Source organism: Gadus morhua, chromosome 6, assembly GCF_902167405.1.
Source record: "Gadus morhua chromosome 6, gadMor3.0, whole genome shotgun sequence".
Lineage (NCBI taxonomy): Eukaryota > Metazoa > Chordata > Actinopteri > Gadiformes > Gadidae > Gadus > Gadus morhua.
This window is the reverse complement of record NC_044053.1, coordinates 13,810,427-13,947,926: the sequence shown is the minus strand read 5'-3', so window position 1 is coordinate 13,947,926 and position 137,500 is coordinate 13,810,427. Positions and strand designations below refer to the sequence as shown.

General features: G+C 46.8%; 9 protein-coding genes across 15 annotated transcripts in view; 4 read left to right on the top strand and 5 right to left on the bottom strand.

The window, feature by feature from the left end:
• LOC115546170 (retinal dehydrogenase 1) overlaps positions 1 to 4,092 on the top strand; it is a 9,235-nt gene extending 5,143 nt beyond the window's left edge. Inside the window, 10 exon segments of the mRNA XM_030359864.1 lie at positions 357 to 470; positions 1,790 to 1,892; positions 1,995 to 2,023; positions 2,026 to 2,073; positions 2,075 to 2,122; positions 2,124 to 2,183; positions 2,423 to 2,587; positions 2,859 to 3,016; positions 3,233 to 3,307; positions 3,458 to 4,092. Of these exon segments, the coding sequence (XP_030215724.1) occupies positions 357 to 470; positions 1,790 to 1,892; positions 1,995 to 2,023; positions 2,026 to 2,073; positions 2,075 to 2,122; positions 2,124 to 2,183; positions 2,423 to 2,587; positions 2,859 to 3,016; positions 3,233 to 3,307; positions 3,458 to 3,530 (873 nt within the window). The 3' untranslated portion in view covers positions 3,531 to 4,092.
• Positions 4,093 to 4,423: 331 nt separating this feature from the next.
• Positions 4,424 to 16,821, bottom strand: tmc2b (transmembrane channel-like 2b). Of its 2 annotated transcripts, none has more exons than XM_030359093.1 (20): positions 16,653 to 16,821; positions 16,443 to 16,484; positions 15,644 to 16,061; positions 15,043 to 15,186; positions 13,673 to 13,763; positions 13,494 to 13,575; positions 13,188 to 13,294; positions 12,851 to 12,949; positions 12,564 to 12,706; positions 11,958 to 12,105; positions 11,327 to 11,521; positions 10,447 to 10,626; positions 10,032 to 10,190; positions 9,427 to 9,555; positions 8,475 to 8,542; positions 7,695 to 7,934; positions 5,988 to 6,113; positions 5,586 to 5,664; positions 5,150 to 5,279; positions 4,424 to 4,805 (listed from the first exon to the last, which is right to left on the bottom strand). In XM_030359093.1, exons 1-20 carry the CDS (start codon positions 16,696 to 16,698, stop codon positions 4,564 to 4,566), a joined length of 2,868 nt encoding a protein of 955 aa, XP_030214953.1. In that variant the 5' UTR covers positions 16,699 to 16,821; the 3' UTR covers positions 4,424 to 4,563. The 2 variants fall into 2 exon arrangements, with proteins under 2 accessions (XP_030214953.1, XP_030214954.1); XM_030359094.1 differs by having other exon boundaries at positions 15,656 to 16,061.
• A 1,644-nt stretch (positions 16,822 to 18,465) lies between these two features.
• Positions 18,466 to 33,429, bottom strand: tmc1 (transmembrane channel-like 1). Its single transcript, XM_030359249.1, has 19 exons — positions 33,418 to 33,429; positions 27,331 to 27,794; positions 26,997 to 27,215; positions 26,405 to 26,495; positions 26,226 to 26,307; positions 25,816 to 25,922; positions 25,588 to 25,686; positions 25,288 to 25,430; positions 25,055 to 25,199; positions 24,509 to 24,703; positions 24,225 to 24,404; positions 23,987 to 24,136; positions 23,667 to 23,795; positions 23,491 to 23,558; positions 20,588 to 20,827; positions 20,276 to 20,401; positions 20,104 to 20,182; positions 19,773 to 19,908; positions 18,466 to 19,560 (listed from the first exon to the last, which is right to left on the bottom strand). The coding sequence occupies exons 1-19, from the start codon at positions 33,427 to 33,429 to the stop codon at positions 19,337 to 19,339; spliced, it is 2,889 nt and encodes a 962-aa protein (XP_030215109.1). The 3' UTR covers positions 18,466 to 19,336.
• Positions 33,309 to 44,951, top strand: zfand5a (zinc finger, AN1-type domain 5a). Of its 2 annotated transcripts, none has more exons than XM_030358264.1 (6): positions 33,309 to 33,333; positions 41,010 to 41,171; positions 41,790 to 41,892; positions 42,038 to 42,123; positions 42,549 to 42,680; positions 42,823 to 44,951. In XM_030358264.1, the coding sequence occupies exons 2-6, from the start codon at positions 41,012 to 41,014 to the stop codon at positions 42,969 to 42,971; spliced, it is 630 nt and encodes a 209-aa protein (XP_030214124.1). In that variant the 5' UTR covers positions 33,309 to 33,333; positions 41,010 to 41,011; the 3' UTR covers positions 42,972 to 44,951. The 2 variants fall into 2 exon arrangements, with proteins under 2 accessions (XP_030214124.1, XP_030214123.1); XM_030358263.1 differs by lacking the exon at positions 33,309 to 33,333 and adding an exon at positions 37,373 to 37,667.
• A 1,367-nt stretch (positions 44,952 to 46,318) lies between these two features.
• On the bottom strand, positions 46,319 to 51,874 carry si:ch211-214j8.12 (uncharacterized). Of its 3 annotated transcripts, none has more exons than XM_030358262.1 (5): positions 51,365 to 51,874; positions 50,582 to 50,845; positions 49,241 to 49,407; positions 47,623 to 48,947; positions 46,319 to 47,168 (listed from the first exon to the last, which is right to left on the bottom strand). In XM_030358262.1, exons 2-5 carry the CDS (start codon positions 50,841 to 50,843, stop codon positions 46,910 to 46,912), a joined length of 2,013 nt encoding a protein of 670 aa, XP_030214122.1. In that variant the 5' UTR covers positions 50,844 to 50,845; positions 51,365 to 51,874; the 3' UTR covers positions 46,319 to 46,909. The 3 variants fall into 3 exon arrangements, with proteins under 3 accessions (XP_030214122.1, XP_030214119.1, XP_030214120.1); XM_030358259.1 differs by having other exon boundaries at positions 46,319 to 47,324; positions 51,365 to 51,873; XM_030358260.1 differs by lacking the exon at positions 51,365 to 51,874 and adding an exon at positions 51,112 to 51,358 and having other exon boundaries at positions 46,319 to 47,324.
• A 2,147-nt stretch (positions 51,875 to 54,021) lies between these two features.
• gda (guanine deaminase) lies at positions 54,022 to 67,032 on the bottom strand. Its single transcript, XM_030358886.1, has 14 exons — positions 66,734 to 67,032; positions 65,780 to 65,868; positions 65,333 to 65,504; positions 64,923 to 65,010; positions 62,576 to 62,681; positions 62,135 to 62,162; positions 61,730 to 61,837; positions 61,376 to 61,483; positions 60,987 to 61,084; positions 60,607 to 60,674; positions 60,263 to 60,409; positions 55,204 to 55,322; positions 54,944 to 54,971; positions 54,022 to 54,820 (listed from the first exon to the last, which is right to left on the bottom strand). Exons 1-14 carry the CDS (start codon positions 66,869 to 66,871, stop codon positions 54,762 to 54,764), a joined length of 1,356 nt encoding a protein of 451 aa, XP_030214746.1. The 5' UTR covers positions 66,872 to 67,032; the 3' UTR covers positions 54,022 to 54,761.
• Positions 67,033 to 68,617: 1,585 nt separating this feature from the next.
• c6h9orf85 (chromosome 6 C9orf85 homolog) lies at positions 68,618 to 71,965 on the bottom strand. The gene is made up of 4 exons (XM_030358622.1): positions 71,703 to 71,965; positions 71,327 to 71,433; positions 71,083 to 71,196; positions 68,618 to 69,308 (listed from the first exon to the last, which is right to left on the bottom strand). Exons 1-4 carry the CDS (start codon positions 71,802 to 71,804, stop codon positions 69,071 to 69,073), a joined length of 561 nt encoding a protein of 186 aa, XP_030214482.1. The 5' UTR covers positions 71,805 to 71,965; the 3' UTR covers positions 68,618 to 69,070.
• A 349-nt stretch (positions 71,966 to 72,314) lies between these two features.
• abhd17b (abhydrolase domain containing 17B, depalmitoylase) lies at positions 72,315 to 87,249 on the top strand. 3 transcript variants are annotated; one of them, XM_030358615.1, is made up of 4 exons: positions 72,315 to 72,445; positions 74,100 to 74,576; positions 83,670 to 83,849; positions 84,299 to 87,249. In XM_030358615.1, the coding sequence occupies exons 2-4, from the start codon at positions 74,110 to 74,112 to the stop codon at positions 84,516 to 84,518; spliced, it is 867 nt and encodes a 288-aa protein (XP_030214475.1). In that variant the 5' UTR covers positions 72,315 to 72,445; positions 74,100 to 74,109; the 3' UTR covers positions 84,519 to 87,249. The 3 variants fall into 3 exon arrangements, with proteins under 3 accessions (XP_030214475.1, XP_030214476.1, XP_030214477.1); XM_030358616.1 differs by having other exon boundaries at positions 72,319 to 72,436; XM_030358617.1 differs by lacking the exon at positions 72,315 to 72,445 and adding an exon at positions 72,453 to 72,894.
• A 1,699-nt stretch (positions 87,250 to 88,948) lies between these two features.
• Positions 88,949 to 123,176, top strand: cemip2 (cell migration inducing hyaluronidase 2). The gene is given in 25 exon segments (XM_030358611.1): positions 88,949 to 89,226; positions 91,798 to 92,161; positions 92,809 to 92,949; positions 93,243 to 93,819; positions 98,958 to 99,127; positions 100,168 to 100,359; positions 101,959 to 102,128; positions 103,970 to 104,182; positions 106,157 to 106,362; positions 107,873 to 107,942; positions 110,503 to 110,631; positions 111,730 to 111,818; positions 113,113 to 113,244; positions 113,565 to 113,600; positions 114,324 to 114,479; positions 116,062 to 116,239; positions 117,852 to 118,067; positions 118,725 to 118,936; positions 119,517 to 119,699; positions 120,522 to 120,741; positions 121,225 to 121,326; positions 122,131 to 122,276; positions 122,385 to 122,491; positions 122,875 to 122,923; positions 122,925 to 123,176. Coding segments are annotated over 24 exon segments (4,203 nt in total). The 5' UTR covers positions 88,949 to 89,226; positions 91,798 to 91,815; the 3' UTR covers positions 123,088 to 123,176.
• The last annotated feature ends 14,324 nt before the right edge of the window (positions 123,177 to 137,500 follow it).

The following is a 137,500-nucleotide window of genomic DNA, read 5'->3' as shown; positions in this document are numbered from 1 at the left end:
ACACACACACACACACACACACACAAAGACACACACACGCACGCGCAGACACAAACACACACACAAACACACACACACACACGCACGCATAGCTCCCCATACACACACAACCACACAGACATACCCTAACACACACACACACACACACACACACACACACACACACAACACACACACACACACGCAATCATAGCCCCCATACACACACAAACGCGCACACACACACATACATACAGAACCTATCCCGCCTCCCTCCAAACACACCACACACACACACCCCTCCCATACACACACGGTACATTACCATATATTTGTATTGTAATATATGAATATCCTTGTTGCTCTTGTGTCCCCAGGCGGGGTTTCCTCCCGGGGTGGTGAACGTGGTGCCCGGGTACGGCCCCACAGCGGGGTCGGCCATCTCCCATCACATGGACATCGACAAAGTGGCCTTCAGTGGTTCAACAGCTGTAAGCCCCCACTGGAGAGGATCAGTACTCGTGTGGTGTTCTGTATGCATGCTATGCTAGTCTCATCTGGTCAGGTCTGGTCTGGTCTGGTCTGGTCTTTTCTGGTTTAGTCCATTATGGTCTGGTCTTGTATGGTCTTGTCTGGTCTTGTCTGGTCTTGTCTGGTCTAGTCTGGTCTTTTCTATTCTTCTATTCTGTATCCGGGGCCCGGATCTTTTGGGAATAGCCCCGGATCGTTGTGCCGTAAAAAAACACATAATGCTGAAAATAGCCCGTAGAGTTTACTTCTTTGTGATTGAATTACCAGCAGCCACAGAGAGGGGAGAGGGGAGTAACTGAGCGCCCCCCTCCCGAAGTGGTACAGCCCAGGTCGGCCTTGAACTGCGATTGGTCAGAAAGACGTAACAGCTAATGACAACATTGAACTCTCATGCAGGCTCGAACAGAGTGACACACAAACACACACACATACACACACATCGTTTTTCACCCACTCCGTATCCAGCTTGTTCCACGCTTAAAGCACCCAGGCTACTATGCGGCGAGCTGGGGCTCTCATGTTCTCCCCTGCGGTGTATTCCTTGTCCGCATCCACTGCCATCCAGTTGTCATACGATTCATGCAGACTGGTTTTGAACGGCTGATTCCATGGATGTACTTTGAGTGTGCCGTGTTTTCCCGCCGATGTGGCGAAGCTGTATGGTTATGCTGTCGAGAGCTTAAATAAATGCACTATATAAGTTGACTATGAACAATTACTGAAGTTTAACATTTTGTTCAGCAAATTTGACAACTGACAGATGCAATATTGTAGCCAGTGAAAATCGCACAATTCTGACTTGTACATTAATGGGCAAATTTAGAATCATTAGTTGCAAAATGTTGCAAATTTGATTCTCTATGCAAAGCCCATCATGTCGATAATGCTGTTTAGTGCTGCTCTAGTTTGCACAGATTCAGGAGACCCGCAGTGAATTCAGGCCGGTCCACATGACATCTAGGCGCATGAGTGTTTATTTGGCTACAGGCTTTTCTAATTCATTTTGGCTGCTGTATGTGGTGCACTTTCCTATCCTTAACGTAAACATTAAGCTATTCAGTAGGCCTGCCCCGATGTGAGTCAGACATGACGATTTGTCTTTCCTTTACTTCTCAAACTACGTGACAATTGCATGTTCATCAGCCAGATTTTCAAATTTCCTCGGGGGAGAAACCCCCAAACCCCCGTTTTAAAAGGACTCTAACTTCTGGGCTACAGCCCCGGATGTTTTCAATTGCTAGCGACGCTCCTGTTTGACACTATTTCTGTTGCTTCCTAGGTTGGAAAACTCATACAGAGAGCTGCAGGTGACACCAACCTGAAGAGAGTCACACTGGAACTGGGAGGCAAGAATCCCATAATAGTCTTTGCTGACTGTGACTGTGAGTACTCAAAATATGCACAATTGTCTCTGCTTTTAAAGGGTAAAATTGGTGTGAGAGCAGGAATATGACAGCATGCCTCCATGTGTGGCTGTCTCCCAGTGGAGCAGGCGGTGGAAACAGGCCCACAGCGGGCTGTTCTTTCAACCAGGGCCAGTGCTGCGTGGCCGGGTCCCGGCTGGTTCGTGGAAGCGCCCATCTACGAGACGTTTGTGCGTCGCAGTGTGGAGGAAGGCCCGCTCCAAGGTCCTGGGAGACCCGCTGACGCCCGGGGTGGACCAGGGACCACAGGTACGGGGATGGCGATGGTATTTAGTTTGATTTAAATTGAATTTCAAATGGCATTTCAAATTGAGTTTCAACTTGAATTTCAAATGGAATTTAAAATACAAATTTAAAATATAATTTAAAATATAATTTAAAATAGAATTTAAAATAGAATTTTAAATCGAATATCGATTGGTCTTTCCCTTGATTTCACTTGGTACAATGATAAACGGTCTCCAATGGGCCTCTGCCTGTCCTTCCAGATCGACCGTAAGCAGTTTGATAAGATCCTGGAACTGGTGGAGAGCGGGCAGAGGGAGGGGGCCACGTTGGAGTGTGGCGGGGCCCCCTGGGGCCAGCAGGGCCTCTACATCCAGCCCACCGTCTTCTCCAACGTCACCGATGACATGCGCATCGCCAAGGAAGAGGTGCCGATACACACACACACACACGCATGTGCACTCAAATGCACCTGCACACTAATGTACACACACGCTTACACATGCTCTCCTGTAAACATTTGTGCGCAATGCACACACATACCAACACAAACATACAAAAACACACACATGCTCACACACATATTACATTTTCAATCAAATGAAATGTAAATGGTCTTATTTGACCCTTTTCATTGTCCTCAAAGGCTGCCCCTTGCCCTCTGACCCCTCTCCTCTCTGATCCCTCATATGGTTTCAGATCTTCGGCCCGGTGCAGCAGATCATGTGTTTCAGCAGCGTGGAGGAAGTGGTCACGAGAGCCAACGCCACGCACTACGGGCTGGCAGCAGGCCTGTTCACCAGCGACATCGACAAAGCCTTCACCGTCTCCGCCGCCTTGCAGGCAGGCGTCGTCTGGTACGTCTCACAACCCTACCTTCTGGAGGATTGATCCTGGAATATTAATATTGACTCCTTTAAGACATCCCTTCTGGCCTTAAACCAAGAATACTTTGAACCTTTTGAAGGAGTCCTTCGGTCTCCATTTTTTCCCAACTAAATGGTTAGTGATGCTAACAAGTTCAGGCTAACGAGCTAATGATGCTATGCTATCGGGCTGTGGTTCTCTTTCAGGGTGAACTGCTACAATGCTATGAGTGTCATGTGCCCATTTGGCGGTTTCAAAATGTCCGGGAACGGAAGGGAACTGTGAGTACGATTTGTTTTAAAGCAAATAATATGCTTTAATTTTAGTTTTTATTTACTATAATATATGACTATATTGTGAAATGTACCAATTTGTAAATACTATATTATATCTAATGTTTTGCATCTTTTGCTCTCATTGTTCCGATCTAGGGGGGAATATGCTCTTCAAGAGTACACTGAAATCAAGGCGATCACGATCAAAATCTCCAAGAAGAACTCATAAAATGGCGATGTTTTCGGATTCACTTCTGGTCTGGAGCCAACCCCTATTTTAAAATTTCTCAATTTACTTTTTAAAGAAAAAAACGGTATTATTTTTAATGTTAATACGGCGATGTCCATACCATCGTAGTATACTAGATACTATACATACGGTATTTGATGAACAGTTACATGTATGTAAACTAGCACATCTGGCACGAAATGGAGGGTGACATTTTGTACAATATTGTTTTAAGACGACAACGAATGATGATACATTATATGATTTTATTAGCTGCTTACAAAAACTTCATAGAAATACATTAAACAAGTTATTTTACAGCGCACTGTGATTTCTTAATGAAATCAGTAAAACGGTCGACCTTTAACCTATAACCCACATTAACCCAGTTCTCCACATCACTGCAGTAAATGTTTGCTATAACTGTATATTTTAACAACTTTTTAAATTTTACAAATATGTAATAAAAGTGGTATTTCTAGACTCATAAGGCTGTCATAAGGCCCAAATATATTGTCCCGTTGGATTTCTCTTTAAGGAATCGGTAATAAAGGTGATATTGTCAGATGCTGCCAGAGGCACCGATCTGTTTTCTTCACAACTGATTTCCTTTACTAATGATAGAGTAGATAGTTGCATGTATATGTTTCACTGAATGGTGACAGGAGGGTGAAATTCCTCAGTTTCATTAAAGGTCCCATGACATGCCACCAGGTGTGAGTGGGATTAGCCTTACAGGCTGTTGTGACAATCCGTGGGCGTGTCCACCTAGATGTGTGCTGGATAGATCATCCTACCAGCCTACCCAGTGGACTGTAGCAAATGTTGCTCATCTATCCCTCACAAATATCGGTGGACACGCCCACCTGTGCTGTCAGAAGCTGCACATTTTCAAAACAGCTTGTTATGGCTAATCACACTCACACCTGGTGGTATGATAAGTCCCCTTTAATGTAATCCTACGGTCTTGATCGGGGATGCCCCCCTGTTGACGTGATTTTCCATCCGTTGAGCAGCAGATCATTCAGGGACCCTAACAGCCCCTTATGAACCCTATTGCCTTGGAGGAGGGCCCCCCCCGGCCCCTGCCCCTCCCTGGTCCAGGCTGAGGGCCCCTGATGTTACCGGGGGGTCCCCCTCGGGGCCCCGGGGGTCGGTTCACTACGCCCCTGGGGTTGGTTGCGGCCAAGGAGACCTCTTTCTGGAGGTTGACTCCTTTCCCATTGGCTGCCGAGCCGGGCTTCAGTTTAGGAGACTTGCTTCCCTTTTGAGCGACTGGGTCAGAAGGAAGAAAGAGGAAACTGGTTAGACATGTGGGGGTGTGTATGGGTCTGTGTGTGTGTCTGCATCCATGTGTGTGTGAAATTGTGTGTGTTTGTGTGTATATATAGCTGTGTGTGTGTTGGCGTATGTGTTTGTATGGGTGCGTGCATGCATTCATTTGTGTGTGTGTGGGTTTGTGTGAGTCAGTGTGTGTGTGTGTGTACAGAGTGTGTCTGCATGCATGTGTGTGTTGATGTTTATGTGTGCGAACATGTATGTTGTATGTGTGGGTGTGGGTGTATGTGTGTGTGTGTGTGTGTGTGTGTGCGTGTGTGTGTGTATGTGTGTGTGTGCACCAGGCGGGGGTGGCTCCTCCTCCTCAGGGGGGGGTATGAGAGATCTATTGGGCAGCAGATCATCCAGATCCTTCATGACCTGGTTGGTGCTGTCCTTGTTGTTCCGGCGGTTCTTCTCCTCATCTCGGGTCTACAGCGCACATACACAGACACACACACAAACACCCACACACACACACTCACACACACACACACACACACACACACACACACGCACGCACGCACGCACGCTCACACATACACAAAAACACACAAATACACAAAAACACACGCCCACACACACACACACACACACATACAAACACACACGCTCACAGTCAACAAGGCTGACTCGTATGGAAAGAAATGATTGTATACAAGAGCAGGAGAAAAGTAGACAGTAGAACCAATCGTAAGATATAAACCTTAGTAAAGAAAGGTCAAGTTGATGACTCACCATCTGCATCTTCTTCTTGAGGTCGAGGTTGGCCTGCTGGTATCCCTTAGACAGAGCGTTCAGGTAGTACAGGGCAAGGCTGGCAGATCAGAAACACACAAAAGGCATCAAACCTTATACACCGTTAATATAAAAACACACTGTTTACCGCCCACATTAACGTGTACGCAGTACTTTGAGTCAACAGACTTGACACGTTATGCACCAACATAAATGGGATTCTTCCAGATAAAGGGTTTAGGGCTCATTATCCTCTCAGTACAGTCGCCCCATCAAGCTGCTGTTTAGAACAAGTGGGCCTGCAGTGAATCAGGCCTATTATACCACTGTGTGGTTGAGTGCTTGATTCTGATTGGTGTACTAACCCTAACCCTTATGTAACGCATGGGAGCGGGTTCTTACACCATGAGGAGAACGGCCGGGAGGATGAGGCCGGGGTTGGTGGCGTAGGTGAAGATGTTCCCGATGAAGGCCGGGAGGTCTTTCTCGATCGTCTCCATGACGATTTCATACATCTTCTCCCTGCCACTGGGGGAGGAGTCACAAGAGTCAGTAGGAGGCATGACTGGTGGTGTCTAGGGCGAGGAAGGATATCTGAGGAGTGATTAAGGTGTTTGGATCACAGCCAGAAATCTCTGGGTCCGAAGTGCAATGTCTTGCTCATCCTTATAAAACACAACATCTTAAAATATCCCAAGCTTACTCATATATTGATTTATGACTGCTTTTAAGCCATGGTATGATGTTAGCCCCCCATGCTACTTATGGAAAATACTTTGATGTTCATGGTTCATTGGTTTCAATTTTATAGTTAAAGCCTATTTTACTGTACAGTATTCTTGTTGACGTACTTTAGAAGTGCTCACTGTTCTGTCGTTTGATGGCTGTATGGTGTCCCTCAACCTCCCCTAACCTCTCCAAACAGACAACAAATGAAAGCCGGCTGTCATCCCATGTGCGGGTCGCTCTGTGCCTTAACTATCTAGAACCACATGTACCGATGAACACACTATTTTGCAAAAGCCTGGCAACGCACGACACCACTCCGACAGACTCACTCGCTACCACATGTGCACCATCCCGTTGTGTGCTCTCTGTCACGCTCACACGGCCCTGTGCGGGCACCCGTCCACAGAGAGGGGCGCCGGGTTTAGCCGAGCTAACCCCCATTAGCTAGGATTAGATCGCACCGGGCACCTCTGGTGTTGATTATCTCTGCGCTGTTCATGTCAGGCCCGGGTTGACTCAGGGATTCGTTTACAGATAAGCCACCGGGTAACTAGAGCCCTTGGTGTCCACGGTTTGGTGAATGTAGGCCTGCCTTTGGATCGTTTGGTTTAGAGTGTAGTTAAATACGTTTTATTCTGTAAGTGGAACTGTTTGGTGGTTTTGGTGGCACAGAAGATGAGACCCAAACTCAACCCTGCCTGCTTGTTTCCCTCTGTTTCTCTCTGTCTCTTTCCTACAGTCCCCAACGATAATTACAGAGAAAACGCTTGATATCATTTAAACCATTTCCCCTCAGTCTCACAGCAGGGTCTTCTCATGTGGCTTAATGTGTCACAAAGCAGTCAACTCTAAGAGTACCATTGTACCAATGACGGATTACAACATATTATAATCTAGCCTTTGTTCCTGATGCCTAAAACTCTGCACTCTACTGCCCACTGATATGTGAAGCACACACATTTATGTTTGCTTCTCAAGTTAAAGGTGCTGTAGGTAAGATTTAAGAGCTGGTACTTGAGTGTGATTTGTTAGAAATGATCCGTAAGCTGTTCGTGAGATAATGTCTGCTTGTGAATATCTGCTGGGGGTTGACTGCGCAAGTCTTTGTATGAGCCTTTTTAGATTTCAGATTTCTCCCAGCTCATTTCTGTCCAATCAGAGCATCTCTTCCCTGAATGGTTCAGGATATCCATCTTGTCTGTCCATCACAGGTGCATGAATGTAGCACTTTTGAATGGCGGTGAAACCTAGCTAGGGAGAGATGGGGGCAGGGGATGTCTTTGATTGATGTTTTTCACTATTTACCTCTGCACCCTCTTGCTCTCTCTCGAATCCAACAGAAGTTTATAACCCAACCCAACCACCCCCCAGCCTACCTACCTGAAGGGCCCGCAGTCAAAGGAGGGCGAGAGGGTCATGATGGTGTACACCACCGGCAGCAGGCTGAGGAAGAGCACCAGCAGCAGCAGGGCCATGTAGAAGTTGTTGGAGCGCGAGGCCTTGAACACCCTCTCATGGGGCACGTTGCAGCTCATCACCGCCCAGCACTGGTAGTACATGGAGGAGAGGAGGCGCAGCACGTTGAGGCCCACCAGGCCCGGGGCGTAGAAGGCCCCCATCCTGGGGACCACGGGGAGGAGGAGAGGAGGAGGAGGAGGAGGAGGAGGAGGAGGAGGAGGAGGAGGAGGAGGATAGTCGGTTTATTTCTGAGATTTCTGAGTTTATTTTCTTCAACGCTAAACCTCAATGATGTTGTGAAGGAAAACTATTAGAAAAAAATTATAATATATACATATTCAAATTTTCTAATATATATATGGAATAAAACATGAATAATATTACGCATGTTATGAGAACATATGTTTCAGAACAGGGAAGTTAAAAGTGTAATAAATTCAGTTAAATATTAAAGCTCAAGTATTTTTGGCAATGTTAATATTTGGCTTAAAGGTTAGGGCTAGGGGTTAGGGTTAGGGGATTGGGTTAGGGTAAGGGGTCAGGGTTTGGTTAGGGGTTAGGGTTTGGGTTAGGGTAAGGGTTTGGGTTAGGGGTTAGGGGATAGGCTAAGGGGTCAGGGTTTGGGTAAGGGGTAGGGGTTAGGGTAAGGGTACAGGGGATAGAAATGTGAATGTGAATTTTCCAGGGAAAGACAGCAGGTACCATATCATGCCTTGGTTAAAGATGAGCCCGAGCACATTCCCGCTGATGTCAAACTCTCCATATGAAGGCTGTAATCTCACACACACACACACACACACACACACACACACACACACACACACACACACACACACACACACACACACACACACACACACACACACACACACACACACACACGTACATCTTGCTTACACACCTGATTAAAAGTAGGGTACTCTCACTTCACGTCTCCTCATATTCCTCTGCTCTCCTTACTCGCTCCCTCCCTTCCTTCCCCCTCCCTCCCTCCCTCTATGCCTCCATTCCTCCCTTCCTCCCTCCCACTATGCCTCCCTCCCTTCCTCGATGCCTCCCTCCCTTCCTCCCTCCCTCCTCCTCCCTCCCTCCTCCCTCCCTCTACACCTCCCTCCCACCCTCCCTCCGTGGTCCATTCCCTCCCTTCCTCCGTCTCTCTACGCCGTCCTGGTCCCCTTCTCTCCTTGCCGTGCTGGATCTCAGACTCTCTCAGTAATTAAGTGTTCATTTCTGTGTCGGGTTTCTGCTGACGGATGGGCCTGTCCTACAGGAGGTCATTGTGTCGGGGAGGGCCGTCTCACTTCAATGTAAATGCGGTGTTCTCACAGTGAGGACAGGATCTCTACTACCACTCATTAGAAACCTGGTGACGTCACCTGGTTTGAAATGAACGTTTTCCCAATTAGGAACCAACTATTGAAAATACACAAACTACACAGATGTTAATCACATTAAATGTAGAGAACACTGTTGTAGGATATAACCAAAAAACATTTACATTTACATTGAGGGGTTTAGCAGACTTGCAATAAGTACATTGTATAAAATAGAAAGTAAAATATGATATTCTACATTACGTTATGTTTTCTACATGTGCCTATGAAATAGTGAATGAGAATGTACGGTGGAGGTCTAGTCTGCCAGCGGTACTCACAAAGCCCGCCTCCAGATCCCAGCACCAGCAGTAGTTGAGGAAGCGGACCAGGACCGCTCGCAGGAAGTCCCCGATGAGGATGGTGAGGTAGGTCACCTGGATGTCCGAGACGGTCAGCTTCACAAACTCCTGGGTGGAGCCGCCACGGCCCAAACACGGAGAGACCATAGTAAATGACTGCATTTACACAGCGCTTTTCTAACCAGTGGCCACTCAAAGTGCTTCGTAGTACTGCCTCAAATTCACACATTCATTCACACATTCACACACTGATGGCGGAGTAAGACATGCAAGGCGACAACCAGCTCGTCATGAGCATTCAGTGGTGTCTTGCTCAGGGACACATCGCACATCAACAGCCTAGGAGGAGCCGGGTATCAAACTAGCAACCTTCCGGTTACCAGTCAATCAGCTCTACCTCCTGAGCCACATGCCGCCCCTAACCAATCATAGACTCCCATTTCTAGCTATTTACTCCACTGGAGAATATCGGAGTTAGCTAGCTTCTTAAGAAAAGAAAACGCATCCATCCTCAAGTCGTTCGATCGAGAGACTGTTTCTCCACAAGCACTTTGACATCGTTCTTTGAGTGTCTGAATACTGACGATTCCAACTGCGGTCTCCCAGCAGGGTCCCCTGATGGCGTCTGCAGGCTGGATGTCGAGTGGGGGCACGTCGGTGGTGTTGTAGAAGGAGCTGTAGTTGGAGTAGTACTCGTTGTATGCTGTGATGGTGGCGTTCTTAATGGACTTTTCGTTTTCCAGCTGCGGAAGAGAAACAAGTATGAGGTAAAATGCCAACACATGTCATTTGAAGGTACGGTTTAAACTTTTGAAAACGCCCACACACACACACACCCACACAACAATGACATACACACACACACACACACACGCACACACACACAGACACACACGCATAAACACACACACACACACACACACACACACACACACACACACACACACACACACACACACACACACACACACACACACACACACACCCATGGACTCCTACCTTGGCGTTGACCTCATCGAACAGGGCGAAGAGGAAGGTGTAGAGGTTCCCCAGAAAGAGGGCGAAGATGCGCCCCAGCTGCCACTTGAGGGCGATGCGGGGATGGTACTCCTCCAGCTCGGCGATGGTCTCAAACAGAGGAGGACACACCAGCCCCAGGAGGGACATGACAAACTCCACCTGGTGGGAGGAGCAGGTGGTCGTAGCTATGGGTCAGTAGCCTGGCTGTTGCCAGACCGAGCTCAACGGTAGATTGCACGTTGGTCCGGGGGAGGGCTGCCGTCATTGTTCCTTCAGCACCAGAGACATGGTCAACGGGCCTAGTTCAAATTACCTCTGTGCGCAATTGGCTGCTTGCCGTCGCTTCCCTGTCGTCATTGTGTTAAACCAGCCAATAGTGCGCCAGGGGGAGAAGCCAGCTTGGTGATTGGCTCTCGCAAAAGCATATCGGAAGCAGAAAGAAATATATTGCTCCTCTCCAGACCCTTCTGCAGGGCGAATTCAAATCGCCGGCAGAATGGGCGGGGGGTAGCCAGCCTAATGGATCAGGGCCCTCACAAGCTCAACAGGTCAGCCATGACGTCTTGTTTCTAACCAATAAGGTCAAAGCTTCTGGCGGGAGAGCTTTTTCTGCTCGCTGATACCATCGCATTATCACGGGGAATCAATTCATTTCAATTTAATTAGTATAGCTTTATTTGTGTACCTTAATCACCGGCACAATCTCTAAGGGCTTAACAGGCCAAATATTTATGACACCTACACCTGACATAAATCATGTGGAAACATACTAGATGTGATTACAGATCATGACGATAGATATTTAACCCCTGGAGGGACAACCGCTCCATTGTCTCAGACTCGGTGGCCTGCTCCTTACCTCGTTCTTCTCAAACCAGGAGAGGTTGTCTTGGTCGATCTCTGCGAACTCCTGGGAGCGCTTCACCACGAAGTAGATGAGGTAGCCGCTGCCCCCCAGGGTGCACAGGATGAAGAAGTTGGCCAGCACCCGAAGGAACCGGCGCAGGTGGATGTTCTCGTCCTTCTGGTTCTCCTGCTCGTCCACGATGGACTCCTGCACAGCGGGGGAACGGAGGAACCACACATGACAAGGACACCTTAGTCTCTGGCTTGAGGATCTCTGAGCTAGACCACACACACACACACACACACACACACACACACACACACACACACACACACACACACACACAAATACACATGAAAACACACACTTACACGCAAACTCACACACATGAACACACGCAAATGTGTATGCATGGAAACACACAAACACGCTCACACACAGACACAAACATCTGTGTGTGTGAGTGTGTGAGCACGCCAGCTCTTCATCTCACTAGTACATTCCTCCTATATACGGGGACAGTTAGAGAGGGAGGACGAAATCACACGGTCTCTCACCTTCTGCGCTCGCCGCCAGACTTTACTCTCTCTCTCTCTCTCTCTCTCTCTCTCTCTCTCTCTCTCTCTCTCTCTCTAACCCTAACCTTGAAACTGGTGGTGATGGAGGCGAACTTGTTGTCTGCGGTCTCGGGGTTTCCTATCAGGTAGTCCCAGCTGGTGAACATCTTCCAGCTGAAGTTGAAGTCCCCCTCGTCCGTCCCGTCCCCTCCCTCGTTGGCGTTGCGGGCCATCCTGAGAACAGCAGGGAGACCAGGTTACCTGGCATCTGGAGGCATGAGGGTGTATCAGGGTATAGGGCCCAAGTACACCCTCACATAATACACATGTGTGGGGGTTTGTTTGTCGTTTGTTGGTTTATTTGTATGTTTGTTTGCGGGTGTGTGTTTGTGTGCCTGCGTGTGTTTTTGTGATTGTGTGTGTGTGTATTTGTGGGCGTGTGTGTGTGTCTGTGTGAGTGTCTGTGTGCTCCCTTGTGCACGTGTGCGCGTGCTTATGTCTGGGTGTGTTTGTGCGTGTGCGTTTGTACATGTGCGTGTGTGTGTGTGTGCGCGTGTGTGTGTGCGCGTGTGTACACCTGAGTTTGCGTGTGTGTGCATGCGCGTTTGTGCATGTTCGTGTGGCAAGCACGTGTGTGTGCGTGCATGTTTGCGTGTGTGCGTGTGTGTGTGTGTGTGTGTGTGTGTGCTCACGTTCTGATGACGACCATGAGGCTGTAGCCGAAGATGCCGACGCCCACCAGCAGGTAGGAGAGCGGCAGCCTGAACTGCAGCACACCGATGGTCCGCTCGTCGTTATAGTAACCATAGAACAGGACCGAGTACTTCATGAACCCCTGTCGACGACCAACACATCGGACTCAGGTACATTAGGAACCTTTCACATAGCGGGGAAATTGTCTGTTTAATCTTAAAATACAGGCATCCACCGATTTAGCGAAGAGAAGGGTCAAAAGGAAAGGTGATGTTCAGATCCTTACACCAAAGTCAAGTAAGACTGAAAGGTCCATCGCTGTTTCCTGCAACGGTCTGGGGACGGTTTTCCTGGGAATGGAGCCATAGGGAAGACCCATTAGAACCTGGAGATAGAGGATTCATGAATGGAGGTGTTCTGGTGTTACACAGCTAGCTGTTAATAGGATGAACGGTCTAAAACTCATTCAATTGCTCCGGGTAAGAACATCAGATTACTTGGGGCATTCAATTTTCAATTGATACTAAATAATTAGCTATGGATTAATGTTAGTAAAAGTGTAAATAAAACCCTCATGTACCCCTTCATTAACACCACTAAGAACACATAGTATTGTCCCTCACCTCAGGCATGACCACAAGCCCAAACATGAAACCAAAGAGGACCAGGTTGAGGCCATACATCCACCTCAGGAAGATGAAGTAGGAGGCCACCGAGGAACCAAAGTGACCTGCGTAGACCAGGGTCCGGATTAGGAGACCACCACCACAACATGTTATATAACAGGCCAGGGACCAGTTCATCAGCATCATGTTAACATGCACTGGTATAGTGCATGTTAGAATGGTGAGCTTCAAATATATTAACACAAGCATTCGTCCTAAATAGTTTCATCCGTCATTCGGATATTTATTTATTTGTTTCCTTACTTTCCACCTCCTTGATCTTCCTCTCCCAGGGGATACAAGCAGTTTTGAAGTTCTCAAAGTCACGCTTGAATTTGATCAATTTCTGGGGGCGTAGAAGAGAAAATGTCCCGATAAAATGTCAACATCTTAAGCTTGTTGTAGTGAGTCTCATCATAGTCTAAAAAAAGAGTGCTTCTTACCTTGGCCATCATCACTTTGTATGCGTAGAGCTTCCTGCCTTTTCCTTTGCCTAAAGCGCCTTCAAACTTCTCCACAAACGCCTGGGCCTCCCTACAACCAATCACAGAAGGAGACACTCATCGTTCCACCATAACACACTTTATCTGTGTTTCCAACACAAAAAAACAACACAATTCCACCATTTCGATCTGTAGATTGTATGAATAACAAGGTTTTATATTACTGTCATATATTAAGAACTTGATTGTCATGCAGAGTGATAAATCACAAGAGGCCGATGACACCTTGTGTCCAGTAAGATTGATAATGAAGGGGAAAGAACAGTCCGGAGACACTTGGTTACAGCAGCATGCATCAAAGAGAGTTAACCTCATCAAAAAGTCATGACCTTGCACTTCTCTTGTTCGCCATCTGAAGACCGACGTTGTTCACAAGAAAAGCTACACTGACATCTAAACACACAAATAGGGACACGCAAACCACCTCACGCAAAACACACTTAAGGGACGGAAGTAAGTTTATTTTACGAACTAAATTCTTTATTAAACATTCAGTGAGAATGTTGAGGTTTATATGAGCTTGGTGGCCATCGACATACAACTAATCTAGTTTCTGAATTGTGTATTTTGAGTGATATTGAAAATTGAAACTTATTGTAGCCCGAGTTGACATTTGTTGGAATAGTGCTGGCTGAATATTTAAAATGAAAAATGTCTAAATGGGTTCAATACAGATGAATATACATGATTTTAATTTGTAAATTCCATTCAAAAGATATTACTTTTGAATGGATTTGATGGATGGATTAATGGATTTGATTAATTGATGGCGTAAATATTAAAGTTCAAACCAAACCCAAGATTCAATCCTTCTATACATGGAATTATAACTGAAATTAATAGAAAACAAATTAATCTGGATGCGTCAATTTGTCAATACATACTGCAGCCTAGTTTTAGTTCCATCAGCATCATTGATTTGCAATATGGATGCACTTCAGAGTGAAGTTGATTCTGGTTAACCATACATGTAGGATTGTATAACATGCTGAACCAGAGGTTTGAGCATGGAGGATAGCATGTCTATGCTAATACCAAACAAAGCCAACATCAACGAAGCAACGCAGCAAAGCCATGTTTTAATAAGACATTAACAACATCACATGTATGCGACATGAGTGATGGGAAGCAAGCTATAGAAGCAAGAATATATTTCAGCCGTTAAGAAAGCAACTAGTAGACTGAAGAGCTAATGCACTACAACAAGCAAGCGGATCAAAAAAGGAAATTCAAAGTTAGAAAAATGGAACAACAAGCAGAAGAGCTGTTGAATGTTAACCGCTTGGTTTTTGTGGTATTGTTTTGGTTACTTGAGTTGTTGGAGTCTCCTCTTCATGCGCCAGGGTTTGTTCCTCAAAGTCGTGATGAGCTTCTTCTTCTCCTCTACCTCCTCCTTCAGGAGCTCCATCTCGCCCTCCGACAGAGAGTCAGAGTCAGAACCCGACCCCGACGAGCTGTCAAAAGGACAGAGCTTTCATGGTTCACCTGGGGCTTGACTCTAAATGGACAACCTCTCACATGCCTCTCCTTCCAAACAAGACAACTTTGGCTGTTTACTGTAAGTGAATTACAAACACAACTCTTTGGTATTTAGATCTCAACCATCCCATCCCTGATAAGGATGAAGATGATGATGGCGATGAGAATGAGGATATTGTTGTCTTATTGATCAACTGTGTGCCACTGTGTTCATATTGTTTTTAAGACGGTGTTATAAAAGTGTTGCCCATAATAAAATATCTAGAATCCTAAAAAAGTAGAATCCTAGGTGTCTGGCGGCAACTATGGACAGCAGCCTCAGTCTACAGGGGGGTCCCAATGTGTGGCACACAACAGATTGGCTGAACTGCGCATGTGAAAGTGGTTATGAAGCGTGCACGTGGAGGTAAGATACAGAGAGCGAGCTCTCACAGAATACTGCACCTGCTGAACTTTCCACTGTTCTTTCTCTTGTTTTTCTCGCTTCCTTTGTCCTTGCCGCTTTTCTTCACCTTGTTCTGCTCCTCCTTCTCCTTTTTGCTCGGCGCTTTGCCTCGTTTTTTATTCTTCCCTCGTTCCTCTGCGCTCTCCTCCTCCTCTTCCTCACTCTCCTCCTTCACTGCCTTTTTCTTCCTGTTGGAAGCTTTGACAGGTTTCTTTTTCCTGCCCTTTTTCTCCTCCTCTTCCTCCTCCTCATCACTGTCCTGCACCTTGGCCTTCCCCCGCCGTCCTTTCCTCCTCGGGGGCTCTTCCTCCTCCTCCTCCTCGTCTTCGTCATCGCTCACTGGGCGTTTGGCTCTACGTGGAGAAGGTTTGGCTCTCCTGTTTCTGGCTCTTCTCCTGGCCTCCTCTGGTTCATGGACACAAGAACCACACATTAACAACGTCTGAAGTACGCGTCTCAGATGCTACTTTGAGGAGGTGGTGAGTAAGTAATTGGATTCAGGGTCATGCATGTCAAAGAGGAACAACATAGACATGAATTCATACGTCTTTCGCTTTTGACCTCCGTATAAAATTATATTTTTTCTTATTTTTGACATTAAATGTAATTTCAATCAAAATGTAATTCAAATTTATTTTTTGGTGTACTTTAAACTAGATTGAGAAGAGTTTTTTTATATTAAGTTAGTATCGAAGATAAGACAATTAATAATTAAGGATCCAAATGATTTGACTTTACAAATAGGACTGCTGTCCTATTCCACTGTTACAGATACAACACACTCACCCTCACTCCCACTGTCCTCCTGGGCATCGATCTCAATTCCCACTGAAACAATAAATTACATAGAACTCCATATAATCCCATATAATCCTGGAATTATGAGCGACATCAACACAATCCAAGAAAAATACATCTTAAATCATTTACTCAGAATAAAGATGATTTAAAAGGCAAGATCTTGAAAAAAGGATGACAATAAACCCTTCACCTCACCATCTTCAGACCGGATCACAACATCCTTCTTCCTCTTGGGAGGCATTGAAGTGATGAACCTGAGTTCAGTCCGTGAGGCTCTGGGTTTAGTCCCCGGTTTGCCTCGGGGTCACCGTCCACCATGCAGTGGTCTCCCTTCGACAGGAGAGCAACTGGGAGCACGGGGAACGTCCACAGAGAGTGTATTGTGATACACTGTGGCACTCCCAAACAGAATGACTGACTGGCACGCACGCACACACGCACGCTCACACACACACACACACACACACACACACAACCACACACAACGCGACAGGTGCATCTCTGTTAGGGCTGTTCAAAGGCTGGGCTCCTTGACAACCGCCCTAGCAGCCGTCCAAGAAATGCTTATCTCTTGGCAAATGACATCGCAGCATCAAGTTTAAGTGCAATTAGGCGGTCTAACAGAATGTCAACAATACCAGAACAATGTAGATGTAATTTATAATGATCAGTCCAACTAGTTAGCATAATTATTTAGCAGAGATACTTTATTTATAGTCAATTACTATTTTCAGTTCAACAAAAAAAACAGCAAATGAAAGAGTCAAACTTATTTTAATAATAATTAGGTGTATCAGCAGACGCCTACATTTAAATAATTAGAGCCGTTTGTGTATACATTCATCGCTATAAACCCAGAGGGTAAATTATGCAACCAACGATCTAATTGAATGCATGCAAACACAGGATTACAACAGTTCACATTAAATTATCATAAGGGGAAGAGTATACGATGAGGTTCCGGAGGAGGCTTCGGGATGTACTGTAAAGCCCTGGTGTTAAGTAAAACGCTGAGTGGAAACATGTACCATGCACTGTAAATGGCAGACGTGACCGGGCGCAGGATCAACATAGCCTATTGCGGTTTCTGTGGTTACTTCATGGGGGGATATGGTCAAATGTCAGATGTGACCAGTCAATAATTAATGGAAAGAGGAGACAGGGGCTGCAGCTCACACAAAGGACGTCACACAACACACTTGTCGGTAGCTGCTGGCTGAAAGTGCAGGGGCCACACGCTGCCCCCCCCCACTCCCCTCCTCGCTGAGCTCCCCTATTCCTCTAAAACCTTCCTCCTCTGATACTTTCGCCTATTATCTTTCCATTCAAATGCCTGGACTGCTAGTCCTTCCAGAAGCCCTTCAGAGTAGACTGGATGTTTACGTTAGGGTCTCAGCTCTTTGTTTTCTTCTGGAGCCTGCTGCCCTACATCATATCATTTATTAAACCATACCAAAACCCTTATTAACTAGCATCCCCAGCTGCACGCCCCTCCATGGAATGAAATCAGTTTGAGTGAACCTGTAAAGTCTGTCTGCCCTCTAATTGTTCGCGAATAAGAGACGCTGGTCTGCGGCACAACGCTGATATCGGGGTAATGGAGATGCCCGTCGGTGGGCACTATTGTTCCCCGTTTTCTCTGAACCGAGAGGCAGCCAGAGCCTCCAGACTGACCTCCAGAGGGGGGCGGGAGGGGTGGTATCAGGAACTCAAAATATTGCCACATTATCTGACAGTAAGTGAAGGAAATATGAATGATCACAACTGCATAGCACACACATAACAAAATAGATCGCATTATATGGTAAAAGGCAATGACATTCCAGACAGAGATCCTTATCAGGTAACGTAACCCGCTGATAAAATGGCTGCAGGTGGTGATTGACACAATGGCCGAGGCTTCCAGCGAGAACAGAGAGGACCAAAATGATTTGTTAAGGACACAAGATCCGTCGTCAGAGAACGTTATGCTAAGTGACCACTGGTCCAGGGCCAGGGGGAATTAGTTTCCACTGTTGTATCCCAACTCTGATAACAAATATTCATAAAGTAGCTATAATGGGGTTGTTTGGGCTGTGATTTGTACACAGAGTGTGTAGATAACAGTTAGGAAGCTTTCCAATTATCCTCAGCTGGTTGGGCTACGTATTCACGGATATTATAGACATTAGCTGACTTGAAAATTATGTGATTTTGTAATGTGAATGTAATGTGAACTACGTCCGCGGAAGAACAACCACTAGTATCAGTAGCATTACTAGCTGTTTCATATACTTACAACTGTTACTTCTAATAGGACAACTGATCTTGTTATCAGTCTTGTGGAACCTGGACGAGAAAGAAAAATAGCTTTTAATTTGTAAAGCGTTAGATGGTCTCCAACTTTCAAGTGTATTCTAGGTTGGCTGGCTGGTCATTTTAGATCTGCTGGATTGCCACTGTTCTTTTTTAGGTCAATAAAGGTTGCAATTTGTTAAACAACTTAACATTTAAGCCATGGCTACATTTATTTATGAAAGTTGTAGAGATTTATCATTTTATTGTTTTTGTAAAGCATAGGACTTTAGAAATCAGGTTAGAAAATACAAATCAACACTATTTCTTTGTAAATAACTACAAATATAGAAATATCAGGGGGTCATGTCACCACGTGAAGTGGTGACTGTATATCCTTAATTATAATAAATTAAGGATATACAGTAATCGAAATTTGTGACCCAATGGAGGGGTCCAATGTTTTGCTTTCTATGTTTTATAGAAAGCGTGAAATAACCTCTCAAATGTTCTGTCCTGATGTCAGCCATCCCAAGTTACCAGCATGACGCCGCATATTACTTTCTGAGCAAAGATCTTCGCGCTCACAAACACGCACATCCTCATCACCGTCTCTGCGTGCTCGCGACTCTCTGCAGCCTGGATGGTTCACTTTGCCTCGGGTGCCCGGCTGGGTACCCGGCGGTCGCTCCTTGGTTGGCATGGCGACCACGGGAGGAGGCAGAGGCTTTCACGGGTTTACTTCGTCTGCAGTCCGTGAAAGGAGCCTGGTCATCGCCGTTCTTGCCCTGATCCGAGCTGAAGCTCCCAGCTCGGCTATCTGCCATGTCTGTTGAGGTAGGGGGGGAGGCGGGAAACATTTGGAAGCCTAATGTATCAAACCGAACGTTTCACGTCACGTGAAGTTATGCTATCTCACTTCATGGTTTTTCCCTAACCCTAACTTTAATGTTCGCAAGATATGCAGCAGCAGCATGAGTCATGAACAACAACTTAATTACAGTTAATTAAGAAGTTTAGTTGGCCTAATCCAGTTGTTACCATGTCGTCGGTGTTGGTGTGAAGGGTTGTAGTGTTGCTCTGCAGTGCGGGAAGAAGGGGCCTTCCTGGCCTCCTCGAGCTCCATGGCAGCCTTCAGGGCCGCGCGCTTGTTCTTCTTTTTATTCTCCTCATTTTGCTGGTTAATTGAACGACATACAATTAGACACTTATACGAAAGCCTAGCATGGAACGTTTATTTTTCTAAAAAATGTTCATCACCACGTGAGAGAGTGGAACATTACGATGTACTCTGCTACCATCTGGTGGAGGTTAGTTTAGCTGCAGCCATGAAAAGCCATGGTAAATATGCTGATATATTTTATTAATTTACCATTTGAAGCTTCTTCTTTAGCTCCACGTTAGCTTCTTTGTAGCTTTTGGATGTGGATTGTAAATAATAGATGGCCAATCTGGCAACAAACAAAAAAAAGCCATTGGATATGTCAGGAGGACCATGTGAAAGTAAAAACACAAATTGTTAACCTTCTTGGAGTTTTACTCACACCATGAGGAGCATGAAGGGGAGCACAAGGCCAGGGTTGGCGGCGTAGCTGAACACTTTACTGATCCAGGCTGGGAAGTCCGACTCGAGAGTCTCCTGGATCACGTCAAACATGCGAGCCTTCCCACTACGGGAGAAGAGACCGGACCACTGAACGACGGCCGCTGCAGTCTGTCAGGGGATCAGTGCACACCATGGGATCAGTGCACACTGGACACTGATCCCATGTTGTGTGCTGATCCCCTGACAGACTGGGACCAGTGCAAACCATCAACTCCACAACCATCTCGATAAAAAACATAAGTAGTCCAACCTGAAGGGGCCGCAGTCGAAGGACGGCGGTATGGTGACGATGGTGTAGATGGCGGGGAGCGTGGACAGGAAGAGGATGACCAGCAGCATGGCCATGTAGAAGTTGTTGGAGCCCGAGGCCTTGAAGACCCGTTCCTGGGGTACGTTGCAGCACATGACGGCCCAGCACTGGAGGTACATGGACACGTGGAGCCGCAGCACGTTGAGGGCCGGGAGGCATGGCGCGTAGAACGCCCCCATCCTGGAGGGCAGAACGGGGAAGGGGGGAGGGGGGGGATGTTAGGAGGGATAACGCTAATGTAAGTTAGGAGAGGAGCAGGCGGCAATCAATGTGTATTTTCCAAACTACTAAGGCCTTTTTATGGTCCCACATTCCCGCAACGCAATGACCACGCAGACGCTTCGACAAGGCCGAGAACGTTTATGGTTCTGCGTCGGGTTTTAGTCAGAGGACCAATCACAGCCCTTGCTGCTGCGTCGCCTCGACGGAAGGTTATGACTTTTTGGAGGCGCACGTCCGGCCCTTGCGGTGGACGCAAGGAGGGTCCGCAAGGACGTAAGGAGTCCGTAACCCCCTTGCATTGCCTGAACGTGGAACCATAGTGTTGTCAATGGGTGTGTTAATGGGTGTGGGTATTTAAAGGTCCCATGACATGCTATTTTATGTATTCTTTAATATAGGTATTAGTGGGCAACTAACACAGTATTCAAAGACGTTCCTGAAATTCAGCCGTGGTGCAGAGTTACAGCCACTCCGAGCCAGTCGCACATTGAGCTTCCCCCAAATGCGCTGTTTCGGTGGGCGTGTCAAGGAGGAGGGTGGGGGTGTGGCCCTGAGCAGCTTGCAGCCAGGGACGGTACCATGCGCTCTGTTTACAGTGGATGTATCGCAATGGCGAGGCGCACACAGCCTTTAGCCGTGTTCTGTAAATATTCTAGAACACACGGGAGTCCTGGAGCTCTATATCTAAATATTATCATATAGCCTACACAGATATCTATATCATATAATACATATTATCACGGCCAAAAGCTGTGTGAGCCGATATTCCGACGTTCCTGGTTCTTCAACGTCCACATCAATGTGAATACACACACTGTAACGCAAGTGTTTCTTGTCGGTTCTTTGACGTGTCTTGTATTTCCACAACGAGACTGTCGTGGGGGTTATCTGAGCCATGGTTGAGAAGGAATTGGGGGAAAGGAACTTTGGTTTGACTCGCTGAAGTAGGCTACATGAACTGCGACATGCCGCGAGGCACCATCGCCCGGCAGCGGGCAGCCGGCAGCAGGCAGCGCGGAGTTCAGTCGACTTCAGGTTGATGTGAAAGTGGAAGAACCAGAGACGTCGCAGAACCCGTCAAAGTCGTTTGTGATTCATAATATCGTCTGGAGGCGCACACAATATGTTATATGATATAGATATCTATGTATTATATGATATTATTTAGATATAGAGCTCCAGGACTGTAACGCAAGTGTTGTACACTTCCTTGTTATTTGGATAACCGTTCTGCTGTTGGTGTGATGGCGCATAACGCGTCGGACTCTCGTCTCTGGTATTTCTACAACGAGACTCGTATTGGGGGTTATCTCAGCCAAAGTTGAGAATGAATTGGGGGGAAGGAACTTTGGCTTTGACTCCCTCAAGAACATGAACCACGACATGGAGGAGAAAGGGATTGTTGGCGGCGAATGTCCCCCGCTTGAGCCCCGCTGAGGGACCACCGCCGGAGGCGGAGGTGCCTAAGCGCTGCCCGGCAAAGATCCCTTTCTCCTCCTTGTCGTGGTTCATGTTCTTGACTTGAGGGAGTCGAAGCCAAAGTTCTTTCCCCCCAATTCATTCTCAACCTTGGCTGAGATAACCCCCAATACGAGTCTCGTTGTAGAAATACCAGAGACGAGAGTCCGACGCGTTATGCGCCAAATAACAAGGAAGTGTACAACACTTGCGTTACAGTCCTGGAGCTCTATATCTAAATAATATCATATAATACATAGATATCTATATCATATAATATATTGTGTGCGCCTCCAGACGATATTATGAATCACAAACGACTTTGTCGGGTTCTGCGACGTCTCTGGTTCTTCCACTTTCACATCAACCTGAAGTCGACTGAACCGCGCGCTGCCTGCTGCCAGCTGCCCGCTGCCGGGCGATGGTGCCTCGCGGCAACCGGCGGCATGTCGCAGTTCATGTACTTCAGCGAGTCAAACCAAAGTTCCTTTCCCCCAATTCCTTCTCAAACATGGCTCAGATAACCCCCACGACAGTCTCGTTGTGGAAATACAAGACACGTCAAAGAACCGACAAGAAACACTTGCGTTACAGTGTGTGTATTCACACACACATATGGCGCTCGCACGGTCGAGTCTCATTGGCGGGCCAACGTCTCTGGGCGGGCCAGGCAGAGTAAGTGGAGGAGCCGAGATTCCTCATGACGTCATGAGCACAGACGTTCCAAATCAGCGCGCTTGAGCCTCCGTTTTTTCAAAGGCGAGCAGAACAGCTAGTGCTCGTTTTACACCAAACGCAAGTTTTAGCCACTGGGGGACCATAGGCAGGCTAGGGGAACTCATATTTATGTTAGAAAACCTCACAAAGTGAGATTTTCATGTCATGGGACCTTTAAGACTGGTTACACTGTTACATTGTACACTGAAGAAGGCCCACGCCGAAACGCATCTGTGCAAAAGTAAAAATGTATTTATGCAGTGCGGCCTCCCTCCTATTTATTTAGGAGGTATAACGCACAATGAATTAAAAGGACAATCACATTTTGATACAAATTGTACATTTTGCTGAATGAAACACCAGACCACCACTGACTAAAATGGTGTGCAACAGTGTTTTTATCAAAATGTACGATTTGTTTGAAATATGATTTATGATTATCCTACCAAATCATTCCTTGATTGAAGATCAATCCCAGAACGTTTCCGCTGACGTCAAACTCGGAGTAAGATGGCTTTTGAAAAGGATGGAAAAAATAGGATGATGAATTGTTTGAGCTTTCTACATGTAATGTTGGATTTCGGACCTCAATCTTTTGGACGAATCAAAACCGGTGTCTCACAAATCCCGCCTCCAGGTCCCAGCACCAGCAGTAGTTGAGGAAACGAACGAGAACGGCTCTCAGGAAGTCACCGATCAGCAGTGTGATGTACGTGGTCATCGTATCGGATATGATGAGTCTCACAAACTCCTAAAGAGAAGGATCCATATGTACGCTTAGACTTGCATCTCTCACCAGAGCATTGCATCCCTTACCACTTGACATATTTCCATCAATCAGACAAATACACACATTATAAAATGTGTATATTCTAAATTGACGATCGACCAACTAATGCTCTTCCACATGTGAACATCTCACCCAGACTGACAGACACTGACCTGCCCCACCATGGTCTCCCAGCAGGGGCCTCTGGGGACATCGGCAGGGTGGGTGAACAGGGGGGGGGCGGTGCTGTTGTCCGCGGTGTTGTTATGAAGACTAGCCTCCCACATGGTCATGTTGAACTGAACCACATCCTCCTCTTTTCTCTGCGAGTAAAACAAAAGGGGCCTTGTGTGAATCGCCGTCTAAAGCCACATTAATGTTGCTTTCAGTGCAGCCAATCCTTTTGCTCACTTTGAGGTTGATCTCGTCCATGAGTGCGATGATAAAGGTGTACAGATTGCCCAGGAATAAAGCAAAGATACGGCCCAGCTGCCACTGCAGGGCGACGCGGGGATGGTAGTTCTCCAGTGCGCTGATGACATCAAACAGCATGGGACAGAACATCCCCAGCAGGGACATGACCATGTTCACCTGAAGAAACACAAGCACCTCAGACTTAAAGGAGTGTCCAGCACCTCCCATGAAGGAACTCGCCCTTTGGACTCCAGCCTCCTCTCTCTCTCTATCATGTGTACCTCATTCCGCTCCCACCAGGTGTGGTTTTCAAATCCTTCAAGGGCAAATTTCTGCGAGCGCCGCACTACGAAGTAGATGAGGTAGCCACTACCGGCCAGGCAGCACAGGACCAGGAAGTTGGCCAGCACCCGCAGGAAGCGAGTCAGGTGGATGTTGTCGTCCTTCCTACTCTCTTGCTCCTCCAAGATGGCCTCCTGGGATCAAACAAAATGGACAGTTACAGAATAGGTTCTATATCCAGCTCACATGCTGCATACCGCAGCCAAAAGCATCTTTCACTAGGTTTACATTTACATTTACATTGTGGGCATTCAGCAGACACTTTTGTCCAAAGCGAATTACAATAATTACATTTGAAGGAAGAAGGAGAAACAACAATATATTGCTGTCGGTACAGTAAGGATGTTCATAGAATCAAGTGCCAAGCACTAACTATCGCTAGGTTAACCCATTCCCCGTACACAACAAAGACTGCTAGGATAAGATAATGTTATGTCACAAGTACACAAGTACACAAGTACAAAGACATTTTGTGGGGTTTGGACCTTGAAGCTGGTGGTGATGGAGGCAAACTTGTTGTCGGCCGTCTCAGGATTTCCTATCAGATAGTCCCAGCTGGTGAATGTCTTCCAGCTGAAGTTGAAACTGTTTTCATCCCCTCCCCCAGTTTCATTGGCATTGCGTGCCATTCTGTAAACCAAATTCATTCATCATTGATGCTTGAGCTAGACATATAGAATATATGATTAATTTGTGCTTGTAGAGGTGACATATTTACTTTCTGATGACCACCATGTAACTGTAGGCCACCGTACCCACACCGACCAGGAAGTAGGAGAGGGGCATGCGGAACTTGAGCCAGCCAATAGCGCGCTGACTATTGTAGTAACCATAGAAGAGCACTGAGTATTGGGCATAACCCTGAAACATGGCATTCATTTAAGACTTTGTAGTTATTAAATGGTGATGATTATAGAATGATGTATTCATCAAAATAGACACAAACATTTTTAATAACTAAGATATGTGCTGGAAGAACACGTGCCCTTTATTAAAGCTGTACATAAACACTACTGACCCCAAAGTCCCAGAGGACCGCAAAGTCCATGGCATTGGTCTCCTCTGCCCTGGGCACAGTCTTTCTAGGCATGCTACCGTACGGCCTGCCCATTAATGCCTGTGGAAGAGGGAGGGACAAAAGCAAGAAGCCTGAGTTATGTACCCTGTGGATGAGACAGATAGAAGCTGAGCTGAGTGGAACTAGAGCTCCAATATTGTCTAAATATATCAAACCAAAAGCACTGACCTCAGGTACCATTACTAGACCAAAGGTCAGACCGAACAGGATCATGTTGATGCCATACATCCACCTCAGGAATATGAAATAGGAGGCCACAGATGAGCCAAAGTGGCCTGGAAAACAAAAACGTTTTGTTAGCTTTTTATTGTACATTTAACTTTCCATTGCATCAATTAAAATACCTTTACAAAGTTGGATTTAGATGTGAAGCAAGAGGCTTCGAGAATATTTATGTCATTTGCATAGTTACTATAAATGAAAAAGCTTTGACAAAGTTAGAGTAGAATGAGAAGCAAGAGGCTTGAAGAATATATATTTAATTTGCATAATTACTGTCAATTAAAATACCTTTACAAAGTTAGAGTTAGAAGGGAAGCAAGAGGTTGGAATAATATTGATGTTGTTTGCATAATTACTTTCGATCTCCTTGATTTTCATCTCCCATGGAATACAAGCAGTTGTGAAGTTCTCGAAGTCTCTCTTAAACTTCATCCATTTCTGAAAGATATAAGACATCCACATACATGATATTAAAACAGCATGTGGGATTTCATAGTCTACTAATTGGCCTCCAGTCCAGCCGATGTGTCCTGACCTTGTTCATCATGACTTTGTATGCATAGAGCTTCCGGCCTTTTCCTTTCCCCAGAGCTCCCTCATATTTCTCTAAGAACTCCTGGGACTCTCTGCAAGAGGTTATCACTGTATTATATATACTGTGTAGTTCTAACTGAAGAACATAGCACTGCTATAAAAAATACAAAATATTGGACTTTTGAATATCCAGACTAAAAGTAATTTTTTTGAAGGCTACCATTTTTCCAACTACAGTAAAATGTCTTGCTGAAATCAGCCATGGGCAAAATGTTCGTAAGACTTACTGAGGAATCGATTGCAGCTAAAATGGAAACTCAATTACAATTAGGGCATTTAGCAGACGCGTTTATCCAAAGCGACTTACATCAGTTATTATACACATTGACACACTGACAGCAGAGTCAACCATGCAAGGCGACAGCCAGCTCGTCAGGAGCAGTTAGGTTCAAGTTACTTGCTCAGGGACACATCAAGACTCAGCTAGGAGGAGCTGGGGATTGACAACTGCCCTACCTCCTGAGCTAAGCCGACCCTAACTCAACACACCAAACACTAGCCACTATGATATTGTAACTTGTGGATGAGCTGACCTCAGTGTGGAGTGTTTCTTCTTCATAGGCCAGGGCTTCCCCCTTAACGCTTGGATCAGCTTCTTCTTGTCGTCCACCGCTTCCTTCAGCTTCTCCAGCTCCTCTGGGGTTAGGGTCTCTGGCCTCACCTCCTTCTCCACCTCCTCCTCCTCCTCCTCCACCTCCTCATCTTCCCCCTCTCCTTCCTTGTCTCCATCTTCACTTGATTCTTGCTCTGAGCTGAGACAGGGACACAGGGGTTGTTTGAAATAGTGGCACATATCTAGTAATAGGCATGGATGAAATTGAGGCTGTGAACTATTTGTTGACCCAAAAACATTACCGGTTGCGGTACCTGGTTTCAACTTTTTTGCGGTGCTTCTTCTTCTTTCCTTTCCTCTTCCCTGCTCTTTCACAGGTGTCCTGTTCATTCTCTTCTGCTTTGGCACATCCCTTCCTCTGTGGCTGCTTGGCTTCTCCCTCCTCTAATTCTCTCTTTGATCTCCCTTTGCTCCTTGTTTTTTCATTCTTTAGATTCTTCTTGTTCTTGGCAGCAAAGTCCCTACTGTTTACTTTGGACTTGTCCAGGCTCTGCACATGTTCAGCTTTCTCCTCCCTGTCTTTCCTTCTCTTCCTCTGTCTCTCTTTCTCTGTTCTCTCCCCAGAGTCAACAGCATGTTGTGCATTTCTAGATCCTCTCCCCTCGTCTTTCTTTCTCTCCTTTTTACTTTCTCTCCGTCTCCTCCTTTTTCTCCCTGAGGTGGGTTTTCCGTTGCGCGTATCACACCCTTCCCCTGTTTTTAAGACAGACGTGTTATACTATTAACATAAGGATCTTCTCTCTATATGCTATGAATTTCAATCTCTCTCTCTCTCTCTCTCTCTCCCTCTCTCTCTCTCTCTCTCTCTCTCTCTCTCTCTCTCTCTCTCTCTCTCTCTCTCTCTCTCTCTCTCTCTGTGCGTCTCTCAGTCTCTCTCCCTCTCTCCTGATGTGTTTTCGTGTTCCTAATCCAGCAATAATTGGGGACACAGGTCGTGATGGGTGGACAAAGGGAACTGCATGGACATGGGATGCGCGTGAGATGAAAAGAGAAGGGATGTGTGGACAGAGCGGGGGGGATCCACAGAGCACTGGCTGAGCTATGGTGCATGGAGGTAGACGAGGGAACAAGAGGACAATGGCAGCCACCTGCCATCACCTCTGTGACTGTCAGGTCCCTTCCGCCCAACCCCCCCACAAGCCCTCCTCCCCGCCCAGTTATCCCTTTACAATCATGGAGGACAGATTAAGGGTCTCCCAATAAAGAAACACAACACCACCATGTATTTATAGATCTACTCATTCAGGTAGAAAAAATAAATGGGAAGGGTTGATAATATATACAATGACATTCCGAGGACACTTACCCGAATCTTCCAGTTCAATACCAACTGTAGGAGAAACCCAACAAATATTATTGATTTATGAATTATGTTAAAACATATTTTTGTGTTATACATCATTCTTATTATAATGTATATCCAAGATGTAGTTATGATTCTATTTCCTAGGAAAACCTCACCAATGTATTTGTAATAACTACCGCTATCCCTTCCTGCGTCACCCTGATCCAGCTTTCACTAAGGGTCTACCTGCAGACACCCCACCCCACTACTGGGGTGAGAAGGTTACCAGGAGGAGGGCATAGCAGACCATTAGAGCAGGTAGAATTGAAGAGAAGGTCTGTTTGTTTTTTGAAGTGTCATTTGGATGTAACCGGAGTGGCCGGGGCTCGTGGCTCATTACTGCCATGTGCATCGGGGGGACACAAAGGAGGCCGACAATGGGCTGATACGAGGTGAGACAAGGCCTGGGGGGGAGGGGGAGGCAGCCAAGGGCCAGAGGGCAGCGCCCGCAGGGCTGCAGCCTTCAACCTGAGCGTGTGGCTGGCCCAGGGAACGGAATGCGAGGGAGAGGCCGGGTCGCCCTGTGTGTTGTTCGGCCGCCCGGCTGGTTGATTCAGTCGATTTTTTGGGGGCATTTACAATTGGCTTTTATTTTTTGTCCTTTCAGATTTAGATTTTAGGTAACTGTACAGCTTTGGCACATGTAAAACATTGTGTCTTCTAGATGCAAAACCCATACTTTTAAACTAGAATGATTATTGACGTTTTCTCTATATGCAGTGGGTCTTTGTACTGATGATTAAAACGTGAACCACAAAATGGAATTTCTAAAGGATGAATGTTGATGCATGAAAGAATGTAACTGACATGAAAGAATGCTATATAAAAAATTAACCTCAGTATGAATTGAAAGCTTGGGTGAACTTACTGTCATTCTCTGAAGTGATGAGATGGTCCTTGGGCATCTTCTTTATATTGTGTGATGGTCCTGTCGCCTCCAACTCCTGCAGAGCCAGGACCCAGCAGGTTGTGTGCAGTTGGCACTGATGAAACTATAGCAGTGGTCTCCCTCCTGCTTGACCTGCTACCTTAAAGCTAGACGGATCAGCCCATCTGAGACCATTTCAGCAAGACGGTCAGGTACCAGTCTCCATTTATATACTGTGTGTGTGTGAGTGTGTGTGTTTCTTTGATAAGGGCTGTTATAAAGGGGGGGGGGGGGGGGTTGTTCATGGTGTGTTACTCGCATCTGTGGCATAATACGCTTTTTGTTTTTTTTTAAGCCGACCGTCGACCCGAAACATGCACAATGACGCCATGGAAACCCTAGAGCCATGCGATTTCACTCGCTATGAATATTTCATAGGAGTTATGAGTGCTTTTATGCAGCTATGTGTGTGTGTCTTATTGGTTTGTGTGTGTGTGTGTGTGTGTGTGTGTGTGTGTGTGCGTGTGTGTGTGTGTGTGTGTGTGTGTGTGTGTGTGTGTGTGTGCGTGTGTGCGTGTGTGCGTGTGTGTGTGTGTGTGTGTGTGTGTGTGTGTGTGGTGTCTCATGAGCAGATCATTGCTTTCTTTTTCTTCTTGCCTAATGATTTTGGTCTACTCTTAAGTTTACTTAATAATAACGTATCTATCGATGTACGTCATTATGTATGATTATAGCTATAGACAGCTATAATCATGTTAAAAACAATCTCACAGAAAACAAGGCAACAATTTCAGCATGTCTTTTCGAGCTGAGATACACGTGTTAAGTCTGTATGTGTGAGTGTTTCATCTATCTACCTCCAGAAGTATCCATAATATCTCCACCTCTCACTTGACAATGATTGAAAGGTTGGAAAAATCCCCCAAAACGTGGAATGTGACTCAGAAACTATGGGCTTATTTTGTCTGTGGTGCCAGCACAGATGGGCAGACATATGTCTGTCCGGGCCACACGGACTCCACAACCTACCCTTATGGGGCGCCACTAGTCAAGAGATGAAACTTGGAAACTAGTTTCAACCATTTCAATGACGCAGCCATTTAGACAGTGTAGTAAACCAGTGTGCCTCTAGAGAGTGCTATTGAGCTAGCACTCCTGATCTGAAAACATACAGTACAGTACACTACTGTGTGTGTGGTTGTGCCTCTCTGTCTGTCTGTCTGTCTGTCTGTCTGTCTGTCTGTCTGTCTGTCTGTCTGTCTGTGTCTGTTGTGTGTTGGTGTGTGTGTGTTGTGTGTGTGTGTGTGTGTGTGTGTGTGTGTGTGTGTGTGTGTGTGTGTGTGTGTGTGTGTGTGTGTGTGTGTGTGTGTGTTGTTGATTTGTGAATAATTATTGTATGGCATGTTTTGTTTGCATGCACTTCAAACCATTGTTAAAATGGTACAGGCTTGTTTTGGATGCACGCAGTCTGTTGTCTCAGTGGAGAGTGCAAGAGAAAGAGATCAGTTTCCCACGCTAATGTTAGCTCAGATAGCTCGGAATCCATGACTGTTAAGGTGAAGGAGGTCACGCAACCTGAACCAAAGTGTTGTATAGGCCTACCCGGAGTAATTACCTCTGTAATTTATCCCCACACTTGGGATAGTATATATGTTTTTGTATTACCAGTCAACACTAGAAAGGTTATTTCTTGGTTTGTCTATTTGTGTGTGAGTGTGTGTGAGTGTGTGTGTGTGTGTGTGTGTGTGTGTGTGATAACTGAGCATGATTTGGATTGATTGTTGACCTGTAAACAAGGGTGCACGGTTGTTGACGTGTAAGTGCACGGTCTTGTGTCTGTCTTTGTAATCGTGCCACTCCAATGTAAACAGACTCTGAGATTGATATGTTCCTTTGTAAGCTTGGTAAGAGGATGGCCTTAAAGACCTGCAACTTTTACACCCTCAGCCGATGGTTCTCAAAAGGTCTAGTCTCAGGTCCCTCATGTTTCATAAGCCATGAAGTCACCAACAAAATTACTAAATATATTTACCAACATTTAGAAACAAAAGGCTGCTACATTTGGGCTAAACTAGAAAGCCTTGGAAACATAAATTTACAATGAAGCTATAGTTAATTCATGGGCTTCTTTTTAAAGATCAAGGTTTGGCAGGACGGTGTCCTAAATTGTTAACCTAACCCTAACCCACCATTTGAGGAAAAACTGGCCTAAACAACAGATCTGACACTGATTATCTTTCAGGTAAAAGACTCTTTGCATCAGATAACTATAAGATAAATGAGGGTCCTCACAACTTGAAAAACGAGTGAGCGTTTGAGTCCTTGCCTGGGTAATTACCGCACGTGATCCAGAGATGGTTGAGAGTAAATTGATACTTTTGGCATTGACTTTGAAGCTGACTCTCAGCGTGACTCTGAGTGATTTGTGCGCGGATGATTAGAGACCAACAGCACCCGGGGTTCTCGTCGCTGACGAATAGCGCTCAACCTTTCCACTCAATCAAACTGGTTCTATTATTTTCATCAGGATCCCTTGCTAGCGTTGAGCAAATATTCCTGACCTCCTAAAGATTGTCCACACAGGGGTTAAAAGGAAAGTCGTTTTTCTGAAGCATAAAACCCTGTCTTCTTCTCAACTGCACACTCCTTTAGGTCTGACAGGGGCTCTCCGGTCTTTGATGATAGCTCATGCTTGTTGAGCAATATTGTTCCTTTGGGTTGTTGACACTTAACTCAACCCACCGCAGGAAGCCCTCGGGCCAAACCGCTCCAGTGTTTTTGAGGGAGGGATGAGAGCGGAATGGGGGAGGGAGAGAGAGCCAAAGAGGGGGAGAGAGATAAGCACAGGTTTGTTAGCCGAAACTAGGACTCTGAACCCATTTTACTGACAGAGCTTGAATAAACGTTGTCTCATCTAAACCTTCTTTTACCGTTTACCCAGTATAAATGACCATTATTTGGGACGCGGCCTCTGTTGTTTCTTCGGTGTAACCAGTAAGAGAAAACAGACCACAACAACAAACATACATTCTATCACACCCCGTACTATACATTTGGAAGGTTTTTAAAAACAGCCTTTTTTTAAATCATTTTAAAGCGAAGATGTAAAAAAGCAAAGTAGGAGAGAGAGAGAGAGAGAGAGAGAGAGAGAGAGAGAGAGAGAGAGAGAGAGAGAGAGAGAGAGAGAGAGAGAGAGAGAGAGAGGATGGCTCGAAGTGAAATCAGTTTTCCTGTTTGGTCTGAAGCGCGCACACACACACACACACACACACACACACACACACACACACACACACACACACACACACACACACACACACACACACACACACACACACACACACACACACACACACAGACACACACACACACACACACTCAAGTTCATGTTGCCCCAGTATGGAAGCAGCGCAGGACCCTCAACACAAAACTAAACACATGAGCAGGAAACCCAACACCCCAGCCGGCCACAGCCAGTCCAGTGAGAGACGGAGAGGGAGAGAGAAATACAAACATGAGAAGAGTAAATACGAGGACAAGAAGAAGAAGAGAGATGAAGAAGTGTGAAGGAGAGCCACGTTGCTGTGGAGTGTTGCAGTTGTGGCCTGGGAGTGGAGAGGAATGAGCTAATTAAGGGGATGTCATGATTGGAACTATTTTTATGTGCACGTCTTAAAATGTGCGGTGAGAAATGATCAGTGTAGGAGAAAGAAACTGTCTTAGCGTGCAGCAAGTGTGCCAGGGTTTGTTTGTGTGTGTGTGTGAGGCAGTTTGAGTGTTTTTGTGTGTAAACCTGCGGTAAGGAATGCACCTCATGCCCCAAATATAGCCCCCTCGTTGTCATGGAGGGGGCGGGGTCCACGTGGCCGAGGGGAGGGGTTTGCTGCGGCGATTGACAGAAACACAGAGACGGAGGCGTGTCTTCCTGTGCAGACAGAGCAGCACGTGGCCATCCCATCTGCACGAGGGAGCAGCAACAAAGACCAGCCAGTCTGGGGGACAGAACCCAGGACATCTGCTCTGCACACGCGTATGCACATAACGGTAAGTGCTCTTCACATGAGCCACACATACACACAACCTCATACACACAAACAGACAAGGTCAATCACACTGACATACACTTACCTCACAGTCCATAGTGTATTCATACCAATATACATATAAGCAATTCACACACATACTCGCTCTTGATGAAACGTAAAACATAAACTAAAGGCACGGACTGCCTCAGACTCATGTAAGAGTCATTAATGCATACAAACACACAAACAAATACACTTTAATACTCACATGCAGACCAACACAGTTGTCATGAACCTATCATCTTTCAAAAAGCTTGCCCTACAGTAAGGCGTGTACACAGGTTCAAAAGACCCACGCCATGGTCAAAACAACAGAGCAAAAGCCATCATGAGACAATCCCATTGGTTCACAGGTCATATCAAGAAGGGTTCACCGGGACGCACGCACAGAGACACATTAGAACTCCTCTTATGTTCTTTGTCAATCACTCTTTGTCAAACAGAGAGAAAACAACAAACACACAGCCAGCCATCAAGAGTGGCGTGTGTCTGTGTGTGTAAGGAAGGGAGGGGGGATGAATCATAAAGAGAGAGAAGTGTGTCAGGCAGAGACTCCTCCCCTTGCTAGAGATGACGGTCATGAGACAGCAAAACAGCACCAGTCCTTGCATCCTAACGAATGGAAGAAAATATGAATCGGACCAGTGAAAGTAGATGAATCAGCACATTTACCCATTCCATGTATTTGTATCGGGCTGGCTCTCTGTCGATTTCTTCACTTTTGACTTTTAGTTAAGCAGATACAAGAAGTGAGAGTAAAACTGATACTATGCATGTGATTAAAAGCATACCTCTCTTGCAAATGTATAACTATAATGACCCCCCCCCCCCCCCCCCCTTTCTGGCACACACACACACACACACACACACACGCACGCGCGCACACACACACACACACACACACACACACACACACACACACACACACACACACACACACACACACACACACACACACACACACACACACACACTACTGCTCTGTGGCTGCACATGCAACTGAGTTTGGAATGAAGGTGGTAAGGATCAAGTTTAAAAGTGGTGTTGCTGGACAGGCTCAGTGCAGAGCTTATCAAGCCTGCACACAGCTTATGTAAATGGATAAGCTGCAGTTCCAACCAGCCCCTTTATCAACAGTGCCTCCCCACACTGTCACCACACACAGGCCAACTGTGTGTGTGGGCGTGTTTGTGTGTGTGTGCTTGCTGTCTGGACAATATCTGCCTGGTAACTAGGGATAGGCTGTCCCAGATTCAGATGAACTGCACAGAACACAATGTTCACACACACACATGAACACACACAGGTTCATGAATAAGGATTTTAAAATTCCCTCGTTCCCAAGACACATTAACCCCAATACATAGACACACAAAGAGGTTTTTAACATGTATTATTACATTTTATCTTCACAAGATATCTTAGTGGTTAATAACAGTGTCTTATTGTCTTAACAAAAGTGACTTAACTCATGTTAATCAGTCAACAAGACATGTATCTCCCCTGCCCCTAAACTAGACTACACAACACCACCAAACACAGTCTGAACCCCCATGAGCACATACACACAAGCCAAACCATAACACAAGAAGAGAGTATGGGGGTGGGCAGCGATACGCGACACCTCCCACTCCCACTCTGCCGCCTCCCTCTGCTCAGAGCCATGAACCTTCACATACTAAGAGGAATAACACTTCACATGCACATGTCCCTGTGTGATCCTCTTTCTTTTGCTCCTTTTTGATTATGGGAAATTACCTTCTTGGAAAAGCTCTAGTTCTCAGTTTCAAATCACACGACTGGATTATTGTGGGTGTGACATGATGATGAAAGTAGGAATGAAGTCATGGGAGCACTGTCAACATCTATTGCATAGTATTGTTTATTCATCTTCGTGTTCAAGTTCCAATGTGTTTCTCGACACACTGTATGCAAATGACATGTAAATTAGACGGGGGATGATGCTCTGCCAAAAAGCAATCAGAGAGAGTAAGCAGGGAACGTCATGTGACCCATTTCTATGATATCAATGTTTCCACCGCATATTGTATCAGATGAGTTGTTCCGAGGAAGAAATCTTGCATATGCTGTTCTTATAGATCAATGTACTATTGCTGTTTATTATGAAAACAGATAATCGCAGTGTGTCAATGTTCAGGATAAGAACAACAGATCAGTCAATCATTATCATGTATCTGAGAGCAAGACGCTGGACAGTCTGGGTGACCGATCAGGAACATCTTAACGAACCGGCCGATGTATCAAGGTTATTCACTGTTCATTTCGTTGTCTCTATTGACATTGTGAAAGCCGTCACTCAGTTCGACTGTTGATTGGCATTATCCCCAGTAGTGGGTGCGGGGAATCCAGCAGATGTATTGTAATATCACAGTATGCCAGTTACAGTTTCAAGGGGGCGTTACAAGCCCACATAAGAAATAATGATTTCACACAGCACATCCTCGACTAAAGCTGCCAGAGACAAATAAACGCCAACCACCACAGCTGAACCCAGAGAATAAAGGAAACCATTTTGAGAATTAAGGAGAACACTCACATTGGAAGACCCATGCAGAGACACAAAGGCAAACCAACAGGTGAAACAAGCCTGCAATTATGGATTTCCTTGTGTTATGCATCGTGTACACTATAACCTTGTAATGCTGATATACTCTATATAAAAACATTGATACAGTTTTATTCTAACCTTGCCCATTGAAAAATGTAAGAAAAATGGTCATGCTGGTTTATTCAAGAATCCAAACATTTTGTGTTGTTTTCGTTCAGAGAAGGAAGGGAGTCGGAAATATCCGTTACCTGGCTGCTGGCATACTAGTACAGTACTTTGCGTGTCTGTACCTCAATGTGTGTTGGAAAGCCAATCCATTGTTCACTCTCAAATCACTCGGCTTCAGCCTTCTCTTGTCTTGACCTCCTTTTGACTCTGTACGCTCTCTCCTAAATACACGAACACCAATTACATTCAGCTTGCTGTTTAGAATAATTGGTTCAATTATAATAAATAGTGGAGCCTGCTGAGATTGTGTTTGTGCGTGTGTGTACATGTGTTATGGAAGTGTGAGTAGTCAGAATCATATACACATATTGTCCTCTCCCGGATAAGCTTGTGATTGTGATGTAAGGGACCCACTCTCTCTACAATTGGCCATGTATTACACTGGCTTTCCACAATCGTATGATGTCATAGTAATAAGAATATCGAAAAAAAGAAAAACACACACACACACACTTCAGACTTTGTTCTTACCCATCCCACATACAACCATGTTATGCTCACCTAACGGTAGTGTATGTTTTGTTTCATGCGCAGTGCCGCATGCCCTAGGGGATGTGTATGGCGTTCCAAGCAAAAGGGATATGTTTCAGCTTGTTAGCCCCACGGTGTCATCAAACAGGGCCAGTACAGGAACATCACTACTGATATCAGTCTATATATCCTAACTATGTATGGAAATATCTAATGACTAAAGGTAATGCAATGCAGTTATAAAAAACAGGGGTGTGATAGTGCTTTCCGGAAATGTTTACAACTTCCATTTCAAGGATTGTGTACCACGAGACAGGTCGTCAATTATCAAATAATTTGTTGTGGATGATGTTTGTGATGGTTTGCTGTCATCCAGATGCAATCGCCCCCCTTGGCAACACTTCCTTGTCAACACAGACGGAAGGCTTCGGAACCGGATTACTTCTAGGAATGAAATACAAACTTGTTTTGTCTGTTGGACTGGAAACAATGTTGACGTCCAGCTCATCTCATCCCGCAAGAAGCCTATTGTTACAATAGGCGGCTTCTTATTCTTACTAATACTAATACTATTCTAATTAATCATGAACAACATCAGCCAGGTCGGCGGCAGCCACGACGCGTTTCGGAGGATTACACAATAAAATAGTGTGTCCTTGTGGGAGGATGACGAATAGATAACGCAAACCTGCCCTCTGCGCAAGCCCAACCCACCTCTGCAAATTGTAGGACTATCGCTCCGGGGCACCGCGGGTAGCCAATGACGACGCGCCGTTTCACCCATGACGTCATCCACCACGCCTCTTACTAAAGAAGGAAACAAACATCGTCGAGGGCTCAGCGGATACAGAACCGGAGAGAGAGAGGGGACACACACAAGATAGGGCAACGTAATTATAGCAAATATATCTTAGACCCGGAGGATTTACCAAGAAAAAAGACCTGGATTGGCCAAAAATACGCGGAACCCGACTGCGCTACTCCACATCTTCTCATCGCAATTTTTCATCATCATCTTTTTGCAGGTAAACTCCCAGAGACGACCCGTTATTTGTCCGAATAATGGGTATTGGTTAAGACACGGGATTAACAAAAGGTCGTTTGCCCGACAAACCACTGTACTGTTGACAATAACTGTACCCCAGCATCGGACGATTTTTTGGATGAACAAGTCGTTGTTAGTTAAAGTTGTCTCTGGCTTCTCTGGGTGAAATCCCCTCGAAGGAGACTCGTCTGGCTGAAAAACAAGGGAGTGAGCAGCGAGGGGTATCTGTGACTTCCCCAGGCTGGGGGATGGGGACCAGGGTACAGCTGATTTATTCCCCTTCGAGAACATCGAAACCATCACAGCCACACGACAGTAGTACGAAATTACGAACGGGTCGATGTTTAATTTAGTTAAAAGTAACCATGTTGTGTTGACATTACAATCGTGTGTGTATGGTCTGTTCAGCATCATTAGTCTGGGAGGGACCTTTTGGGATAATCCGATACAACTACGATTATTTGTAGGTTTTTAGGACGGAGATGAACATTGGGGATATGTTCTACGTGGTCTTTCCCGAAAATAAATGCACGATAAACAAGCACTGGTGGTGACTAGCGAGCAAACAGGAAGCCGGACGACGCAGACAAAGGAATCAACAAAGGGAGAACAGATCCACGTCTGGACTCCGGGATGGATCCCCAACGTCCGCCGTACACTCGGTTCACCGCCCCCAGTTGATGTTTCTATAATTCGTATGGTTTATCACCGATAATATCGTTCGGGGACATGGTGGGAGATGGCTATTCTCTTCCTCGGTGTGACTCAGTCGTTTTTCAGCCCTGTCTTGAAACGTGAGCTCGGCTTGCGGTCGGTACACGAACAATGCCTTTCTTTTCATTCATTGCTCGAATTAAAGGGACATTGCGTTAATTACGATCTAGATCACGTTAAAAATAAACGTGACGTTTGGTTGGCTTTGGGCACGGGTGCTCGTTTGTCGTTTCGATAAGCAATCAGAATAGCCACGTTTATTCGTTTTAGATTTCGTGCCTTCGTGGTCGGTTTAACTGCCTCAAAGTAACGACATCTTATCTGGTTTCAGAGTACGATGGTCCCAGGTAACGAAAGGCCCTGGTAAATGATTAATGGTTGCTAAATGTACGGGAAACCCCCCAATTCACCAGTTTTTTTCGTTCCATGGACACACTAAAGAGCAGTGTCCGAGTGGGTGAGTTCCGATACGATCGTCGTCCTCACGTATCGGACTATAAAAACCGTTTGCTTTGGCGGTATCTTAAAAGTTATCAACGCACGTGCTGTTTGATTGACAGTTGGGCACGTTCAGCTCGTGACAGCTGTGTTCATAGTGTCCATTGTTCCATTGTGCGCCGACGTGACTCGTTTTTCACCACTATTCAAAGCCGGTGATAGATTTCACCTTTACAGCGACTGTGTTTATCCATATTGGCGGTGTGTTATTTCCAAAACAAAAAAGGCCCTGTAACTTTTTACAACAGTCAGACACGTGATGCAATCCAGGCAAAATGCTTTGTGGGCTTTTCCTAGGAAACCCTTTGTTGACAGACCCGCCAGTGTTTGTCGGAATAGATGGCAGCGGGTGGAGATGTTGTTTGTCTATAAAGGTCAGCAGTGTTGGGAAAGTTCACTTTCTACGTGAGCTGGTTAAAAGTTCAATTCACAAATTTTTAAAATGAACTAGTTCAATTAAACGTTCATATTTCAAAATTTCCATTTCACAGTTCCAAAAAATTAACTAGTTCATAGTTCTTTTTTTGCAATATGTTGCTGTGAGGAAAAACACAGCATTCTGCGCGCGCATCCTCCGTGTTGATAAACAAATAACCCCCCTATTGAACGAACTTAAACCGAGTGAGCGTGCCGTTCACATGCCGTGAAAGAGTTCAGTCACTTTCATCAGGCAGCAATACAGTACGTTCGCCCAAAATATGAACGAGTTCATGAACTATCATTCAATGAACGCGTTCAGGCACAACACTGGAGGTCAGGTCACCTTGAATGACCTGACAACAGTGTTCTGTTGGACGGGCTTTCAACTTCATGTGTAAATAACACACTTGCCTGCTTTGTGTTTTAACTGGAGTGTTGTCGTGAGCAAGGAGCAGCCCTCAGCCCCGACACAAACAAGGCAGGGAAGCAGCTGTTGTGCCTATAGCATAACGCCGCCCAGGCGGTGCTCCCAAGTGTAATATGAGATCACTGCTGAGTGGGGCCCTTGCTGTTTGTCGTTAGATGCATCAAAAAGACAGTTTGGGAAATAGCTTGGCATCAGGTGTGCATGTGGGTAGTAACTCTGCCATGGAATATAAATAACACCCACCTTCTTAAACGTGGCCAGTCAGCACAATACGTAAAATAGTGCCTACCTCTTGACAAGACTAGTCAGTTTTCTATTCGGTATCATGAAGCAAACTTCCAAATTTACCCCACTTCCTCTTGTGTTGTGTGGTTGTGTGACGTCACAGCCCTCTCTGTCACGTTTCCTTAACTTACGCCCAGATATGTTCTGGGAAAATGAGTGTGTGGTGGGAGGGAGGGGGGGAGGGCGGTGGTTGAATTACGCTGTTCCTTGTGTACCGCTGGTAAGTCCCGGTAAGTCCTCGCTACACAGCATGCCGTGGTTGAAACCAGCTGGTTATATTTTCCCCTCTACTGCTGATGCTTGTCTAGTGTATAATCTGAAAGTAATTCACAGGGTTATTTTGAGTTGTGATAAGACATAGTCGCGTGACTGTGTGAGTAAGCTCTTAAAACATTCAGTGTCAGCATTGTGGGACAATTGGAGAACCGTGAAGCTATTTGAAAAGTCTTGTGTCCTAAAACTAGAGTCCTGCTCATGATATTGACGTCCCGGTTTAAGCACACATGAAGATAACGGCGATCGCTGATACTGCTTGTATGCAAACGGCTGTCTTCCATTTCTCTCTCTGTAGCACAGGAAACACAGAGTTCACTAAGACAGTGTGACTGTAAAGGGGCTCGACAAATGCAAAGTGCGGGATTCGACTGTTGCCAAGGTGCTGAACAGAGTATTATGTGTTCTTGAGGGAGTCGCACACAACCGTTTATTGTGTGGCTACCATTTAACGGCTCTGGTTGGGAAAAAAGGTGCTTCCTGTTATGTTTAATATAAAAGACTGCTCCTTTCTTGTTATTTGTTACCGTATCAGCCCACCATGAGTTGACCTTGAGCTAAACTTTTGCAAACACTGCATAATTTCAAGGGTGAATTGCTGATCGCCTAAAAAGGATATGTTGTGTAATAACTGCGATGCGAGCATGTCTACACAGACACGCGTCTTATATGTTTCTTCCCCCTTTGTCTTTCCTTGTGTTGTAGCAATGGCCCAGGAGACGAACCAGAGCCAGGTGCCCATGCTTTGTGCCACTGGCTGTGGTTTCTATGGCAACCCCAGAACCAATGGCATGTGCTCCGTGTGCTACAAAGATCACCTGACACGAGGGCAGAACAGTGACCGCATAAGCCCGCTCACACCTATGGGTGAGAACATGCAATGCCATGCGCACAAACAAACACACACTCGCATATATTCACCGTCTTGCACAAACTCGCATATATTCGCTCTCATGCACGCACACTTTGATCCTGTGTGGTGAGTGGTGGACAGTAGTACTGTGCGGGTACAGAGGGCGAAGCACGTGGGAATATAGACATTGTTTTCCCTGCTCCCCTCAGCCCTCCCCTTTTCCACTCGGGGTAACGAGGAGCAGCTGTTGTTCTGCACGGCTTCACGTGCTCGAGGTTGGACCGCCTGCTCTCTGGCCCGCCATCCGGTCGAAACGAGCCAGTGTTGTTCCCCCTATTCCCCGATAAACCTGTTGCAATTTGTCCATTCCCAACCACGAGTACAGTGAATTACACGAGTAGAAGACAAGACTGTTGTTTTAGGCTCCACCTCTCACCCCACTCGTACCATGCACGCTGTTATTAATCGCGTTGTGCTTAATAATGTGACAATCCATGTATTGGAATATGTGGTCTTCCACACTGTAGTACATACCGTACATAGGGCTCGTAGTCAAAACTGGTATAATGTGAGAGGGGGGTCTTATCAAGGGGCTCTCATGTGTGACTGATTGACCTGTTCTCTCCTGACAGGCTCTCTTGGCAGCCCCAGCTCAGAGGCCGCGGCTATCAAGAGACTAGAAGCTAGCCTCGCCAAGGTGGACGCATCCCCCGTGTCCTCCCCCAACATGTCTAGGTCAGTTCACTGTTTGTGTGTGTGCTACGAGCAATTTGATGATCGAGCTCTTCTGTTTTCTATTGATTGGTGTTTTGTTTATCACACGTACGCTGGCCTACATGTGTTTCTATAATGTTCTTGTTGGTCTGTGTTTTCTATTCAGAAGTCTCCACGGGTCGCTACCTGTGACCCAACAAATGACAGAGATGAGCATTTCTAGCGAGGACAAGCCTGAAGCCTTGGACCCCGGTAAGACTGGGGAGAGCACGCCCCCTCTCTGCGACCCACTTAGGCTGGGTGTAAGTTTAGTCTTCGGCGCAGCACCGCAACCCGTTGATCCCACTGCCGGGTTTTACTTAACAGCCTTCAAGACCCAGAGGGTGGCTAAAAATAGGCCTGTTTTTAAAAATACCTCCTAGAACCGGAGTACGTTCTTGGAAGTGATATACCAGGGCTCTGTCAGACTACCACATTGTCTTCTGCCAAGCACGAACGGTTTAGGACACACTCACACGCAGGGCTAATTCATGGGATATCAGACACTTATAGTGGAGGACTTAAAATACTGGTCAGTTACTGATAAATGCAGACATGGTCTCCCTGTGAGCAAAGCAAACAGAGCACGACTAACTTTTTTTTTTGCCTTTTTTTTGCCTCTCCCGCTGGCTACACAGTCGTCAGCCAGCCGACCGCTTCTGGCTCAGGTGGCGGTTCCTCTTCATCCTCCAGCGAGGAGGGCAAGGGAGACCCCCCCAAACCCAAGAAGAATAGATGTTTTATGTGCCGCAAGAAAGTTGGTCTCACAGGTAAGCACGCGGGCGACCAGTGCAGGGGTTGATTCTCTTTTTTTTTTTATACAAAGACCAAAACAGATTTTTCTTTCCAACGGCAAGCGTCTTGCTGTTCATTTCAAACCGTTTTGACACTGCTGTCCACTGTGCCCACCAGGATTCGACTGTCGCTGTGGCAACCTGTTTTGCGGGATCCACCGGTACTCGGACAAGCACAGCTGTCCTTACGACTACAAGGCGGAGGCCGCGGCCAAGATCCGCAAGGAGAACCCGGTTGTGGTGGCGGACAAGATCCAGAGAATATAGGCGCTCCACGGAACGACGGCGACCACCAGGACAACCGCAGCGGCAACGACGGAATCCAGGACAACGACAAAGACTGTAGTGCGAGCACTGGCACGAGGGCGGAGCGTAAGGAACGGACTCGGTTTTCCAAAACAGCCTCGAGAAAATAAAAGAAAAAAGAGAAGAGGAAAAAGAGAAGACATCCTGTCGGAGGGAGATGCATGAATGATCACTTTTCTCTTTATTTTTTTGATTCATTAGTGTTAGCCCTTTTTTTTTTTTTCTTCTTCTGTGGTTTGTCTTTGCCGCTGTTTGAATCCTTTTGTTTAGAATATATATTGTCTTATGAAGCGCAGCCCCGGGTGACTGTCCGGGATGCGCTGTGCTCCTCTCTCTCTCTCTCAACCTAACCCAGGCGCCATTTTGTGCCAAACCATAGGCAGCCATTTTCCCTTTTCCCTTGTCCTGTGTCAGAGGGCGGGTGTCTGTACCCGCGCAGCAAGCAGCCACGTCCTCGTTCACCAAAACCTCTGTCCCATCTTTTGTGTATTTTCCTTTTTTTGTTGCATTGGGGGTACGTTGACAACAGTGAACCATACTACCATCCGAGCCCGACGATGCACAAGGGGCTTAGTTTTAGGTTTGTCGGCGTCCTTCCTGGCTTTACCTACCTCACGGCAGCCATGTTGAGCTTTGATATCTTCCCTTCGTTCAACTTGTTTTCATCTTCTGCTTTTTCCACCGGGACGGATGAGGTGTCATATTGCTACATCTCCCTCCAAGGTCGTCTAGCCCGCCCTGCACGACAACTAAGTGCAGACATTTTAGCGTTTCTTAAAAAAAGTGCTTAGAGGTAGTGTTTTTCTTTTGGTGAAGGAGGTACATGAGAACGTGTGGCCAAAGTGTTTGTTTGCGCCAACCTCGAGGAAAATGACGTGGGTGGGGTTGGGAGGGAGGTACCCGGACTGGTCTGAGCTCAGATTGTAATTCCCACCGAGGCTCGTGTCGGGGGCTGTGTGCTGATCCTGTTGCAGTTTCCAGGATGTATGGAATGTTTTGATGGATGGATAAACAGCACATCATTATTATCGGGCGTGAATGGATGGGATAAGCGCATGGTTGAACTTCACTCTGGAAACGTGTGTAAAGGCTAATAATCGAATGAAATAGCATCACTCATTTAGTGTTTTTTGGTGATTATTAATCCACTGAGAGACTATTTTCTGTTTTATCAAATCGTGTGTCATTTTCCTCTTTTATTGGCATAGTACTGACGTTAGCACCATGTATGCAGTGCGTTTGTGGAATTAGGGTATGTGAGCCAAGCTATGTATTATTATTATTTTGTTTATGCTCTAACAAAAGTTTGTGTGACACAGGTGTTGTGTGCGTGTGATGTTGGGTGCGTGTGTGTGTGTGTGTGTAGTTGGGTGTGTAGTCCCCCAATCTATTTGTCTGTGGAACTACCCGGTTTTAACAGCACATGTTTACAGAACTACAGGAGCATGCCAGATCTAGTTTTTCTTTTTTTTCATTGAAAACTAATAGATAACAGGATTCAACGTAACTTCCCCGTCATATCTAACAGCTGTCCCCTGCATTGGCTATGGAGCCAAGAAGTGTGTGTGTGTGTGTGTGTGTGTGTGTTTGTGTATGTGTGTGCGCGTGTGGTTTGCGTGTGTGTGTGTAAGTTTATTTGTCATGGCTGCCTGATACATTGAAACATGGGTACGTTTGTGACTTTGTGTTCATCCCATTTTATTCATCGTCAGGATGTGAGGTTTCTTATTTAAAATTTCATCAAAATACGTTTGTATCCGTTTGAGTTTTCCCTTCATGATTCTTAGTTATATGCAAATTTGTACAAAAAAAGAAAACAACAAACTGTTGATATTTATGTATTACATATAATCTTGCTATCCAGCATTACGACAGAATTGTATCATGTAAATAAAACTATGTACAGAGAGACATTACATGGCCTGGTCATGTTCTAACTTTTATACGTTTACGGCTAACTCATTTCTCAATGGTGTGAACCCTCATTGTATCAGGCGGTTTTCCGAATTAACATCTTTATTTTTTGCTAGTGCTGCGCCTCATATCAGAATAGCCCCCTAGTCAGAATACTTAATCGCCATATTGGTCAACACAGGCTTTTGTGTTGAAAATGTATTCAAGTGACCTTTGATTTCCTAGACGAAGGCAGCCTTAAACCATACTCTGCGTTGTACTCCCGTCTGAGTCTGCTCCTTTGTGACCCACAGTGCTACTACTTCTGCAGGGTGTGTTGGGGGTGCCATGTGTACAGAAAGCACCCTTTATGTTTTGGTAGACCTTATGCATGTCGAAATTCCTGGTGGGCAGATGGCGTCACGTCGACAGCTGTTCCCAACAGCTGAGGTGGGCCGCTGCAGACCTCCGACTGACAAAGTACAGGCCCAGACAACGGGTGAACCATATGTCTCGGAATCCGACTTATTCAAATATTAAGGAAATCTTGTCTACTTTTTTTACATCTCTTCTTCGTAACCCGCTAAATTAACGAAGGAGCTAAAAGTACAGATGTTTTCTGTCTGAGCCCAACCATGTTGACTGTGACTGAATGCCATAGTGGCAGGGCTCTCTGAGAGATGGGGGAGCTATGGTCGGTATAATGGATAGGATCATCCACCATCTTTACTGTTCTTTAGAAACAAGTCTGCCGCTTGATCATGTGTTTGGATTTCCTGTTCGGTGACGGAAAAGAATGAGAAGAACCGTCCCTCGGGTTTCCAGATTTTTCTAGAATATTCTGGAGCTTCCCTGATATATCCTTCCAGATTTAAGAATACACAAGCTATTGCTGTCCGAGTTTGTGAGAAGAGATGAGGTTCCTGAATGTTTTAGGACAGGCTCATCACACTGAAGGGAAATTCCCAGAAGCACACAACAAATGGTTGTCGAAACCATAATGAGCATTAAACAGAAAATGTGGCCTGGTTAATCAAGTTCAACAAAGTGTTTGTGTGTGCTTTTCCGTCCAGTACAACAAAGAATAAAACAGGTACACACCAAAGGTGGGGATCTTAAAGAGAAGGCTTAAGAGAGTGAAAAGGCCAGGGTGAGAGTACTGTGTGTGAGAGAGAAGGAGAGCTGAGAACCGGTGGAGGGTGAAAAAAGCGTAGCTCAGCAACAGCCAGAAAGAGACTGAGAACAGGGAGGGGTGACCCTCTGTGTCGTCATTATCCCGGAGTCTAACCAGATCAGACCAGTCTGAGCTGAAGCCTCCACAACGACGACTCACACCGGCTAGCACGCTAACTACCGGGACACACACACTGACGCATACACCGTGTCATACATGACCTAGAAAAAAACAGCCGAGAAAAAGTTATAGGGATTTATATACAATTAATTTACTTTACTAAACTCCATTAGATTGATTCTATTTTTTTTACTTGTCTAGGTGTGATAAAAGTTTCTTGCCTTTAGGCAGAGAGGAAATGTCACACAGGAAGTCACCCATGATGACTAATGGATTAGAGGGGTTGTTACCCTAGTATGGGCATGATTATCACAAGGCAGAAGACAAAGAGTTCATTAAACAATCTTCATGACTGTATTAGAGTATAAGGGGTGAGGTGAATAGATTTATCGTGAACTCTTTCACAAACAATATTTCTACAATACCACAATACAAGTTCTGGGCGTACATCGTGTGTTGTTGAACGTAGTGGTCTGCGAAGTGTTAACCTCGGCCATTTGTTACTGTTAATGACCTCAGTGTAATTAGCAGGAGAATGTATTTTGTCCTGACCTGGATCAATTGGGCAACGGATTTAAATTTCATCTGTTTGCAGGACTTACGCATGCCCAACATGATTTAAGTCAACAAACCAGTAAAACTAATTAAAAGAGGACAATTCATACCGGTGCGATTCCTCCCTTAGTGTCTGAACCTGTTGCTGAATCATCTGTTACAGCCAGTCAAACGTGACACGGGGGCACTTCAACAAGCTATTCAACACATCCTGGCGGCAGACCTCCCAACAGCAAGAGAGGTCCACCGACTTCATGGTTCTGCATCCCTCCACCAGGCGCATCACCGTCGCCATGGTTACGTCGCTCCGGGCCAGGCCAAGATGTGTGACGCGTCCGAGTGGCGTGGAGGGCGGTGTGGACGCGGCGACCACCCCAGGCTGGAGGTGCTGGTGGCAGTGCAGGCTCCAGGTCTGGCTGGAGATGATGTGACGGAGCACGGTGTTCAGGTGACATGGCAGCGCGGTGAGAGATAGCCTCTCCAGCAGGGGAGAGCCCCACAGAAGGCTCAACAGCACCCTCTGCAGGGCCCTCCAGGACATTGCAGGCTTTGTCTGTTGCTCATAGTCAAAACTGAGAAAACCAAAATTATACAAAATTATACAAGACGTGTATATATATATTCTCATACAATCACATTTGCAGTGGGCGGCTGGAATGGTGGGGAATAACTGGACTGGGTACATTAGATCAGATTACAATTGAGACTCATCCACCCTTTCAATTATGTAAATTCATTCCAGCAACACAGTTCCATTGGGTATAGTCTGCTTGCTCTTTTCTATGGTCTCTCTTGGGATTTTCTGAGATAAATCCCCCATCCGTCTACCCTTTCATACGATAATGTTCTCTTCCTAAAGTTTGCACGTACCTGAGCGTGAGGGAGCAGAGGTGAGGCAGACTCAGCAGATCGCGGGCACCCCCCAACTCCTCCTCCTCCTCTTCGTCCTCGTACGGTGGGCTGGTAGGGGGCTGGGCGGACACCACCAGCGCCTTCAGTCTGGGGCAGGCCTGCAAGACCTCCAGTAGAGGGCAGTGCGGGCTGGTTCTGACCCCTTCCAGGGTGAGAGAAACCAGAGTGGAGCCCATTTCTCGTAGGGGGGTAAGGAGATCACCCAGGGGCCCCGTGTGACGAAGGGTCAAGCTACGCAGCTGACCCGACCAGTTCCCCAGCCCGGCGGCCCACGTCCACCCATGGTCCCTCCTACCTCCGGTACCCTCCGCCGAGTCAACGGTCACAGCTAAGGACTGGATGTGTGGACACAGCCGAAATGCAACCTCCAGGGAGGCTGGCGACATCGCTTGGATCTCCCTAAGACGCAGGGTCAGACTGTCATCGCCCGGCCCCACTACCATCGCACCCCTTGGCATGTCCTGCTCCCCGATGCCCCCCGCGCCCACCTCTTCTTCCGCAAGGAGATCCGGCTCCTCGTCTCCGCCAGAAGCCTCAGCTTCATCTCCGTCCGGGCTCTGGGTCCCGTGCACCTCCCAGCTCTCTTCTTCTCTTTCTTCTTGGCTCCCCTCTGCTCCGGCCTCCTCGTTCTCCTTTTTCCGGTCTGTCCAGTGCTTCTTCTGCCTCTCCCTCCACACCTCCTCGAGCCGTGGCACCCCCTCCCTGAGTGTGAGCCCCTCAGCGGGCTCAAACTCCCGGCGGTGAATGGCCCCGAGGGCCCAGTCCAGCCCCTCCAGGGCCACGCTCTCCAGGAGAGGCAGGCTGAGCAGGAGGTAGGCAGCCGTTGCCGCCGGCTCCCCCTCCTCCTCCCCTAAGCCGATATCCGTCGCCAGCAGGGATCTCAGAGGCAGCGCACAGAAGGAGGAGGAGGAGGAGCAGCACGAGCAGCACGAGGAGGAGGATGGAGAGGAGTGGCGACAACGGGTGACGACGGAGGACGGGGAATCGCCGCGGTGACGCGTGGACGCGTCGCGACCAGCCAATGAATCGGTACAACGCGCCACACCGTCGAGGGAAGCCCCGCCTCCCAGAGGCAGAAGATCAGCGGGAGAAAGGAGGTGACAGTGGGATACATCGAGGTGGCGCAGTGCCCGGCAGTGCCGGGCGATGGTCCGGATGACCCCCCGGTCACAGGGGGTCCCAGCCAGGGAGAGGGAGCGCAGGCTGGGCATGGAGCGGAGCATGTCTCCCTGAGCCAGGGGGGAGGCCTGCTGAGCCCCAGACAGGTCCAGACGCGACATGTGCTGAGAGGAGGGATATAAGATAAGGAATCTAAATAGGATAACATTTTATGTTATAGCTGTAATGAAATGAAACCCACACGATACTGATACCCACACGATAGTTAAATACAACTGTTTCTGATGGTAATACAGTATGTATCATAAAATGTGAGAAGAAAGGGCCTTCTCATAATTCGACTATTAAGGGCGACCAAACTTTTGTTGGTGCAAACTGACCTCAGTATACAAAAAAACAAAACACAAATAGGGTAAACCGTAGCGTGGCAGGGTTCGGGAACACGCTCCTGTCAGACCTGGCAGCGCGCCGCGATGATGGAGCAGACGCGGGGGGTGACCAGGCCCGGACACGCGGCCAGGGACAGGCCTCGCAGCTGGGGCACCACCAGGAGGTGCAGCGCCGCGCGGGACAGCTGCTTCCTGGAGCACAGCAGGGCGGTCAGCTCCTCCACCAGCCCCCCCGCTGGGAGACCGATCACAAGGTCAGCAGTCAATACACGGAACTTTCTGTTTGCATTTACACTGAAGATCATGAGTGCAGCGACTACTCAGTGAGTAAACGCAGTGTATTTTATACCACGCTTTACTAACACGTGGCCACTCAAAGCGCTTTACAGTAATGCCTAACGTTCACCCATTCATGCAACCATTCACACGCCGACGGCAGAGTCAACCAGGCATGGCGAGGTTGAGGAGTCTTGCTCAGGGTGACCTTGACACTCAAGGTGCCAGGAGAAGCCTGGGATCGAACTAGCCACCTTCCGGTTACCAGCCAACCCGGCCCAGCCCAATCTCCTGGGCTGGGCCACGTGCTGCCCTTCAGTCAGTCTATCCACCATCTTAGAATGACATCCTATATGTTAGTTAATGATCTCAGCTGCCCGTTTGATGAAGCCGACTTGAACACATTATTCACAACCTTGAATTTGTGTCTAAAATGGGACGAAAAAATTTATAAGATTACAGAGAGCACTACGGGACCCTTCGCCCCTGACTTACTGGGTTTAGCTTCCTCCTGCAAGGCAACTAAAGACACGTAAAATGAGGGTAATCCGGAGAAAAGCCTGAGCTTGGCTTTATGACTTGTACATTGCAACATGATCACATCGAAAGGACCGCCTCATTTTGTAAGCATTAAAAATTTGCTTTTTTTTTTGCTAGTTATGATTTTGGGTCGGTGTTACACATGCAAGACGTGTCAGAACTCATTATCCTAGGTTACTGTATACAGATACACACAACAGGTACAACCAATGATGCATTCTTATGTACCAGCCCTTTAGACTAATTGAACGAGAGGTTCGAATGATGAGGATCCCAACCCCTACTCCCCCTACCAAACAAAAGGTCAGCCTTCCAGAAAAAGGGTTTCTAGACATTCTGCAAACGAATGCGTTATTACACCTTGGATCATGAAGACAGGACCACCCGATATATGTATTGTAATGCACAACGTAATCCGGGCGGATTAGAAGGGGTTCTAAATTATAACGGGAATATAACGATACCAGGCTTTTGACAAAGTCAAATCCATGTTTTGATTTTCAACTTGATGTGGGCATCATAGATCTCCGACCCATCCTGCCCGGCACGGCCAACCACGGGGGAGTTAACCCTGTCTGCTCTGCTGGACTCACGCATGCTATCGAAGGGGCCCATGATGTACGTGAAGTGGTAGCGGTCTAGATAGTTCTCTTCGTAGTCCTTCACCCACACGGCCTTCATGTTGTCGGCCAGGCTGAGGAGACACAGCCGGCTCAGAGGGTGAACGAAGCCGTCTTCATCCAGCTCCTGCCTCCTCTTCGTCTTCTTCACACTCCTGGACCTCCTCTTCTTCTTCTGGAGGCGCTGAGCTGAGGGTGATGTAGCGGAGGCCCGGAAATCTTCCTCTTCTAGCATTGCTGGATGGTTTGGTGGAAGCAAATTTGGATTAATATCTGTAGGTTTTCGTTGGGAAGGGAGAGGTACTTAATAATTAGTCTTGCAATTGAAATGCAAGTGCATACATTTTTTATATCTATAGATATATAGATGCTTGTGAATGAGAGTACCATTTTAACTTTATTTATATTAAATGCGAATAAAAAAAGCCTGCACTTCGTGACATTAATTCAAGAATCATACCACCATTAATGATCAATCACTGAGTGTTGCCAACTTTCGGTACCTGGCTGGAGTGAGATTATGAAAGTGACAGATCCGGTGTGTCATGTGTGACGCCCGAAGCGTTAGATGCCCCATTATTACTTTGCTGTGGTCTTGATGAGAGAAATCTGTTCTCTGATCAGAGAAAGTAGTGTCTAATTCTCAAAGGAACTGTCAACATTGTCTTGTCGTGTCATTATTTCGCTAGAAATACTATAGACACGCGCATAATAAAGTGTAATTAATCCATTGATTGTTTAATAAAGCGGACATACCTGTTGCAACTATCCTTTGTCCGGGTGGTAAACAGCATAAGCAGCGGAACAAGGTTCCGACCCTTCCTGGAGTGCAGACGGGTGTACGTTCAAGACTCTCACCTTTCTGGTCACATTGCTAATTTAAGTTAACATCATTATTTAGAGATTTCGTTTCTCAGTTATGGATACTATCAAGTAAAACGCATAGAACGAACTCATTGTAGTAGCTTCACTTCCCCTACCCACCCACTAATTTCTTTTATATAAAAGGAGAGTAGTGTTTTTGTTAATTTGACGCCGCCTAGTGGATAACGTGAGCTGATACAAGAACATATATGCTGAGTAGAGTAGACGAAATAGAAGAGTAGAGGTAGGAACCAATAAAGTCGAAGAGTTAAACAAATAGCTAAAGTGATACAGTTTGATTACATTTGAGTTAAATTCTTGAATAGTTTAGCTATTTATAACTGAGTCTTCAGTTTGAATCTTGTTTCCTACAGACCTTCACTAGCCAGGGTAAGAAAGGGGAGCATTAACCAAGTGTGACGTCATGGGTCTGGGGGAGGGGAAACTCACAGAAGTTATGGCTAAATGCTCCATGCCTCATAGTTCAACTGGAATATTTTTTATATGTTTCAACCTATTGACTTACCAAATTACCAATAATGACTTGCACTGTTTGACCACACCAGGAAGTCGGAACAGTAGGCATAAAAAGAAAATCAGAAAACAATCTCGGTTGGTCTAATATTGGTCTGTTTAAGCCTGTCTCTTTTTCAGTGCGCTGCTACACTCCCACATCAAAACTGGCAGCAATTGATTGCCCTGTAGCACTTAGCTTACACAAGCACACACATACAACTACGCACCTAGATACACAACCCATACAACCAGCTCTTGCATCAGGAATTCCTCGTTAGACATTTTCTTTACTTTGTGTGTGCAATTCAAGGTGTAACTGTAGAGTACCATAGGAGGCATCTTGTTTTTGAAATTAGTAACATTGGAATCTGCCGGTCCTTTGCCATGAGTAGGGTCCAAAAATGTATCGTGAATAATTAAGAAAAAATAAAATAAGGCTAAGAATAACAAAGGTTGAGCGCTGCTTGCAGTAATCACCTAATGAAGAAAGGCAAAGTGGGAGCAGCCACTTGAGTGGGTGCGGGACGGTGCGAACCATTTGGTGGGGCCGTTGTTACACCGAATTCTGCGAACCACCGAAAAGTGTGAACCCAGGGCCGGGGCGCTTTTGCATGTTTTCTGCAACATGCACGAGTTTGAAGGTAGACAGGCATGACAAAAACATAAATAAAACTTAAGATCTCCCCCCATCTTGTTATTAAATGTGCTTAATAAATACATTTCATTTGATTTGATTAGCAGCCATTTACAGACCCATACAATGGATAGGGCGTTTAGTACGATCCATCACCGTTGCTTCTTTCCAAAAAGCAGTGTTAATAACGTTGATTTACCTTTGAGAATTTCCTATTATAGGCTACTTCGTAAAAAATGCTGTTTAGAATTAATGTTAGTTTCATGAAAAGAAAGACCCACCGGTGGGGGGAGTTCTTATGTTATTTATGTTTTTGTTACAATGCACACCGTGCATGTGGCAGAAATGTAAAGCAGCGCCCTCTGGGGTCACACTTTTCGGTGGGTCTCAGAATTCGGTGTACCTGTGCTCCCGTAACCCTCCACTGAAGAGAGCCTTCTTGTCAGTGTCAAAACGTCACGACAATGACTAGGCCTTCTGTCTGGTGCTCCATGTTGGGCCATCTGGCATAGCACTTTCCCGGTCTGACGATACAACTATATCTTGAAGAATTAGTATTTTTTTTTCACATTTTGTTGTTCGACGACCCATCAACCCCATGATTATATTCTTCACATTTGTCCAATAATAGATTGAAAAATTATGGAAAAGGGCATACGTTTTGGAATCTGTTGACGAACGTAAGCATGGCCGAGCGGAGAGCACTGATCTCGGCCCGCATGCAGTGACACACCAACAGCACCGAGTTCGTTGAAGTCCTCCTAGTTTTCCGATCGGCCCAAAGTCAGGGGGCGATTATTTTCATGGTATTATATAGGGCCTACACTAATTAAAACCTACTTATGAATCGTATATTTCATAGCTGCCAGGTCCGTTCAGCTAGATGCCACTAAATTCTACACACTGCGAGCTTTAATATCTATGTGCCACACCTAGTGCCTTAATCAAATGTCAGATAAATATATTGGTTCAAATAGCCTACCGATTTGAACCAGACTGGACACTATCGGGATTGGCCCAACGAGTTTCACGTTCAACAGACAAATAATATATCATATGATAGCCTACAATGTAAAACTACCTAAATGCGGGAATCCATACTTAAGATGTAAACATGTTTAATTTGGGTCTGTTAAGGTCCAGCCTGGGTCTCAAAGTTTCCAGACGCTAATTGACGGTCAATGATCCTTACGGTAACTCAAATTGCCTGGGCTGATAGTTTTGTCTCAGTCCAGCTTTGCTGGTGCTGATTTCAAATTTCCGCTAGGTTAAATAGGGGAAATAAGCCGTTGCATTTCAACATTTTTGCAACATGTTTTTCCGACCCTGTGCAAAGCAGGGGGAATTCCCTGAAAAAAGAACTGCAAATGTGCAAGCAGTGGAGAAACAGAGACGTATGTCGAACACAATGTATTTATTGCATTATTTCCGGATACATATGGTTCCATCATACTTCTTAGTTCCGTAAATTATATATATCATTCCTATGGTGATCTTCCCTTCTTAAAGATTTCCCTTCTCAATAATTATTTTGGAAAAGCTGTAATTGGAAAAGCTACATAAGCATTTTTTCATTAAGCACAATTCACACCTTAAAGCATGAGGAGAAACATTTGGATCCAGAGAAAGGCACAGGATGTACAGACAGAGTGGAGTCAAATTAAACGTGATAAAATAAAAGACCCATTGGAATTAGTTGACAAACAGATTACACATTTACAATTAAAATAATTGCAAAGTATATACTGGAAACTGACAGGTTATGAAAACGTATAAGGATAAAGATATATACGCATAGATATGCAAAATGTAGGATTATATCCTAGCAATAGCATTACATGTTTTTTCTACAATATTCAGCATTAAAATTGCTGAGGTCAGTTGCTGATTAGTTAGAAAATTGGATACAACCATAAATGCTCAGCACACATTCAGTGTAAGGCTGTAAGTGGACACGTACAACAAATAAACCAATTTTATGATTTCCCGAACATACATAAAATAACAAATGTATCACAATTCCCTTTTGCAGATCCCTTTTACTCAAAGTTAATTTTAGAGCCCTTAGAACATTCACACTAGGCATGCTTGAGACACCAAGAGACACGAGGCACTGTTTCTCTTCTGCTGCCCAGGTTACTAGAGGGGCACCACCTTCCTTCCAGCCACATACACTTCTAGGATGTTACGGTCATCACCTGGGAACCAAAAACAAGCACACGGTCAAACATAGGAGTCAGTATAGGCAGCTACAGCAAACCGACAAGCAAACGTCAGCATCTTCAGTGGAGGAACTGAAAGTAAGACCGTTTGGCACTCACCCAAATTCAGGAACTTCTCTAGCAGAACCTGAAAGAGAAATAATTGATGATTGAGTTGATAAGGTCAAGACTCTAAAGATCAGCTGTTTCACTGTGTGTATCGTGCATCTTGGGTGCATACATATATATAATGTGTATATGCATGTGTGCAAATGTGTTTGCATCGGTATGCATGCGTGTGTGTCTGTGTGTGTGTGTGTGTGTGCGTGTGCGTGTGCGTGTGCGTGTGTGTGTGTGTGTGTGTGTGTGTGTGTGTGTACCTTTGGTCCGTCATCTTGAACCAGGTCGATAGGGCCATTAGGCGCAGCCACATTCACCCTCAGGGCATCAAAGTCTTTTCCCACCACAAAGTTACCGGTCTGGTCGTCCATGGACAGAGCTGTGGAGGTTATGGTCAGAAGGGATCATGTCATTCAATTATATACTTTGCAGCATTCCTGACAGGTAATAAAGCGCTGTCACACACTAACTGACCAATAGATCCGGGTGTGTATCCGGACAAAACCCGTTGTCCCTCAAACGGCCTCTGCCATTGTGGTTGCTGTCATCATGTCCCTCCCTCGGTTCGTGTTTCTTTGTGTGGCATTGTTTTTTAGTTTGAGTTGTGATTGGGTTTGTAGAATGTTGGTGTATTTTAGTGTCTCTCTGTTGTTCACATTTCTAGTCTAGGAACAGGCCAGGGCCTCTCATACTGATACAAGGTGTTATCCTTAACATTCTGCCATTGTTATGTCTCAACAAGGTTGAACCGACCTGGTCCTCCGGGACATAGCCAGGGCCAAATACCTTATCAAGGCTGAGAGTGCGTCTGTTCACGTGTTATTCATCTATCCCCTTTTTGTATAATACTCGCCCCAACCCTTTGGTTCGACGAGTAGAGGGTTTCGACAGCCGAGGAACAAGTCATCGACCACCGGGTCCACTATAGATTATTCAACCTAAGTCTGTATCTCGCTGTACATCCTGGAATAAACCATCTATTCAACCCTCTAATCCAACCTGTCAAGCTGCTTTGTTTTCGACTTCAAGAATTACTACTACGACTGAAAATACACAACGCAGAGTCTGTCCGAACAGTTTAGAAATAAGCTGAAATCTAACATTTGGTGCCGTGACACCGTCTTGAAGAGAGAGGAGTGAGAAGACGATTGCCTCTGAAGATTGCCCTGTGACCGAGAAGAGCGTGCGCCCTGCCTGGGAACGTCTGATCAACGCCTGCCCTGCTGAGGGACCCGCATCCACAACGCGGCTGAACCAGCGCATCTCCATGCACCACGTGGGAATCAACGGTGACTGAATCTCATTCCACACTCTCGACCAAGAGAAAAGAACAAGAAAGTAATCTTAAAATAATCTACACACACATAACTGTGATTATTATTATTTGTTTTACTATTAGGCTGCACTACATTTGCTGAGTAATGAAGTTGTGTCATTAAGAGCTTGACGAAGTGAGGACCTGTATTAGTGATTAAGAGTTTGTGTAATAATCACTGAATATACGCCATATGAAACTATTGATTGTTTGTTGAATAAGGCCTTTGGTCTGGGATTGAGTCCTAGAATATTGTTTGTTGAATAAGGCCTTTGGTCTGGGTTTGAGTCCTAGAATATTGTTTGTTGAATAAGGCCTTTGGTCTGGGATTGAGTCCTAGAATATTGTTTGTTGAATAAGGCCTTTGGTCTGGGTTTGAGTCCTAGAATATTGTTTGTTGAATAAGGCCTTTGGTCTGGGTTTGAGTCCTAGAATATTGTTTGTTGAATAAGGCCTTTGAGCTGGGATTGAGTCCTAGAATATTGTAATAGCATGTCATTCAAGTGATTTGTTCATCTGTGCTAGTTTGTCAATGTTGATACGTGTCCTGAATATAACTTAAGACGTCTGGTTTGCTCAGGGCTTTTGTTTTACGACTTGTCGGACAAGGAGTGAAACCGTATTTGTATTGAATTCACTGGTGAGGTTACATGAATCGCTAGAGTTTTTTTGTTTGTGCTATGTTGTTTTGATCCCCGCCGAGGAATCATCTGTATTGTTTTTTTAATCGAAGAGGGAAAAAGTGTGCCATCATCTGTTGTTGGCATACCGAGCTCCGTGGGAGGCGTCTATTTGTTTCTTTCTAAACAGCGATTGGTCGCTAGTTTTAGTTACTTTACAGATAGAGAAAGATAGAAAAAATGCCGAAAGGTAAAGGCAGGAAGAAGGCAGAGGAGGAGGAAGAGGATAGCAATCTGAACCAAAGGAACAAGATGTTTTTGAAGTGGAGGTTAGAGAGATTGATCTTTATTCAGTTCGCGAGACTCTGTAACAAAAAGAGAGATGAATTGGAAAAGACAACTGCTCTGAAAAAAATTAGAGTGCAAATCAAACTGCTTGCCGACGAAATTCGTTTGTTCAAGGATGAAGCGACTCGGAACAAAGAGCAGAGGAAGTTCACAGACCTACACACGACGCTAGTCGGAGAAGGACTGATAGCGGCCCACCCCCTCGACTCAGGGCCCTCTGAGGGGAGTGACCAAGGCAAAGGAGGAGGAACCTTGGGAGCCTATGGTTGCATGTACCCCAAACTGCCATTGTGTGGCCCAGATGGGGAATACATCTTCCCTGGTGGTTTACAGGAGTCGAGACACAGTGTTCTTTCAGACATCAACAGCTTTATAGGCGAGTACCCGGTCATCTGCAGTACTCCCCACGTGCCACAGAAGGGAAATCCATCTGCCCCACCTGACTATGCTAATTATGATGCGACCCAGACCCCACAACAATTTCCCCAATTCACCCCTGTCCCACCACATTCCTTTCTTCCACAACAATGTCTACATCCGAACCCCCCAAAACAACAATTCTCCCAGGAGAGGTCTGGAGCAGTGACTAAGAATGAGTCACTCTATGGAGGATTTGATGACAACATACAACCACACATGAAGACCACAGACGAGAAGAAGGGAATAGCCAGGGAACGAGAAAGATTCCCCCAGTCCAACAGGGACAGAGGACGATTCCCCCAGCCAGTCAGACAGAAAGAACCTCGACCATGCCACAACTGTGGACAAATTGGACACTGGATCAGAGAATGTAAAGCCCCTCGAAAGATGTACCGTGACCGCTCCAACGAGAGAGTAGGGGAAGAAAACCGCTCAGACAAAATGAGGGAACGATTGAAGAAGTTACAGGCGAAGAGTGTTGAAGAACTCAGCCGCATATGCTATTCAGTGTTCGAAACCAACAATAACACCGACTTGGAATGACACTCGTTAGATTTGGCACGCAAACTAACTGATACGGGGTGAAGAGTAGGGAGTGTTTAAGTGTTTGTTATTTTCATTCCTTTATTTTCACAAGAGGTTAGTCTTCGAAAGATGCTAGGACTTTTGTCACTGCCTATCTAAGTTCATGTTGGTTCCTTCTTGACACAACTGCTCAGCTTTAGAACATTTTGTTTGTTTTGTTTTATTTTTGAACAAAGGTTCAATCATTCATTCATTCACACAAGGTTTATTGAGAACTATGATGACTGATTATTGATTACTGATATAACAATTTTTCGAGTCAAGCGATTTATTTTTGTATGATCATTTTTCATTGTTTATCGAATCATTTTGATTATTATTAATGTTGGAGGCTGTGACAATGCCTCCCCCATGACTGATACTGCACCTTTTCTTTGTTTCATGTTTCATTGTACCTGGGAGATCCAGGAGACACGGACACTTGTTGAGTCCTTGGGAGGAGTCCTTGAACTGAACTGTGTCTGTGTTTGTCCTGACGCCCTACTACGAACTTTCATCCTCATCCCCCACCACACCTGCGGTGGCCATCAACTGGAAAATAACTCTGTTGCAACTGCTACTCAAAACCAACTGTCATGCAGTATTGTCTGTGATGTTGTGCCAAGCAGAGGGAGGTGTCTCGACAGTTGACTTTCTTGATTCTTTAAAAATGTTTTAATCATGAGTAACCTAATGAGTTTGTTATTTTCTTTATTATAGTGGCCTACACCTGGTTTACTTGTGTATGATTTGAATTTACTTGTCCTATTGCCTTTTATGCTTTCTTTCATTGATTTAGTTAATTATTAATGGGTCACCAGAAAATACACTGAATTCTCTTTTTGTGGGTGATCTTTAAACTATGTTTAGTATGATCAAGAGGGAGGAATGTAGAATGTTGGTGTATTTTAGTGTCTCTCTGTTGTTCACATTTCTAGTCTAGGAACAGGCCAGGGCCTCTCATACTGATACAAGGTGTTATCCTTAACATTCTGCCATTGTTATGTCTCAACAAGGTTGAACCGACCTGGTCCTCCGGGACATAGCCAGGGCCAAATACCTTATCAAGGCTGAGAGTGCGTCTGTTCACGTGTTATTCATCTATCCCCTTTTTGTATAATACTCGCCCCAACCCTTTGGTTCGACGAGTAGAGGGTTTCGACAGCCGAGGAACAAGTCATCGACCACCGGGTCCACTATAGATTATTCAACCTAAGTCTGTATCTCGCTGTACATCCTGGAATAAACCATCTATTCAACCCTCTAATCCAACCTGTCAAGCTGCTTTGTTTTCGACTTCAAGAATTACTACTACGACTGAAAATACACAACGCAGAGTCTGTCCGAACAGTTTAGAAATAAGCTGAAATCTAACAGGTTAGTTGATTGATGTCTGTGTTGTGATTGGTTGGATATGTGGGCACGGTCCCTGTAAATTGGCTTGCTTGTGTGTCTTAGTCGTCTTTGCGATATTCTGTTGTTAATACATTTTCGGTCCAATACATTTTGATGTGTGCTTTTCCTTTTAAAGTTTCTTGGAGGCTGAGTCGGAAATGAAGACTAACATTCATTTCTCACAAAATTCTTCGAAACTAATTTTTAGGCCAGCTTTGGGGAAATGGCCTCACCAGCGGTTGCAGTGTTTCGTATAATGAAAGTACTTATAGTTGCGGAGCATTTGAAAATATGCAGAACAAATCAAACTGGAGCTTCAGGGGAGTGGTGATTCCTACCCTGTGATTCGGTCACAGGGTGGGAATCACCACCCCACACATAAGTTAACCTTGCACATTCAGCATGGCTGAGAGTTTTTGGAATACTATTCACTATGCATACACTTTGCATGCCTTCCACAGTATTGGACGTCAATGTATTTTTTGACCACCACTAGCATTGAGGCCAATGGCCTGGACCAGCACTAACAGCTGACGGCCATATGGGCCATGTGATGCACATGATGACACACACTTCATGCTGATACCTAAACCAGATCCAGCCCTATCTCTCAGCTCCAAAATGCCCTAAAAGAGGGTTTGGGTTGGGGTGGGATACCTTGGCTTCCCCCCAGCGTGGCCAGTCTGAAGGTCTCCTCCCAGGTCAGAGTCTGGTGGACGGGGTCCTGGATTTTCAGGGCCTTGGACGTGTCCCGGGTTCGCCTCACCGCGTCCAGCATGGAGGGGGAGTAACCCCCCGCAACATCTGAACGACGAAACAAACGCATCGATGTAACACATGAATGGACGCGGTATGTTCCGACACACGCATACACTCACACTTCTGTCTCATCTGTCAACCCCAACCCTAACCCTGAATGTGCACACGTACAACCAAAAAACATTTACAGGCGGACAATCTTTAAAACATAGTGCGTAGAACATCATGATAAGGCTGGCTACCTGTTCCAAGGCCCAGTTTAACTTTATGGCTGAGAACTTTACGGACGTCCAACAGCCCACTGCATAACCTGGAGGCGAGAGAGAGAGAGAGAGAGAGAGAGAGAGAGAGAGAGAGAGAGAGAGAGAGAGAGAGAGAGAGAGAGAGAGAGAGAGAGAGAGAGAGAGAGAGAGAGAGAGAGAGAGAGAGAGAGAGAGAGAGAGAGAGAGAGAGAGGGGGAGCAGTTCGATTTCCACATTGTATTTGGTTTCATTGTTTAAGTTTAGACAGACAGAGAGAGACAGACAGACAGACAGACAGACAGACAGATAAAAGACAAATCCATATGCCAGTGCAGTAGCAGTGTGTAGCCCAGAGGTTTTGTTAGACATCGTGCGCTTACGAGAGGTTGGAGTTGGGGCAGTGAGCCAGAGAGCTTCCCGTCTGGTGAAAGATCTGCAGCTCTTCATCACTCAGGTAGCAGCCGTGAGCCATTATGGTCTGTAGGACCAGGAACAGCGTTAGGGCGGTCAAACAGAAGACGCTCAGCAACATAACAGCAGACACCCTGAGACCCTGGTATGTTGGGTGGGTTCCATTGGTCGTTCTGGGTTTGTCCTGAAGATTTCCTCCTTAATTAGTATCTATGCTTTGACCTGCTGCCTGAGTTCCTTTTTGCCTACATTCGGGTCAGAGTTCAGAATCCATAGAGACTGCCTACATGCCACACTGTGGACTGGGGGGGCGGGGCTTGAAGCACCACTACAGTGCTGTCGCCTCCATGCACCTCACCTTGCTGGTGAGCAGGTTGTGCTTGCGGTAGACGTCCGTGTAGGACTCGGACTCAGGGAACAGTTCCTGCACCAGCCTCACCTCATCCATGTTTTCACTGATATGGCTCTGAGGAAAGAAAAGACAATGCGTGATGCTGGGTCATTCAGATCAGTTGGCCCAGAGGCGCCTGAATAATAACATTACATTTGGTCATGAACGGGGAATAGGGTTATGCAATGTTTGGGTAAAGGGAAAAAAAGGTGTTAAAAACGGCACGGCTCTCAATGATTTGTCCGCCCCCCGAAACAATGGACGTTGCATGGTGTGGTTGGCTTAGGGACCAGTCAGCAAAAATAAACGTGACAAGCTCACCTGAATGTGAAGGTTGTTGTTCCTGGCCACCTCGGCGAGCTTGAGCATCAGCTCCGAGGTGCACGATACCGAGAAGCGGGGAGTGACCACCGGCTTCACCAAGGGGTACTGCCAGACCCACGGAACCAACGAAACGTAGAACATGGAGATTTAAACACAGAAATCCAATCGTAAAATCCTATCGTAAACCTTTTAAAATAAATGCTACTTTTGGACAGCCGACTCTACGCCGCAATATCGAGTGGAACGGGTTGAGCCACCCTTCTTTAAAACACGCACAGCGTGGCTGGTCTGGTGGATAGGGTTATGTGTGTCAAGTGTGTGTGTGTGTGTGTCAAGAGGGCTTTGTTGTAGTTGTCGAAACAGAAGGCAGAACAAAAGACAAAGAATGTGAGGAAGACGTACCTTCCTCTTTATCAGCTCGCTGATGAAGCTGGAGGACAAACAAACAAAACAAATGTTAACTTTATGCAGGATAGGATGGACAATAATAACCTATTTAAATAGGTTATATATGATGACGATGAGTTAATAAATAGTAATGTACGGATTAAGTAAGCATATATAAATATAGAGATTATAAAAATAAGTACTAATATATATATATTTATACAACGGGGGTTGTATAAATGTTCAACCCCCGTTGTATAAAGGGGGTCGCCTGCCCTCCGCTGCGCGTCGGGGCCGGACAACGCCCCTTAACAGTGATATAATGAGCACATACCACAACCTGTCGTGATCTTTTGCTTAAATATAACACAGAATATATATATTATATGGTCCGCTTCAAAGGCCCTTGAAAAATGAGTAATATTTATATTTATAATATAAAAAGTGTTTCCACACCGTGAGGTTTCGTCCAGGGACTCCTGTGTTTCTTCTTTGTAATGTTCATGAAGCCCGTTTCGGTCCATGCACACTTTACCCACCAGGGCACGCTGCCCAAAGTCATCTGGAAAAAGGAACATGAGCTGATCACACCGAGGAAACCAAATCCACATGTATTAAAGAACTGAGCCCATGTTTCAAAGTTAATAGATGAGGGATTATAAAGTAGGTATTCCATCTCTCGCTCTACATTTATGGGTGGATGTACAGGTTCTGATGTGGATGCATAGGTTCTGCTATGGATGTATAGGTACTGCTGTTGATGAATAGGTTCTGCTATGGATGTATAGGTACTGCTGTTGATGAATAGGTTTGCTGTGGGTGTGTAGATTCTGCTGTGGATGTTTAGGTTCTGCTGTGGATGTTTAGGTTCTGCTGTTGATGTTTAGGTTCTGCTGTGGTTAACTCTTCGGACAATAAGCAAATAAAATCAATTAATGTTGTTTCTTTGGACTTGCTTTTTTCATTGCATGCTGAACTACAGCGAAACGGCCTCAAGTTCAGCCTGAGGTCATGAAGGGATGCCCTGACTCTGTTCACATGTTCCCAAGGCAGAAAGCCGGCCTCTTTCTAATAAACCACGGAATGCATCGTCTCAGCACATCGGCGGCCTTCAACTACTTTCACTTTTGTGAAAGTATAACGATATTATTTTAAGGGAAGGAAGCCAATAAACAAAGACAATAAACAAAGCCACTTTGAGAAAAGGCAGATATTGTTTAGATGAAAACATCAAAGAAAAGAGATTGACCGGGGCCAAAAAAAAACTGGGGTTTGACAGCAAACTCATAACTTGAAGCCTTGGAAGGCATATGTCTGCCTGGGCTTCGAGGGAGTATATAGTGTAGTAAGTATTCTCATCTTATTGTTATGTTGTGAATCCCCACAAGGTAAGTATTTTTATGCAACTGTTAATCTCTTACACACCCACACACGCACACAGACCCACAAACACAAACCAATCGAGAGATAAGCAAGCCTATGACTCTATAAACAGGGTGAAGGTTCGAGTTATGTTCTCAATGATATTGTAATACAGGCACAGACACATCTTGTCTTAAACAGCAGATTAAGGCACTAAGGTTCTTCAGGTTAGGGTTATTTAAGGTTATCTCAGTTACGTGGGTTAAATTGGTTATTCTTTAAGTATAGTTGTTGATTGACGAAGCTAGAGTCCCTACTAGTAGACAAACAGTGCTGGAAACTAAACTTTGATCCTTGTTGTGGAGCTTTGTCATTCTCCCCATGCAACATGAACCAGACAGCCTCAACAGGTGTAGGGGCAGGTGTGTGTGCACAAGCATGTGTTGAACAATTCCACATCAAAGCAGATGCACCCCAGGAATAGTGGATGGATCCAACTATCATTAGAAGTTCTTGTTTTTCCCATAGATTTATAGCCCTGACATGGTCTGATATGCAAACAAAAAACATATGCCTAACCTCTTCCTCACTAGGCCTTGGGTTATTGTTGAAGATTAGATAGTCAAAGTGCATAGTGAATTTGCACAACTACAAGGGCTATGTTGTGGAACATCGGCAACAAATGAAAGATAGCACCTATTTGATTTTTATTGCAATTGAAATAATCAATGTGGATGTTACTGGAACAGAGTGGATAAAACAAGACCATAGCATAAATGGCGGATTTAATTTCCGCATGAGATACATTTCATGTTTTGTACAGTTATATAGAAATAATTATTGTTGTTACATTCACGTTATTTTGTAAGGGGACTGATTGTGTTCCATTAAACAATAGTTATTATGATAGACCTTAAGATGAGAATCTCATAGGCCCAGGGGTATGTCGCATGACTTTCTCACATGTTTAAATGCTTTTGGTAGTGATGGCCTCAAACAGGTCCTCTGGGGATGAAGATTCAATTGATAAGTAACCACTTTAGACTGTATACTGTTCTCTTTAGACATTTTATCTTGCATGATCTTTTCTTGTAATTACAAGATATTTGGATAGTTGGTTTTTAACGTAATGCTTATCTCGTAATTATGAAAAAAAGTATTTGTATTTGTATTACTAATGTATTTCTGTAGTTCAAGCATGAGCAATACCTGCCGCTAACATTAGCATTCTAGAACTCAAGTCACTTTTTACGGTGCTGCAGTTTGACATTTTCCTATGCTATCATGAGGCCAAAGAAAGAAAGGGACACACAAAGAATCGCTGCCTAACTAGTTGCCGAGCGCATGTCCAAACCTAGAGGCATGGCATTGGTTGCCCTCAAGAGGTTAACAGTAGAGGTTAACAGTGACTGGCTGATGAGGATTAAAGATGTACACTTACTCGCAATCTCTCCTAGCAGGAGGGAGGCGTCTGTGTGTATGGTGGCGAAGTAGCAGGCGGTTGTAGTACCATTTCTCAATGTCCGTTTCTGAAAAATGGACAAGCAATAAGCATAATATCCAGCTGATACAGGGCAATGATATAAAATAATCTGGATTACGTTCCTTACTTTGAGGCTATTTAGTAGAATAGCCTAGTTACCAAACCAATTGATTCAACGAGCCGATTTGTTTTCTGACTGTTTCCGTTTTGAATAAATTAGGCCCAATCCCATTTCTACCCCTTCCCCCTTCCCCCTACCCCTTCCCCCTTCAAAACATGGGGAAGGGGTAAGGGGTAGAAAAGGGATTGGGCCTCAGTGTGTAGCGACCTGGGACAAGACAGAGAAGAGAGAGAGGGGCTGCACTCACCACCACGTGCGTGTAGACCTGGCGGGCGAACTCCAGATCCGAGTACCTGGACTCCACAGGGAAGGTGTAGGTCTGGAGCCAGTCGAGCAGGGGCAGGTCCAGAGCAGTGCCTGCAAAGCTGTACTGGGCTGCATGGATGTGGGTGTCCACCAGGCCGGGCATGAAGAACTCCCTGCCGTGTAGGATGGGGCACAGAGGATGTTAAGGCAGACATTTAGAAATGTAACAGCTGAAGACATGATGCTTTATTTGGGATCATGTTGTACAAAATAAGGCCATATAATTAAGTAATACAATATAAGTAATACATGAGTAGTAGCACAATGCCATTCCATTATATACAGGTTTAAAATAATTGACTGACCAGGCTATATATATATATATATTTATATATTGTATATATATTATATGTATATATCCAGTAATGGTTTAAAAACCTCCACTCACTGAGGTGATAGTTGAGTAACAGCACTTGGGTTGAATCCAAACTTTGCAGACACCTTTTCCAGCTCCGGGCCTTTTTCAACAAAGGAAATCTAATAATGAACACAAGACAAGGCATGTTTGCATTATAATCTGAATGCATTATTAAGAATGCCAAGCTGCTAGCCAACTCAAATACCCGCATTAGTTCGAACAAAAAATAACATATACGGTCTTTGCAATGTAGCCTACTGTAGGTCTACGTGTGAGAGTAGGGTCCTTGAAGGAAGGCTGGGAATGGCATTTCTGCTCTCTGCAGCTCTGCCTACCTCTATGCTTTCACGCTAATTGACGGGTTGCCTCAACACAGACGCCACTAACTGCTTAAATATATTGTACCGTTGTCAACAACAAAATGTATTTCTCCTGGGGGACTTTGATTGACTAAATATTTTGCATTTCATCGGACTGGATCAGCGCCAGCCTACACACAGGACAGTATGTTTCTGTCACGTCCAGGGACGATTGCCCGCAGGACCGAGAGCATAGAACCAAAGGTCTTTCCTATCCAATTGAATCACACATGCTCTACCTTTTTGTTGAAAATATGTAATAAATCAAACATTTCTGGACTTAAACGAAATGTTTTTTATCAGATATAGCATAAAAAAAAAGAAAAAAAAAGAGATTACAACATAGGCTTACTTGATACAAGTTATTATCCCAACACATCAAAATAATAAATAATATATTCATCCAAGCCTTTGATTAAAAATAACAGAATGAATAGGCTATGTGTATTTTTATTGCTTGTACTGTCATGCACAATCGTAAACGATATTAATAATGATTTGATACTGCAAATAAAACAGCGCTATTGGATCCTGGTATAAGAATAGTGGTCCCGCTGCTACAAGTTATTACACAGATTGCAAGTTTTCTCCCCTCTTCACAGATATCTCAGAAGACGCCACAGACCTTCCCGGTGGAATCCACCCCCAGCAGCGCATCTTCCAGTATGACCAGGGCTTCCTCCTGGGTCGAGTGGACGAAGGTTCCCCTGAACACCTTGAAGTTGGTGGCGGCGGAGGAGGAACACGCTTTAGAAGCTGCCATTATTCCGCCTGGACGAAATGAGCGTTACTACCGAGTGGATGCGCTCATAAATGTGTCAGGTTTCAGGATCGTCGAGCGACTTCCTGCTGCGGACCAGAATACAGTGGATGACGTGCATTAGCCGACCCTCCTTTTCCACCGCGACAGCTGCATAACGCCTCGTTTCTCATGTACACGCTCAGATCATGCACCGTGTTGATTTGGTGTGTGGTGTGGTTTGGTATCACACGTCTTGATAGAAAAGCATTTTTTGGTAGTGGGTTTGACTTTGAAGGCGACTACTAAGTTTTTTTTCAAAGTCGAACTTGACCCTGGAAGGGGATTAACCTGTTGAGAAGGGGCTTTGTCTGCAAATCACCTTAAATAAATACATTCACACCTCCAAAATGATATGCACTTTCAAAAGCGTTGAATTAGGCGGTGCGATCATTTTGAATTCGCACATGTTCATACTATTGGCCAATAAATGCAGTAACTGAAGAAAAAAAGTAAGATCTTTAGTATCCTTCCGTCTACTTCGGTCGCTGAAACAGAACATCTGCGGCAGTCGAGGGGATCTCCGACTCCGAGAAATGTGTAATTATGATGTGTTCACATTACTCTGATATAACTGCGATCAAGGCATTATTTATATGTCTATTCGTGTTTCCAAACATTATTGGTAATTTGTATTGTTGGTGGTATTTTAGGTTTCACTTTCGTCGGAATTCAGAAGCCGTGGGGGGATGGCGCCCTGCAGCGTTCAAACGGAGACAGTACAGCTGTGTTATTTTACATCCACCTTGGGGACGACACGTTTACCGTCTGGACAGAATAAAATAAAATGGATAATATTTATGAAATAGCTAACCTTGAAATGGGTCAAATTTGACCAAAACACAATATGAGGGTTAGTGTTTGTTATATTCAAATATTGAACAGGGAATAGAGGATCCTGGGAACATGGATAGACGTTCCTGAACATAGCTTGTGCTACATCTGGCACAGACGGTTGAAACATTTCTAAAAAAAACGGTAGAGGGACTCAGTACAATAATAGTGAGTTCAGCAGCTGTGTAGAACAGAAATCAGAAGCACTATTTACCAACATTAAACATACATGCAGGGCCGGAAGAACAAATGTGGAGGCCTTGGGCTATTTACCAGGTCGAGGCCCCTATATCGCTCCGACGCACGTGACACAGACAAACCCTCGGCACGTGCACTGACACATCAGCACTTTGAAGTCCATATAACGACTCTAAGAAACTGATCGCACACTTCACAGTTTAAAGCCAAGGAATGAATGTATATGCCATGACATACATCTATATGTCTATAATAAATCAGTAATGTAAATGTACAGATTTTAATTTATTCCAAAGCAAAAACTATTTAGCCAGGGAATGGCCATTAATACTCACAGAAAGGCAGTCAGATATGCCTACAGTGCAAGTGCAAAATCTCCAGGGTGGACCACATTTGAATTAGCCTAACATACAAACAAGGTTTATAAAAACTATTTTACAATTAAGAACGCGTTCATTTGACACCTCTCGACATGAGACCCCCTTCTGGCAAGGCCTGGGGCTGCAGCCCTTAAAGGCCATTTTCTTAATCCGTCCCTCCCTGCATGTATGCCGGTGGCATGAGGTCAGCTTCTCACTCCCCTTCATTCTCTCTCCGCTGCGTTTCCACCACTTTGAATACACACACGCTATAGGTTTTTAATATGAATCATCCAAATCCAACATTAAGAACAAATAGTTAACTTTGAGTCAGTTTAATGAGTCTGGGGTAACGACTACAGATTATGCCTCTTTTACACCGACAGTAGCAACTCAACTCGGAACAGGAAGTAATGTTGCCCCAGTCCAGAGCCCTGGCATGACTCGGCCTCAAAGGCCATGAAGGTGGACTCCGAGCTTGCAACATCGTCATGGGTGCTTTCCACACACACAACACTTCCTGAGCGATGTCAACATGACAGAGCCAAGACTGGCCTGGACTGCTCTACAGACCAATGGTGAGAAACGTATCGCGCTTCAACAGACCTAAGCTCTTTATTCAAAAGTCAGTTCAGCACGTCGACAACTTCTCTGAGAGCGGATCAATAACACATAACAAAAAAGAATGCTTGGTAAATACAAACCAATATTATGATCCGGGAGCATATCAAGGATAATGTAATGGGCAATGAAATGAAACCCAATCGTGAATTCAGTCTTTTATGGTGGCCCCAGAGATATCAGGGAGCACAGGCAGTTTGTTGAGCGTCTTCCTTGGTCTGGAGTCACTGTCTTCATCATCACCATCATCATCATCATCGTCGTCGTCCTCACTCCCAAAGTCACTTAGATCATCATCATCATCCTCCAAATCCTTCCTCTTTCTCAGTCTCTTCTTCTTATCACCCTCTTCTCCTTGCTCACCCTCCTCCTCCACTTCAGGATTTATTCTATGTTTTTTTGGAGAGGAAGGGGGGAGAAAGGACAAGGATGTTAATAACAATAATTGATGCATTTATAATGTGCTATCCTGGGTACCCGAAGCCCTTTACATAGTAAGAATGAATGTGCGTGTGTACTCGTGTATGTGTGCTTGTGTTGGATATGAGGTAAACCTCATCCATGACTTGCTGTCACAGTTGGGAGGTGCATAAAGACCAGGGGGGGGGGGGGGGGGGGATTAGGGAACCATGTTGGTACAATAATTTTTTCCGAGACACAGAGGTCAGCACCCCTACTCTTGTGACAAGTGCCATGGGGTCTTTAGTGGCCTCAGGGAGTCAGGGAGTCCAGAGTCCCCGGTTCGATTCTGGGGCATTATGGATGGTTCATAGGCCAGAGGGATGAGCCCCCCTACTCGCCCTCCATCACCAACTGTTCTCCCATCCATGGATGGACCAGCACCAGCCCTGCTTAGCTTCCAGAGAAGCCAGTAGTGCTCTACAAGTAGCCATGTGGCTGCCTAAAAAGATGATAAAAAGATCCCCTTGTCCACGAAAGAAGCCATAGAACAGACATTTCCTGGTGTGATGCAGTTGTCCCAATGTTTACCCATAGCCTGGTGAGCCTAGCCTGGCTCCGCCCGCCTAAGTACTCACGCTCAATTCTCATTTCCCTTCAGTACTACATCTGCGTTATGTTCTTGGGTTTTCTCCGTCCAAATTGTGTGCGTACAATCAGCGGACAGAGGGAGTGGCTGAGAACAATGACGTTAAGGTCAGCTCTTGTTGACGGACATCTCCACGCACAGTGCTTGGTTTGTTTACAGCATGCGCGCCACGTGATTCCCGGCCAAACGTTAGCGATTGGTTACGGCAGATCCAGAGTGGCCCTGGGCAGTTCCAATAGTTTGAACTTCAAGAGACACCGCCTTCAAGTGAGTTAACGTTTGTCAATTGAGTGGGTCCAGACTCCCTGTGCAAATGAAATGAAGTAGGAGAGACTGGTAGGACCAGGCTATCGTGACACCATCTTGATCTCAACAGATCACATTCTGTTTCTCTATGCAATACAAAGAAGTTGCCAGGAAGGATAATACGTTTGTTGCTTTGTTTACGAAAGGGATTGGCACTAAGTTATTTAATCTGATGCGGAAATCTATTGCTGTTCCATTAAAGGCAAGAATGATATCCATTTCAAACATAAACTTGAATGTCTGGTCGGTTTCATGGGGATGTTATACCTACCGTCATTCCTTGATTTTTTAAAGCCAGAGAGTTATAAAGTGTTCAGTGTGCAAAACCCCCAATAAGAATAATTGATTATGTAAATATCTCTATATGGCAGTCGCACACAAATGAAGCGGTTTTGCATTCACTCTGTGATGTAAGGGGATGCATTTCTGCTTGTGTTTGGGGACTCGTAGCAGCATTTTGCTTTTAATATGGATAACATAATACATTTGACGTACTAACAGGTGGTGAATATAGATGCAAACTGTTGACTAATTGTTGCCAACGGTTTACAACTGCTTAGCATTGTTTGTGCTGATCAAAACACCGACGTGAAAATTCAAATGAGCTCTTATCATGACATGAGGATATTGCATAATCAGGTCACGATAACATCTCCATTCATTGCTCCTCTAATTAAAAGTGTATTTAATGTCCACAAGATGGCACAAGTGTGAAACAAAATTAAGCTTTGTATTGAGACCACACACACACACACACACACACACACACACACACACACACACACACACACACACTTTGGGAAACTTACGGAATAACTATCTCCTCCTTGTTCCCACACTTGGCACAGAGCTCTAGCTGGATCGAGCAGGGTTTACACATGATGTGGTATGCATCTTTCACGTTCTTCTGGAAACACTTCACACTGGAATAAGATATGCGAGAAATGATGAGTGGGCTAGTGTGTGAGATTGTCAACAGAGATCACAAAATCGCATTGATCGCGATTATAAAACATGTGCACGTATTCATGTTGTAAAAGTTCAGATTCTCACCATTTCTTTGCCTGTGTCAACGATTTATATTTGTTGTACTTCACTTTCCATTCCAATACATCTTTGCATCTTTGACAGAGCCCATTATGGATTTTCGAGTTTGCTATCTACAATCAAAAACGACACACCACAGACCTTGGATTTACAACAAAAGATTATTTTCGAACAGTCGAAAGGTACCAACGTAGAAGGGAAAACGCCAGCGTTGGTTTTAAATGAGCACTCACAATTAAATAGGCACGTAACTGATGCTATTGCAGTTAACGATCCTAATACATGATTATGTTTCTTGAGTTGATGACAACCCCAAGGCATTCAATAACTGTTGATCGTACCCACACTCCACGGAGACAGAATTCACGTTAAATCACCATACCTTCACTTGTATGGTGGCTCCGTATTTGTCGTTTCTGAAGGCCACACTGTTTTTATGCTTCTGTGGCCGCGAACGAGAAGAGTTGCCTTTTTGGCTGCTCATGTTGACGATCTATTAACCAGAAGTCAGACTTTAGATTTTCGTTTTAAAATCCAAAACGCTACAAACACATGCTGCCCCTGAAGCAACCCGGAAGCAGACGGACCAGGCGCGGCGCGTCACACGCTACGTCACTCGAAGGCACGTGACCCCAGCTCTGCCGAGATATAAATAAATAAATACATGTAAGCGACGATTTCCTTAACACGATAGAATAATTAAATGACAAATTATTAATGTTACGGTTTAAATGTGTGCGTTAATGAATTTGCATGCATCATCCGGTTACGCCCTGATAAACGTCTTGTTGTTTTTTTCTCCTTTTAACCGTGACAGTCATATTTTGTTTGCCATTGAACGAGTCTATCAATCCATATGGATTCCCACTGAGATGTAGGGCTGATTTACTTCAAATGATTTGTACCTGCCTTGGTATTTCAGCACATTTGATTAACCAATAAACCATTCCACCATAAAGCTATCAATCATTGCCCCTCCCTTCCTCCATTCGACCATATAGCTGTCAATCACCGCCCCTCTCTTCCTAACGCTCAGAGCGTCGATCCGAGGAGCAGAACCAACACTGAAGGAGGCAACCCTGTGGATCCAGTCTGGCGCACCGACCATCATACCAGGCAAGAAACGTGTGTATTTCAGACCTTTTCAAACCGCACCAATGCCATTCGTTGTATGTATCCTTGTCGTTGCTCTGGGTTGTTTAATCTTAGGACGGTGTGATGACATGTCGTAGCTTTTTGAAGCAAAGGGAAGCGAAACAATAGGGTTCATGCGCTCAGGACTGAAATACTTACTGGGGAGGAAAAACAGAGCTGCTGTGCTGATCGCGGTCACACTGTTAGCGTTATTAGCTTCCGACCCCACGAAAGGTGCCAGGGATAATCTAGGCGAGGATATACTTGTTGTCAATCATCTGGTCCGAGAAGATAAATTGGCTCGGTAGGGAAAGCAAAACCGGAGGGGTCCATGTAGACGCGCGGTCTCCTTTATTATAGGACGCACCAGGTAACGTGGATGCAATGGATGCATCGTTCCTCTTCTAATTGATTCCGTCGACCAAAAGCGAAACAGAAATGTAAGTAGTAGTAGTACATCATGATTCATGTCGATGTTCATTATGGGCCAACAATAACCCGAATGCCTTTGCGTGAGGGGAAGGCTTCATATAGGACCATCTTTAACTGTCAGGTTCGGAGCCTCTATATAGCACAATACAGTCATTTGCGTCTTCATTCTGACATCTTGCGAATTAGTCCGGGATTGTAGTGTATTTTTGTATCACGTGGTGAAGCCATTATTCAATTCCAAAGCTGTACCCGAGAGAAATATCATCTCTCAGTATTTGGGCATAAAGAAAATAGTCTTCTTATTGCCTAACCGTTTTTGTGGATACTACAAATTCCAATCATTCTCAAATAAAACACCTTATAAAGAAAGGCACCAGGGAGGACTGGGGTTGGCAGTTGAGAAGAGGAGGGCAGAGAGTCGATAGTGTCTGAGTGGCCGCCCTGCCTTTAGGCGGAGAAGGAGCCAGTGCTCATGAGGGCCCCAGCTCTCTAATGATTGTGGCGGTACTGGGGCCATGTGGAAATCAATAGTTAGTCTATACCAAACAGGGTTTGCAGAGGCTGTTTTGACCAGGTAAATGTACGCAACATACATTTACTATTTCTGATTGGTCCCTTGAGAGGGCTGCTTCTTTATCATATGCCTCCTTAACCTGATGTTTGTATTCAAACAGCAGATAGCGTAGGTGAGGTATTCCTCACTATCATACGAGCAATGTTGAGAGGCAGCATGAAATAATTTGGGCATAAAGGTTGTAGTAAGCTTGCTACTACAGGTGTAACAGCATATCTGTATCCACTGTGGTATTTTCATAATGTGCTACAATAACTCAGTCATTGTAGAAGTCTTGCAGATTATGTCTCGCACCAGCCTTATCTATTCTCAATTTGAAATAAAAATCGTGACAGCCAAGTTTCCAGTGACGTATACCATTTCTCTCTTCCTAGCTTCATTCTCCACGTCTCCACTCTGTCGGCTTACTGCAACTGTCTCTGAGTCGAAACTGGCCCTGCTCTGAAGTCCTGATGAGCAACGGCAGTATTTAATCTACTACCTCCCCTGGTTGTCGCAGTTGAAGTGAACTTCAGTAACTAACTCTCTCTCTCTCTCTCTCTCTCTCTCTCTCTCTCTCTCTCTCTCTCTCTCTCTCTCTCTCTCTCTCTCTCTCTCTCTCTCTCTCTCTCTCTCTCTCTCTCTCCCTCCGCCGTGCAGAGCTCCCAGTATGAACCACCTATCGCTGAGCGAACTCTGCTGCCTGTTCTGCTGTCCGCCGTGCCCCAGCAAGATCGCCTCCAAGCTGGCCTTCCTGCCCCCGGAGCCCACCTACAGCCTGTTGTGTGACGAGAGCGGCAGCCGCTGGAGCCTGCAGCTGTCGGAGCGCGCCGACTGGCAGTACTCGTCGCGCGAGAAGGACGCCATCGAGTGCTTCATGACGCGCACCTCCCGCGGCAACCGCATCGCCTGCATGTTCGTGCGCTGCTCGCCCAACGCGCGCTACACGCTGCTCTTCTCCCACGGCAACGCGGTGGACCTGGGCCAGATGAGCAGCTTCTACATCGGCCTGGGCTCGCGGATCAACTGCAACGTCTTCTCCTACGACTATTCGGGCTACGGCGCCAGCTCGGGGAAGCCCTCGGAGAAGAACCTGTACGCCGACGTGGACGCCGCGTGGCACGCCCTCAGGACGCGGTAAGGTGGGGGGGAGGGGAGACCGTGGCCCAAGACAAGACCGGTACTAAGGCCCCAAACAAGGGTGGGACCCATGGTGGTCCTTGGTTGGTGGGAAGGTGGAAGGGATGGGAGACCATGGCTGAAACCAAGGCAGCTGCCAAGGCTCCAACCAAGGGTAGGACACTTGGTTGGAGCCTTGGTAGCTCTCTTGGTTTAAGCCAGGGCTGTGTTGGTCTGAAGGACAAGAGCGCAGACTTCTGAGCACTTCTTGTGGGTAGCTCTCTGTTTGGAAGAGGTGTGCACATGTGTGCACAGTTATAACACCATACTCAATCCAAGGTAAACTAACCATGCGTGTATTTATGTGACAAGTATGATGTTTACCGGCACAACCGGCCTTTATGCAAATACAGTACAACACTCTGCGTAAAAGGTGCAGGGTCTAGAATTGAGTGGCAACTAGTTGTGGCAGCTAGTTGTGGCAACAGTGGCAACGGATATGGCAGAAATTGAATATAATATTCGTAAATATCTCCCATCAATATACTTTTTTAATTGGTGTATAATCCCATGAACATCGTAATGTGTTTGTTACCTTAGAATGATCCCTTTATATCCGCATAGAGAGCTGGTCCTCCTCCATGTAGGCTGCCATCTTGTTCCACCATGTTTATGCTGTAGTCCAGGACGGGCAAACAGCTCCAGACAGAACATGTTTAATAAAAAAAGAGAGTTGTAGGAAGGGGGGGCGTGTTATCCCCATGGCTACGACCCTTTTGTGGTTCTTTCTTTAGTACCGCTGTTGTGAAGAAATGCTGTAATGAGCGATGTTGTATCAGAATCAGTAATAGATTTGTGAAATGCGCCACACACAAGCTTGCGTTACGCTATTTATCTGAGGAGCTTAACCCTCTCTTCGACGCTGGAGATGAGCTCCTCACGTCTTCAGCTGTTTGATCTAAAACTGATCTAAATTGTTCAGGTCAAAAACAATTGAGTAGTCCTGTCTAAACCGAAAATTCCTACATGCTTGTGTAAAATGCCTATGGATCTTTCTTACACTGTCTCTCTGACACCCTGAATTCACTCCTTGAAAGCAATGTTAATCTCAACGGGTGTCAAGATAGACGAATACAGGTTCAATTACAAAAAAAAACGCACTAAAGTAGGCCGTGCGATAAAAGGAAATAGGAAAAGGAGCCGAATGAATGAAAATGGGTTGGATAGGGAATGGGAGTGATCTGTGTGCACTCTCCCACAACAAAAGCCAGCACAGGACACCCACGACTGAGGAATAGAGCAATACAATCTTTGGTGGATGGATATGAGAGTACTAATAATACATGACATGATAGAGTGGAAGAGGAGGGAAGTGAATTGAAGGCGGCTGGTGGGGGAGGAGGAGGAGGAGGAGGAGGAGGAGGAGGAGGAGGATAGTGTGATTCACAATAGATTTCTAATTATGGCCGGAGCCAAGATGCATGTGCCTTTTAACAGGGATGATGTCATGTTCTTGAAACCGGACGATGACATAAGCATGGTGTTTCTAATGGCATCGGTCAGGAGAGTACCCGCCCCAAACCCCCCCCCAACAAACACTCACACACACACTCGCACTCACACACCAATAAGACCTTGGCCATCGCATGCAGTGTTCGTTCCTTCCATTTGCCCCACATTCCTTTGGTTCACTTGATCTGCGTTACCGTTATCTGTCACCTCTCACCCTCAAGTCTCCTCTTTGTTTTCTCCTTTCCCTTTGGCCTCCTGCCCCCCCCCACCATCACCCCCCCCCCCCCCCCCCCCCTCCCCCTCTTCTTTTGGGTGAATAGTTGTTGTTGCCATCATGCAGGCAGGCTCTCTGCCCAATGGGAGGTCCCATTGGACACACACACACACACACACACACACACACACACACACACACACACACACACACACACACACACACACACACACACACACACACACACACACACACACACACACACACACACACACACAGGGAGTGATTGTGAGGCTCTATATTGCCGCAGAGTCAGACATACAAATATAGAACGACTGATCTAGATTCTAGATACCTGTTCGGCTGTGAGTCAGAGTAGCGGGTAGATAACCCTTTTTTACAAGATAAGAAAAACAATAATCTTAACCTAGACGATCAAAGCAAATAATTTTTCCCATACCACAAATCAGTCAATCTGACCTCCCCCTCCCCCATTCACCCTGTCGTCTGTATAAGGAAGTTTGCTGGATGAACAGGAAGGACATTATCATGGTAACACAACGTACAGGCCCACTGTGGTATAGGAGAGCCTCCCGAGCTGTGCTTGGTGTCTTGCTGAGAACGTAAGCACTGGGCGGAAGGGTTGACCTCCGACGTGGAACGCTTGGTGCATCCCTCCCCTCATAACACATGCTCTCCCTCTGCTTCTGTCTGAGTGTCTACAGAGGATCCAGTACTCGGTGTTCAGTTCTGTTCTGTAGTCATTCGCTTCATGTTCCAATGCCCAGTGGTGACCAAAAACAGAAGTTATTTGATACGAACATAACACATTTGCTGAAATCTTTTTTTTTGTGAGGCCTTTAATGTAGAACACCCTCATTTGCAAGAAAAACAAACAAACGATTTTGAAAAGAAATGGCCGCCACCAAGGTCAAAAGAAATCGACTGTGGATTATATCCGATTTAGTGGAGAAAAAAACAATGTTGAATAACCAGCGTCTCTACATTGTATCTACAGTGATGTAAACTGGCACACTCGAGGGACCATGAAGAGGCTGGTGCTCGGAGAAACAATGATGGGGGAGGGGGTGAGGGAGGTGAGGGAGGGAGGGGGGGAGGGAGGGAGATGGAATGAAATTGATTTCAGCATCTTGTTCCTTGTGTGATTGCATTCCGGAGCGTCGTGTCTCCTGGCTGTTTCATTCCCGGGTTATTCCGAGCCCCGCAGGCTGTAATGTGCAGAGGGTATTTGGGGGGGACCCCGCCCCCGCCCCCGCTGTCAGTTTTAGCCTGGGATGAATCGTAATACCCAACGATTCCGTGTCAAGTCACAAATCATTTGCTGCGGTTCGGAATAACGTTTCTGATGGAGGTGGGTGAGCCGGTCTTTCCACTATCTCTTCCAATCGACCATGTGATGAGGCAAGGACAAGTAGAGAGTCTAAACATACAGGTTTCACTCGCTATTATCACACCTTATTTTTTTATACCTGAAGGCTATGAGTGCTTATTACTCATATTAAGCTTCTCTTTGATTGCACACGCGACAATAGGTTTCTCAAACCATGTGTATAGCAGAACCACACTATAAATTATATCGACCAGTAACTTTTGGCTGGTAGTCTTATAGTATGTCACTTTGAATAAAAGCGTCTGCTAAATGGCCTAAATGTAAAGGTTAACGTACTTTGGCCATTCATCCATTTCACATGTCTAGACTCCCAGTGGTCTGGACGTTGTTTCCGGTTTAAAGCACTGATTCAGAATTAATCTGGAAGGTAACCATTAAGTGTAACTTCCTTTCCACAAGCATTATAAACAGTGTGGTTATTGCCAAAAATGTGCATGAAGGCTGGGATTGAGTGGACTCACAAGTCTTTAACTTTGTCACATGTGGATGTTATCCCATGCATGGGGTCTCGTGATCAACCATCTTTCAGAATTGTTCCGTTAGTACACAAGCTTGTTGGCTTTTCCATAGGGCTTATTCATCATAATGCATAATGGAAGTCTTTGTTGTTGATACTTAAGAGGGCTCAAGAGAATTGTAGTAAAACCCTGAATCAACGTTAACCTAAATCATACCTTAACATAGAAAAATTAAATTGATTGCAACAACAATGCTTCCTTGCAACATCACTTCCTGATGAACAAGCCCATAATGACAAATGGGGATAGGAGTGGGTCACATTGCAAAGATTAGTTCCAATCAGAATATAATTTATTATTGGCTACTCAAGGTCTGTAAATCTGTCAAAACAATCGCTGCACACGTGATAACCTGGCAGAAAGGTCTAATTAGGCCTGGTTGTTTATTTTATGGTCAGGTTTAATTGCTCGAAGGATCTTATCAAACATGTGAAAGGACACGGCACGTCATGCGATGATGTTCTAAACAGGTTGCTATTCCTGGTTTATTTTAAATAACAAAGACCAAGTGGTCCATCTATGGTCGATTTGTACCCGGCCTTTCAGTTTACTTATATTCTGGTAACTTTAGTTCCGTATGGCTATCCAAATAAGCGCTATAGTGCGTCAAACTGAACCTCATGGCCTATTTGCATTCCGGGGCAGGATGATGTAGTGTGACTGGCTGTATCATGGCAGAGTTCAGAGGATGGAAAGCCGGATGGAGGACGCATTGATCTCAGGCATGGCTGTCTCCAGACAGTTGCCCTAGAGCCAGCCTGAAATGGTTTCTTTATTCTCATGCCAAGTTATTTGTCTGGAGAAAAATAACTCCTGACTGTGGCTTAACTGTAAACTGTTGCCTGCCATCGCTGCTGTCAGATTTTCTCTTTGTGGTCGACTGCTGAATTGAGTGTGTTTGATAGAAAATGGAGGGCATAGCCTCCTGATGTTCAAATTTGTAAACACTAATTTGTGTGTTTATCGCGTCAGACGGCTTGTCTGCCTGGCCAACTCCAGCAGATTGTGGAGGACTTTGATGTATATCAGAGCGCCTGACAAGAGGAGCTGCTTTTCTTCGCTCTATCCTTCTTTCAACTGCGTTGTTATTCTGTAGTAGTCCTTCATCGTTCACTGTCTCGGCTGCACGGTAACGAGCGAGTAGCTCCGGGGTAGAGCAATGCCAACAGGAACGCCTGTGGTATTCACTCGCTGTTGGCAATGGCTACACACACACAAACACACTAGCGCACACACACACACACACACGCACACACACACACACACACACACAGCCCTCTGTTTATACAGGGAGAACCAACACTGGGCACTCCCTTTTACCTGTACAGTCGTCAACCAGGTCAGCTCGTTATGAGTCAGCAGCAGATCTCACACCAGGGCGCCATGATAACGCTGACTAAGATGCGCGCTGGCATTAGTCTTTGCGTGTGTATGAACGTGTGTATTTGTGTGTCTGTGTGTCTGTGTCATGCCATCTGCTCTTCCTACAGCCACATGAAGAGGCAGTTTGGAAGAACAGAAGGAGCCTCTGTTATCATTATTTTATATATACACTGTGTGTGTGTGTGTGTGTGTGTGTGTGTGTGTGTGTGTGTGTGTGTGTGTGTGTGTGTGTGTGTGTGTGTGTGTGTGTGTGTGTGTGTGTGTGTGTGTGTGTGTGTGTGTGTGTGCATTCCCCCTCCCTGCTACAGAGCAGCACTATCATTTACCCTGGATGGGCCCAACAGTCAACCCACCCAGTCCAATAATGCCTTGTAGCCTAGCAACCGATAGCCAATCAGCTTCCAGATAGAGACTTTTCCGTACCCTACATACCTCTATGTTTTTTATTGCTTTGACACCACACGTCGATGATCTCATCGGTCAAGATTTTAAATAGGACGTAGGTAGGTAAGGCCTGCGTCAAGACACTGAGAGCAAATTCACCATGCCTAGATAAACTGGTTCCATTGCTTACGAAAGCACTCTCTGTCTGGAGGCTTTGCATACGGGCTCTTTACCTGGGCAGCACTAAAGAGATGAGGGGGGGGAGGAGGAGTCTATGGCTGGGGCAGGTATGACTCCCTTAAGAAACGATAAGGAAGCTGGCGTATCTAGTCATCCTCTGTCTCTCTACTTCCTCCTGAGAACAGGTGCTGGTTTTTAGTTCGCGGCTGGATGCACATGATGGGACACCACAAGGGACCTTTGATGTGATGTGAATAATGCTTCCTTGTGTAATAACAGCTCTCACTCTATGTGCATCAATATGCACTCGGTGTCAAAGGGGTCCATTATACTGGCCTGCCTTTAATGAATAGGTCTCAATACTTGGACTTGAAGGGTTGGACGTATATACGCTCTAGCGAGTGAGCCCAAGGACGCATTGTGAATGCGGTTCTCCTTTCTTAGCGTCCTGACGGTCAATGTGCCTTTTCATGGGAACGCAGACGGGGCAGTCCCCAGCCCACGGAGACGGGGAGGATGTGATGCATAATGGATTGCATTTGTGTCGGGGGGAGTAAATTGCCGTTGGCTGGGGAAGGGTGAGGGGTGTGGGGTGGGATGGGGGGGCAGGGGGGGTGTCGAAGTTGGCCGAAGCTGAATACCAGTAAAGCGACGGGCTACTCAACATTACATCCAGTGTCCGTTTGGGATGCGGGGCGGAGGGTAAGCTGAGGCCTGTCACAATGGGCTCTTCAACACGTGGTTCAAGTGCCAAAGAGGAACCCCTGCTCAGCCCCAGAGAGCCGTTGCACCATGCTTACTTTCTCTAAGTTCAGCGGCCCGAGTCAAGATGAGGACTAGGGTTTAAACAGTTAGAGCGCGATGGTTGGAACTGTGTACCCTGGAAATCCAGAGTAAACAGCCCCGGGGGGAGGAGCTAGAGGCTGACCAGCTCCGAGATCTGTGCGAGAGCACAGTTTGAAATTGCTCAGCGAGTTACTCTTGGAACTGGCAAAATGCTCAATAGGTGGGCAAAAAGCGTTGCTGTTTTACCGACTCCGCTGGTCTGGATACGTCACCCCTTGTATTCTTCTGATTGGTCGTAGCGTTACCCAATTGCGTGCAGGGATATTTTGAAATGCGTGCTTGGTGCCGCCCCTCGAGTTGAGCGACTTTCATTACTCGTTGACAGACCCTACAGCTTTCTAGATGTGGGTCTGGATTTCCAGGCTAGGAACTGTGTGTAAAAGGCTATTGATTGCTAAACCTTGTGCAGTTGAACCACTGTCACTGAGTCAGAGTGGTGTGATCGCAGGGATAAGGATCTTAAGGTGTCCATACTTGTCTGTGTATCTCACACAGCCTACATGTTCCCCAAGACATTCCCATGACTAAGCCATTGGGTGTTTGCAATTCACCGTTGCCATGTCAATGGCAATGGTGAATTGGCTTGACGTGGTTGCACCATCCCAGTTTAGGAGCGTGTATGTGGGTAAGGCTCATGTTTTATAGAGTAGATTAAGATCAGTAGTATACTCTTGGTGATAGCGGCCATTGAGGAATTACCTTAAAGGGGTAGGTCCTATTGAGTCACACACTTTTGTTTCTGTTTGTTTCTGTGTGTGTGTGTGTGTGTGTGTGTGTGTGTGTGTGTGTGTGTGTGTGTGTGTGTGTGTGTGTGTGTGTGTGTGCGTGTGCGTGCACATGTGCGCTTGGCCAGTATTTTCAAAGGAAATGATGTTGCAAAGTGAACGTATGGGTCTCTGTATAAAAAGACGCACTGGCCTGCGGCCGTCCGTCTTCAAAGGTTACAAAAGGCCAGAGAGAACACTGCAGGATTTATAAGCTGAGGAGCGGAGTACCACGAGACGGGAGCGCCCCACCACCTCCTCATTCAGATCTCCTCCCCCTCTGCTTGAGGTCGACTCTGTGCGTCCCACGGTTGATTATTAAACCTCTCCCGAGGTAGAACCGCTGACTACCGTCGTGATCGGCCCGCAGTCGGCCTTCAGTCTGTCGGTCTGTCGTGCCACCTGTGTCATCGCCCGTATGTTGTCAAAGCCCGACACATAACAGCACCGTACCGGGTGCTGATTGGTTGTTGTTGATGTTTTTTCTAAGTAGCCCATTTGATCTCAAACTGATGACAGATAGGGAAAATTAAAATTGTTGAACGTTGAATGTTTACTTCATGGACTACTTGCATGCCCCTGGTGTATTAATCTTAGATTGATGGTGTTCTTTAGATAGATGGATACTTTATTCATCCCCTTGGGGAAATTCAGGAGCCAAAGTTGGAACAAAGCAGTGCTAATTTCTTCTAAAAACTGACCCCGTCTGCAGTAGCCCTACTTCCAATGCTAGTGGAGGGAAGAACATGTGGTCATGTGGTGTTGTTTGTGTGACCCAATCCTGCATAGCCATCTTAGTTTCAATTCCGTAGCCTTTGTCTTACCAAACTGTATTTGTTTGATTAGGTTCCCATCATCATCTCATAGAAGCATTGCCTCGTCATTCTGTTATGATGTTAATGGGTGTAGTGTTTGGGTTAGCCTGAGGGTTAGGGTCAGGGTTAGGTTAACCCTAACCCTAGGCTATTGAGCAGAGGAGGACTGGTATGTGGGTGTTGCGGGGCCGGTCACCTGACTGCTCTCGCAAGAGACGGAAGCGAGGTCAAGTTCTCCTTAATCAGCTGTGGAATGCCTCTTCCTTATTTTCTCTCTCTCTCTCTCTCTCTCTCTCTCTCTCTCTCTCTCTCTCTCTCTCTCTCTCTCTCTCTCTCTCTCTCTCTCTCTCTCTTTGTTCATTGCCACCAGTTACAGTGTCGAGGATATCAATAGCTGTATCCATTTATGTCCCCGTCGCTGTTCATCCCGCCCTTCTGAGTCACATGACTGCCTCTACCCTGTGTTCAGAATCGTTTAACAACAACACACAAAAATGTCCACAGCGGTGTCCACACAGATGTTGCTCCCAGTCCCACGTGACGACTCAGTGTAGACTCCTGGCCCGCCGCTGGGTATCTGCTTATGGAGCGGCGCTTGAGAATCAGCGATTCTTCCAGAAGCCAACAGGTGTGAGTGTGATCAGCGGTACAGAAAATCTGCATTTTTCGGTGTTTTAGTGACATCACAAGTGGGCATGTCAACCTAGATGCAAGGTGGATAGACGAGCAACATTTGCTACAGTCCACTGGGTAGACTGATCCATCCAGCGCACATCTAGGTGGACACACCCGCTTGTGATGTCACTGAAACACAGGAAGAGGCAGATTTTCAAATGGCTTGTAACGGCTTATCACACTCACACCGTGGGGTGTGAGGGGGGGTGGCATGATATCACCCCTTTAAATCCAAATACTCTTCAATCCAAAAATATAAGTGTGTTAGATACTTGATACTTAATAGTACAGAGACACAATTCTCCTCAGCTGGCCGCTCAGACTGAGGCGTTCCACAATCTGTTCTGTAGCACAAAACGACTCAATAACACGGTTCACGTGCCCCCCCCCCCCCCCCCCCCCCCCTCAGGTACGGGATCCGGCCGGAGAGCGTGATCGTGTACGGCCAGAGCATCGGCACGGTACCATCCGTGGACCTCGCCGCGCGCTACGAGAGCGCCGCCGTGGTGCTCCACTCGCCCCTGACCTCCGGCATGAGGGTGGCCTTCCCCGACACCAAGAAGACCTACTGCTTCGACGCCTTCCCCAAGTGAGTAGGACCGCCCCCCTGCCGGCGCCTGGTTGGCCGGCAGCAGGCTCCCGACTTCTGTTGTTTAAACTCTGGTGTGGTAGCTGATGATGCACACATGGTGTGTGCGTTGCAACCATGACATTGTAACCCTGACGGATTCGAACCCGGGTTCTTAAATAAACTGAAGCCATGAATGTGTGATCTCACCCTATCCATTGTGCTCACATGCGCCCCCTGGCTGTCAGTCTGTCACTCTCCACCACTCTCACTCTTGATTCTATCTGGATACATATTGATATTTATTGTCTTGTGTCTGCATACACACGAAAAATACACAAGCATACATAAAATATACACACAAACACCCCCCCACCACACACACACTTGTGCGTGAAAAAGAGAGAATCGTAGATTCCCGCTGTTTCTCACCTGTCCTCTTCCTCCCGCCGTTTGACCCCCTGCGGCAGCATCGACAAGATCTCCAAGGTGACTTCGCCGGTGCTGGTGATCCACGGCACGGAGGACGAGGTCATCGACTTCTCCCATGGCCTTGCGCTGTACGAGCGCTGCCAGCGGCCCGTGGAACCGCTGTGGGTGGAGGGAGCGGGCCACAACGACGTGGAGCTCTACGGCCAGTACCTGGAGCGTCTCAAACAGTTTGTGGCCCATGAGCTGGTCAACCTCTAGCTCCTCCCCCCCGGAGCTGGTCAACCTCTGGCTCCTCCCTCTGGAGCTGGTTAACCTATAGCTCCTCTCCCCGGAGCTGGTTAGCCTCTAGCTCCTCCCCCCGGAGCTGGACAACCTCTGGCTCCTCCCACTGGAGCTGGTCAGCCTCTAGCTCCTCCCCCCGGACCTGGTCAACCTCTGGCTCCTCCCCCCGGAGCTGGTTAACCTCTAGCTCCTCCCCCCGGAGCTGGTTAACCTCTAGCTCCTCCCCTCGGAGCTGGTCAACCTCTGGCTCCTCCCCCTTGGAGGTCCGTCCGAGGGGAGGGGGGAGAGGGGTCGTCAATGGGTGTAGGAGGAGGTGGAGGAGCTGGAGGAGTTGGAAAAGGAGGAGGAGGAGAGCGGAGGAGATGTGTTTGGAGATGATGTTTATGTCTAGAGAGAGAAGAAGCTTTTGTTCGTGTTGTTTTTGCGGCGGAAGACCGTGGAAGGTGGGGGCTACGTCGCCATGTTCCTGCCGATGTGCTTCTACTCAACAGACCTCCACCTCCACCCCCACCCCCACCCCCCTCTAGGCCCCACTAGAGGTCCCCGCAAACGCTGTCCTCTCCACCTGCTGCAACTGTGAAACTTTACAAAACCACCAACTGAGTAACTTAGTGGTTTAAATCAAGTTCCTTTTTTTATTTTATTTTATTCCGTGACTGCACTCAAAAGTAATGACACAAAGGTTCAGAACATTGCGAGAACCTCGCTGGTTTATACGCCTGAGTGTGGAGGAGTCATACTGCAGTCCCATTTGTTTTAGTTTTTTTGCTGCCTTCAAGAATGGACCCCCCCTCTCTCTCCCATAGGTTAGGCCTCAGCCAAGTCGCTGTCGATCCTGGCGTTTTCCAAGGCGGTTAGTCTGTCTTGTCGGACTAGATCACCATAGAACCTCAACAACCTCCAACTGCTTTTCTAGTTCACCCGGATCCAATCTGAGGTACTGCAGTCGTAATGTTTTTTTTTTATTGTTTAGAATAAGTATTTTGAATATTTGCACGTTTCAAATAGGAGTGACAACCATACATAAGAGACGTTTTGAATCTAGTCGCGCCAGTGTTGCCAAATGTTTAGTAAATTGCCGAGACTTTTTTGCGCAGAGCCACAGAGATGTATGGTTGCACGAACTGAGCTGTAGAAAACATCTTCAGTGGTCCGTTAACTATGAGAATTTCTTATTTTAATATTGTTTTTGCTCTTTATAAAGTATGAGGATAAACTAGTAGTGTGTGAACGGACGCACTGCTCTCATAGCAGCTAGCCAAACTCACCGTTGTTTTTATTGAAGTTTTGTTGTTTGGCTATCTGAAAGTGGAAGCTAACTAGCCACACTTTAATTCTTCCACAAGTCAAACAAAGCACTATGTTTTGAACTGATTGTTTGGTTATGTTTTTATTTATACGTCAGGTAAAGGCAAGACTTTTTGTTTCAAATCAAACTAGCTGTTTAAACTCTTATGTGCAATTTTCAATCACGTGGTTTGGAAATATCAACACACGTTTTTATAATTATGTTACGTAAATAAAACACACGCGACTCAAACTGGGAACCTCGTCAATCTAGTCTCAAACCACTGATGCTGTTCAGGTCTGTCCTGGTCGGCATCAGTGCTCATCCATCACGCTCCCATGACACATCTCCGGTTAGTTTCCTTATCAAAGACCACTGGCAGAAATGGCTGTTTTTCAATCAACACGTCTATTTTTTACAATTTTCTTTCTTTGTGTTTTTCACAAATCCCTAAAACCATTGGAACGTATTAGAAAGTTCTGTGTTACATCACTTCTATATAAGGTCCAATGGGCGCTCAAATGCAGTCTACGTCGTTATTGTTTCTTTTGCACAAACATTCCTGTCTTAAGCGTCTGGTGTCTGCATGGTAATTATGGGAGCCATCGTCAAATGCTCTTTTAACGCTGACTCGAAGCCAAGGATAACTGGAGCCAAGGCCGTTGGTGTTCTGCTCATCTAACCTGTTGAGGTGCTGTCCCTCGGCCCTGAATCGCGTATGAACGGTGTGTCTGCATGCCACGTAAGAGCCAACGCCGTTCCCCTGTGCTTCACTGGGCCACGACAGAACGCAGACCAACAACTGTTATTTTATTTATGTTTTATTTCAGAAGTTTTAGCACCGAAGGGCCAGGTCTGTTGGTGTGTTCACAGGTTGGGGAGCTTCTGTTTAAGTAGTGAATAGCCGATAAGTTCATGGGTGCTATGATAAACGTTCAGGTCTTATATTATAGGTTTAGAGGACCGCACAATTACATGAATAGAATTTCTCGTGCCTACTAGGCTTACAAAACTCTATTTAGGATTGGCTATAGTATGTGAGGTAATAACATGTTAAAAACGATCTATATAGAACTTCTAATATATACCTATGTATAACCTTGTAGGGGACGCAAAGTCGCTTTGTTTCATAGGCTTTTCTCAATGTTCAAATTGTAAATAATATTTGTACTGGACATGTTTATTTCACATCTTTTCAAGCCTTTAACCCACTATAGTTGTTGTTACTAATCAAAGACCTAATCCCTGATTACGGCTCATCAGATATCTCTGTAAAGAATTGACTCCCCTATGTCTTTTGGATGTTTATTTTTTATGATACCTTTTCAGTTGAAAAAAAATACTTGTATGTAATGAGAAAATTCTTAATAACAATTCTAATATGACTATGGAAATTAAATATGGTATTTGAGATGTAAATGTCCTGAGTTTGTATTGATTGTCACCAGGGGCGGAGGGGATTGGGGAGAGGAATGTGGGATTCCACAACCTCTCTATAACATGTTTATGAGGTAATGCAACATTAATCAATAAGTCATTAATTAAACAGGTTTTTTTAGTAAGTAAAGTAAGAAAAAAACACTATTCTACATCCTTACAGAAACAATCCATCGTTCAAACAAATCTTCTCCTGGCTGTTTGTCTGAGTTTGGTAGGACTATGATGACCGTGTTGATAGAGCATTTGGGCGGTGCCATTACCACAGTAATGCTATGCTCTCGTGTTGAGACAATTAAACAGTACAATAGTACCTCTTGTACGGCGAGAACTCGCACTCTAGAAGAAACGGTCTCGTCGTCTCATGCTGATGAGAGTCATTCATCGTTGAGTGTACTATTGTTCGCCAAACTTGCATAGACTAGACCGATATGGATATAGAACATTTATTTCCAGCGCATTTCTTTGTTCCCATGCCCAGACCATTAAGGAATCGTTAGTTTTGCCATGGCATATAAACTAAGAGTATTAGCTCTAATATAAAACAATAAATAATAAAGGTTAATTAACTTTTGTTTTCCCTTTACGTGAGGGAGAAATCGATGGTATGGATATTGTAGCCTAATCTGTAAATGTGTTTGTGCATGTGTGCGCATGCGCATGGGCTCTAAAAAGACAACGTGATTATTGCTGTATTATCAGGACTTGAACATTCATCTTGGATAGAAGAAGATTTCTCTAGTGTCAGCTGTTGTTCCAGAAAGACAACACCTGGGAGGAATGCGTGACTTTAGACACTACCATTTTTCTATACCAAATCTAATGCTTTTTGTTTAAACTGCTTCTCTTGAAAAACTCTCTTTCAGGTCTGACTATAAAGCTTCACATTATCTGAAGAGCTTGACACCGATGTATCAAAAATGTAGTGTTGATGCATGGTAGAATATTTAGTTATATATAGCATGTGACTATATCATACCTCATCATAGAGTGGTTCTCGCAAACAAGTAGGCTACTCCTACTTTTTCTTGAGATTCCCAAGTTGCATCGAGTGGTAGGCCTATTATGTATAGTTAGATGGTACATACCTTGCTGGGTGCCCGGTGTCATCTGGTATGAGGTAGCTTCCCCTTTTGTCGATTGGATGGAGGTGGGCGTGTGGAAAATGTATGAATTAATACACTGGGCTACCCCAAGGTTAGGGTAAATTATATCCTAATGGAGCATATATTCCAGTATTTTCGTCTCTGTTCATTCGCAAAAACATATTATAAATAATGTATTATAGAATACAAAATAAATATACCTTTTTCGTAGGACATACACAGGTTTTACTTAATATGTGTCTGCTACTTTGATGTAGGCATATCAGGTCACATGGATGGTGCATGGTCAATATGTGATATCATCGCTAGTTTAGCGTGCTACCCGTGCCCTGGTAGTGTTACATACAAATAGCAGACCCATTCGTTTTGAGGGACATCTGTGTTTATCCTACGATGATGCCTCCGTGAAAGAGGCTTTAAATTATATTTCGTTGCAGGGCCGCAGCAGAGCCTTCCCTCTCAGCACCAGCAGGGGGCAGTGTGTCGCACCCTTAAGCCCCTCCCCGTATTCAAACACTCCTCCAGTCCCAGCCTCCGATCGGCTCACTTCCTCTCCCTTAGCCACGCCTTCTTCCATTTACTCGTGTGTGTGTGTGTTTGTGTGTGTGTGTGTGGGACTGGGGGGCTGACCTGACCAGCAGCAATCTCAGAGACAGAAAAGAAAAACACAATGTGAGGATAAAGGGAGCACTTAGAAAAACCCAGTAGACCAGGACGGCTCGGCGTTGGACCGTCCGCCTCAGCAGCTCACGGACACGGGTGACTCTAGGCTGAGGCTTCGGAGCCTCAACCGCAGACTCGCTCCCAGGGAGCGGATGGACAGGAGCAGAGACCCCGAACAGTCCCGTGGAAGGTAGGCTGCCTTGTTTTCCGCCTCAGGTTAGCCAACGATCAAGCATGATATAGTGTCTGTATTTAACTGTTTTCTCTCCAAGCTGTAACTCCTTTAAGCGTGAGTGTTACCAATTCGTGCTGGTTTGCTGTCGCGGAGTGGGGACTACTGTTGCAACGTGTCCTGGACGGGCACCGCTGACAGGTTAAGAGGAGCTATTCTTCCTCATAAATAGCAGCGTGCGGATTTATTTCTGGGATGGTAATACTATACCATGCCAGCAATGCCTGGGTCACACAAGGAATCGTTTCTAAGATACTCAGCCTACTGTCTTCATTTGTATTCAACCGATTTTGAAATTGTATATTTTACACTTGTCACAAGGCTGATTTGTGATTTTAATACCTGTATTGGCGTTTGCAATGTTAAAACTTTGGAGCAGTTAAATTCGAATTATCCTTCATCCTCCTATGAGTTATTGACAAGTGTAACACTTTTTTACACGTTACATTGATACATTTATTTTAATTTAAACTTTAATGAACACTTTTACAATATCTACCTTCCAAAATGTATTAAATGTCCAATAACTTTAAGGACATAGCAATACTGTTGTCTGATTAGTATAGATCACCGTAGTTGTATATGCATTGATTTCATTCTTATTTTTGATTTGGCATGCAGCTGGCTTTAGGGGGGTCGCACACACATTGTAGTTAGGTGAGTTAGACCACAGCTGAAACCAGTGACATGGACATTTTTATTGCCTGGAATCTGGATAGTTTATGAGATGCTGTCAGATGCTGATAGATTAAAGCGTTTGTATTACATTACCATGAATACAATTAATGTCTTATTTATAATAACTGGGGGGTTTCGATTCTTATTGTCATTCGATGGTCAACCATTTATCTTTTTGGAAAATATATTTATTGTGCTTAATTAAGCCTTTACAAAGGCAATAATGAGGTGCATTACTCTGAGAAATGAGAAAGGGTTAAATCTGTAAAAGTGTAGATATGACATATGTAGCAATAAGTCAACTTTACTGCCAATTCCAATGAAGCAATGTCAGAGGGGCTTGATTCAGTGGAATCAAGCCCCCTGGAGTAATTTCTCATCCTTTTATTACGTCCTGCTGCTCATGAGATAAAGAGACTGTTGACCCTCGGACCGATGGGATGAGATCTAACTACTTGCCATGGCTGGATAATTGTGTGTGTGTGTGTGTGTGTGTGTGTGTGTGTGTGTGTGTGTGTGTGTGTGTGTGTGTGTGTGTGTGTGTGTGTGTGTGTGTGTGTGTGTGTGTGTGTGTGTGTGTGTGTGTGTGTGTGTGGGGTTGAGAGATGTGCGCTTTATCCAAGAGTGTGCTCACATTTGCTTTTTTTTTAATGATTGTGCTTGTATGACTCCATCAGACCGTGAACGTCTAAGTCCCGAAAAATGTGGATTATATCGACCATAGTCACCAAAGCGATATTGCATGCTTCTCCACTCTGTTCAGATAGTGCAACACCATATGTTAACATGCATGCAGACTTGCAATTTGACAAGCTGGGGACACGACACACATAACTTATTGGGATGGATCTGGCCAGGCTGTAGGATGTACTTAAAGTGTGATTCACATTGCAGGTGGCTCACGGTCAAGTGTGTCGGCACGAAGATTTAGTATGGAAGTAAATCTCCGGCTCTCTGCCATAATTCACAAAATAACACTTATTGAAAATTGGTTTAGTGTTTGGGTGGAGTATTGGAGTGAGACACAAAGTGTGTGTGTGTGTGTGTGTGTGTGTGTGTGTGTGTGTGTGTGTGTGTGTGTGTGTGTGTGTGTGTGTGTGTGTGTGTGTGTGTGTGTGTGTGTGTCTGTGTGTGTGTGCACGTGTGTACATGTGTGTGAGCCCTCTCGCGTGCATGCGTCGATTATATTTTTCACAATGTGACAGTTGTCCAGATTGACAAGAAACGGTATAAACCAGGTGACGTATCACTGTACAGGTCTGTCCACTAATCGAAAAGCACTGACAGGGGGGATGTGCGGGGGGGGGGGCAGACTGGAGCCCTGGAATCTCCCGCCTGCTTCCTCCTCTCCTACTGTAATTGGGGCCATCTGTTACGGGGGTGTTAACCGTCGGGCCCCGGAATGTTCTGACAATTATTCACTTCTGCCCTCGTTACTCCGGACCGGAATAGCCGAGCTCGTATCGCCTCAGAGAGTCGGCCAGAGAAGGAGACATTTAAGAGGTCTTTTATCCGTCAATCACAGGCAGGGGTCCGTCTTTACCCCCCCCCGGCCTCCCGCTGTGGCGTCGCTGCGTCGGTGTGTCTTCGTTTGACGTCTGTCTTGTTCTCCTTGACCCCAGGTCCTTCACACTTCCTGCCTCAGGCCTTTGATGCTGCGGCGTTAACGGACTTTTTCTCCTTGTAACTTTTTTACGGCCCCTTTTGAAAACACGACCTCTCACGCTGTGTTTAATGATTGTATCGTCGTCCGTAGCGTCACTTTGGACGACGGCACATGCTTCTGAATGGAACTGTTAACCTGCAGTGCTAACCCCCCGCTCTCATCCCCCCCCCCCCCCCTGTCCCCAGGTAGCAGACGGAGTTACCATGCCGACCGATGACAGCGCGGGCCGTTTTCCCGCCTTCACGCCCCCGCCCAACGGCCGCCACCAGCGGTCGCCGGGCTACGTTCCGGGCCGGGTGGCACCCATTCGCTCCCCCCCTCCAACCAAGGCCCCCCCGCCGCCACCGCCGCCACCCTCCAAGCCCCGCGGCCCCCCCCCGGAGCGACACACAGCGACCTTTAACCTCTCGGAGGACCGCCGCCGCCGCGAGCACGCCCTGAACCTCCTGCGGCGGAGGAACACCTTCATCTGCTTCGGGGTGTCCTTCGGCGTGCTCTTCCTCACGCTCATCCTCGTCCTCAGCCTGACGGACGGCGAGGTGCTGGACGGTAGGGCCTGTTGTTTTTGGTGGAGTTGGAGGTGGTGGTGGTGCTGGGGTTGGTGGTAAGGGGGGGGAGGTGGTGCTGTTGGAGGTGGTGATGGTGGTGGTGGTGGTGATGGTGGAGGTGGTGGTTTGCTGGTGGTGGTTTGTTGGGGGTGGTGGTGGTGGAGGATGTGGTGGTGGTGTTGTTGTTGGAGGTGGTGGTGGTTGTTTGCTTAAGCAAACCACTGGAAATGACTTGGAAATGGCTTTATAATTGCAGTCTTTTTTTTCATGGTTGTTCATTTGGTGTGGAGCGTTATTCAGGCTCTCTGGCATTCGTCCGATGTGGTTCTCTGAGGTCTCTGGTTCTGGATCGTCTTTGTTTATAGAGAGCGACCTCTGGAATAAATAGGACAGGTGGAAGTGGTCACAATAAAGTGTTCTGAACTTATCTTATCTCATCTTAACTTATCTTATCAGGCTTTAATATAACGTGCAAAACAGTTTATCGATATGTACTGAACCTGCAATAAAGATTTACTAAAAACGATATGTAGTACACTCAGTACATGCTGTAGGTTTAAAGCCTTTTCTGGTCATTAAATGTTGGGTGAACATTCCTAGTCTGTTATCAGTGGATGGTCACACGCAGATGGTTTGATATCTTCACAGAGAACTGTCCCGACCACAGCCCGTCGCTGAGCAGTTGGAAGCCCGGCCACCAACCAGAGAAGGCCTTTGTCGTCAGTAGTGGAAGCCAGCTGCGATTGGAAGAATCCGCCACTTTCCATTCCATAACCATCCAATCAGGGGGTAAGGATTTGAACGGCTCAAGTCTAGTTAATTTAACAAACACAATCATTCAAAACAGCTAGGACTCGCAAAATCTGTCTTTTTTCATTTGTTGTAGTGTGTAGGTTTTATATATATATATATATATATATATATATATATATATAGGTATATAAAACATGATTTCCTACAATATGTTTGAAGAACACCTGATCCGATTATTGATCCGGTGCCGTTGAAGCGCTAGGCCGTAGTGATGTCCTTTCCCTGTACCTGACCCAACATTGCTCCTCCCCCCCCCCCCCCCCCCTCAGGTGTGCTGGTGTTCGCGGACGACGCCGCGGGCTCCCGGAACATCACCCTGCGGACGCGCCACATCCTGATCCAGGACGGCGGGGCGCTGCACGTCGGCGCGCCCAAGTGCCCGTACCGGTCCCGGGCGGCGGTGGCCCTCCTGGGCCGCTCCGACGACCCCGCCTCCGTCGCCGGGGCCGAGGTGCCCGCCATGGGCCGCAAGTTCATCGGCGTGGCGGCCGGCGGCACGCTGGAGCTCCACGGGCGGCGGCGGGTGTCGTGGTCGCTGCTGACCCGCGGCGTGCCGGCCTCGGGCCTGGCCACCGGCGGCTACTCCTTCCAGCGCAACTTCAGCCGCGGGATCAACCTGCGCGTGGTGGACCAGGACACGGCCGCCGTGCTGCTGCTGGAGCGCTTCGACACGCACGACTCGCGCAACGACAGCCTGCGGCTCTCGGAGCTGCTGCGAGCGCTGCCGGCGGGCCGCGTGGTGGCGCTGGCCGTGGGCGACTCGGCCGCCAAGAGCCTGCTGGACGACACCAAGAGGGCGGTGGGGGAGCGGCTGGGGAGCCGCTTCGTCTACGACCTCAAGTACAGGTGAGGGCGGGGGGGGGTGGGTGGTGGGGGGGTGGGGGGTCAGGGTGGGTGGGGTGTGTTTCTGTGTCTGTGTGTGGGTAGGTGGGTCGCTGGATTTGTGTGGGTTGTTGGGGGGGGGGGGGGGGGGGGGGATGTGTGTGTGTGTGTGTGTGTGTGTGTGTGTGTGTGTGTGTGTGTGTGTGTGCGCTTATTAACCCATACAGGAGAAACCATTTAGTTGAACCATGGTCTATGGTTCAACTGCTTCATGGTAATCTGACAGAATCAAATCTGTTGATTTGACATCGGGGAAATCTGTTATTAGTTGGTCTTCAGTGAAAATATCACCCTACCCTTATAAAATTGTACCCCTTATTATTTGTTTTAACGGAACAACTTTTTATATCGCATCCCCACAGATGCTGAAATGCATATAAATGCAGGAAAGAAAATACGAAAACCAAAACCTTTGTATTTGCCTCCAGAATTGTTCATTGCAGAGCGTGTATGTTTCTGTGCGAGTGGTCGCTGCCATGGCTGCGTAGTTGAAGGGGTGTCTCTGTTTGTGTTTGTGTCTGATGTTGATTCATGGCGGGGGGTACTTGGAACCTCCATGTCTTCCCGTTCTCCATGGCGATGCCGGAGGGGTCTTTTTGTCCGGGAGGAATCCCTGATTGTCCCATGGATGCTGGAAGTTGGTTTATGGGTCTGGGGGGGGGGTACCTTTCCCTTGTGCCTGACCCGCAGTATATCTGACGGTACCAGCACAGCTGGTACCGTCGGGTACACCGCTGGTACCGTCAGATACACTGCTGGTGTCCACTGTATTCTATTCTATCTCTTCTACCCTGCTTACTCCACCTCCCACAGTTTGTGCTGACAAGTCCCATATTTTTCCTGCTTTTTTTTTTTTTTCCTTATTTTGTCGCTCCGAGGCCCCCCAATACCCCTCCAACGCGCTTTATTGACCCGGCTGCTCGTCTGCTTTGGAACGGCGCCGTCGCCTCAGGCTGTGTCAGCGGTGGAGTCCTCTTTACGGCCTTGTAAAGCGGATAATTGTAGCTTTGCGTAACCAGTTAGTCAAACGTTGTAAACCCCTACACTGTAATGAACACAAACACATGCAGCACATTACAAAAAGGAAAAAAATACTTTAGCGATTGTGGTGATGTGTGCTTAGAGTGCTGCGATGCGTGGTTGGATGGTCATGTTTTAGTGATGCCGCGTACAAGGGCCCCATCTCAGGAGGGGGCCCTCACAAGGGCAGTAAGGAGGACTGTCCAGGAGCCACAACCACTGAGGGAACCTGACTGAAGAGCATGGCGGTTGTAAAGAATAAAGTGCACAATTCAGTTCAGTTCAATTAAATTTGTATTTGGGCTTAACAGGGCAACTATTGATGAGGCCTGATTCGCCTCTCTTCGCGTAAACCTATAAAGATTTCGAGGGTACACTCTTACGTCTGTTAACGGCCGTAAAGCCGACAAGACTGGAAGGAAGTCGCAGACGAACCCAACAGACGAAGCTGTCCTTCATATCCCATTCAATGACCACAGGAGCTTGGCTTGTGCTATTCCTTCCTGTGACGGGAAAGCATCCGACGGGTTCCGGAGCGCCTGCCTCGTGTCTGCTGACCCCCAACCCCCCCCCCCCCCCCCCCTCGGTGATCGTCTCTACGTGTGCCAACACAACACCCCTTCACACGTCTCTGGCGCCATTCCTTCCCATCCTCGCACCTTTTCCATGAACGGGCAAACAATGCCACTGACGCACAGTGTTTGGTGTGGTGGACACAACAACAAGGTGTGTGTGTGTGTGTGTGTGTGTGTGTGTGTGTGTGTGTGTGTGTGTGTGTGTGTGTGTGTGTGTGTGTGTGTGTGTGTGTGTGTGTGTGTGTGTGTGTGTGTGTGTGTGTGTGCGTGCGTGTAGAACGTGCAGACGCCTGCTCTTGTTACCCTGCGGGAGAGGAAGGCCTTCAGTCCCCCCCTAGAGAGCGGTCCTCCCTACCTCCAGCGGCGGGGCAGTGAGGCCGACAGATGGATCCTGTTTGCAGCGTTGGCCGAGCGTGTCCCCGTCTGAGATCAGTTGGTCTAATAAATAAAAACAACCCTTTCCCAACATCCTCGCTGTTGGCGTTAAACAATCCCCCCGTCGTTACTTCAGGGGTTCCTGAATCGTCTGGTTCTAGTGGCTCGTGACCGTCCACGACATCCGTCTCATTTTGAAGTGGCCTCCATTTATCTTTGGCTTTACAGGCTCTCCTTAAGGGTTTGAGGGAACGTTTCACCACCAACCGTGGCAACGGACGCCAAGAATTACTGGCCGGCTTACAGACCCTGTCGTCACCCAGTGTGGGTGGGAGAGGTGGATCTGGGGCAGATTGCCTCTGGGTGCTCTGAATGGCTGCTAACCACACAGCTATGAACCAGTGTGTAGATGAATGAGATAAGGCCGTGATTTTACTAGTTTACAGACTAGTTCAGCCCATCATCAAGGGTCTTTGTTTTAAATGGGATAGATTCCAGTGATGTGTTGTCTGGGCGAAGGTTAAGTATAGAGTTGGTCTCTGTCCCAGTCAGATATACATTAAAACAGCAGCCCGTCTGTGGGGCTGTTGTCAAACTCAACAATGTGAGTGGGACGCACCCTATTCTCAGGGAAGGTCAGTGCTGATAAGAAGTTCAAAGGTCACTTGTCGTTTAGTGGTGTTTTTGTTTTTGAAAGGATGTGTGAGCAGGTCGGCTTCTCCGGTAGATAAAGCTGTCAGAGGCCCTTCCTATAGAACTGACCAGGGCCCAACGTGAAGTGTGTGTGTGTGTGTGTGTGTGTGTTTGCGGTTACAAACTCCAGCGTCCACACCCTTGATCCCCTCATTCTCCCTCCTCCTCCTCCCTCCTCTTTATCCCTCTTCATCCTCCCGGTGGCCCGCCCTCCACCTCCTCCCTCTTGATCCTCCCGGTGGCCCGCCCTCCTCCACGCCCCATCACCTCATCGGGGAGAATGATAAAAATGTGACGCGTAATCGATTGCACTGTTCAAGATTAGCTCAGTCAAAACATCATAAAAGAGGCATGGGAAAACAATAAAACCAATGTTGGGGATTATTATAAAGAAGGCTAAAACACATCAAACATTAAAGCACCGTTAAAACCTGAACGAAGTAAAACGTTAATGTCAGAATGAGATGAACATTCAAAACAAGTTGAAGTCATTTTAAGAGGTGTTTGGAGGAGCAGAGTGAGGTGGAGTTGTGACTCTGGGGAGACTCTAGGAGGGAGGAGGCAGCGATGGCCCAGTTCAGCCCACTCCACACAACCTACCTCAACCTCTGTAGGGTCGGGGAGACAGACCGCTGTGTGTGTGGCATCAACCCCCCCCCTCCACATCCCTCCACCTCCCTTCCTTCTCTACACCCAATACCCCCTGATCAACACTTTGAAGCCCTCCGGAGACAAGACGACTATAGCATCCTGCTGTACAATCATGCACTCCTGATTGTGGGAGTGTGTGTGTGTGTGCGTCAGAGTGATATCTTTATGCATCCTCTCAATGTTGCATTGCGCTAGTTAAACTCTCTCCCCCCCCTCCCTAACACACACACCTCATTAAGCAGGGTGTGTTACACCCTGTGCGTGTGTGTGTGGATGCGTGTGTTTGTGTGTGTGTCTGGGTGTCCGGTTCACCCATCTGCAAGACATTGAAAATCCTCCTCATTAGTTTAATGTCCTGTTGATTTGTTGCTGAGCTTCCTACCGAGACCACCTTGGTTTTAATGCTCTGTCTTCAGACGGCGATTTACGGACAACGCTACGGCGTGGAAGCTGAGAGACATTTCAATGTGTTGACATTGAAATGTTGTGAGTTCTGTGTTCACCATTCACCACCTGGTCAGGAGCTCTTCCTCACAATGTCAGTCGCTCTCTAGAATAATAACGCAAGTCAAAGATCGTTAAACTCAACCTTTCATTTGTAGCCTTCACGATCGACGAAGGCTACAAATCACGGGTCTCGTGACTGTTAACATCCGTGATCTGTTTCATTATGTTCATTGTTCATGTTGTATGTTCATTAAATCTTGTACAACCAGAGTATTCGGTAAACACTAGCAGTAATCAGTAACACAACTTATGTAATTCTTACTCACTGCCGTTCTCCCACGTTTGAGTGTGACAAGCACTGTCATTTTAGGTAAAGGGGTGTTTTTCTATTTTCGACAAATGTGTATGACCTCTAGGTCATTGCTGACAAAATTGAAAGATAATAGATTTGTATGATCTAGTCATTTACATTTTAAATGGACTAAATGGACTGCATTTATAAAGCGTTTTCCTAACGAGTGTCCACTCAAAGCGCTTTAAAATTATTGCCTAACATTTACCCATTCCCGCACAATCACTTAGCATCGGGGGTCAGCCATGCAACCTTCCGGATGTTGATGTTATTACTTGATATCTGTAAGATCTTGGTTTGGTTTATGGGTGGTTCTAGGCAATAGACAACCCGGCTTATGTAAGTGTTTGGGAGATTGGATGAGAGAAGGCTTGATTATACACACACACACACACACTGACACACTGACTCACACACACACACACACCCTGATACAGCCCTGACCCAGTGATGTGAGCTGGGTCCAGCAGGGAGATGAGACGGGTTGGGTCATCATGAGACAGAGATGAGTTTCAGGAGTGAGTCACCACGGTGACCCAGTGGGAACCATTGGGGGACTGCAGGGTGACATAGCTCATCTGGCTCCCATTCACCGGCTTTACACCGCATTCCTTCTCACTCACTCAAAGTCTGAGCTGCTAAATAGTTGGTAGCTTTTATTGTGACTCTCTCTGATATGATCTTCGGGGAACGCCTCGAGCCGAAAGGAGCTTCGTGTTCTGCTCAGTGGCTGATCTTCCAGGGCTGGGCTGGAATTATATTCGTATTAGTTTCCTTTCTTTTTCTCCTTCATTGGTTGCAATGTGTTGTACCGTTTATATTGTTGTTGAACAGAGGAATGATTCAAAGTCTCCCTTCACTCGCATCCCTTTTGGCTCATTCGTTTTTTTCCTCTCTCTTTCTCTTTCTCTTTCTCTTTCTCTTTCTCTTTCTCTTTCTCTTTCTCTCTCTTTCTCTCTCTCTCTCTCTCTCTCTACCCCCCCCACCAGGCAGGCGTGGGCCCTGGTGTCGGTGGTGGGGGGCGGGAACGCGTCGTGCTCGGAGGACGCGCGCGAACACGAGAACCACAACACGGGGGGTAAGGCCCTGGCCCGCCGCAACTTCACCACCACGGAGGGCGTGGCCTTCTCCGTCACGGCCTTCAGCGAGTGGAGCAACGGTGAGTCCCCCGCCTCCACACGTAGGAGGGTGTTCTGAGGATTGACTCTGTGTTAAAACAGGAAGAGGAGGATCCACGGAAGAAGAACTCCCGCTTGTCTTGTGAAACTCCAGGTTTCACGAGACAAGCGCAGTCAATACACAAACAGTCAGTACACAAACAGTCAGTACATAGTACGGTAAAGTCAGGCTCTACAGCGAACAAGGTAGTTTATCTCGGGCTATAAAATCCTGTGAGCTCTTGGCAGCATATTTTCTATTCTCTCGTCTATAAGTGATTAGAGAGGAGAGAGGATGAGGACGTTGACTGTGTGAATCGTATTTTTATTATTAAAAAAACACTAGAAAAATAAGCTTAAAGCTTATGCTAAATGATTCTGCGTACTCCACAATAGGTCCATCCCAGAGAGGGTACAGTACACAGTCTGTGCTAAGTGACCCATGAGAGCTAAAAACAACAGTGTGTGCTATAGTTCGGAGCCCCTAGCACCTCCGTATTGACCTTTCTTATTGGAGCGGGGGATGAAGGATCGGTCTTGGCCCGAGAGAGGCCTGTTATGATATGCTGCTGAAATAAATTATTATCACTTGTAGTTGATATGAAAACACTTTAGGCATTCCTCAGTATGAAGTGGTGATGGTGGTAAGGCAGATATTATCTATCTGTCATTAAGACTGTGTGTGTGTGTGTGTGTGTGTGTGTGTGTGTGTGTGTGTGTGTGTGTGTGTGTGTGTGTGTGTGTGTGTGTGTGTGTGTGTGTGTGTGTGTGTGTGTGTGTGTGTGCGTGCGTGTGGGTGTGCCTTTGCTTGTGTGTGTGGGTGGGTGTGGGTGCCCAAAGTTTTTTTCGCTGTTTATTTTCCATGACTCATTCAGTACACCCATTCTAACACCCAGTAAAACATACGACTAACCATTGTGTATCTTCACTTCTTTGAAGTGTAAACAGAACCAATATTCAGGTTTGATTTGTAGCCGTCCTAGAAAGATATTACATTTTGTTTACGTTGCGTCAAATTGATTGTGTGTCATTTCCCTTTCAGGTTTCCCAATCTCGGGCTTTCAGGTGGATGCCGTGGACCAGGTGGTGCTGAACCTGCAGGACGAGGTGCAGCAGACCTGGCAACCGGGCGACCAGATCGTGGTTGCCAGCACGGACTACTCCATGCACCAGGCGGAGGAGTTCACGCTGCTGCCCTGCGCCCACTGCTCCAGCAGGCAGGTCCTGATACAGGGTGAGTGGCCCCCCTCTCCGGCCCGCGGCACACGGCTGGGAGCCTCTCTGGGTCTGTTAGATCAACCTCCACATGCCTCCTCTGTGAGATGGGTTGGTTTCACGTTATTTGGTCTGCCTGGCTCTGTTTAAACTTTACAGAAGAAAACATGAATTCCAAATACATAAAAAATAAACTATACAAGACAATTATAGTGCAATAATAGAAGAAGAGCAGAATAATAATAATGATAATGATAATAATAATAATACATTTAATTTTAAGGCGCCTTTCTCAGCACTCAAGGGCATCGTACAAAGATACACAAAAGTCATTAAAAAGAAACAACACGTGGTAACGCAGTAATAATGAGGAGGATGCTAAGAGTACGTTATTATATAAAGATAGGCAAAGGTTAATCTAGCAATAGTGGGCTGAGGATTAAAAGGAGTTGTATTAGTACTGCTCTATCTATCTATCTATCTATCTAACTATATAACAATCCAAAGGTAGTGCCATGTACTCTAGAAAGAACAAACAGCTCATTTAGCAGTTTTCCTTACCCCTTACACGGAAATCTAGCATTACTAATCTTGAGGCACTGGAGGAGGCAGGAGAGGGGAAGAAGAGAGATTGTGTTTAGTTAAACTCCTCCTAGGCTGATGTCGGATTAAGTGTCCGCATCGACGGGGAGCCGTCAATAAAGGCCTAACGAGGTTATCTGGTGCTGCTGGCGGCAGCGAGCTGCCAGGTGTTGATCGGCCGTCCCAGCTAATCCATTTACCCCTGTCAGCCCCGTCCACGCTCTCGTGCTCACTGAGCCAGGGACGGCCCCTCTGGCCCAGTCGGTGCGCCGTACGGCAGGCGATTTATTTATTTTCGTAGGCTAATTCTTGGATTCTCGCCTCTGATTGGTTAGAGGGGCTCTCCTCCGGTTGGTTAGGGTTAGGGTAAGGGTTAACCCTAACCCTAACCCTAACCCTTAGGGTAAGGGTAAACCCTAACCCTAACCCTAACCCTAACCCTAAACTCCTGCAAACAGCTAGGACTAATACAAAACACGATCTAAAGGAGAGCCCTTCTAACCAATAAGAGGCGAGAATCCCAGACTTATCCTATGAAAAAAAAGTTTTTTGTACGGCAGGGGAGCCCGCCGTGCTGCTTATTGTGCTGGCACTGTGGTCCGAACAAAACGGTGACGCTGACCAGATACATGTTTTCATTCTTTTGTTGGACGTCAATTTGGGGTTGGTTGCGTTTGCGCGTGTGTGAATGTGTGTGCGTATCACGAGGGACTGGTACACATGAGTCATACTTCCAATACATCTCTACTGCTTGATCCGTGGATGCATCACATCAGCCACATCCTCATCGCACGAGCCAGTGGAGATGTAAGAACCCACCCGATGTGCAAATTACTCAACACTCTGTGTGTGTGTGTGTGTGTGTGTGTGTGTGTGTGTGTGTGTGTGTGTGTGTGTGTGTGTGTGTGTGTGTGTGTGTGTGTGTGTGTGTGTGTGTGTGTGTGCGTGTGTCTGTGTATTTGTGTTTGTCTGTATGTGTGTCTCTCTCTCTGTCTCTCTCTTTGTCTCTTTGTCTCTTTTTTTTTTTGGGGGATAGGGAGGCCCCAGTACACCCACATGGGGGAGATCGTGGACGGGGTGGACATGCGTGCCGAGGTGGGTCTGCTCTCCAGGAACATTCTCATTTACGGGGAGATGGAAAACTCCTGCTACGGAAACAACTGGTGCCAGTTCTACAGCCACGACACCTATGGAGGCCACATCAAGGTGTGTGTGTGTGTGTGTGTGTGTGTGTGTGTGTGTGTGTGTGTGTGTGTGTGTGTGTGTGTGTGTGTGTGTGTGTGTGTGTGTGTGTGTGTGTGTGTGTGTGTGTGTGTGTGTGTGTCTGCAAGCACAGTTGTGTACAGTGTAGGGAGGCCAGGTCTTCAGACTGGTCTGTGTGTGTGTGTCTTTGGTGTGTGTTTCCCCGTGGCGTCAGGTTCAAATGGGACATCCAGGTAGCGTAACGACTGAGGCCTCGACGATGCAGAGAGACATTTGGACCCAGCTGAGCCTCCTGTCTTCTATATTTCCACATCCATATTTCCACATACATTCCCATTCATTTCCAGAAATATAGAAAACGGCATGCTTGCATGGCCTCCCAAGAACTGCTCTTACTCAGAATGATAAGCATTTATTAGATAATTTACTTCATTTTCTAAAAGCAAAAAAGGTTTCCTTATTCTAATTGAAGACACACAGTTAACTCTCTGCATGCAGATGATGTGTAATGCCTGTGATTCTCATCTGGGTGTTCATTGTGTTTGTGTGAGGGTTTCTGTGTGCTTTGATCTTGTGTTGAGTAATGACTCCCTAAGCATTGCTTAATGTATGTTTTCTTTTCTTCTGTGAAGCTGTGATCGCTTTCAAGGAATGTAAAACTGACGTCTTCGGTAGATTACTTACACACACACACACACAAAACACTGTGTGTACCCTTGTGGTTGTGTGTATATGTATGACAGAGCCAGAGGCAGAAAGCGTGTGTGTATGCTTGTGTGCGGGCGGGCGTGCGTGCGTGCGTGTGTATGCAAGAGGGAGATGTGGGTTCCAGTTATTTGGAGAGATTGGCCAATAGCTCTGTTAACAGGAACCAGACCTCATTGGTCCAAACCCGCAGAAGACCTCCTGGAGGGCCCTGCACTCAGGAGGAGGGGGAGGAGGAGGAGGAGGAGGAGGAGGAGGAGGAGGAGGAGAGGATGGAGGGGGAGGAGGAGGAGAGAAGGGGAGGAGGAGGAGTAGGAGGAGGTGAGGGAGGAGGGGGAGCAGGAGGGGGAGGAAGGGGAGGAGGAGGAGGAGGAGGGGGAGGAAGGGGAGGGGGAGTAGGAGGAGGTGGGGGAGGAGGGGAAGCAGGAGGAGGATGACGAGAAGTAGGAGGAGGTGGGGGAGGAGGGGGAGGAAGGAGAGGAGGAGGAGGAGGAGGAGGTGGGGGAGGAGGGGGAGCAGGAGGAGGAGGGGGCCGGGCGCCCTTGCGTCTTGTCTCGCCCATTCATCCTCTTCTTCTGCCAATTCATTCTTCTGATTAGGATTTGTCAGTTCTTTACCCCCTGAACGGCAGCAGCAGAAGCAGCCGTGGCTTAGAGCCTCAGTTGCCCCTGGCAGAGCGAGTTGTGATCACATTGCGGTGGGCTAGACTAGAGGCCCTGCCAGCCAACACAGGGGGACAAATCAGCGGCTTACACAATGGTTCTGCTCTTCAGGCACAGTCTGTTGTCTTATCCTCAGTAAGGCGAGCCTGATGACTTACCAATAAGAACGTAGAGGTCTGCCTGCTTGTCTGTCCATGTGTCCCTCTGTCCACGTGTCTGTCCCCTCCTCTAACACCCTCGTTCGTTCTGGGGATGTGGGATGTGGGAGGGGGGAGGGGTCGTGCTAGGGTGTGGGACTCCCAGCTTAAAGGTACTGGGTTGGATTGCCCTATGTACCTACCTGTATGCACCGTGATACCTCAGCCCTAGCCGCACCTTACTGACCCGTGTCGGTCCCTTCCTGTGAGTGGCGTTGGCTGAAGGGGACTCCTCACATGAGCAGAGTGAACACTAACCCAGAGCCCTTCCCTTGGTCAGATCCTGGCAAACTTCACGTCGGTGCACCTGTCCCACGTGGAGCTGAGGCACATGGGCCAGCAGGCGGTGAGGGGCAGCTACCCGCTGCACTTCCACCTGTGTGGCGACGTGGACCAGCGGGGGGGCTACCGGCAGCCCACCGCCGTCGACGGCCTCTCCATCCACCACTCCTTCTCCCGCTGCGTCAGCATCCACGCCACCAACGGCCTGCTGGTCAGTCGGAGTGTGTCTGTCTGTCGGTCTGTCGGTCTGTCGGTCTGTCTGTCTGTCTGTCTGTCTGTCTGTCTGTCTGTCTGTCTGTCTGTCTGTCTGTCTGTCTGTGTTTCCGACTGGTTTACAGCACAGCCTGCAGTTTCTCGATCAAACAAATACAGCTGTAGAGGAGACTAATGATAATTTTAACAAAAACATATAGAGCTCTGGATGAAGCGTAACTAATACTATAATAATATAGTAAATCTCAGCTATCATGAGGGTATTAGTACCTTTCTGACACTAAACTGGGACTGGTAGACTTTTGCCCTTCAGGGTTTTTAGAAATTGTTCTAGCCTTGTGACAGGAGGAAACTGACCTTAATATTTGATAACATTGTTTGACACTCATTTCCTTCTTCCTCTCCGACTGAGGGGCACTTGAGTCAGTTTATACAATAGCCTTCCGCCTGAGCTACTGAAAATGCTGATTCAATCTATCAACTTATTCAAATTTTACATTTTGGTTACATTTTATTATCTTTATCTTTCTGATTCGTTTAGTTTAAATCTAGGTTACGCCCAGAAGTACTTTTTTTTGGACGTTTTTCAGAAATTGTGAAAGTTGTTTTTAAATATGATGAGCAAACATATCCATCATCTCACTCTACATGTTTGCTGTTGTGTATCGTCATATTCAGAACTCGTGCATTCAAACCAAAACCAAGCCCGTTAGAGGCTAGTTCATCTTAAGTTTGTGTCCCGTGTAGCTTTATTTCATCAAATCGTTAAGTACTTAAAGTGGATTTTTGATCCATAAACTACTGCAGGGCCGTTCACCTCCAGCCTGAATGAGCCTTAAATAGATCCGTTCCACTGCTGGTTGCAAAAAAATGTCAAGCGATGGCAGCGACCATAAATGGAAAAACCAAATGCTTCACAACATCTGTTTGTAAACCAACGGTCGACGTCACAGGAGCTGGGTCCAACATTTTACAGTAGTCGATTTAAAAATCCCCAAAGGTGTCACCAAACAATTAATGTGCTATTTAAAAGTAGGATGTTTGAAAAATAAATGCATGTCTGTATAGTTTATTCAATCTTTATTCTAATAATAAATTATACTTTTAGTTTTTCAAATATTCTTTATCCATTAGGACATTCCTCCTCCTCCTCCTCCTCCTCCTCCTCCTCCTCCTCCTCCTCCTCCTCCTCCTTACCCTGGTGGTCTCATGGTCTCTCCCCTCTGTCTCCCGGCTCCCCCCCCTGTGGTTGTCTCATGGTCTCTCCCTGTCTCCCCCCCCCCCCCACGGTTGTCTCATGGTCTTTCCCCTCTGTCTCCCCCCCCCCCCACGTGGTCTCATGGTCTCTCCCCCCCGGTGGTCTCATGGTCTCTCCCCTTTGTCTCCCGGCTCCCCCCCCTGGTTGTCTCATGGTCTCTCCCCTCTGTCTCTCCCCCCCCCCCCCCCCCCCCCCCCATGGTTGTCTCATGGTCTTTCCCCCCCCCCTGGTGTTCTCATGGTCTCTTCCCTCTGTCTCCCGGCTCCCCCCCCCTGTTTGTCCCATGGTCTCTCCCCTCTGTCTCCCCCCCCCCATGGTAGTCTCATGGTCTCTCCCCTCTGTCTCCCCCCCCCCTGGTTGTCTCATGGTCTCTCCCTTCTGTCTCCCCCCCCCTGGTTGTCTCATGGTCTCTCCCCTCTGTCTCCCCCCCCCCTGGTTGTCTCATGGTCTCTCCCTTCTGTCTCCCCCCCCCTGGTTGTCTCATGGTCTCTCCCCTCTGTCTCCCCCCCCCTGGTTGTCTCATGGTCTCTCCCCTCTGTCTCCCCCCCCCTGGTTGTCTCATGGTCTCTCCCCTCTGTCTCCCCCCCCCCTGTTTGTCTCATGGTCTCTCCCCTCTGTCTCCCCCCCCCCATGGTAGTCTCATGGTCTCTCCCCTCTGTCTCCCCCCCCCTGGTTGTCTCATGGTCTCTCCCCTCTGTCCCCCCTCCCCTCCAGGTCAGGGACACGGTGGGCTACGACACGCTGGGCCACTGCTTCTTCCTGGAGGACGGCATCGAGCAGCGCAACACGCTGTTCCACAACCTGGGGCTGCTGACGCGGCCTGGCACCTTGCTGCCCACCGACCGCAACGACACCATCTGCACCGCCCTCAGGGACCGGGTGCACCCGGGGTACATGCCCTCGCCCAGCACCGAGTGCAAGTAGGTGGACCTCAGCATCACATAAAGAGGTTCAATGTCACCATGTACAATTTTGCTTGTCATAAGATGACAAGCGAGTGTTTATGAAAGGCGCCCTGAAACAAAATGTATTATTATTTAATTTAATAATAATAAGTACTGGTCCAAGTCCAAGTCCAATGTTAGATATGTGGCGTTCACAGCCGAGTACCGAGAAGTACAGGTCAGAAATATAATGCAATTAAATGTACTTATTGAAGGTCGCTTTGGATAAAAGCGTCTGCTAAATGCCCTAAATGTAAATGTAATTAAAAAAATAAGAATCCGACAAAAAATATACGCAGAACATGTTTCTAGCTACACAATAAGAGCGTGTAAAGAGTCAATAAGAGCATATACAGACAGAAATCTAGATTAAATGCAAAAAGGGCTGAATAACACGATGTCAGTGAGGATGGAGGAAGTACAGGCGTGCATGGGGAGAGAGATAAGAGGCTGCGTGGGTAAACAACGGGGATAAATATCGTACTAGGTCAAGGTTCTTCCCTGACCCGGGTTGGCTGGTGTTTTACTGGGTGGAACAATCACTGTTATTGCATAACGGATTTCAAAGCAGTGCAGGGAAGCCTTCTAATAAATTAAAGGATTCACAGTGAGGATTTTATTAATTAGTGAATGTCCTGAGTAAATACAGAACATCCTATTCAAACTGAGGTTGCGGTGAAACTTGTCAATGCGACACAGCAAACGCAAAAATGCAAGCCAACTGTGCAAATAAGGAACTCAAAAGCTTCATCACCAGAAATAGATTTCATTGAGCGGTGAAAATAGACAAGGCAGTCAGGCAGCATACCCGAAATGGCGCAATTAGCATTTCACGCAAGGTAAGTAATGAGCTGCTGCTGGAAATAGACTGACCATAATCCAGCGCAGTTTCAAGCTCTCTGGGGAGTTTGAGGTTTTGAGAGAACTGCACTCGTAAAGGAAAACAAACAAAACAGCATGCTGTTAGGACAGGAGACATATAGGACCATAGGAGATGTGAGATACTGGGATAGTGACTTTATCTGAGAGGAGTTCTGCAGAAATTAGAGAGAGGATGTTGTTCATGCTGTGTGGCTCATAGGGTCTTCAGGAGATGGTGGTACAGCAGGAGAACGGCTGGGCACTGGGGGTCTTGGAGAGGGGGGGGGGGGGGGGGGGGGGTCATTCGGTCACCAGGGGATATCTGAGGAATTCCTCAACACATCAGACAGGCAACTCGGTGTGGAAGAGATACTGCGAGGACACACTGGCCAATGTTAGCCGTGTGTGGCCGAGATAGCAGTGGACAGGCTTATCCACACAAAAACAACCTCTCATTCCCATGGGGGATCACTCTGTTTGTTTTACCCACCAAAAAAATGCCTCTGTCTGAGTGAGGCTTAGAAATGTCCACTAGGGTGGGTGTGTCCGTGTGTCCGTGTGTCTGTCTGGATTTTGATGAGTGTTGTCTGTGTGTATGCGTATCGCTGATTGTGTTGTCTTTCAGGGCAGTCTCAACCTTCTGGATCGCCAACCCGAACAACAACCTGATCAGCAACGCGGCCGCTGGTTCTCAGGTAACTTCCCGTTCTTCAGATGGTCCTTTCCGTCAGGTTGAGTATCACCGTTTACCCTCCTGGGAGAACGTGGAACCGACCGCGCGGCTCTGCTAACCAATAAAAGGGGACTTTGTGTTCCTTATCACACACTGATCCTGGACAATGTTTGTGTGCTATAAAGGAGAGCACTTGCGAACAAAAACCCTTCCCCAAAGATCCCCCCTGACTACTACTGTGAGGTGGTCTGTTTGGAAGTAACGTAAAATAACATTAATATCATTTCTGATAAAATGAAAAGGCAACAAACCTAGATCCGCTGGGACGCACACAGTAGATTAAAGGGACGGTCGCTGGCTTAGTTGTTGCCTCTCCATCTCTGGGTCCGTCCACCTGGACTACAGACACACGGTCCAATCACAGAGACCTCATCAAACCGTGCTCAGCGGGGTTTAACCTCCGATCGGGACCTGGAACAAACGAGGGAGAACCCGCTCTAGAAGATATCCGCTCATTGTGGAGAGATAGATGTACTTTATTGGCGGCAACAACAACCACAATTCGATGAACCCTTGAAGCAGATGATTGCATTGTGACTTACAGGTTGTGTTTTCAGACACAGATAAGGGTTAGGGAGCCTGTTGAAGAATGCTAACAGGTATACTGTGGATGGTTCAGGGTTTCGAATTCGAAACCTTTTGGCGTGGGTTCGACCTGTTGGCCATCCACTTCCTAGCAAACCTCGAGCTGTTCCTTAAAGGTTGGGTATGGGATTTACGAAACGCCAGCAGATTTTGAAAATACACAACTCAAATGGTCCTACCCCCTCTCCTTCAACACTGACTCTGACTCGACCCATTCCAAGTACATGGACGCGCAATCATGCACGAGCGAAACACAGATGCGCGAGAGCGAACCATTAGCTAGTTAGCTAGCTCCAGTAGCTACTGGAAATCATTGGCTGGAGTTTTTCAAACCCTGCCCGTTCCACAGATGATTGACTTGTTTAGTTTTCATGTCAGTACTAGGGCCCGACCGATTTATCGGCCTGCCGATTTAATCGGCCGATTATAGCCTTTTTGAAAATAATCGGCATCGGCCAAAAAGACGCAGATTACAACCGATTTTTTTTAAATGTTATTGCGCTTAGTATCCTGCAGATTGCGCTCCTACTCGCCTTGCTAACTAACAACTTTAGCTGGAGTAAAAAAGAGGAGATTGAATTTTACCGTACAACATGAAAGCACGCTCGCTCAGGCAGCTGCGCGCTTACCTCACCAATGTACACAAGACGCGTTGTTTGAGCATGTTGTGCCTGTTTTTCTTTAGGTCCCAGGCCATGTTAATTTGTTATACTGTAGACTCTAACGGTGAGACCATACTGCTCAGCACGCACGTGTTAGTCACTGCTCACGAGCGCAGCACATTGGGAGTTAGTTATTTATTTTACATTTTACATTACACTCATTTTTGACTGTAAATGTATTCTAAAACACTCAAAGGTTCTGCATTCAATTCACATATTCGTCAAAAGTGTTTAAAGTATATTTAAGGTATCAAAAACTACGTTTTATATGCTTCTTTTTTTTTTTTAATCGGACGATTAAATCGTAATCGTAATTTTTCTCTGAAAATAATCGGCATCGGCACTCAAAAATCAATATCGGTCGGGCCCTAGTCAGTACTTCTAACTCAGTGGCTGTAAGTGGGTTATGATAAGGATTTCAAGTAATTTTGCAAAAATGGCCAAAAAAGAGAATTCCATAGCCAACCTTTAAGAGCTCACCTTTAAGGCCTTGTCCTCTCTGTATTGGCCGTGAGCTCCCACTTAGAGCATCAGCAGTCCCCCGCTCTACCCAGGGTTTACATCTACATCTATATTCACATTTACAGTGACATTGAGCGCGTTTAGCAGATGCTTTTATCTAAAGCGTTTTTCAACAAATACATTTGTCAGAGGAAAGAGAAACAACAATATATCGCTGTCGGTACAGTAAGGATGTTCATAGAACGAAGTGCCAAGCACTAACATCACTGGGTTAACAATAGCTAGGGTAAGATGCTACACACCTCAGTAAATAAAGGTGTGTTTCTTTTAAGGCTGGGCAAAAGCGATTAATCACATAGTTTGGTGAGTTAACGCGCAATTAATCCCACTTTTAAAATTCGATTTTAAATCCACTCCTATTGAATTTAAATGAGTTTATCAAATGGAATGACACATTATCATTTATACCAAATGTACTTAATAAGCAAAAACTAGACCAAGTGATCTTGAGGGAGTTTTATTGACTCACTCGGTGTGGGTGAGATATGAAACTTAAGGGACACCACAGATTGGTTGCAGTAAGACACCTACTGCAAGTGAGATTGAATCTAAAGTAAGTGGAACTAAAAACAAAAATGATTTCTGATCAATTTTCTGTCCAAAAACCTTTCAAAATCAAAGTAAAATAAAATAAACGTGCGTCAACTTGTATTAATCGCATTAAATAAGAGTGCGTTACAGTGTAATTAACGTGTTAACTTGCCCAGGCCTAGTTTTTTTTTTTTAAATCCACTCACCCTCTGTGTCCCCCAGGACGCCGGCATCTGGTTCGTGTTCCACAGCGCCTCCACGGGGGACTCCCAGGGCCTGGTGCCCGAGACCAAGGCCGAGCTCACCCCCCTGGGCATCTTCTACAACAACCGGGTCCACTCCAACTTCAAGGTACCGCCGCCCTAGTGGTCCATGGCCGCCGCCCAGCCGGCATCGGGTCCGTCCTAAACACCCGTAGCCCGGGCCGAACCAGCAACTACACTGCCCCGCTCCATCAAAGCCTTGTGTACTTGGTTTGGTTTGGGTTGGTTTTCAGCGAGAGCTTCTAGCTTTTGAGTGATAAACATTTTTGCAAAGGATATGGCGCACTGTTGCGATGTGTCTCATCCTATTGCTTATAGAATTACCTATGGATGGTTTTGCTTAGGTTACGGTATCAAAATAGTTTAAATTAATTAAAATTGAAATAGCTAATATTTATTACTACTTTTTTATTACTTAACACTCAAGACTTGAATCACGCATTGCACAAGCAATGGAGGCAACCACCTTCCCTGTTCCCTGAGTCCCACAATGCGGCTCTGTGGGCTGTGTGTAACATAATAACAGCTAGGCAGGTGAACTGTAAGCTCTTTGTCTGCTCCGGCTGAAGGAGCCTCTCGGAGGGCCTGGAGGCAGTCTGAGCCCCTGAGGCGGTACTTAAGCCATACCCAGGAATGAGGCAACAGAGCACAGCTTTCCACAATCACTCCTGCACATACTTTATGATTCATATGCATTCATATGCATTGGTGTACAAGCGGCCCCAGCTGGTGGTTTTCCATCAAATGGTCAAAAGATCCGGATGCATATATATATATATATATATATATATATATATATATATATATATATATATATATATATATATATATATATATATATATATATATATATATATATATATAGATCTCAATGTAACGCAGACGAGATGGGATTCTGGTCATTCATGAAATGTCAGCCCTTGCAGCGATGTGACAAAATATGAATGCTCTTATTTTTTTGGGAGCTTGGGGTTTAAATTTATCCCCGGTCTATTGGCCCTGCTCTCTGGAACACATAGTGGCACTCTTGTGTCTGAGTGGGTCAACAAAGCAACGTGTGTGTCTGTGTGTGTTTGTGTGCGTGTGTGCGTGTGTGTGCGTGCGTGCGCGTGTGTGACGGGGGAACCCCTGCATGGACCGCATTTAACAGCGTCTCTTGTTGTTGTGTCTCCCCCCCCCCCCCCAGGCTGGGCTGTTCATTGATAAAGGTGTGAAGACGACCAAAGCCACGGCGAAGGACCCCAGGGAATACCTCTGTCTAGACAACAGTGCCAGGTGTGTGTGCGTTCTGCAGGTATCTTCTTTACACCACAGTGTTTGCAGCAGGCCTGAGCCATCCCAGTGTGTGCTAACCACCGTCCCTGCAATGTAATCCACTCCAATGTAATCGAAGCCGGGTGCTAAACACGGAGCGTTTTCCAGTCCGTGGTCAAACGGCACAGTGCACCACACACCGCCAGGGTTGCCAGGTACGCGCGCTGCCTGCCTTGTTTACCCAAGACCATAGCCTACACATTTTAGCAGGTTTTGCGGTCGTTGGCCACAAAATGTGTGCATTAGGATGTGGTGTAAAGTAAGGTCAATATTGAGGTACAGTATATGCGGTCCGCTGGGTACTTGTTTGTGTTTCGCTCTGACCTCGTAGTACTATATGATAATTCAGCGGTTTTTGGCCGTCTGTGCGTGTCCACGTGCGTTGATATGGGCCACGTGACTGCGAGGAGAGATACATTACCATACGACTACTATTTTGGTTGAGGCTGGTTCTTATTGACAGAGAAAACAAGGCTTCACAGATAGAGTTTCCCTTTCGCTCGCTACTCAAACACAGCCCCTTCCAGATGGAAAAAAAGGAAAAAAAAGATTACATCTCTGCCAGCCCCTGTGTGTGTGTGTGTGTGTGTGTGTGTGTGTGTGTGTGTGTGTGTGTGTGTGTGTGTGTGTGTGTGTGTGTGTGTGTGTGTGTGTGTGTGTGTTTGAACGAGGAACACTATTCCTGTGCCCAGTTTTCTCGAGTTTTGTGAAGAAGAATGTAGAAAGAAGCCAGACCAATTCACTATTGTGCATTAGTCTCAGACCCCCAGACGACCAATCAGAGCAAACGAAACGTGTCACACAAGAGCGGCAGCCATCTTGGTTGTTTATGTAAATTCATCATCGGCTCTGCCATTGGGCGCTCCTCTGTACGGTCATCATATCAAACCCGCCCCGTCTTAAATAAAGGGTTTTGATTGGCCCGACCCAAGCCAGTCCTACTAGGAATCTGTCACAATGGAAGCAGGGCCAGAGTGAATAAAACATGAGCACACAGATTCATGTGGTTCCCAGGTTATATAATAATAATGTGTAACATTTGGAAAGTGTGTTTGTGCGTGCGGGTTGGTGTGTGTGTAAGTGAGTGTATGTGTGTGTGTGTAAGTGTGTGTCTGTCTGTTTGTAAGTGAGTGTAAGTGTGTGTGTGTATGTGTGTATTTCTGTTTTTGTCTGTGTTTGTATCTGTGTGCGTGTGTGCGTGTGTGCGTGTCCTTGGTCCTACCTGACGTACGGCGCGTGTTTCCTGTGTGTTCAGATTCCGGCCGCACCAGCACGCCGATCCCAGCCGTCCGCGCGTGGCGGCGGTCATCGACACGCTCATCTCCTTCAAGAACAACGACCTGGGGGCCTGGATCCGGGGAGGGGACATCATCATCAGGAACTCTGGGTGAGAGGGCCGCCTCCATAGGCCCCGGACCCACCACTGGGGCCACCCACTGGGGACCACTGTTACCAGCTGTATGGCTGCCATGGACCCACCCCTGGGAGTGGGTGTTATATCTGTGTGGCTGTCATGGACCAACCAGTGGCCACTGGTGTTAACAGCTGCAAGGTTGCCATTGATGGTTTACATTTTTGGTGTTGCTCTTGATTGCGTATTAAAACAACAACACTAAAGAAATCGTAAAACTGATCCAGTGGTCAGTGGTGGTCGTTTTGAGTCTGTTTTATTGGTTGATGCTCATATTTCCTCTATTGTTGACACAGGTTTGCAGACAACGGAGTGGGCCTGTCCTTTGCCAGGTGTGTGCCCTTCACCTCTTAATGTGTGTTTATTGAACCTTGAGGATTCACTTCGGCCTTGCCAACCAACTTCCAGGTGTTTGCCAAGAACCGGCTGTGATTGATAGATACTGGGCACACAGCAGAAGCCTTAGATTACCGTTGACCTCAAACCTCTCTCCTCTTTCTCGCTTTGTCATTGTCTCTCTCTCTTTGTCATTGTGTCTCTCTCTCTTCTTCATTCTCTCTGTATCTCTCTCTCTCACTCTCTCTCTTGCTCGCTGTCTCTGTCTCTGTGTGTTGCTATCTTGATTCTCTCTGTCTGTCTGTCTTGCTCTCTTGTTTTCTCTCCCTCTGTCTTTCCTTTTTTGTCTCTCTCTCCCTCTGTCTCTCTTCCTCTCCCTCTATGTCTTTCCTTTTTTGTCTCCCTCTATTTCTCTCTTCCTCTCCCTCTATGTCTTTCCTTTTTTGTCTCTCTCTTCCTCTGTCTCTCTTCCTCTCCCTCTATATCTTTCTTTTTTTGTCTCTCTCTGTCTCGCTCTTCCTGTCGCCCCGTCTCTTCCTCTCGCCCCGCTCCTGTCTCTCTCTTCCTGTCTCTCAAGCTCAGTAACGCCTGCACCTCCCGTTCACCCTTCACCTCCAATATCTCCCACCAAATCAATCGCTCCGCGCTATATATAATCCCTGGCCGGTCCTTGACACTCGGTCTCATCGATGTCTCCCTCCTCCCCTCGCTCTGTGCAGCGATGGCAGTTACCCTAAGGATGAGGGCTCCAGCCAGGAGGTGAGCCAGTCCCTGTTTGTGGGCGAGAGCCAGAACCGGGGAACCAACGGGGGGCAGAACAAGTACTGGGGCCTGGGCGGCTCCGATGGGAAGATGAGGACACTGCCCAGAAACAGGTGAGAGAGAAGGCTTGAAGAAACAGCAATAAGTGATTTTGATATCGCTTTTATTCAATATGGCTCAACAAGCATGAGGTGGGATTATTGTAGGATAACAAGCACATGAATGCATAGAAAGCCTCTTAATGAAGATAGATTTAGCTAATGAGAGTTGTTTGAGAGTTACTGAGAGTTATCTTTGACGCTGGTAGCGATGGCAAAGGAAGGAAAGAGTTTTACAAGTTTCTCAACTTTATATCCTCATATCATCAAAATGAAGTTATGACTCAACCCACTTCCTGAAAATGTGTTTTCCAGAGAAAAACAAGTGAACCGTGTCATTTAACATCTTATATGACTTCCTGTAGATGTGGTAGGCGTTTCGGAACAGGCGTTGTTTATTACGACAACCTCCATTTTGGAAGCATAGGAGCATTGGAATGTTTGTTACTATGTTAGCCATGTTTTTTTGGTCACTGTTAAGTTATTACTCTGAAATAACTGGTAATTATGGGGAGACATTTCTGTGTTAGACAGCGAATCTCATGCGAGACCTGACAAAACAAAGAAATCAGCATAGCCTTCGGAATTTTACAGTGCTGCATCGGTCCAGAGTCCTCTACATATATCGAGTATCGCCAGCAGAAAAAACCATGATGCATTCTGGTACAAGCCCTATTTAAACACATGCTCTAGCCTGACTTTTAGCAAGGCTGTCGTGTAATGCGGTTCAACGCAGTGCGCTCTGTGGTCAAAAAAAGGTGTGAACTACATCCCTGTTGTCTGTCCTCACAGTGAGTCAGCCTCAGCTGGGCCTGTACGACCACAGACCCCAGGCCGAGAGCTTTGTTCCATTAATTCGAACATGCCCCAGGCGCTGGCTTGTCAGGCTGCAGCCCGGCCCTAATCAGGCCAGTGGACCTCGCTCCGGCTCCCTGTCCTCCCAGGAGCTCACTACCTTTCTGGGTTGCTGTCTTGTTCTCATTCTGTCTCGCTGAACGTGCCTCGGTGTTATACAACACAGACAAGAACGAACGCACACACACACACGCACGCACACAAATTCTTTCTCACACACACACACACACAAGCGGCGTGGCTAATGGCTCCGTTTCCAGAGCCAGTCTACGGTAGCATCGATTTGACCGCCGGCGGTTAAGGTTAAATATTTAGTGTTTTACAAGGGCCATGACCTTACCGCTCTGCCTGGCCGTGATTGTGGTTCAACATGGTCATGGCATTATTGGCCTTTCTGTTAAAAACATGTAAACGCAACCAGGAGAACCCGCTTACCAAATTAGGCTCTGACCCCAGGAGCGACCGGTTGACCCCTTCGACTCACATCGCAGTTAGCGTCTAATGAGATCTCCTTCTGTTGGGAGAGGCTGTCATAAATGGATTGCATTTATGTATAGCGCTTTTACAATATCGCCAAACATTCACCCATTCATGCACACATTCACACACCGACGGCGGTATCAACCACCGTTGGGGGCAGGGATCAGTGAACACTCTGTCACCGCGGGGCTCCGCGGTGACAGAGTGTTCACTGATCCCTGCCCCCAACACGCTGTGTCCCCCCCCCCCCCCTCCCTTCCAGGACGTTCCCGATCCGCGGCTTCCAGATCTACGACGGGCCGGTGCGTCTGACCAGCAGCACGTTCCGCGGCTTCGCGCCCACGGCCGAGCGGCTCACCAGCGCCGTGGGCTTCAGCCTGAAGAACACCTGGCAGCTCACGCCGCGCAACAACCTGTCCCGCCTCCACTTCCACCCCAGCGTGAGTACAGCCCCGCCTCCAGACCGGTTGGCCCTGCCTACCGACCGGCCGGTCTCCGAATAAGCCCTATAAGGGGACACGGTGCTTGATGACATCGTCGTAGAAGACAATGTCGTTGCTGTTATTGTTGATCGGTTGAATAGGGACGAGGCTAAACGTGGGACAGCACTTTAACAGGGCGATGGTATAGATGTGATGATGTTGATGATGCAGAGTAAGTGTTGCTAGACTACAACGTTTCCGCGCTTTTCCGCTCAGTATGCGGTGGTAATGTACGGAGTAGGGTGCGTGTGTAATGTGATTCAATAGTTGAATAGTTATAAGGCTTTTTAATTCAAAGCCCCTTAGATGGTTATCCTTTGTTGATTCCATTGCCTGGATCATCCTATGATTTTAGTTTAAGTCTCTCTCTCTCTCTCTCTCTCTCTCTCTCTCTCTCTCTCTCTCTCTCTCTCTCTCTCTCTCTCTCTCTCTCTCTCTCTCTCTCTCTCTCTCTCTCTCTCTCTCTCTCTCTCTCTCTCTCTCTCTCTCTCTCTCTCTCTCTCTCTCTCTCTCTCTCTCTCTCTCTCTCTCTCTCTCTCTCTCTCTCTCTCTCTCTCTCTCTCTCTCTCTCTCTCTCTCTCTCTCGGTGCCTGCTGTTTTTGACAGTGTTTTCCTAGTCAACCCTTCACCCTCTGCGTTGCTCTACCTCTCGACCCACACACAGCAGCTGTTGCTCTGCTGTGTTGGCGTGTTTCATTGGCAGAGCGCCCTCGTTTGTTCTTGGTTTCCCCTCGATGGCCTGGATCAGAGCTCAGTCTCTAGTTTCTGAGCTGGCACTTATCGGTAGAATAGCGTAGTAAGGGGTCGGATAGGTGGGAGGGGAGCGCTCCGTTAACGGATGACATTTTGGATATCTGGCGCCCCCTGTTGGTGGTCGAGTTAGTAGCACTGTTTAATGACGATTAAGATTTTTCCAGATTTGGAGCGTAATGTTGTATATAGAAAGACCAATCATCACAGTGTCATGTTGTATACTGTACTGTTCCACCCTGTGCTGTGTTGAGACAAGTGTGTGTTCAGAGACCCTAGGTTTGTTCATAAATATACATGTCTACTCCAGCCTTTGGTTTATTGTTCTGGGTGAATTGTTTATTGTCCTGGGTTCGGTGCCCTGGACCAGAATGTGGGAGGCACTCGCCACCCAAGCTGGCCAGACAATCTGCTTTCAAAACGCTTTTGAAGAGACGAAAGGCCGCTTTCACGTGAACACGGAGCTTGCGTGCTCTACTATAGCGAAGGCTTCCGCTGGAACCAGGCTCTGATGCCGATGACTCGATCTTAACAGGACACTGAAATGTCTCTATTCAGAATCTAGTCTCCCCCCTTACCCCCTTGTTATTTTTTTTTATATATATATTATATATATATATATATATATATATATATATATATATAATTTAGTTATAGATGATAGATGGTATATATATATATATATGAATAAATCCTATGTATATGTATATATATATTTATTTATTTATTTGATATACAGATGTATAGCAGCTATGTGTGTGTGTCTATAGTAGCACATTTAATTAAAAACACACCTCTCTCCCCCCGGCCCGTGCCCCAGGTGGGTCTGCGGGCGTTCTTCGGCCGGCCCGGCCAGTGGTTCGAGGAGAACGACCTGGACGGCGACAAGAACTCCATCTTCCACGACGTGGACGGCTCGGTGACGGGCCGCGCCGGCGTGTTCGTGGGCCGCGCCGACAACTTCCTGATCCAGCACCCCGCCTGCGCCAACCTGTCCCGCTGGAACGCCGTGGCCTGCAGCGGCCGCTACGCCCAGGTAGGGCGGGAGCGTGTGTGTGTGGGGGGGGGGGGGCTCTGTATTTGTATGGGGGTCTCTGTGTGTGTGTGTGTGTGTGCGTGTGTGTGTGTGTGTGCCAAGGGGTCTCTCTATCTGTGTGGGGTTCTCTGTGTGTGTGTGTTTGCGTGTCTGTGTGTGAGGGGGGTCTCTGTATCTGTGAAGGGGTCTCTGTGTCTCTGTTTGTGTGTGGGGGTCTCTGTGTGTTTGTGTGTGTGTGTGTGCTCATTTATTTTGATTAATAGAATAAGATTCATGTTCTCCTGGCCTTATCCAATACATCCGATCGATCGATCGATTGCCTTCTCTCAGCTGTCCTGCGAAGAGAGATTATAAATAACTGCAATCTCACACATAAACGCTTTATTTGGCAACCAAGGTGATGCTTGGGCAGGGAGTGTGTGTGTGTGTGTGTGTGTGTGTGTGTGTGTGTGTGTGTGTGTGTGTGTGTGTGTGTGTGTGTGTGTGTGTGTGTGTGTGTGTGTGTGTGTGTGTGTGTGTGTGTGTGTGTGCGCGTGAGTGTATCCAATCGGTCAGATCGATTGATTGCCTTCACTAAACTATCCCTGTTGGGAGATTATAAAAAAACTAGACTTTGGTATCCACGGTGATGCTGACAGAGTCGCACCCCCCTCCCAGGTGTACATCCAGACGCAAGGCGCCCCCAGCCTGACGCTGTCCATCGTCAGGGACGAATACCCGCAGGCGCCCCTGCTGCTGCGGGGCACCAACAGCCAGGGGGCGCTGTCGCAGCAGTACCAGCCCGTCCTCATGATGAGCAAGAGCTACACGCTGCACTGGAGCGGCCTGGCGCCCCGCGACGTGGTGCTATCACTCATCAACTACGACAGGTGGGCGGGGGCGAGGCTCGGTGAGGGAGGCGGGGCTTGTTGGGGGGGGGGGGGGGGGGGGGGGGGGGGGGGGGGGGGGGGGGGTGTAGGTGCTGCTCTGTGTGTGTTTGTGTGTACTAGCGTTTGTGTAGGTGTAGTGTAAAATGTACACTTTTATCAGTCCTATTTAATCATTTAGGGTTTAAAGTATATATTATTCATCTATAACTAAATATTTCGTTTGTTATTTTAATATATATATCATATATATATATATATATATATATATATATATATAAATATCTTAATCATTTGTATGTATTATTTAATTATTTAATTATAAAGGATAGATGATATATATATAATAAATCATATATATATATTATTATTTATTTGATGTACAGATGTAGCTCTGACTGTGTGTATCTCTATAGGACACTTTCACCATCAATTGATTGTGTGCACATTTAATCAAGATCTCTCTCTCTCTCTCTCTCTCTCTCTCTCTCTCTCTCTCTCTCTCTCTCTCTCTCTCTCTCTCTCTCTCTCTCTCTCTCTCTCTCTCTCTCTCTCTCTCTCTCTCTCTCTCTCTCTCTCTCAGAGGGGACTGGACCCTGGTGGGGATCTGTTACCCCTCTGACACCACCTTCCAGGTCATGGCCGACACCAACGATCGCCAGGGCAACAGCTTCGACGACAAAAGCGACTACGGCACGGTGGGCTCGCTGGCTGAGCTGACGAGGGCGCCGCTGGACAGGAAGTACTTCTTCGACCGCGGCGTGGGGTGAGGAGACACGAACACTCGGCTGCTATTGGTTTACACTGCGGTGCTCTGCTCCAATCAGCTTCAGGGGGTGTTCTACCAGGTGTACGTGGTGCACTTCTTCTTTAGATTACCTCAATAAGTAGTGCGTATGCTTGTGCACTTTTATTTAAGATGACTACAATAAGTAGTGCATATGGTTGTGCTCTTCTTCTGAGGATTATCAGCTTGTCAGCTCGGGTGTATTCGTCCAGTTTCTGCTCTGCTGCTTGAAAATCGTAAATCCTTCCATCCTTCACCTGCGCGTTTTATAGCGAATGTTCTGGAGAAGTCAGCGCTGTAAAATTAACGTTCTGATAAATTGGGGTCCGACGGCACGCTGCGTTAATCCAAACTCGGTATGCCGAACCATGTAATAGCCCGGTTAAAGTGTCAAAAAGTTTTACGATGATCTATGATTTCATGCTCAAAACCATGATACACTGTTTGAATACTGAATAAACGAAAAACTGAAAAACATAGTTCTATTAATCGTTGTCCCAAAAGAAAATCACAGGTGTAGCTTGTGTGTGTGTGTGTGTGTGTGTGTGTGTGTGTGTGTGTGTGTGTGTGTGGGTGTGTGGGTGTGTGGGGGTGTGGGTGTGGGTGTGTGTGGAGCATTGACCCTGCCGGTGCTGTGACATTAATAAAAACAGAGGGAATTCTAAAATCACAACAGGTGGTCCTTGTAGTCACTTTACCCTACTATTGAAAATCTGCGAAATGGGCGGTCCAACGATAGTCACATTTTATCATGCTGAAGCTAACTCCCCCCCCCCCCCCCCCCCCCCCCCCCCCCCCCAGGCTGCTGTGGCTGTACCTGCGGGCGCGTCACGGCCGCGAGGGCCACAGCTACTGCTCGTCGCGCGGCTGCGAGCGGGTCCGGGTGGTGGCCACCACCGCCTCCACGCAGACCTGCGACTGCACTGCCAAGGCCTACCCCAAGTACACCAAGACCCCCTCGCCCAGCCTGCCCATGCCCCCCCTCTCCGACGCTCCCTGCAAGGACTGCGGGGCCAAGCAGGTGAGTCTCCAGCGGCTGTGGACCGTGTGCACATGTCCTTTTGTTCTGGGGCCTCGTTACACGCATGGTCCGTTCTGTGCATGTACTTGTGCACACACAGTCTGTTCTGGGCATGTACTTGTAGCCTACATGGTAATTTCTGTGGATGTACTTGTGGCACACTGGATCTTCTATCTGGCTTAGCAGCTCGGGTTGCGGTAGGGGCTTAGATGTCTGTTTGCTTACTGTAGCATTTTGCATCGGTTAACGTAGCACAGGCCGAAAAACGCTGTGGTTTTGAAAAGCGCCGTAAATACATTGACCTTTAATGACGAGGAGACCTGATGGTAGATGTCTAGTTAACCGCAAGTACTCGGGGGTTGGCTGTCTGACCTGGGCCCGGCCATACTAGGAGTGTACTCACACCACAGCACACACCACAACCCACTTAATAGTACACATCCATGTGAGAAGCCAGTGAAAACCTCTTTGTTGTTGTCCCAGCTGGTGTTCTCCAGCGAGCCCTGGACCTCCTACCTGCACACCCAGATCAAGTCCCTGAGCACCAAGGAGCTGCAGAGTGGGGACAACAGCTCCTTCATCACTGTGAGGGGCCCCCCAGCACCCTACACACTGCACCCTACAACAGCACCCTACTACAGCACCCTACTACAGCACCCTACTACAGCACCCTACAACAGCACCCTACACCAGCACCCTACACCAGCACCCTACACCAGCACCCTACACCAGCACCCTACACACTGCACCCTACACACTGCACCCTACTACAGCACCCTACAACAGCACCCTACACCAGCACCCTACAGACAGCACCCTACACACTGCACCCTACTACAGCACCCTACAACAGCACCCTACAACAGCACCCTACAACAGCACCCTACAACAGCACCCTACTACAGCACCCTACAACAGCACCCTACAACAGCACCCTACACCAGCACCCTACAGACAGCACCCTACACACTGCACCCTACAGACAGCACCCTACACACTGCACCCTACAGACAGCACCCTACAGACAGCACCCTACAGACAGCACCCTACAGACAGCACCCTACCAAAAGCACTCCTCCACACAGCAACCTACACACTGCACCCTATGAATAGAAACAGTCTCTCTCTCTCTCTCTCTCTCTCTCTCTCTCTCTGTCTCTCTGTCTCTCCCTCCCTCTCTGTCTCTCTCTCTCTCTGTCTGTCTGTCTGTCTGTCTGTCTGTCTGTCTGTCTCTCTCCCCCTCCCTCTCTGTCTCTCTCCCCCTCCCTCCCTCCCTCTCTGTCTCTGTCTCTCTCTCTCTCTCTCTCTGTCTCTGTCTCGCCGTGCTATGATTCGATGCTCGCTCTGTAGTGTGACCTGTTCCACTTCCTGCTCCCTGTCTCCCATCAGGTGAACGAGGTCGTCTCGCCCTTCTCCAAGCCCGGCTTCTACATGCTCTGTGTGGACGCCTGCTCAGGGAAAGTCCTCAAAAAGAACTATTTTGCCGCCGTGGACGCGTACATGAAACAGTTTCTGAAAACAGTGATACCAAAGAGGTGAGGGGAGGTGCCAGTCGATCTCAAACAGGATCAAGCCTGACCTATGTTTCAGTTTCATTTGCACACTGTAGTTGGTTTACAGGGGTGTGTGTCTCCTCTGTCTAGGTCCATCATTCTCCTGGCAACCCGAGGGGAGCCGGTGGGATTCGCTGACGTTTCGTCTCATCTGGTCCCCCTGGGGTTGGCCAAGACGGCCCACCTGCTGGGGAAAGGTTGGTGCTGTAGTTCAATATGTCTGTCTGTCTGTCTGTCTGTCTGTCTGTCTGTCTGTCTGTCTGTCTGTCTGTCTGTCTGTCTGTCCGTCGCTTTCTCTATGTCTCTCTCTGTCTCTGACTTTGTCTCTGTCTCTCTCTCTTTATTTCACTCTTTATCTCAATTCTCTGACTCTTTATCTTTGCATCTCTCTCTATGTCTCTCTCTATGTCTCTCTCTCTCTCTCTCTCTCTCTCTCTCTCTCTCTCTCTCTCTCTCTCTCTCTCTCTCTCTCTCTCTCTCTCTCTCTCTCTCTCTCTCTCTCTCTCTCTCTCTCTCTCTCTCTCTCTCTCTCTCTCTCTCTCTCTCTCTCTCTTTCGCTCTCGCTCTCTCTCTCTGACAGAAGCGTTGGCGTTCTGGGGGTTCCAGGGTCCAGTGGGTTCCCCGGGCCCCCCCCCCTCCCTGGGTGTCCCTCCAGACCGGCCAGGGGGAGGAGGTCCTGGGCCCCAGGGAGCGCTACCTGCCCCTGGGCCTGGAGGTCTACGGCTGCCCCCCCGACAAGACCCGGACCCGCAAGGACCTGGAGCTGCTGAGCACGGCCACAGAGCTGCACTGAGCGGCGGGACCCCCAAAGAGACACACACACACAGAAACTGACACATGTACACACACACACATACCCATACACTTACACTAACACCAACACATACATCCAAACATACATACATTAATACGCACGCACACACACTAACACATACACATACATATATGAACATACACACACGCACACGTACACTAACACATACACACACATACACTAACACCAACACTTACATACGTACATAAATACGCACGCACGCACACACACTAAAACTTAAACGCACACACACTAACACTCTCACACTAACAATCTCACACACACATATTATGTACACACACACACATATACTAACACACACATACACACACACATGAAAACCAGCTGATGAATGTCAACTGCTGAACTTTTAATTTATTAATCACAGCAAACGAAAAACAATGTTTACCGGTTTGACGTGTGTGTGTATGTGCATGTGTGCATTTGAGTGCATGTGTGTTAAAATCGCTTTGGCAGGACCGGTGAACAAGTGCACTTTCCTTAACACACAGAAAGCCTTATAGCCACAGCCATACATGCAGTTATCTATACAGTGTACCAGGGAAACTGAGAAGATACTGCGCAGTCTAAATCCATATATCTGCTCTGACCTGGACAAGAGCTGCACTTCAGACTCAGATGGGATAACATGAGAAATTGCCAGGTCACCATATTGGAAAGATCAATGAAATGTTAAAGTTAAATTATGAAATGTTATAGATGTTATGTATGCAGCACAAAGTGAGACTCTTCCTCAACCAATATGTTGAGCGCAAACGTGAGTGTAACCAAACCGAGCCGGGGCGGTCGATTCACACTCCTGCTTGTGTGTTCTCACTCCTGCTTGTGTGTTCTCATAGCACCAGAGGGGGCATTTATTAATAACCAGTATAAAGCCATATTCACACAGCCAGAGTCAAGCAGCCTTCACGAGTGAAGCAGGATCTTATATTATCTCCACAGCTTTATCTAGCTTTTTTACCCTAAAAAAATGCACTAGGTTGAACACAACTGAAGACCATGTGTAGCCTTTTACTTCAGCCAGGCATGTGTACGAGGCATGCTGTTCAGAGGCTGAGATGTCTGCTCTTTTGGTAGTTTTTCCAAAGGGGTTTCTTCTCTCCAAGCCAGGGTTGGATCTCAAGGGAAACAACCCAACCGCATTTCATCCGTCTGTTTATCAGCGCCTTGGCCTGCAGGAACAGAGCTCCTTGCTTTTCTGTTATTCACTTCACCTTGTAGTGCTGTTGTGTTATGGATTGGAAATACCTGCTCTCATTTTAGTGCCACAAGGCCACAGAGTACACTCACAGAGTTGGATCTGCCCAAACACTCGCTTGAAGCACAGAGGAGCGGTTTGAGTTCTAATTGAAAAAGGAGAGTTCTAATTGTTAAAATGCGACAAAACCCTGCACTGTATTCCTTTTGAACTCCCCCTCCACCCCTTGTCTTTGGTCTCCCTGTCTTTTCCTGTGCGTCCGCAGCAACTGAATGTGGATTCAGATGAGACGCTGAGATCACTGTGCAGCTCTGGAAACGGAAGACACGGGGAACTTTTTTTTATAATCTGGATTCCTGTAGAAGCAACTGGATGTTCTGTTCCGTGTTTGTATTGACCTCTCCGGAGCGCGTCGCCCCCCCTCGTGCTAGGAACACAACAGGCGCTGTTCTTAATGTACCCTATCCAGTTTTTAACCATCTCTGGAATCGATGTGTGTTTTATCCCCTAATCTGCCTCACGTCTCAACTGATCGGAGGTGAAGCGATGAGATGGCGTTGCTTTTTACTTTAGGAGCAGAATATTTTTTTTCTGCAGCAGTCTGGAAAGACGGAGCCCCATGCTTCAGGCCTTATAACGCAGCTTGTATTTAAAGAGTGTTTGGATGAGAGCAGGCTCCCCAAAAACAAGGCACACCCGTGTGTGTGTGTGTGTGTGTGTGTGTGTGTGGGGGGCTGCATTGCTTGCTGTTTATATTTGCGTATGTCGTGTGTGTGTGTGATTGTGTGCGTGTGTGTGTGTGTCTGTAGGTGCGTGAGTGCGTGATTGAGTACCTTTCTGCCAGTGTGTGATGGAGAGATTCCCTGCAGGACATGTACCCTGTAGCCCTTTAACCACTCTACTGTTGTCGGAGAGAAAGAAGTCACATTTCAGAGGGAAGAGGTTACGTTTATTGACCTGCGATCACTTAACGCTTCAAGGACGCACGGCGCCGCAGCCCTCGGTTTTGTTCAGAAGCAGGCTGAATATTGTAATGTAAATATAGTGTATTTTGTTTTTTACTCCAAATGTAAATGCGATTGAAGTGTCAAAAATGTATTGTTGATAGTTTGCCTATCGAGCTGTGAGAGACGTGATTCGTTAACGTGAATTGCCGGGACAGTTCCACCAAGTTAAGCCAATAAATGTCCTGTAGTTATGGAATTTCTGATGAAAATGTTGGGTTAATAAACATGAATGCTTTGGCAAAACTGTTCATTATTGTCATCTTATTTGTAAATCAATTTGGTTGAAATTAAATCCCGGGTCATTAACACATTTAACCACCTGGGGGCAGACTAGTATTCAAATAATTTTTTGTAGGTTGATTTGTTACAGCTGAGGATGTGCCACCGAGTACAATAATCCAATATACACAACCATCACAGATCCACTCTCTATGTCAAACGGAGACTGGATGGAAACCCCCATGTGCTATAATAGAGCTAGTCACCTATTACTTTCAATACACAGTGCTCTACTTTTTTCTTACGTTTTCAAAGCGTTTCATTTCTTTAGGCTTTTGTAAAAAAAAAAAGAACCTTTCTCTGTATTTTTCTCATTGTTTATTGTCATTTTTTATCTTTCTAATTACCGAATTCAATGAGGTAGCGGCCGTGACGAGATAGGGAATAATGGACCTAGAATTCTATTTCATACCGAAATGACCCTTTCCTCAGTCATTAACATGTAGCCTATATTAACAGGTCCCTCCAGGATCTAATTTAATTCAGCCAAAAGAACAACCGTAAACACTTTGAGGGAGAAAAAATGATTCTGGTCATCACTAGTGCTACAGAGGATGTGGAGAAAGGCTACTATGGCAAATATAACACATAGAACTGGCACTTAATCTATTGTATGTTTTATGTTCTTGCACTTCAAAATAGTACTTAGCATTGTGTAGCACCTGATCATGGCTATCTATGTTGTTTACAAGGACGGGTTAACCTCATGATTGTTAGTGCTTTGCATTTGGTTCTATGAACATCCTTACCGTACACACAGCGATATATTGTTGTTTCTCGAAAAACATATATTTCTCTTGAAAAATATACTTATTGTAGGCCTAAGTCGCTTTGAATAAAAGTGTCTGCTAATTGCCCTGAATGTAAATGTCAATAGCAAAAGCGACATACGAACAATGAGTGACATTGAGGTGCAACATCGTAAGAGTCTCATTGAAAAAAAAATCAAGCAATTGCCTTGGTAACCATGGCTGTGCTTAGAAAACGTGTCCTATAAGCTGCTGTACCTCACGTGGAAACACAAACAACTGAACACCCTGAGGACGGGGGACAGGAGAGTCTTGGGTGATGGGCTCCCAGCAGAGAGACCCCAAGGAGCTGCTGGCATCCACGAGCCCGACGCCTCACCTGCCTGCCTCTGAGGTCCCTGTTGTCCGTCACTTTGGATGAAAGTCTCCGCTAAACGACTTAATCGTATATGCGAGGACACAGCGAATGGCTTATGCTTGCCTGCGTCGATGTCACTCTCTTCAGAGAGGGGATATACCTGCATTAGGCCACGGGCGTACGGATCTGTTATTTCAGTCTGTCAGTCATCCCCCAGATGAGTGACAGACGGCGCTAGCTGATTTGAATAATGAAGACGGCCATGTTGTCCCTGAATGTCTCCCTCCGTCGGGGGCGGCAGGACGCAGCCACAGCTCACTAGTGCTTAGCATGATGCAATTTACCAGCAACCAGTTGCATGAAGAGGGACGGAGGCAATCTATCCCTCATTCAAACTGAAACACGTGCTGAAATTACTTTCTTTCATTATTCTCCCTGTGGGTGTTGTTCTGAAAGTCTGTGCTCAGCCCACTGAGCGGTTGGGTTATGACTAGCGCCACCGATTATAATAATCCAACCAACACAACTGGGTGGCAACCCTCGCAGTTCCACTCTCTGTGTCAAACTGGGAGTGGGTGGGAAAACCCCCATGTGAAATTATAGTGCCAGTTAGGCCTACCTGTTCCACGTTTAACACTCTGTGGTGTTTTTTACATTGTTCGTTTTTCAAAGCTTTTAATTTATTTAGGCTTAAAAAATAATTCTGCTCTGTGTTTTTGTTCATTGTTTAAATGTCATTTTTTTCATTCTGACGACTGAATTTAATGAGGCAGCAGCCACGATGAAATAGGTGTAATGGACAGGCAACTCCATTTCAGGCTGCACTTGAAAATAAGAATTTTGTTCTTATTTTGCTTGCCTGAGTAAATAAAGGTTACTAATAAAATTATAATTTCATACAGAAGTTGCCCTTTCCTCAAACACAAACAACAGGTTTCTCCAGCATGTCATTTTATCATAAATGACTCTAACCCTTTTCATCCATAACAATGACCGTAAATGCTTTGATGGACACTATATGATTCACAATATGATTCAGGTAATCACAGGTGCGTGTGTTTGTGTTCACCGAGAAAAATCCATGATTTCACTCGATCAAATAGATTTAGTATTTCAGAGTATAGAGTGGAGTCGTGGCCGCGTCCACTCTGCATTAAACAACATCTGTCCATAAGATATGAGCTTTATTTCTGATTGTTTATCCCATCGTTAAGAGGTGCTAACCAGGGCCCTCCCGCTGATGCACAGGGATGGCAATCCTGAATAATTTAACCATTCTGACAGCCGTGTAGGGGGTCAGTTTCCATGCCAACCATTCTCCTGGTGTTCTCGGCACCCAGAGGAGCAATGTAAATCTCCTGTCTGCTGAATGTCACACTTACCTTAACAGCAACACAACTTGTTGCACTGAAAAGCACACAGAGAATAGGTCTCCTCGGTTCAGTGTAGTGTCCGAGCCCGGGGTTGGGTGGTTTTTGTCCCAGAATGCTCGAAGTGAACTCTGTTCACTTCTGCTTTATTTAATTTATCCATTCTTGTGTCCTTTGAAAAAATGGAAGCTTTGGAATTTGGAGTAACAGCACTCTGAATAGTTTGGCCGGTGATGAATAAGGCATTCACCCTGATTGCGCTTCTAGTGTGTCTAGTCTAGTGTGTGGAAACTAAACTAGAAACCCCTAACGGTGTGAATCAGTTAAGTGGTGAGTGGGATCGCTCTGGGAGCCAGTCGTGATGTTAAAATGTGTCGAGGTCGACTCTCTCCCACCAATGGCATTGAAGAGATACAAGAGATATAACATCACTCTATATAAGCTCTCCCTCTTCATGTTGTATCTTGTAAGGCTGCTCTGTGTGTGTGTGGGTGAAGGGCTCCAGTCCATTAGCCGCCGCTACATTAGCTTCATATACCTGTAGGACAGGCTGCTGCTGGAACCAACTCAAGGACAAGGCTCTTTTCAGAAGCACTGCTGCTGCTCATGCTGTACTTGGAGCCCAGCGGGCAGCCAGCTTACGCAGAAACTCCCAGAAACGCAATAAAAATTGGATTATTATGCGGTATGAGCGACCTGGCAAAAGGGGGTTTATACCAGATTGTAATCCTGCGTTATTTTTTAATATGTGTTCTTTGCGCTGTTTTATCGGGAGTCTAAGAGGCAGCCCACAGGACGCTGGTATCAAACACTTTGCTCTACATTTCTCAATCTACGGCTCAGCGAGCGCCGTCGTTTTGTGTTTACTGTAACAGCGCCTTTTTATCCTCCTAACAGCTGAAAGAGCAAACACCAGAGGATGTTAATTAAATGGGAATAACCCTATTAATCATATTCTCTTCAGGCTGCAGCTTAAGCCCTCGCCTTTGAACGTGTGTGTTCTTTGGGTTTTTACACACACTAATATAAATAAATGACCATTCTCAGCATGGGAAATCACTAGGCCCTGGGGCTTGTGTCATGCCTGGGGGTCTCTCTTGCTCTGTCTCTCTCTCTGTCTCTGTCTCTTTCTCTATCTCTGTCTCTCTCTGTCTCTCTCTCTCTCTCTCTCTCTCTCTCTCTCTCTCTCTCTCTCTCTCTCTCTCTCTCTCTCTCTCTCTCTCTCTCTCTCTCTCTCTCTCTCTCTCTTTCTCTCTCTGATCATTCTAATTTCAACATTCTGTCCACCCACAGGGCCTCATAGACTATCCTTAGTGGCAGTGTCTCTCTCTCTCTCTCTCTCTCTCTCTCTCTCTCTCTCTCTCTCTCTCTCTCTCTCTCTCTCTCTCTCTCTCTCTCTCTCTCTCTCTCTCTCTCTGTCTCTCTCTGTGGCTCTGTCTCTCTCCCTCGATCGTTCTCCCTTCTGCCTCAAGTTATCCTTGTTGTGATAACCTTTTCATCCGCTTCACCTGTTATGTAATGTGTGTGTGTGTGTGTGTGTATGAGTGTGTGTTCAGTGTGTGTTTGTGTGTGTGTGTGTGTGTGTGTGTGTGTGTGTGTGTGTGTGTGTGTGTGTGTGTGTGTGTGTGTGTGTGTGTGTGTGTGTGTGTGTGTGTGTGTGTGTGTGTGTGTGCTTTTGTGTTGTAAATCAAATTGAAAACATAATGAAAGCTGCGTGTGTGTATATTTTGGGGTGTCTGAGGGAGCCTGGCGCTCCAGCAGCTGTTAGACTTTAGAGGACCCCCAACCCCATCGCTGGCCCTTGTGATTAGATATAGATTTTTTCAGAGCCTTTTTAGCGCTTTGGAGACCGTGATGTGACTGCTCCTCGCCTTACCGACTGGAGGCCTGTACTTAGATACACACAGGATACACAATGTGGGACGACACAATCAATTATTGAAGGAAATATTGAAGGAATAACGATTTTCCTCCGTTGTTATGTGTTTTATCATTGGAGATCTGCGGGCTTATAATCAATGAAAGACGAAAGGTAACTGTGCTTGGGGACAAGAAGGAGTTAGGAAAGGAATACTCTATAGGTTATGGAAAGTATCGTGGCTCGGGTGTTCAAATTCGCCCGTAAAGGAAGGAAAATGATCTGAATTCACTGTAAGCCTCCTTTGGATAACATCAGCTCCTCAATGACTAACAGAGTAAACAGAAAAATATAGAAAAATATAAATCAGAGCTTACGTCTGTGTGTTTCCAGGGGTCAGTTAAATAACGGGAACCCTGAAAATGACTCCCAGGGATCTCATTAACGTTGTTCTCGCTTATGGAGCCCATGAATACCCTTCACCTCTTCATCGTCCCCCTCCTCATCATCCTGTAAATCAACAGCGTGTAATTGCTATCGTGCGTCATCGTCGATCCCTCTGGCGTCCACAGATCTCCTTAGCTCACCTATTTGTCTCCATCAAAGGCTGTGCAGGTGTGCGTCGAGTACATACATTATATTTTGTGTTGATTGTGTCACAAACACACCCACACACGCGTGTGCACACTGTCCAGTGTCTGCGTGGGCGTGTGTGGCGGTCGCGTGATGGAGTGCTGTGGAAATGCACGAGGTCGTCTGATCCGAGGCGGGCGTGCAGCCTGCCGATGTGACAGGGGTGAGCGGTGATTGGCTTAGACACCGTCTCACACGGTCAGCCCAAACCGCCACGACAGGCAGGGTGAGACCACACTGATGTCCTGGTGACAGATGGGATGAAAGAGATGACGGAGTGAGAGGAGGATAGAGCAGGCGAGAGACGGAGACAATGGGAGAGCGAGGATGAAGGGAGAGGCGGAGAAAAGGCACGGTATTACCACAGCGCGCGTAGCAGACGGTGGGAGAAAGATGCCAACGTAAATGTGATTGATCCGAAAGCTCTAGCTATATGTATACAATGTGATCGAGAGAGGGAGAGCCATGGACAAGAGAGAGAGAGAGAGAGAGAGAGAGAGAGAGACGGGGACAGTGAGAGAGATCACAGCCGTGTCTGAGCAGGAAAGCAGATTAGAACGGAGACAGATTGAAGTGGTATGGCTGAGGGGGTTTGGACAGAGTAAAGGTGACCGGTAGAGAGGGGTGGAGGGGGTGGAGAGGGGTGGAGGGGGTGGAGGGGGGTAGAGAGGGGCAGAGGGGGTGGAGGGGGTGGAGGGGGGTAGAGAGGGGTGGAGGGGGGTAGAGAGGGGTGGAGGGGGTGGAGAGGGGTGGAGGGGGTGGAGGGGGGTAGAGAGGGGTGGAGGGGGTGGAGGGGGGTGGAGGGGGGTAGAGAGGGGTGGAGGGGGGTAGGGAGGGGTGGAGGGGGTGGAGGGGGGTAGAGAGGGGTGGAGGGGGTGGAGGGGGTGGAGGGGGTGGAGGGGGGTAGAGAGGGGTGGAGGGGGGTTGAGGGGGTGGAGAGGGGTGGAGGGGGTGGAGGGGGGTAGAGAGGGGTGGAGGGGGTGGAGGGGGTGGAGGGGGGTGGAGGGGGATGGAGAGGGTTGGAGAGGGCTGTGGGGGGAGAGGGGGGGAGAGGGCTCTGGGTGGAGAGGGCTCTGGGTGGAGAGGGCTCTGGGTGGAGAGGGCTCTGGGTGGAGAGGGGGGGAGAGGGCTCTGGGTGGAGAGGGCTCTGGGTGGAGAGGGCTCTGGGTGGAGAGGGGGGGAGAGGGCTCTGGGTGGAGAGGGCTCTGGGTGGAGAGGGCTCTGGGTGGAGAGGGCTCTGGGTGGAGAGGGCTCTGGGTGGAGAGGGCTCTGGGTGGAGAGGGCTCTGGGGGGAGAGGGCTCTGGGGGGAGAGGGCTCTGGGTGGAGAGGGCTCTGGGTGGAGAGGGCTCTGGGTGGAGAGGGGTTCCGGGGAGATGGCGCTCCATGCCTGCGTCTCCAGACGACGGGGCTCTACCTTAGGGCCCTAAAGCCATCAATGTGGCGACGGTGGCCCCTCGCGGCCCCCTCCCATGCTCGGGGTTACCGTGGTTTCAGAGAGATGTCTTCATTAGCTGATGGCCCGGTGCTGGGGCCAGGTGAGTCCTCATTAGCCACCCACTGTTGACTCCTCTTTATGAGCCGCCGTCATTAACCTCAAAATGTGAGTGGGAGGATCGAGTGTGTGGGTGTGTGGGTGTGTGGGTGTGTGGGTGTGTGGGTGTGTGGGTGTGTGGGTGTGTGGGTGTGCGTTGCGGGCTGGTCCATGTTTGTGTGTGTGTGTGTGTGTTCTTTATAAATAATATGTATTTTCTTTGGGGGGTGGGGGGGGGGGGGATGCTTAGCACAGAAACAACCTTCCTTGGTAACCTGGACCAGCCAGGAAGAGGCTCTAAACATCCTGGTCCTCACACTGTCATCGGCAACACAAACGCACACACACACACACACACACACACACACACACACACACACACACACACACACACACACACACACAAACACACAAACACACACACAACCACACACACAACCATCACCAAACACAGTGTTCCCCACTCACTGCTCAAAGCCCGACCCCTCCACCACGGTCCCCTGACCCACCGACCGGGGTGGGGGCATCAGCTGCCTCCAGAGCTCGCCCTCTGCTGGTGGAGTAACAGCCGGTCCACGCAGTCCTCCCTCCCCAGACCACTGAAGGAGGGCCTCCCCACCCCGGCTCCCGGCTCCCGGCTCCCGGCTCCCGGCTCCCGGCTCCCGGCTCCCGGCTCCCGGCTCCCGGCTCCCGGCTCCCGGCTCCAGGACTGGAGAGGAGCACCGCGTCCCCCCAGAGAGGAGGGCTGCGTGGCCGCGCCTCCGAGGGATTCTGGTTCCGGTGGGCTCCGGTAAAGGTTGGCTCCCTGGATTTCTCCTTCCTGTGTCTCATGAGCCTGCCCGTGTGTTTTAATAGATGGTGACAGTGTCACACACACACACACACACACACACACACACACACACACACACGCACACACGCACACACATGCGCAGCGCGCGTGTGCGCTCAGGTGCGTCACGCGCCGCGCTCTGGCACGCCTCCAGCAGCAGAGGGACGTCTCGCCCACCTGTGGATCCTGAGCCCAGCTCCCTGCTCCCTCTGTCACCAGTCCCCTCTCTCCATCCTCCCACTCTTCCAGCTCCCTCTTTTTCGCCCCGGCGTTCTGCTTTATCCCAACAACAGAGACCAGGAGAGCGATCCCAGCGACCACAGCCCCGGCCGCCGCCCAGCCGCAGGCAGCTCCGTCCCTTGAAGCCGCGCTGGAGGAGATTCAAAAAGGTCAAGGCTCACGCAGAGCGAAGAGCGGCGACGAAGAAGAAGAAGAAGAAGATAACAGAATACAGGGGGAAAAGCCCCTTGTGTCTGGACAACGGTAGGACTTTCTCCTGAATCTCACTGAAACTTTGTCTTATTTTCCTTGCATTGAACGGCAGTGAACTCGTTTAAAGTTTCAAACAATGAGGGCCATTGACAAAAAGTTTGGGGGATCATAGCTTTGGAGATTTACACACAGACACACCAACACACACCCCGATGATGTATCTACCCACCCTACAAACCTATAAACACACACACACACACACACACACACACACACACACACACACACACACACACACACACACACACACACACGTTTAACACTTCCACAGCCCTAAGCATGGAACATTGATACGTTGAACACCATTCCCAAAGTATGAAGTATTGCATTCTGTGGACACATCCTGCATATTGATGTCTGTGTGGAGCAGAGGGGGCGGTGGATGGGGACAGAGGGACAGGGGGACAGGGGGACAGAGGGCACAGGGAGACAGGGGGACAGGGCTGCAGGTGCCTGCCTCTGGTGGTCCTGAATAAATGATGTCTGTCTCTCTGTTTCCTCCCCGGCGCCTTCCTCCCTCCTGCTCCATCTGCTCTATGTTGGGCAGTGAGGCGACCACATGCTCTTTATGTATAAATCATAACGCCCGGCTCTGTAGTTATGTAGTTACCCTGACTTGGGGGGGGGGGTTGGATTTGAACACATTTAGGATGCCGTTTTGTGCTAGCTGAACGCTAACAGGTGCCGCCTCAACTCCCAACAACACAGCCCCCCCCCACCCCCCTCTGCCTTCCTGCATGGGCCTGACCTATCACAGCCCACACCACACTGACACTGCGGGCCTCACTTCTCCCCACTGCGTCGTCAGAATTCATTCTGCGCTGGGCTGTGACTGACAAACAGTTTGGCCTGAACACAACACAATCATCAAGATCGTTAAAAATGAAGAGCAGACCTCCTCCAGGGGCTTTTGAAAGGGAAAGATTGAGTTGTGTGTGGGGTTGTGTGGGTGTGTGTGTGTGTGTTTGTGTGTATGTCTGTGTGTGTGTGAAGGGTCGCTCATCATGAGTCAGTGATAAGTGACTACTATCCAAGCCTGTTTTTTTGGCTGTCTTTTACTTTTAGACGCAGATGAGCTGCCCCTTTTTGGGGACTATGGCTGGTTGGAAGATCTACGACTGACTCATCCGCATATGTACACACACACACACACACACACACACACACACACACACACACACACACACACACACACACACACACACACACACACACACACACGCACACATACAAACACGTTGGTAGCATATTTCGGAGCATCCTCTGTTTTATGGGTGTGATTTGCCTGTTGTCAAGCAGATCTTTAGACGGACGTGTGTGTTTGTGTGTGTGTGTGTGTTTGTGTATAGGTGTGTGTGTGTGTGTGTGCGTGTGTGCTTGTGCGTGTCTCACTGACCATCTCACTGACCACTGTTGTCAAGCAGATCTTTAGACGGACGTGTGTGTGTGTGTGCGTGTTTGTGTGTAGGTGTGTGTGTGTGTGTGTGTGTGTGTGTGTGTGTGTGTGTGTGTGTGTGTGTGTGTGTGTGTGTGTGTGTGTGTGTGTGTGTGTGTGTGTGTGAGTGTGTGTGCTTGTGCGTGTCTCACCGACCATTAGCAGCAGATAGTTCGCTGCTGCTGCTCAGTATGTGTCTTGCAAATGTTTTTATTTATTTGATCACAAGACGTGTGCCAAAGTGCCAAAAAGATCCAAAACACTGGTCTGTACTAAAATATGTGGTGCTATACGTGGCCCTGTGTATAGAGAGAAGGCTCAAATCAGCTGCCAGGGTACAGGGTTTGATTCCCCCACTAAAGCTTGAGAATTATTAACATATATTCATGCACTTATGTCGACATATGGTATCATATCATGCTTTGAAGAAAACTTTGTACCAGCGGCTGCAGCAAAGGTCTCTTCGTTCTACACGCATGTCTGAGCGCGGATCTAGGGCAGGGATATCAGGCTCTTAGGAACCGGCCCCCAAGAGGGGAGCCTGAAAACGTCCGTCTAGTCACCATGCCTAGTTCAGGCGCTAAGTCAACCTAGTTGTTTATTCTGCGAGGGTGAAGACAAGAACCCCATAATCATTTTGATGAGCAGCTAGTTGATTTATCTAACTGGTCGGCGCAATCACACCACCATTAACATTCATATTGTTTCATGGATGGCGGTGGTGAATTATTGATGCTGCCAGCCTACTTAAAAATGGATCCTCAACCTTTCATTCCGAGGGAAAGCGAGAGAGAGAGAGAGACAGAGAGAGAGAGAGAGAGAGAGAGAGAGAGAGAGAGAGAGAGAGAGAGAGAGAGAGAGAGAGAGAGAGAGAGAGAGAGAGAGAACCAATTAGGGTTTAGATTAGATACTGAGAGGACTCATCAATGGTGGAATAAGGTAGCTCTGTTTTTTTCAACATGAGACCCTGGCATGACGTCAAATGTCAACCCCTCCTAAGGTCACATCCTGTCGTTATTTTATATAGGTTTAGGGTTATATTAATCACATTTATACAGTATTTTATCCCTGCTATTTAGAATGCCAATGCGTCGAATACTCATTGGATATATGAGTACTATTATTATTATTGGATATAATCCGTATACTCATACGGATTAAATGCCATTGTAATAATACACTGTGTGGCAATACACTGTGTGGCCTGTTCATGACAATCTTTCAGAGTAGGCCTGCCAAGGATTTTCTCATTGTTGTATTTTTTCGCTCGTCAAAAACAAATATTTCAAATGCCAAGAGTGATGCATGATATTAATTGCACACTGTATCTGTTAATTGATCTGAATTATGAATACAATGTAAAGTAATCGTTGAGTGTGCACTTAGTTTAAATGGACACTGCAAATCCCTGGGTCGCATGGAGAGGTGATGAATAAATTAATAATGATACAGAGGTGCTATCCCTCGTAGAACATATTGTGATCGTCTATTTTAGCCCGTTAACTAAACCAAATGTCAGCTCATAGATAAGGTTAATCTGTGGATGTGATTCTGGGAACTCACAATAACAGGGAAGGTAAATGTATTGCATTTTAAATTTGGTTTATAGTAATTGTATGTGAACAGCTAGAGGCAAGAATCCCACACATTTCTCTTCCACAGAGATGTTACTCCTCCTGCTAAATAATGAATGTTAATGTCTGGAGCGTTTATATACCACTGTAAACCGACGACTACTAATTGCTCCCATTGTTTTGCTAAACGTCAATAACATATTTCGCTACAAATGTCCTAATGAATGCACCAAATCGCTGCCAACTAATGTTGTCATCTAATATAAAGCCTTAGTACCAGGCTAATTGATTCGCTAATCTCCATGCAGGGGGAAACGACGTGATGGTTCAGTTTCTACTGTACCGCAATTTAGAGTTGGCCCTGAGCTGGTCATGACTGAGTACTTCATAGAAAGAAATGCAGAAAATAATTCAATTCAGAGCAGAACTGGGAGTGAGTCAGGCATTGAACAGGGAATGAGTCAGGCATTGAACAGAGAGTGAGTCAGGCATTGAACTTGGATAGAGTCAGGCATTGAACAGGGAGTGAGTAAGGCATTGAACAGGGAGTGATCAGGCATTGAACTTGGAGTGAGTTAGGCATTGAACTGGAAGTGAGTAAGGCATTGAACAGGGAGTGAGTCAGGCATTGAACTTTGAGTGAGTCAGGCATTGAACAGGGAGTGAGTAAGGCATTGAACAGGGAGTGAGTAAGGCATTGAACAGGGAGTGAGTCAGGCATTGAACTTGCAGTGAGTCAGTCACCAGCCAGACTCCAGACTTGGCTTCATGCTCACTGCGGACCCCACCTAAACCTTATGATGGCCATTAGTCTGCAGGGCTGATACCAAGGGGGCGAGCTCGACAAGTCGTCCCCACGCCGGTATCTAGTGGGAACCTTACAGCCTTGAGGAAGGAGGAGGAGGAGAGGTGGGATGGAGTGAAGAAAGAAAGGGACGAGACACAGAGAGAGAGAGAAGAGAGGGAGAGAAGAGAGAGAGAGAGAGAGAGAGAGAGAGAGAGAGAGAGAGAGAGAGAGAGAGAGAGAGAGAGAGAGAGAGAGAGAAAGAGAGAG

What these genes read in the sequence shown, in the direction of transcription:
- tmc2b (XM_030359093.1), bottom strand. Translation starts at nt 16,698, where the DNA reads ATGCCTCCCAAGAGGAAGAAGGATGTTGTGATCCGGTCTGAAGATG. An exon ending in GGAGGACAGTGGGAGTGAGG is followed by an intron (nt 16,062 to 16,442) that starts GTGAGTGTGTTG and finishes TCCATGAACCAG; the next exon opens with AGGAGGCCAGGAGAAGAGCC. An exon ending in CTCATGGTCGTCATCAGAAC is followed by an intron (nt 12,106 to 12,563) that starts GTGAGCACACAC and finishes TGCTGTTCTCAG; the next exon opens with GATGGCCCGCAACGCCAACG.
- tmc1 (XM_030359249.1), bottom strand. An exon ending in GTCTAGTAATGGTACCTGAG is followed by an intron (nt 25,687 to 25,815) that starts GTCAGTGCTTTT and finishes CCTCTTCCACAG; the next exon opens with GCATTAATGGGCAGGCCGTA. An exon ending in TGGACGAGATCAACCTCAAA is followed by an intron (nt 24,137 to 24,224) that starts GTGAGCAAAAGG and finishes TTTTACTCGCAG; the next exon opens with AGAAAAGAGGAGGATGTGGT.
- zfand5a (XM_030358264.1), top strand. Translation starts at nt 41,012, where the DNA reads ATGGCCCAGGAGACGAACCAGAGCCAGGTGCCCATGCTTTGTGCCACT. An exon ending in TCCTCCCCCAACATGTCTAG is followed by an intron (nt 41,893 to 42,037) that starts GTCAGTTCACTG and finishes TTTTCTATTCAG; the next exon opens with AAGTCTCCACGGGTCGCTAC. An exon ending in CAAGAAAGTTGGTCTCACAG is followed by an intron (nt 42,681 to 42,822) that starts GTAAGCACGCGG and finishes TGTGCCCACCAG; the next exon opens with GATTCGACTGTCGCTGTGGC.
- si:ch211-214j8.12 (XM_030358259.1), bottom strand. Translation starts at nt 50,843, where the DNA reads ATGCTAGAAGAGGAAGATTTCCGGGCCTCCGCTACATCACCCTCAGCT. An exon ending in GGGCCCCTTCGATAGCATGC is followed by an intron (nt 49,408 to 50,581) that starts GTGAGTCCAGCA and finishes TCGGTCTCCCAG; the next exon opens with CGGGGGGGCTGGTGGAGGAG. An exon ending in TCATCGCGGCGCGCTGCCAG is followed by an intron (nt 48,948 to 49,240) that starts GTCTGACAGGAG and finishes CCCTCCTCTCAG; the next exon opens with CACATGTCGCGTCTGGACCT.
- gda (XM_030358886.1), bottom strand. Translation starts at nt 66,871, where the DNA reads ATGGCAGCTTCTAAAGCGTGTTCCTCCTCCGCCGCCACCAACTTCAAG. An exon ending in TGCCCCAACTCCAACCTCTC is followed by an intron (nt 60,675 to 60,986) that starts GTAAGCGCACGA and finishes TCTCGCCTCCAG; the next exon opens with GTTATGCAGTGGGCTGTTGG. An exon ending in AGAGAAGTTCCTGAATTTGG is followed by an intron (nt 54,821 to 54,943) that starts GTGAGTGCCAAA and finishes TTTGGTTCCCAG; the next exon opens with GTGATGACCGTAACATCCTA.
- c6h9orf85 (XM_030358622.1), bottom strand. Translation starts at nt 71,804, where the DNA reads ATGAGCAGCCAAAAAGGCAACTCTTCTCGTTCGCGGCCACAGAAGCAT. An exon ending in GAGCCACCATACAAGTGAAG is followed by an intron (nt 71,434 to 71,702) that starts GTATGGTGATTT and finishes TTTTGATTGTAG; the next exon opens with ATAGCAAACTCGAAAATCCA. An exon ending in AAGGAGGAGATAGTTATTCC is followed by an intron (nt 69,309 to 71,082) that starts GTAAGTTTCCCA and finishes AAAAAAACATAG; the next exon opens with AATAAATCCTGAAGTGGAGG.
- abhd17b (XM_030358615.1), top strand. Translation starts at nt 74,110, where the DNA reads ATGAACCACCTATCGCTGAGCGAACTCTGCTGCCTGTTCTGCTGTCCG. An exon ending in TGGCACGCCCTCAGGACGCG is followed by an intron (nt 74,577 to 83,669) that starts GTAAGGTGGGGG and finishes CCCCCCCCTCAG; the next exon opens with GTACGGGATCCGGCCGGAGA. An exon ending in TGCTTCGACGCCTTCCCCAA is followed by an intron (nt 83,850 to 84,298) that starts GTGAGTAGGACC and finishes CCCCTGCGGCAG; the next exon opens with CATCGACAAGATCTCCAAGG.